The sequence below is a fragment of the Rhinolophus hipposideros genome (genome assembly GCF_964194185.1).
Source record: "Rhinolophus hipposideros genome assembly, chromosome: 21".
Taxonomy (NCBI): domain Eukaryota; kingdom Metazoa; phylum Chordata; class Mammalia; order Chiroptera; family Rhinolophidae; genus Rhinolophus; species Rhinolophus hipposideros.
In genome coordinates, this window is record NC_138067.1 from 37,531,547 (window position 1) to 37,639,295 (window position 107,749).

The following is a 107,749-nucleotide window of genomic DNA, read 5'->3' on the forward strand; positions in this document are numbered from 1 at the left end:
GTTCACAGACAAATGGAAAAGCCTGGACTTGAACTCAGATGTGCTGCCTGACAGGGTGGGTCTGAGAGGAGTCCTGGTCACTGAGCACTCTGGCCGCCACCAGACACTGAGCAAACCACACAGCTTCCTGTGGCCCTGTGGGGACAGAGCCAGGAGTGCAGTTTCCAGGCTCTCGGCCTCACATGGAAAGGTGCTGGCTCAGGTAGTGGATGGTCATCAGCTGTGACTAGTTGACCATCAGCTGTTACCGGTTAGCCATTAACCACTGATAGAACTGCTGTGGCTGAGCTAGCAAAGTGTGTGGCGTGGTGGTGTGGCGTCCTGGCGTGGCGTGGTGGAGTGTGGATTACCGATTGCAGAGAGGCGGGTTGCAGCTAGCAAGTGAGTTTGGTCGGCAGAGACAAGTGGATGGCGGTTGCGGATCGTGTGGCTCCTGCTTCCTGTGTCTCCAACCCAGCTGCCAGTGAGAATATAGTGGCATGACTCCCCTATCTATGGCTCCGTGGGTGTTCCTTTTTGGCCTCACCCCGTCCTGCATTCCTATGTGGGGAGCGGGGCCACGGACCCCGCATGACAGGCCCTCACAACAATCCTGAGCTGGGGCTTAGGTGAGCAGGGCTGTCACAACTGGGGGAAGGAGTGAGTTTGATTCTGGGGATGAGAGGAAGCCACTGGAGGGTTTTAAGCTTGATCTCATTTTGTTTTAGAAAGAGCCCTGTGGCTGCAAGTGGGGGCAAGGCAGAAGCAGGGGGACCTGGGAGACAGCTGCAACCGCTCAGGTGAGAGCACGGGGCCAGGGTTTGAAATTTCTCATAGTAAAATGTTGAAAGTGTTCCAGCAGCTTAAAGCGAAGGAGGACAAATAACTGAGATAAGAATGACCATGCGTTGATCATTGTTGAAGTGGGGGGATGGCTAAGTGGGGGATCGTTGTACTCTTCTGTCCACTTTGTATATGTTTGAAATTTTCCAAAATAAATACATAAAATGAAGGATTCTGTTCAATGAAGGAACCATGAACAAAATTAATAGATAGATGAATGATAGAAGGTCCTCACCATGTCTGACCACCTGTATGTTTTCTGTGGCTGCTGTGATATGTTACCACAAACTTAGTGGCTTACAATGACACAAATCGTCTTACAGTTCTGGAGATCAGAAGCCTGACGTGGGTCTTATGGAGCTAAAATCAAGGTGTCCGCAGAACTGTATTCCTTCTGGCATCTCTAGCATCTTCACAGTTTCTGGGGATTGGGACATGGGCATTGTGGGGGCCCTTTTTCTGTCTACCACACTCCAACTCCCCTATTGGAAATTGTAATCTTCCCCATCCTCGCACTTCCAATCTGTTTGTTTAATTTTTTCTCTTTTTTTTTACTTCTGTTTAAGTTTTTCCATAATCCTCATCACCTTCTAACATATAACTCGCTTATTTATGATACTGTTTATTATCTGTTTTGCCCTGCTAGAATGTAAGCTCCTGATACAACCTGGCACCTGGAATTGTGCCAGACACATACTATGTGCTCAAAGTGATCTGTGAATGAATGAATGGGTTGCTCTCCAGAAGCCTGAACCGTGAGCCACTCACATCTGCAGTGCACGGGGTGGGGGTCCTGGGGCAGAAGGGGGACCTATTTCCCTATGCCCAGGCCAGGCATTTATCCACCTCATTCACCATGTCTTACCACAGCCTATGACCATGCTTCCTGGTCTGTTCTTTTGGGCAATGCCACTGCTACTATTGCCAACACTTGTTATTATCCAGCTTTTTAATTTTTGCCTGATCAATAGATGTTAAATGATATCTCATTGTTGTTTTAATTTGCAACTTTCAAATTACTATTGATTCTGAGCATTTCCATAATGCTCCAGTAAGTGTTTTGGGCTTCCTGTCCTCTCAATGGTCTGTTCCGGGCCCTTTGGATTTTTCTACCAGAGTTGTTGTCTTGTAATGTTGATTTGCAGGAGTTCCTTGCAGTTTCTGAATTTCAATCCCTCATCCCTTTCTCACTCTGTCCATTAAATATTAACGTCATCTATGATGTCTTTCTTTGAACAGAAACTCTTACTTTTGACATGATCAAATTCATCAAATTTTCTCACCATAGAGTTCATACTTTTGAAGTTTAGTTTTAGAAGTCTCCCCCCACCCCAAAGTCACTGTTTTTGTTATCACTGGCTGTGTACCACACTGTGCTAAATATAGTGGTGTGAAACAGCGACCATTTATTACACATGTCTCCCAGGGTTTTAGGAGTGACTGGGTTCAGCTGAGCAGTTCTCACTTGGGGTATCTCATGCCATTGCAGCCACATATTGTCTAGGGCTGGAGTCATCTCACTCACTCACTCATGTGTCTGGCAGTTGATGTTGGCTGTTTGCCAGAACACAAAGCCTCTCCGTGCCCCGTGGGCTTCCTCACAACATGGAGGCTGGACTCCAAGAGCAAGCATGCCAAGAGAACCAAGCTGAAGGCTTTTATGACCTACCCTCAGAAGTTACATTTATGGGCTGAATATTGTGTCCCACCCCCAAATGTATATGTTGAAGCCCTAACCCCAATGTGATGGTATTTGGACATGGGGCTTTGCGAGGTAACCAGGATTGGATAAGGTCCTGAGGACAGGACCCTGGTCTGATGGCATTGCTGTCCTCATATGCGTCAGCAGAGAGCTTGGTCTCTTTCTGACGTGTGAGGACAGTGAGAAGGCAGCGGTCTGCAAGTTAGGAAGAGTCTTCACCAGAACGCAACCTTGCTGGTATCTTGATCTCTGATTTTTCAATGTCTAGAACTGTGAGAAAATGTATTTCTGTTCTTTAAACCACCCAGTTTATGTTATTTTTCTATGGCAGTCTGAGACAGTCACTCAGTGCCACTGCCATCACATTTTATGTGTTAGAAGCAAGTCACTGAGGCTGGTCTGTAGTCAATACAAGGGGACTAGAACCCCACCTTTGATGGGAGGCACAGTGAAGGATTTGTAGACACGTTATGATGTTATTCTCCTCCCATTTTTTTAAAATCAACTTCATAGTTTTATTCTTTACATTTAGGTCTTTATTTCATTTGCAGTCTACCTTTGTGCATGGTATGAGGTAAGAATCTTTTTTTTTTTTCTCCATATGATGAGCCAATTTCCCCAAAGCCACAAAGAATAATCCATCTTTTCCCCCATGAAATGGAGTGCCACCTCTATGACTTTGTTATGTCCCTGTACATGCGTGGGTCAGTCTGTGAGTCTGTTCTGTTTCTTTGGTGTACTCATCTGTTCTTGCACCAGTACCACACTATTTTTATTACTGTGGCTTTGCAGTCTGTCTTTATATTTAATTGGGCAAACATTTCCTTTTTAATGTTGACTTAGCTATTTGTACACCTTTATTCCTCTATACAAATTTCAGAATATGTTTATTAAGTAGCTCAAAAAAATCCATCTGGAATTTTGATTGAGATTGCTTTGAATTTGTTGGCTAATTTGGAGAAAACTGACATGTGGATAATATTAAGCTATCCTAGTCAAGGGCATGAATGGTGTCATTTTTTCAGATTATCTTCTATATCCTCCATTGGCATTTTAATATTTTTCCATTGAGGGCTTATGCATCTTTGATTAAGTTGCTTTTGTTGCTATTGAAAACTGCAATTTAAAAAAAATTATGTTTCAGTTGGTTATAACAGAGTTGGTGAATAAATATTGATTTTTGTAGGTTGATCTTACATCAACCATGACAATCCCTTTGCCAAGAACCTTCCTGCCCTCTTTGTTATGAGGATGGGAAGTATTTCTAAAACATTTTAGCTGGTTGTGAATACCAGTCATATCATCCATTGATGCAGGCGCATTTCTAAGATTGATTATTCTAATTAGCAGAGCCTCTGGTGTTGATCAAAGATAAAGATGGGCGCGTGCTTTGTAGTAGTTTCTTCGGAGGCTGCTCTTTGAATGCAAGCCCGCTGACCACCCCTGGAGTAACTGACCATTAGGGTGTAGCTGAAAATCAACTCGTATAGCCACGAGGGGGCACCGAGACCTCACTTTTACACTAAGCAAGTTACTGGGCACAGAGAGGTTGGCCACCCCAGTAGGTGCTTGCCCAACAACAGAGGGGGCACTGTTATTGGGCAAGCACCTACCGTGTGCCAGGCGCTGTTCCAGACACCAATTAGGAATACACTCATGCTCAAGAAAAGCGAGTAGCTAATATTCTGAAGGTGTGGGAGTGTAGACAGACGATGAAATGATAATTTCAGGGTGTAATAAATTCTATGGAGAAAATAAATCAGGGTGACAGGATAGTGACTGAGTGTAGCTCCTTACGTAAAGGGCTTAAGGACAGCTCTCTGAGGTTACATCTAAATGAGATAGGGGACTCTGGGAAAAGAGTGCTCTGAGCAGAGGAAAAGTGTCTGTGGGTCCTGGAGTGGAAGAGCCTGATGAAGTAGTGAGTGCAGGGCAGGGACACGGAGAAGAGGGAGGAAGACAGAAGGGTGATGGGGCGGAGCACGGAGAGGAGGACGTTGGCTTCTGTTCTGAAGCCAAGGGAAGCCTGTAGAGGGTTGTGATATGAAAGACCCTCGAGATGAGTTGTTACATGAAAAAAGGTTAGGGCAGTGTCCCATGTCTGCCTGTGTGCAGTGGGGAAATAGAATAACTTGTTTGTATTTGCATACAGAAATACTGAAACAATACCAAGAAAGTGATTAAAATGGTGACCTTTGGAGGAAAGAGAAGAGGGAACAGCATGGATGGAGGCGAAGGTGAGAGAGAGAAAAGTGTCATCTGGCCACTGAATGGGAAACAGACCACAGACCGCGGCGGCAGACAGCCTAGTGGAAGGCAAGTGTGGCAACAATGCGAAGATGGCAGATCAGGTACCTGTGTCTTTTCGGACTTATCCGTGTCACAGGACCTGCGAGTTCGGTGTTCCCAAGGGACGTCTCGCTGGCCAGGGATAGTGGCTGTAGGAGCTAATGGTCCAGCTCCTCCTCCCTACAATAAGGTTGATAACAATGCTTATCATGTGTCTGGCACTTGTCTATAGTCTGTGCCTTTAAATCTCTCAACTCTGGGAGGTAGGGACTATTATAATCATCTTCATTTTACAGACATGGAAACTGAGGCACAGAAAGGTTAAGCGACCTGTTCAAGATAAGATCACATATCTAGGAAGTAGAACAGATGGCATTTGAATCCAGGCAGTAACCCCAGAGTCCATGCCACTTCCCAATCCTTTTGTTGTGGCCTTGTTCTGAGTTGAGTTGTATTGCCCTTTAGAGAGGATATCTCAGAGGGTTGTGAGGAGTCACTAACACCTTAGTATGAATTAGTCAACCTCTTGCTGCCACTGAAGAACAGCAATCATCGCTGTTGTTTATAGGGCACTAGTTAAGTAGATGGGCTCTGGAGTCATAATGCCTGGAATTGAAGCTCAGCACCACTTCCCAGTTGTGACTTTGGGCAAATGATGTCACTGGGCCTCAGTTTCCTCATCTGTGAAGCCCCTGTTTTCTTGATGAGGAAACTGAGTTTCAACACATAGCACACCCAGGACATTGGAAGCTGAGCTTTGAGCACATACCGCCTCCACAAAGATGAGGAACCAAAAACAGGTTCTGTGAGAGGAAGTTCAGAGTTCCTGAGGCCCAAGTGTGGTGTCCCAGGAGATAGATCCAGGTGCTCGCATGACAGGCAGCAGGATACCTGTTTTCCACACACTCTTTCTCTACCATTTGTGTGGAGGGAAAGGAGCACTGCAAGCCTGAGGCCTGTCTATGCAGGGAGAGCAAGGCCACCTGAAGGGTTGGGCAGGACAGGCACTCCTGTGTGCTCTTCCTGTCAGATGGGAGTTCAGACCCCCCGGGATGCGTGCCTGATCCTGGCTGGGCTGCTGGGTGGCCCAGAGTGGGAACTAGGGCTGGGGCCCCAACTTCAGTCAGTAGAGGCAAAATGGGAGATGGGCTTTGTCCTGGGGGGAAGACACCCTAGCTCTGGCCCTACCCCTTCCCAGCTCCACCCTATCTCCTGACTATACACAGCTGGGACCACTGGTACAACTAGTTAAGATACTGAACTACTTCCAGTTTTTTGTAAATAGCCACTACCCATTTCTGATGCCCTGGCCTCTCCCCTAGGGCCCTTCAGGCTGCCCCATGCCCCAGCCCAGAGGCTTTCCTGATCAAGCCCTGGGGGCTTGCCCATCCTGACTGGTGGGCGGTCCTGCCAATATTTGGTATCTCCCCTGGCTCAGCCTCAATGTCAATCCCTTTTCCCACAGGTTCAGAGTCCTCAAATATGTATATCCATTTCACATAAACTCCTATGTATCCTTCAAAGCCCTGCCTCGATGTCACTTTCTTCAGGAAACCCTCCAAAATTTCTTCACCACCCCAAGAGTGAATGGCTCCTCCCACTCCCTGGGCTCCCAAGTATCTTGGACCATTCAGCATACTTTGTTCTAACCCTCTGCACAAAGGCCCTTCTCCCCCACCAGTGTGTGAGCACCCTGATGCCAGGAACCGTCTTCTGCTCATCTTTGTTGGCCTCAATACCAATGGTCATGCCGAGCACACAGTAAGGAAATCAATAAAATTGATGGAGTGTCTGAATGGATTGTCCACAATGTGTTGTGACATCAGGCATATTCAGCCTTGTGCATCTCCTGTGGCCCAAGGAGCACAGGCCATCATTCCTACAGGCGCTGAGTGCCATCTGTATACTGGGGCCCTGCTGGCTAGGACTAGGCCAAGGATGGGGAGGGGAGGACAGGATGGGAGTCCCTGGGGTGCAAGGTCAGCTGGGCCTGTTCTCATGCTCTCTGGTCGAGAGTGATTCTCCATCTGTCTGGGCCAGCTGTGGGTGCTGGGACACGAGGAGATGCAGCAGGAGAGAGGGAGGCTTTGTGGGGGGAGCTTGGGGAGGCCCAGAGTAACCAGGGAGAGGAAAAACAGGCACACGGTGTTATTGTTACAGGACCATTAAATACAACTTATAAACAAGCCGGGAGGGCACGGGGTGGGCTGGGAGGAGTCAGAGGGGGCCACAGAGGCAAGAGAAGGTCAAGGCGGTGCGGTCCGGGCCCGGTCCGGGAGGGGGCTCAGGCTTCGGTCACTGGAGGGGCTGGGCTGGCGGAGGCCTGGCTGCTTGTGGAGGCCTCGCAGCTTCACCAGCAGCTCCTGGACGAAGTCCTGAGGACAGGATGGAGGATGCTGAAACCGGGGAGGGGGAGGGGCTCCCTGCCCAGCACCCCCCCACCCGCAGCCCCTCTGACCTAGGCCCCTCCTTCTCCTGCTTCCTGTCAGTGACAGGGGGTGGAGGTGATGTTAGGGAGGGGGAGAGGCTATAGAGACAAAGAATGGGTGGGGGGGAGAGACAGAGGGGAAAGAGCCAGCCAAAGGGAGAAAGAGATATAAGGGATGAGATGAGAACAGATAAAGACAGGGAGAGAGAGACAGGGGGAGAGAAATGGAGAGAGACAGAGAACAGAGACCCAGAAACAGAGACCAAGACCTAGACAGAAAGAAAGAGAGATAGAGAGACAGAGACAGAGGGACAGACAAAGGGTCAGAAAAAGAAACAGAGCCACAGAGAGACATCGAGATGTTTCTCAGGCCAAGAGATCACCAGGAGGGTCTCCAGGGACAGAAGCCTGAGCCTGCTCCAGGGCAGACAGACACACAGTGACGTTTGTTCCTCAGGCAGCCCAGAGCTGGTTAGAGAAACATGAATATTTTTCCCTTTTAAAGCAGGAAGGAAGTGGGAGGAGTTGGGCCTCTCAATTTCAGGGACTGGAAGGATGGGGGGCCCCCCAGAGGTGGGAAAGGGAGCCCCAGGGTGGCAGAGACAGTAACAGGGGAGAGAGACAGAGAGAGGCAGCACCCGCAGACACAGACAGAGGAAGAAACAGGAGACAGATGGGGGAGCGTCTCAGCAGGGAGGAGATAATGGAGGCCCAGTGGCAGATGGGGAGAGGGGCAAGGAGTGAGGAAGACAAAAGATACCCCTGGAGATTAGAAAAGGGTTGTGAGAAACAGAGCCCCCCAGAGTTCCCTCTGCTGGCCCTGGACGTGGCCAGCCAGCTTTTCCCTCCTCCCCCATCAGAGTACAGGGGTCCAGAATAGGATCTGTAAGAGGGAAAGGAGAACTCACCTCTGTGGGGTTCATGCACGATTTCAGGAGTCCCTAAACAACCCCCGCCCACACACACACACACAAAAAAGAGAGAGAGAAATAGTCAACGACTAACAATGCCTCTGCCCCTCTAGCCCCTTCCCTTTTCCAACAAAGCCCCAAGCTCTAAGGGCTGTCAGACTCTAAGCCCCAAGCTACAGGACAATGGATGTCAGACTCTAAGCTGGACTTCCCACCTGGCTCCAAGGGGAGTACTGTCTAAGGACCTTATAAAGTAATTGGGGGCAAGGTTGAGTCAAGAAACTCAGCACCAGAACCAGCTCTAGATCCAGAGTGGGCAAGAAAATGACACATTTCTTGCCTCTAGGAGAGCACAGGTCATAAGAGCCAGACTGCCTGGTTTTCACTCCCAGCTCTGCTCCTTCTGAGAGCTGTGTGACTCTGGGCAAGTGATTAAACCACTCTGGGCCTTATTTTCCAAAACAGAGAAAATAATAGTGCCTACTTCGTAGGGTTTTGTGAGGATTAAATAAGTTAATAAGCATAAAACAATTGTGTCTGGCACATAGTAAGTGCTCAACAAACATGGTAACCATTGCTGATTTTTAGCGAGGGGCAAGTTGGAGTACTGGGGGACAGCTTTCCCCTCCACCTACCTGAATTTTCCGGCTTCTGTCCTCTTCACTCTCTAGTTCCAACAATTCGTCAATGTTGACCTCATCAGGCATGTCTGCCTCCTAAGGCGGAAAGGGAGGGCTGGTCAGGCTCCCTTTTCCCTCCCTCCCATGCCATTATCCAGGGCTCTAGGGGAGCCATGCTGTGCCCAGGGCCCAGCTGGCGTGTTCTGGAGCAATAATGTGGCAGTCAGGGACAGCACCACCAAGGCGGGACATCTGGGTGTTGGGGGAGGAGTGACAGATGGGTTGACAGAAGCCCAAGGCCTGTACCAGCTCCCATGCCTGGGGCCCTGGGCCCCTGAGACCTGGGGCTGGCACAGGTCTCTCTGCTTGGCCCTAGTTCCCACAAGAGGAAAACAGGCCTGGTCGAGTCTTGGAATGTCAGATTCTGGGATCCAGAAGAGGGGCCGGCTCTGCCCTTTCAAGGAAAAGTCTAAGCGCTAGGTGCAGAGGAGGGGAGTGGCAGGCCAGAGCCTGCTGGGCTGGCCCCTTGCCCCAGGGGAAAAGAAGGAAGGACAGGAGGCCAAAATGCAATCCCACGTGTCCAAAGATATGACCACCGAGGTCCCCCAAGGTGGATAGGATGAGCCATGAGTCTAAATTTGAGCATCTAAGAGGGGGACTTCTAGTATGGCCTCTTGGGGCAGAGAGCCAAAGGCAGGCTGGCTCAGTATCCCTGCAGGGGACAGAACCCAGCTGTCTGAGCAAGAGATCCCTGAGGCTACAGCTTTTTTCCTCCCCCACCCAGAGCTCCGCTGATTGCACTGCAGTGTTTAAGACTGGGTGGCCTGGGCTTTGTGTGTGGAGAAGAGGGTTCAGCAAAGGCCTGGAGGATCTATAAGTTTGTTACATGCCTATGCGAGTCTCTGCCGAGGTTGCCAGGGCCAGCGTGAGGGTGCAGAGCTATGTGGCATCATGTGTGTGGCCCGCACAGGGGCCTATGGTCCTATGGGTATGAGGTGTGTGGCTCTGGCTTAGCAGTGTTTGTCTCCTCGTCATGTGTCATGAGAAGCTATAGTGCGCTATATATGACCTCATAAGATGCCACCTACACCAGCAATTAGACTTGTCTGTATGAGCCCACATGTGTCTGCAAACAGAGAGACTGTGAGGGACCGTGTCTTCTACTACCTTCACACAGCGCTGAGGATTTCTGGGTCCTGTGTGTCTATGGATGGCTAGGACCATTGGGTGCCTGGGACTGTGTTCCACAGCACGTGTGTGTTACACAAAGTATGGCTTCAAGCAGAGACTCGCGGGAACTACTGTGTCTGTCTGTAGCCTACCTGTCAACCCATGAGGTTATGCCCTGTGTACCCGAGGGGAGCCATAGTCTTTGCCATTGTATGTCCCCATGGGGTGTGGATTTCTGTCAGGCTGTAGCTATAATGTCGGTTGTTTCATGTCTGTGAGTGGCTGCAGTCGATGTCATTGTGTCCGCATGTGGTTACCGGTTTTTGCCATCCGGGGATAACCACGGAGTTGTAGCTGTTGTAGCTTGTACTGGGAGTCGCTACAGCTTGCACTGGTGTTTGTCTATGAAGAGCTGTAACTGGAGTCCTTTTGTGTGGGTGTAGTGGGGTCTGCGTTTGGCTGTGGCATGTGTCCATGTGTAAGTGACCAAGTGTCTTTGAGAGTGTGTGTGGCTGTGGCTTCTGTCACTTGTGTCTGAGAGTGGCTACCGTTCGTCACTGTGCACATCTGTAAATACTGCTGCTTCCTCGGCTGTGCTTCTCTGTGGGGTTCTATCTCCCCGTCACCAAGTGTATGTTTGGCTTTACAACACCCCTTCCCCCTACCCTTTCTCCAGATATGGCATCTGGGACTCCCCAACTTTGCCTCCTCACCCTCCAGATGGTAAACCCCCGGCCCTCCCCAGATGTTTGGGCATATCTCTGGAGACCCAAGTGTGTGTCTCTCTCGGTATCCACCAGCAGAGCGCCATCGTGGGTAGATGGCCGGGCCAATGAGTCCAATGATTGCCTGGCCCCTGGGCGTGTGTGTGCAACAGCGAGCACAAGCAACCAAGGACCCTAAGGACACAGGGTGTCGGAGAGCTCCCCTACGCCCCTACACCCCTCCCGCCTCACCCTGCCGCGGTACAGCTCCTCCAAGCGCCCGTCGATCCACTTCTCCACGTCCAGCCTCCGCTGAAGCTCCCGCCGGTCATACTTGACGGTGACACGCGCGTGTCGTTTCTGCAGTCCCCCGGGGCTGCCCCCCGGTCCGCGGGCCCTCGACGGAGACTGCAGTTTGCTCAGCACCCGCTTGCCCAGCCTCTGAGCTGCCATTGCGTCCTGGCCTCGGCCCCCGCGCTGTTCTGTGCTCCTTCGCCTCGCGCGCAGGGGGCCTCTTACTGGCCAGGGCGGGGCCGGCCGGGGGCGTGGGCTCGGGATCGCCGGGGGAATGGCCCCGCCCCAGCTGCTCCGCGCCTCAGTTTCCCTGCCTGCAGCGCGAGGACTGTCCGCTGGCTCAGGCATAAACCCTCAGGGGAGCAGGGCTCAGGTATGGGCGGGGTCCGGGAGCCCCAGGCCAGCCCGGTGTCTGGGGCTCTAGGGGACTTGATCCCGGGGGAGGGGCGGGGTCCCGGGTCAGGCTCAGGGGACTTGGCTTGTGTACGCCCTCTGGCGGTTGCAAGGGACGGTGCAGGAGCCCCCATGCCACCTTTCTTTGCCGGGGAACGTTATTTGTTCGTTGTTTCCTTTATTCACTCATCCGTGCATCTATTCGTTCATGTATTCGCTCTCTCTGAGAATATTCATTGAGTGCCACCATAGCAGGCACTGTTCTAGGCCCTGGGGATAGAGCAGTGAACAAAAAAGACATGCCCAGTCCTCATGGAGTTGACATTCGTGTGGTGGAGACAGACAATAGACATAATAGTTAAGTGCAGTATATTATACAGTTTATTAGAACATTAGTTCTATGGAGAGATAGGAAGCAGAAAAGGAGAAATGGAGTGAGGGTGGGGTTGCAATCTTAGCAAGGGTGACCAGAGAAGTCCCTTACTTCACAAGCCTTCCCACTTCTGATTATAAGCAGCAACAATGATACTTTAAAACTTAAATTGAGTCATGTCCCTCACCTGCTTAAAACTATCCATAACTAGGCAATGGTTTCTTTAATACTGTTGATGTAAGAAATGTCCAAACCTGTAGAGTTTTTATGAGTTTATTTGAGTCAAACTGATGACGTATGCCGGGAAGCAAGATCTCAAATGCTCCAGAGAATAACAGTTTTGCAGCTTCTTTTATACATTTGAAATTAAGGCGGGAACGGGAATGTAAGGAAGATTACATGATCGTGGGAGAAAGCAAGGCAGGGATTGGATTACAGGATAGTTACTAGGATCATGTGCTCTCTTGAGGGTGGTTAAGGCTTATTTCAAAGGTGTGTTATTCTAGATGCACAGAAACAATGGACAGGGCTTGCTTAAGGCAAAGATAAACCTCTTACTAAAAAGGTACGTCGGGCTGGCCGGTGGCTCAGGCGGTTGGAGCTCCATGCTCCTGGCTCCGAAGGCTGCCGGTTCGATTCCCACATGGGCCGGTGGGCTCTCAACCACAAGGTTGCCGGTTCAACTCCTGAGTCCTGCAGGGGATGGTGGGCTCTGCCCCCTGCAGCTAAGATTGAGCATGGAACCTTGAGCTGAGCTCCCGGATTGCTCAGTTGGTTGGAGCGTGCGTCCTCTCCACCACAGGGTTGCCTGTTCAACTCCTGCAAGGGATTGTGGGCTGTGCCCCTTGCAACTAAGACTGAAAAGACAGCAACTTGGAGCTGAGCGGTGCCCTCCACAACTGAGATTGAAGAGACAACAACTTGGCTTGGAGAGAAGGCCTGGAAGTGCACAATGTTCCCCAATAAGGTCCTGTTCCCCTTCCCCAATAAAAAAAAATATATATATATATATATATATATATATATATATATATATATATATATTTTAAGAAAGGTATCCCTCTGCATGACTACCTACCATTGCCTGCCCAGTTAGGAGACTGCCCAACATCTATTTGCGATATCCTACAGGGAAGTTAAAACAGACACACCTAGTTTTTTTGTTTTTGCTTTGTTTTATTTTTATTTTTTTATTTATTTACTTACTTACTTATTTATTTTTCCCCCTTGTGGGGACAAAGCCCCAGAAAGCAGTTTCCAGGCTCTCGGCCTCACATAGAAAGGTGCTGGCTTGGGTAGTAAATGGCCATCAACTGTGATCGGATGGCCATCAGCTGTGGATAGTTGGCTGTCAGCTGTAACCCGTAAGCCATTGGCCACTAATATAACTGCTGTGGCTATGCTAGCAGAAAAAAATGGGGGCTAGCAAGAGCAGATTGCAGAGAGGCGGATGCCGCCGCTGAGAATATAGTGATATGACTCCCCTACTTATGGCTCCGTGGGTGTTCCTTTTTGGCCTCACCATGTCCTGCGTTCTTATGTGGGGAGCGGGACCAGAGACCCCTCAGGCCACCCCGCATGACACCCCTTCTTCCACCTCCCATCCCCACTCTGGTTCAAGCTGTTGTTTCTCAGTCTAGTTGTGTAAGACACGGCTCCCTGGCCCATGCTAGTATTATGAGCCTTGCACTTCCTCCCCTCCCCACCCCCCCAGGCAGTCGGTAGCAGGTTATTGGTCAGCCACTCACAGCAGCTCACAGTAACCCAACGCAGCAGAGCAGCCTGCCGCAGCCCATAGCAGCTCACACGGACCTGCAGCTGTTCATGGCAGCCCAGCTCCACGGTGAGCCCTTGTTCACAATCTTAGCTGTAGAGGGCGCAGCTTACTGGCCCATGTGGGAATCGAACCCTCGACCTTGGCGTTAGGAGCTCGGCGCTCCAACCACCTGAGCCACCTGGTTGGCCCCTGCTTTGCTTTATTGTGCTTCACAGACATTTTAATGTTTACAAATTGATGGCAAGACCCTCCACCTGCAAAAAGATTACAACTCCTTTTATATTTGCTTTATTGCAGTGGTCTGGAACCAAACCTGCAGTATCTCCAAGGTATGCCAGTATAGAGAACGTCCAGAGTTGACTCTAACATGTAAAGACTCAGCTGTATGGTTCATTTTATTTTATTTATTTATTTTTTTTTTTAAAGATTTTATTGGGGAAGGGGAACAGGACTTTATTGGGGAACAGTGTGTACTTCCAGGACTTTTTTCCAAGTCAAGTTGTTGTTCTTTCAATCTTAGTTGTGGAGGGCGCAGCTCAGCTCCAGGTCCAGTTGCCATTGCTAGTTGCAGGGGCGCAGCCTACCATCCCTTGTGGGAGTTGAGCTAGCAACCTTGTGGTTGAGAGCCCAGGCTCCAACCAACTGAGCCATCCAGGAGGCAGCTCAGCTCAAGATGCCGTGTTCAATCTTAGTTGCAAGGGGCACAGCCCACCATCCCCTCTAGGACTCGAGGAGTTGAACTGGCAACCTTGTGGTTGAGAGCCCACTGGCCCATGTGGGAATTGAACTGGCAGCCTTCGGAGTTAGGAGCATGGAGCTCTAACCGCCTGAGCCACTGGGCCAGCCCCTGTATGGTTCATTTTAAAAATAAGATCATAACAATTTGGAATCATTTGGCTTGTATCAAGCACAGTTTGAGTTTCCAATCTCTGTGATTCTACATATTCTTGCATTTAAATAATAGATCAGAAATTTAAAAAGATAGCACAATCGTAACGATGAAGAAACTATTCTATAATTCTATGTATTCTTTTGGGAGATTTTGTGTTTAAAATTCAAAACAGTGAATCAGGGTATAAATTGCAAGGTGTAATATTGTCATTTGGTAAAAGTGCAAATTTTAATTCATATGTGAAATATTCTACTGAATTTGAGTAATATCTCTAAAATTGAAATGTATGCATTTTGAATTGTTAAATTTAAAATGAAAGAATAAAATAATGATTCTTACATGATTATTATTGAAAATAATTTTCTGGTAGAGAGGAGGTATAAAAAAATTAGTTCCACCACTGATCCCAACATTATAAAGTGAGTTCCAACAGGGCAAGAATTTTGCTTTGTTCGCTGTTGTATCTTCTCCAGCATTTACAATAGTACCTGGCTCATAGTGGGTCCTCAATGAACGTGCTGAATGATGGCTGCATGAACGAATGAATGAATGTGCCTGTGCCTCCTCTCCAGCCTCACCTCTTACTAGTTTTCTCCACCTTCCAGCTCAAGCCCAGGCTTAGTGAGACAGGATGGGAGTGGGGGGTTCAGATGCTGGGGAGACCTTTGGCCTCACATTCGTACTCCTGATCTGGAGTCCCAGGACCTAACTGCAAGATGGCTAGCATAAAACTTTAACTGTTTAAAGTAAACACCATTTTGGTAACCCAATTAAGTTTCTTCACACACCATGTTTCCCCGAAAATAAGACCTAACTGGAAAATAAGCGCTAGCATGATTTTTCAGATACATCCCCTGAACATAAGCCCTAGTGCGTCTTTTGGAGTAAAAATTAATATGAGACTTGGTCTTATATTCCGGAAACATGGTATTATGTCAGGAGGGAGGCTGAATAGTGGGAGTGGCCCTGACTCCTTTAATACTGTTGTCTTTCTTGCCTCAGGACTTTTGCATTTGCAGTTCCTAATGCCTAGAATGTCTGTTCATCAGCCCATCTTATCCTTCACTGTTTATTATCAAAACCACCTCCTCACAGCACCTTCTCCAGCACCCAGTTCAAAAGGTCTCCTTTAGTTTCCTCTACTCCTATGCCTGCCCAACTCCATCCTCCTGAGATTCAGTTCCTCTTCCAGTAAGTCCCCCTGGCTCACAAACTGGGTCATGTGCCTCCTTTGGTCCTCCCTCCTTTTAGGCCTGATTACCTTGCCTGTGCTTTCCTGTCAGAGCCCTGACACCTGCCTCTGTCTGGTGAAGAATATGTCTTCATCTGAAAACTGGGAACCGTAGAGGCAGGGCCTTGGGCTGTTGTTCATTCATGAGTCTATCACCTCCTCCTGGAAGCCCTCTCTCACACTGAATGGGGAACTTGTCTGGGCTCCCCTCATTTCCTGGTCTTCCACCACCCCAGCCCCTGATCACTCAGCCTGTGTCACATCCCTAATCACTCTATGCTTCCCTTTTCACTGGGCCGTTCCTGTCTGGTGACGCAGGGACTAGTCTGGCGTAGTCACAGCTGGGTTTCCAGCAACTTTCCAAGTAGGTGCTTAGTGAATGTTGAATTTAGGAAGGAATAAATCCCTCTCCCTCAAAGGAGGCTGAATTGAGATGGGCAAAAAAACACAGGTTTCCAAGCAGAGATTGTCTGCGCTCTCTGCTCCCACCCAGAGGCCCAGCCCAAGAGCAAAGGTACTGGGACGTCGTCAACAAGACCACAGGCAAAAGTAGCAGGAACCCCGACTCAGCTGGCTAGCGCCTCCTCCTAGGCAAGGTCCTACCCGGGGCGGAGCCAACGCAAGTTACAAGCCACGCCCCCTCCCCAGCGCCCCCGGCCGGCCCAGGTGCGCCGTGGGAGGAGGTCGCCGCACAGGTGCTCCCTGCGCCTGCGCTCTGCGCGCCCCGCCTCACCAGGTGCGCCCCGCCCCCTCCCTGGCTGGCCACCTTCGGTATCTCCTTCCAGGCGGCCGCCATTGGCTCTAGTTCCCACCTAGGGTTTGGAGGTGTGCATGGCTTCTGAACGGTGGGAGAGTCGCTGAGTGTCACTGGCTAGGGACAAAGGGACGTGTCAGGAGCGTTCTCCCGCATTGTGGGCGTAGGAGGCAGAGTCTGCACCCCGAAGGTCCTTGTGAAAAGGGTTTCCCGGAGAGTGACGTGAGCGAGCTCCAGCGCAGCCCCTCCGCGAGCGTCCGCACCTGAACGCGAGGCGCTCCTGTGCGCGTGCGCGTGCGCGGCAAGGGGCTTCCGGCACCTGATCGCGAGCCCCCAACGGCCGGCGGCCGGAGGCCTCGCCCGTGCGGCCGGGTGGAGCCAGTCATGGCGCAGCTGTGTGCGCTGAGGCGGTGCGGGGCGCTGCTCGCCCTGCTGGCATCGCTGCTACTCTTCCGGGCCGAGGCGGCCGACGGAGAACGCGACGTCCACGGTGAGGGCCCGGACGAGTCTCCTGGGAGGGGTGGCTGGCCGAGAATCCAAAAGCTGGGCGTTAGGGGCGGGATGTGGGGGGTAAGTTGGCGTCCCAGGGGCCCTGGGCCAGGTCTAAGCGGGGAGAATTGGCGGGGGAGGAAATTGGGGGCGACTTCGTGAAGCTCCGGGGGTGTGGTGGAGCCATCCCTGGGAGACGGCCTTGCTAAGAGGTTTGGGAGTGAGGACGGGCGGAGGAGCGAAGGCTGGGAAAGTTTCTTGTGGGTGACGGAGGAGGCTAGCGCTGCTGACCCGAGTAGCATCGCCCCTCCCTGTGGTTGGAAGGGGTGAGAGGCCGACCAGACCGTCCTCTTCCTAGCAGCGGAAAGTTCCGTGACCCGGGAAAGCCAGGCCTGAGAGGATGGGGGTTGGATTAGGTGACCTGGTGGCAGTTTGGGCTTCAGGGAAGAAGCCCCCAGCCCCATCTCTTTAGTTATTGGACGTCAGCCTCGGGAGAAACCTATCTGGTCCAGTTGCGGTAGAGCGGTTCTGAGAAGGAAGGTGATGCTCAGTGATATCCACAGGAAGGAGAAAATAAGCAAAAGTGTCGGAGGGGAGAAATTTTGCCAGATGCAAGGGTTGAGGCGCCTTGGTATGAGAGTATAGGCTTTGAGAAGCTGGGCTTGCAGTCGTTGGATTGGTCCTTGGGAGGCTGGTGGAGGATAAAGCTGGATTTTAACCTCTACACGCCAAAGGAAGTTCAGCTTGAAAGGTCTTTTTAAACAAGTGTTATAACCTTAACTGTGTTATAACCAAGCACAAGCAGGCTTTGAAAATAATTCTTGAAAGAAGAATTCATTGATTCACCAACACTTGAGCCCCTGCTCCCCCTCCCCCCGTCCCCTCCCCCCACCCCTGTCCCCTCCCCCCACCCCTGTCCCCTCCCCCCCTTCACCCCTCCCCTCCACCCCCCACCCCACCCCCGACCATGCTGGCACAGGTGATAACAATTGTGACTCACATAAGCCAGGTCCCTGCACTCACAGAGCTTAGATTCTGATGGGAGAGGCAGAGACGGTGAGTAAACATTTAAATAAAGAGCACTCACCACAATGTTAAATTACTAAGAAGTAAATGAACAGGGCACAGTACACAAACATGGTGCTGGAAGATGATGGGGGCCACTTTTTTAATGTAATCGGCAAAAATTGTATTCTCTGATGAACAAACAACAGGTTCCAGATTACATTTTTTCCCCCTGAAAAATACACCATTCAGATTCCATGTATGTTTTCTGAGGCAATTTGCTTCTCTTGCCTTGTGTCTCGGTGACTTGCCCTGTGACCCAGATATATAAATATCTTGTGTTCTTGTGCTCCCTCTCCTGGTCTTTCCGTCCTTCGGCCAGACCACATTCCTAGAATTGTGACTCCCCTCCCCTCTAGGTGAGGGCCTGGCACTTGAACAAAGAAGCCAGCCAGCTCTTGTGGTAAAATCCATAGGAGACCAGATTCAGATTTCGCTTCTTCCGTGTTTGCAGTCCAGCTTGACTAAGTGAAAAAGGGCCATCCTGGTGTGGAAAAGAAACATGCCTGGCATCGTTTTTTGAGAAATGAAATGCTCTCGAGAGGAAAACATTATAAAAAGCACTTGATAGAACATTTTTTAAGATGTGCCAGATGAGGGCCACTTTAGCTTGGTAGTCAGGGGAGGTTTCTCTGAGGAGGGCAACATCTGAGCTCTAAGATGAAGAATGAGGAGGCGGCAGCCACACACAGAGACCTCAGGGACGAGTGTCCAGTTGGAGGTAATGGAGTACAAAGGCCTAGAGGCTGGAACATGGTTGGTGGTTTTCAAGGAAAAGACAGAAGAGCCAGCCATCGGGTCTGGAGCAGGAGGCTTGGGGGCGATGGGGGCGGGGATTGGAGGAGGATGAGAAATGGGAGAAATAGGCCTGAGCCAGGTAGCTTTATAGACCAACATATTGGGTGAAAAGAGAAAGCGGGAGGCGTGTGCAGCTCGTAGTCCCCTGCAGTAACTTCTGAAGACTTCAGTGCCCTCTGCCCGAGGCAAAGAGGAAAAAATGAGTTAATGGGGCGTCAAAGCCAGTGGGGAGAGGCTCAGCTCTAGAGGACCAAGACTCAGGAACGAGGTGCTTATCCTTCCTGCAGTCTGAACCAGGATGTGTCAGCCCTTCTGAACTCCTTCAGGTGAAATAATTATGTTAGATGTTCCAGTTACCTGGCCGGGGACTTGAGTTTGGGGCTGACATCTCTTGCTTACTCTGAGCTCGAATGTGTTATTTAATCCTTGAGATAACCTGGCGCGGCGGTGAAGTTACAGGTCTTGTCTAAGGTCACACAATAGTAGTTGACAAAGCCAGGTCTGGCTGCAGAGGCCTTCTCTGTTTGCAGTGGCCTCCTGGGCTGCCGGAGTTGGCTGGACCTACTGACCTTTCAGAAGTACTCCTGTCTGACTGGGGCAACTAATGCCCTCGCTTATCTGAAGTTTGTTTGACAGCTTTCAGCAGCTTAATTTGAGGCAGGAGGTAGTTTTGATTGTTTTGTTTTCCTCTCCTGATTTGATTTTCTCAGGAAACAGGGTGAGGTGTCTCTCCAGCCACATGCAGCTGCATAGGAGCTGCCAGAGGAGTTGCGTGGAGGGTGAACGTGTGTAAGGGATAATTGTAATGGTTGGTCAAGGAATTTCATCTGTGTGAAGCCATGTGGAGGCTGAGGGGTTGTGGAAACGTGGTAGGGCCAATGGATTGTTGGAGTGGAGTTTTTGGAGGGAAAGAACTAGAAAGATAGGATACAATGGGCAGTGAATGGGACCAATGAAACTGGTGTTCCGAAGAGGCTGCAGTTCTTGAGACAAGGTCTAGGCATGACCATGAGAGGAGGGGTTGGGAGAAGACAGGATCACTGGAGGAGAGGAGGGCTAGGAACCAGGGGGCCAGGACAGTTCAAGAATCACTTACCTGGATAAGGAAATCACCACGAATGAGGATGGGAGCAGGAGGCGCTCCAGTGAGCCTGGAGCTAAAATCACAGCGAATTAAGGTGTAGGTGGGTTCGATCTACTCTGATGAGAAGATTCAGGGCTGGTGTGTTGCGGAGAGGATAGAGGGAGAATGGCCTGGAAGTAGCACCAAGTAACAAGACCACCTACCCACTTGGAAGGACATAAGAGAAGGCAAATCTCAAGGGAGAGCCGGTTAGATTAGAGATAAGAAAGTGACAGTTTTCAGAGGAGAGATTTTCTTAAGATAGGTCACAAGTACCTGAGGCCCCAGGAGTTGGGGGAAGGGAAATGTTGACGAAACAGGATGTATGAGGATGAGGGGTAACTCAGGAGGCTGGGGCTGACGTGATAAGCGAGTGAGAGGAGCGTCCTGTGGTCTTCAGACTGACAATGTTGGTGAGGTGCTGGGTGGTGGGGGGCAGACAGGAAGGGGTGTGGCTGTGGTGGGCACATGGAGGCTTGGCAAAGAGTGTCCCTGCTCCAGACCTGCAGGCGGGGGGAGGGGAAAGCTGATCTTGCTCCAGGTGCTTCTGTCGTGCAGGGAGAGTGCCAGTCTGTCAGAGATATGGACCGTTCCCCAGAGACTGCAGAACAACTTTATGTGTCTTGCACAGGTTTTAGAATTGAGAATTTTTTAAGGAAAATTTTGGATTTGGGCTTTGCCTGGAAATATGAAGGTCTGGCAGTACCGGGCCTGTGCCCATCTAGCACCCCTGGGTTGGGGCCGATCACTCCTTTTGGACAGGACAAGCCTGCCCTCTATGTCTAAGCATTTGGGTTGTGCCTCCACCTAAAGAATGTACTCCATTTAGTAAAGGAAGGGAGATAAAACAACTCTTTATTACTTGTACAGTGCGGTGAGTGTGTGTGCCCCCGAGGATAATTGTAAACGAGGTGGTCAAAGCCACGTGACAGGTAAGAGTGCCGCTGGTGTGATGAGCTGGGTGGTGTCTGCCACGGGAGAGGCTGGTGTTCTCCTGGCAGCTAAGACCGTTTGGTTCCAGGAGAGTCTGAAATAGTTATCGAACACGTAGTTATTGAGCACCTACCAGACTTTAGTTTTAGGCCCTAGAAATAGAGCACTGAACAAAAGAGACAGCCCCCGGTCGATGGCAGTTACCTTGTGAGGAGAGGAAGACAGTAGAGAAGTGAACAATGAATATGTGTCTCGTGATGAGTACTGTGAAGAAAAATCAGAGCCCTAAGGTTTGGGGTGCTTAGTACTGAAAACATGGCCTTTGAGGCTCAGATGGTGACAGTCCCTAAAGAATATTGAGGGCCTTGCTTTTAAGTCCACTGAGGGAGAGTGGGTATTTCCCTGAAAAAAGAAAGTGGAAAAAGATACTTTCTATCAGAAACATTCCTTTGCCCTGGTCAGCATTTGAGAACGGAGCCTGCGGTAGAGAAAGCAGACTTCTCTTTCACCCAACCTCTAGCTGTTTCTCATTTTACCTATCCCCAGAGTCATTTGCTGGCTCAGGTTTGTTTCTTGGTAGTTGGCCAGGCAGCTAAGCCTCTGTTTGTCGTGTCCAGGGGAGACCAAATAAGGAATGGGGTAGCCTGGGATTCGTGTGAGGGGGGGAAGATCCCTGAAGGGGTTCGCACCAAAATGACTTCATTAACCCCAGGAGGGCTTGGTGACTCACTGGTCACATGGCTAATGTAGACTTCACAGATGAACCTAGAAGCAATAGTGATGGATTGTGAATGTATTTGTATGATCCTCGTTACAAATGTCATTTCATGTGTTGTTTCTGACAAGATCTTTTTGAAAACTATTTGTGAAGGAATGTGAGGCCTAGGAACTTTGGAGTTTTGTTACTTTGAAGTTTATTTGAAGTACACTTTTCATGATCAGAAAGCCATTTTAGAAACGAGGGCAGAAATTTAGCTGTTGTTTTTGAGATGTGCGAGATGGATTTCACCAACAGGGTGCGGGGTTCATGGCTTCAGAAGCCCCTTAATCTGAGTCCCTAAATTCATACGTGGTATTTTGTCCATGTGTGCCCCAGGGTCTGTCATTTAGAGTTTAGGGCATTTTCTTAGGAAGGTGGAATGTATTAGATAATACAGTAGTTTGTGACCTTTCAAAGGACCACATATGTCTCTGGTATTGTAACTTCCTGGGGTGATTCTGAAAAAACATGTATAAAGTCTCCTTAGAGGGGGTGATAGAAAAACCAGGTTGAGAAACACTGCTCTAGGGAGAGGGTCCATTAGCTTTCATCAGTTTCTGGAAATAGTCCATGATTAAAAAAAAGTTAAGAACTGAATGTGGATTAACAGTGTCATGAAAGCCTTTGAGACTGCTTTATTTCCTTCCCAGTTATTTCGATGGGCTACAGTGATTCTAGTTAAGGATGTAGGTAAGGGTAGCATTCAGAGTCGTGTTTGAGTGCTGGTTTGCATTGTGCTGATGGTTTATGAAATGTAAACGTTTTTTTATCTAAATATTTTGTATCTAAAATGTCAAGATTTTATATCTAAAGCACCAAGACTTTATGAGCCTTGTAATTTAAGTTGGGTTTGTCATTGTAAACGGTCTTTCCTCATAAATACCTAGGGGTTATTTTAAAGTTTCAGAATTACTTATCTGGCTTCCAGGCACCTAACAACTTCCAGGCACCTGAACTTAGATGGGTAGTTAGTAGTTTTCCATATTGGAAACAGAAGCACTCAAGTGTGTAAAACCTGTCCAGCTAACCAAAATAGGTGGATTTATAGATCACCTTGAAATAAAATAATTGGCTGGTTATAAAATAAACGTCAGCTTTGGAATTCGGCATGGTAGAATTTAAGCAGCCTGAGTACTTCCCTGGAATTCAACACCACTTCACTTACACAGTGAGCTTCACTCAGTCCTTGGAGAAAAGATACTTGCAGTCCGAATGGGTAACCAAGGCATTTTTTTTTTCCCCCTCCAGTCCTGTCCCCCAGGCTTTGTGTTCCTGACCTCTTAATCTCATGATAACCTAGTATTGCAGGACTTTGATCTCTGATAGTTTGCCATTGTCTTACTCTAGGTGAAGATAAGGAATTTTATCATTTCTGGCGGGGTAAGAATGGTCACCCAGCAGAAAAACCAGGGGAAGGAGTGGTGGTTGAGTTGGTTTGATCAGCTCTTTTTTTCTCCCCTTTTTTTTTGATCAGCTCTTGCACACGAGGTTGTACTTTTGGTTTTCCATATCCCCTAAATCCTGTCAGTTGCCACATGCAGTTGCACTTTCTAGTGAAATGTGTCATCCTTCTCTTTGTCTTCCTTCCCACTGTCTCTGTATTAGTTTGGTCTTCATAAAAGTATAATATCTGCTATTTATTCAAAGCTTTGTGCCAAATGTTTTAAGTGCTTCTAACGGATCATAAACTATAATAATTTTCACAGTCGTCTTAAGGTACCGGCCGTGTATCAGAGAAAACCCTCCCCTCTGAGTTGTTTTTAAGAAATGCATCTGAGCAAGTGTGCAGAATTTAGCTCAGTGGGGCCTGTGGAGGGAAGGCCAAGTGGGTGTCCTCCTCACACTTTGTTCCTCACCAGTGGAATTCAAGTTACAGTGAGTGAGCAAATGGCCTTACCCAGACAGGCCATTGTTAATGTCAAAATAACCTCACGATTAATGGTGCATTCCTCTACAGGAAACAACTCTGGAGGTCACAAAAGGGGACTTCGTGCTAACAAACCTGCCATAACTTGCCAAAACCCCTTTTTTTACTAACGAGATCCAGAACAGGTTTAAATACACACAGAGAGGCCTTCATGATAGCGTGGGCTGCGTTATATTTATGTCCTCGAGATTGTCCTCTTGCCAACATTCTTAGCCTTTTCCCCTAACCTCCAAACATTTTAAGGAGAAAACTCTCCTGTTTACTACAGAATACTTTTGACACCAGATGTGTGGGTTTGTCCTTATCAAGTAATTCAGCTGTGTGTCCTACAATTTAATTCTGACAGTGACTACCTGGAGTTAGCACAGATCCCCACAGTTTAAGGGCTCAGTCCCACAAGGCTGCCCCTCACCCCTAGATGCCACTTGAAAATCCCAGGTACTTCTGACCAACCTGCTATAAATCAACTGTTCCTACCACCTTGTTCTTGGGTTCAATAATTTGCTAGGGTGGCTCACAGAGTTCAGGGAAATGCATTTGCCAGTTTATCATAAAGCATACAGATGACTAGGCAGATGGAGACATAGGGTGAGGTCTGGAAGGTCCCCAGGTCCCCAGCACAGGAGCTTCTATCCTAGTGTCTTGGATGAGCCACCCTCCTGGCATGTGGATGTGTTCACCAACCCAGAATCCCTCCTAACCCCTTCAGTTAGGTGTGATAGATTATTAACTCAGTCTCCCAGTCCTCTCCCCTCCCTAGCGGATGGGAGGGTGGGGCTGAAAATTCCAGACCTTTAATCTTGCCTTGGTCTTTCTGACACCCAGCCCCCATCCTGAAGTTCTCCAGGGCTCCCCCCCAGCCACCAGTCATCTCGTTGGAATCCAAAAGGACAATATTATTACTCCAGAGAGTCCCAGGGTTTTAGAAGATCTTGTATTAGGAACTTGGGTCAAAGACCAAATATTAGAACGAAAGATACTCTTAGCACTCAGGAAATTACAAGGGTTTTAGGAGCTGGGGGGTGGGGCGTGGGCAGAGACCAAATGTTTATTTATTATATCACAGATAATGCTATGATGTGTCCATAATCAGCTTTGCCTTATGTTCCTAACCCTCCCAAGATTCTTTGATTTAAATGCTCCAAGCTTGTAAAATCTGCATGATTGATTTTTAATTAGCCAGGCTTAAATCAATGAATATGGGACTTGGTGAATTAAGGAATATGGGGTTTATACATTTTCCAGCTTAATTGAGAGGTTTGTACTTATACGTTTTTGCTGCATGTAATATTTATTGTTCCCGTGTTATGAATGAGGAAATATGGGGAGGTTAGGAAAATGCCCCCAGGTAAGTGGCAGGTTAGAGGCAGGCAGGGGTTCCTGCACATACAGGTCCTTTACTGGAACAAGTTCCTACAGGCCCTGTCTAATCTGTCCTACACTCTTGTGCAAAATAGCTTTTCGTTATTGTGTCACACTCCCCTATATTAGAGCCTTTGGGTCATTTTCCTTTGTACCTTGTATGGCTTACAAGCCCTTTGAATTTAGGATGTGATAGTAATATTTTACCTTGTGTGATTTTTCTTCTTTTTTTTTTTTTTTTCCTATCCAAGGAAGTCTTGTGACTCCAATTGAATTGTAAAACCTGAAGGGTAAGAACCACACGCCCACAGCCATGTATACCGTGTGTCCCTGAAAATGAGACCTAGCCGGACAATCAGCTCTAATGCGTCTTTTGGAGCAAAAATTAGTATAAAACCCAGTCTTATTTTACTAAGACAGGATCTAATATGACATAATGTAATATAATACCCAGTCTATTTTGCTATAAGACCAGGTTAATATAATATAATAATCAGGTCTTATATTAATTTTTGCTCCAAAAGATGCATTAGAGCTGATTGTCTGGCTAGGTCTTATTTTCAGGGAAACACGGTACGATGGCTACTCAGCCCTGTTTACCTCAGAGGGTTCTGATTTATGTCACCATATGTCCCAGGGTAACTGTTAAGAACACCCCCTTTCATTCTGAAAAGTATCTTGATCCAGAGGATAAATTATGTGGTCACCCTATTTATGTATAATAGCTATTCACCAAACACATGTGGCTTAGTACTGCTCAAAATACTAGGAAGTTTAGTACATTCAGTTTTATTTACCATGTAGTTTTTAAACTGAAAAATTTAACGAAAGGGACCGTAATCCACTATCCAAATAAAGCTACTGCTGACCCTTAAAAAAATAAAAGTAATATATCACAAGGTTAGAATACCCGCACTGTACTAAAGATACAGATGAAAAGGAAAACCCGTATGTGAAAGCCTCTCTACCTCCCTTAGGCCCTTCCCCTCCACGTAGATCATACGTGTCTAAATCAAACGTTTAAGAAGGGAATTATACAGAAACCATTCTTATGCTTTTTCCCCCTTAGCCTTAGACACTTTTCTGTACAAGCATATACACATTTGCCTATTTTTCACAGCTCTGAGTATTCCATTATGGGGATGTCTCACAGTTACTAACCAGCATAAACAAGATGCCTTGGTAGTGAATTTTCAGCTGTTACAGGCCTGTGAATACCAAGCTCTTTGTGATGTGGTAATTAATAGTTGCCCCTGTTCTTTAAAACTCTTGAATGACTCTCCCTTGCTTTGCTTCCTGATACTAAGGAGAGAACTGTACTTCTCTGATTTATTTGTGTGCAAAATACAATTTTCAAATGCCTAAAGATTATTGTATCAAATAATTTCCCTTTGGCCATTATCCTTAGAATTTTAAGAGACTTCAACGAAGAGAGTGGAACTGTTTTTAATGATGGAAGGGTGTGCTACAGCTTTCTTAGCAGAGGATAAATCTGAGGAATGCATGGTCAGTGTTGTAATAAGAAATGTGAACCCTAGCAGTCCATGTGATGGCTTCTGACTACACATATAAGACAGCTCTATGACAGCGGGGATGGAAAATCTGAACAGGGTGTTTTCATAAACACTCCACAGAAGGAATTGGCAAGCTCATTATGGTTTCTACATTTTTTAATGGTTGAAAAGAATTTTTCAAGACCTAAAAATTATATGATAAAATTTTAGTGCCTATAAATAAAATTTTATTGGAATGACGGTCCCGGTCCTTCATTTACATATTGTCCAACGTTGCTTTTATGCTACGATGACAGAGTTGACTATGTGACAGTGTGAGACTCTGTGACCCACAGTGCCTAAATAAAGGCAGTCCTTGCTTTGCAGGGTTTTTAGTATGCAATAATTTCAGTTGCCACACTTTCATTAAATAATTTCAGTTCCCGAACAACAGGGCTCAAACTTCAGTTATCACAGTACAGTAACTGAAAACTTGGGTACAAGTTTCGCTGCTAGCTCTACAGTCACAGATCACTGTGTAAACGACATATGTGCACGGTGATTGGTCGCTGCACATCTGTTAGTTCATACACAGCAAAGCGTGGAGTTGTGTTGCCTCCTTGCTTCCCAGTGATAAACTTTTGTGGCAGTTTACAAAAATAGTTAATCAATAGAGGGAAATGGCCAAAAACGACTCGAGTGCAGCAAAGAGAAAAAGTGATGGTGCCAGAAGTGACATTCCAGTGGGGCATAAATGGGATGATAGAAGGACTCGCCGATTGTGGGGGTTTTGGCACCACCTCCATTGGAGAGACCGATGGACATCCAGCCACAGGAGCTCATTGAGCACTCACTTAATTGACAGAAAAGAAGGACAGTGGTTGTGGCAAAAAGTTGATGTCCCGGAGGAAGCGGCACTGGCAAACACCTCTACAAAAAGGAAAGTAACTTTAGAGCGATTTTATTACATTGAAAGAGTGAAAGATAAAATGTTGAAGCTCATCCAAACCTCGAAGGAAGTGTGAGTTTGCTAAAGCAAATTGAAAAAAATGCTTGCACCATATGGTAAATCCTGTGACCAAAGACCATTACAAGCACTGTTCAAACTATTCTTAGTCATTTCTTTTTTTACAAAAAAATGTAAACACTTTAATTCTCAAGTTTCTAATGTTTTAATGTACAGTGTACTAAATAAATACTCGTTTTACCGTTTTTCATTCTGTACATTTATAACGCACAGTTTTTAATGTGTTAACAAAAAAAATTTGATGGTTTTAACACTTACTTTTCCCCTCATTGTTTTGCATGATTCCACACTAGCATGGAAAGCAAGTACTGCCTGTATTTGCTGTTTGACCCTTTATTAAAAAGTTTACTTGGTTCACAGTGTGAGGGATATAAATGATGAACGTCTAAGTATTACCTTGTCTTGTACACCTGAAACTAATAAATTAAAAAAAAAAAAGAATGAATGGGAAATAAAGACATGCTCAGATAAAGGAAAAAAAAAAGGCTTATTACTTTTAGGTGCTGTGCTACTTATTTTACATTCACTGTCTCACTCAACTCTTACAATAACCCCATAAGATATGTATTGTCAGCTATTTTTCAGATGATAAGAATAAAGCACAGAGAAATGTGAACTTTCCCGTGTGACAGAGCTGGATTTGAGTCCAGTGTGTTGGACTCCCTCATCCAATTCAGTTGCTATTAGCTACATATTACTACTGAACACTTGAAATATGACCAGTGAAAACTGAGGTGTGCTATCAGTACAAAATACAAATTGGATTTCAAGACTTAGCAATAAAAAGACTGTCCTATAAAAAAAAAAAGTTTACTGACCTTTGCCCTAGAGAAAAATGAGGGAGGAGGAGGACCATTTCTTGAGAGGCTTCAGGCTTGTAGGATGATGGGGTTTCTTAGGCACTCAGTGCGGCAAGAAGGCAGTGTTCTTCAGTTTGGGGCACCCGGGGGCGTAAAAAGTGTATCAAGGACTAGAATCCCGGGTAAGAATTTTTTGTTTATTTTAAAAGTAAACTGATGCTGGGTACAAAAACGTGAATAAAAGAAAACACCAAGTTCGAGGTGGTTGTTAATTGAGGAGGAGCAGATGGAATTGAAGTGAGGGGTATACAAAGAATTTCAGCTCTGTCGATGTTTCAGTCCTTTCAAATGTTAGAATTTGATAAAGCTGCGAAGTAGATACACCAGTGTTACGGTGTTTTCTATACTTTTTAGAGTATTTGAAATATTTCATTAAAGTAAACTTTTCAGACTCCGCACAGCTGCAATTGTATTATTTTTGAAGAATGATTAGACACCATCTTCTTCAGCCCGTGAAGTTACATAGATTGGTAGAGCCTGGGAGCCTGACATTTCTGCGATGTCGTTATGTTAGGAGGTGACAGCAGGTGATTCCAGCCAACTGCACAGAGTGAAGTGGTCTTGAGCCAGTGGCTAGGTGTCTCAGTTAAAAAGCTCTAGGACTTCAGAACCTGAGAAACCTGCTTTCCATGACAAAGACCAGCCTGTTTGGCAATTTTGTCATAGCTAATGTTCACAATGCCTGCCAGGGTTCTGTAATGTAGGTTCATATGTCAAGTAATGTGTGATTTTTAACCATTCTGATGCTTTTCTAAGGGAAAACTCCATTTTTTGCATATTTTGAAGGGAATGTATCCAAATTTGGTTCCCTTTAGCTTTTCCTGCTCTGCATTTTGAAAACATAGAAAGTATTTAATTTTGCACTAGCATTTGTGACATACAAGTAGGACGTGAGACGTTTTTCATGATTATTTCCCAACACTATTCTAAGACCAATGCATTGTTTTGTCATGTCTTCGTAATAATAGAGTTAGCTATTAAAGAACTTCCTGAAAATTAATCCAACCAAGTCCCCCTCCGCCTTGGCCAGTTGCTTTGGTGTGATGTCCCTGACCCTGTCATTGAGTGTGACTGAAAACAGGCCCCGCCGAGGGCCTGGCCTTGGGGAGCTTGTGATAAAGGCCCTTAGGAATGTTGTGACGTGTAGGCCACTTGAGTGTCGTGTTTTTCCCATTGCCTGTTCCTGTAGTGGCTTTTTCGTCCATCTGAGGTGCTCTCTAATCAGACCAGTGTGAACTGAGTGCAGGCCCACCTCTGCTGCTGGCTTAGCTTCACCACCATAGCCAGGCCTGTCCTTTCTCAAGTGAGGGTGTGCTACATGATTCACAGTTTTAGGGCGACCAGTAGAAATAGTACACGTAATGTGACTGGCATAAGGCTTGGTGAAGGCAAGAAAATGCAGTGTCAGGAAATAAGTAATGCTCTGCATTTTTATTTGAATCTGGATCTACCAAAGTATATAGGACTTTAATTTTTTTAAGTAATTTTAAGGAAGATGGTAAGTCATGAAAACCATCTTAAACACTAAAAACATTTCTGGCCTCTTGTACAAGCTTTCTGGAGAACAATGAGAGAAGATGCACCGAGGTTATTTGGGGTGAAAGTCCAGACTATATGGCCCGTGTTTCCTAAAGGAACATGGTCTCCTTTGAAATAAGCAAACAAAAACAAAATTATTTTTCATGAGTTCACTTCTCTCAAGCCTAGAGTAAAAATTTATAAAGGCTGAAAAGCAGCTTAGTGAAAGCATGTGGCAAAATGAGACTTTCCTCTATTCAAAACAGAGCTTCTGTACTCACAGAAAGGATGCCGTCTTGACACTAAGGGTTAAATTTCATCTTCATTGAACCTAGCTTTGGCCAGTTAATCTGCTACTTAGATCTGTGTTACTCTAATAAAATTTGAGTTTAAGTAGAGGTTACCGTTTTTTTTTTCTTAGGAATTTTCAAATGTATATGACAAAGTAGCAAAAGCAGTTTTTTGAGCCCCCATGGACCATCAGTCACTCAGTTTCAAGAATTGTCAATATTTTGTCTTTTCTGACGTTCTGTGCTTTTGTCCAGCTTTTCCCTTAATAAAGAAACATTTCTAAATTCCCCTGGGACAAAAGTGAAGTCCCCCCCATCTCCTACCCCTCCCAAGGAATCTGAGAATAAGGCTGCTTTCTGCAACTTAAACTATGAAACCAGTGTGTGATAATGGCAAGCAGCTGTGAGCAGCTGTCTGAGACAAGAATGGCCTCCCAGGCCCAAAAGATTTGTAAGGAAGGCACCAGCATATCTGCAACAAGAACATTCCAGTCAGGAAAGGAAGTGTCCCAGAGGCAGACCTGCTGGACAGGATGTCCAGAGGAGTCCTGCAGTGACCTTTCCTCACTTGTGGCTCAAAGCGACCTGCTATGTTTCAGCTTGCTTTCCGAGGTGGTATGCTGGTGGATGTGCACATCTGAGCCACGTGACAGTCCTTTTCTTGGTGTCCTTTGGTGTCCTGTGATAGCAGGATCCGCATCCCTATGTCTCGTCAGCCCCGGCCACCAAGAGTGTGTGTCCGCCTGCAAAGATGAGGGCCCCATTCCAGGCAGTGCTCACTTCACCAAGGAAACCGCAACCCACCCCGGACAGGTTTTTTTTTTTCCTCTTTCCACACCCTCAGGCTTCCATACCTGCACAGAGTGTGTGTATCTGGCACTCTTGCTTGTGAAAAGCCACCAAATTCCCACCGTTTACACTGTGGTCACGTTGTTGCATCCTCCGCTGTGATGTCTGGTGGTTCCTGCCTTGAGGAAATACCTCTCAGGTTTTTGTTTTTATTTAGATATAATTTACATACTATATGGTTCACTCATTTAAAGTGTACAGTTCTGCCTTTGGGTCTTTGTTGAAAAGGTTGTACCTGACATTGCTTAGAAAGCAAGGACGTGAAGCCGTCGGTGCTCTCCAGGGTTGTCAGCCCCGCAAGGCCTTGGGCAGGCTGCGGCCGCCTCTGCAGCAGTGGATGATGATTTCAGTTTGGGGTCATAGTGGACTTGGTGTGGGTCAGTCCTCTCTGTTTCATCTCGATAGCAGTGCTGCCTCCGGCGTTGGACCAGCCGCGTGGGTCAGGCAGAATCATAACCAGAGAGCTCTCCTGCCTTGTTTGCCCTGGGCCGCGTTGATTGGGTACATTTTGTGACCTTTGGCACATTATTAAAAGTACCTGCTCCATGTGCACCCCAACTGGTTCTGGTTGATGTGTTATAGATGTGTTATTAGGCACCCCTAATTTTTAAAAAACTGCTTTATTAAGGTATCATTTACGCACCATAAAAATCACTTTGTTTTAAGGATACAGTTCAGTGATTTTTGGTACACTTACAGAGTTAAACAACCAAACCCACAATCCAATTTTGGAACATTTCCATCGTCCCCAAAAGATCTCTGCACCCATTTGCAATAATGCCACCCACCCTACCCCCCAGCACCAGGAACCATTAATCCACTTGCTGTCCTATTGATTTGCTTTTTCTGGACACGCTGTATGATTCCATTCACATGAGGTGTCCAGGTAAGTTTCTTTTTAACAGAGAATTGTTTCAGAATACGTTTTGCCTGCTGCACCAGTTACCTGTGACTTCTTGGTGTGTGTGGGAGTTGCTTGGGGTACTGGTTTTGCACAGCACCGTCCTTTTTTGTCCATAGATTGATGTCTTGTGGGCCATTTGGTTTCATGCCCATCACTGTGACATATTTGGGGAGACAGGAGAAACACAAATCCTCCCTCTGTGCTTTCGAGAGTCATCACCTAGTTGGTGGTGGAGTAAATCTAACCAACGTGAAAACAACTAGAGGAATAAATGACAACGTGGAACCAAGTGTTGGGCCCTAGGAAGCTTTGACTTGAGACGTGGATCGAGCACCCTGTGCTAGGTGCCCTTCTGCCAGAAGGCAGAGACTGGAGGCCAGGGTGTCGGGAGAGGCGCTGTGGACCCATGATCACATGGGAGGAGGGACATCGTGGTACAGGGCAGGTGTCCTCATTCCTCCAGGAGAAAGCTTTGTTTTGATGCCGCTGATACCTCCAGCGCTTTCTTATCTCTCACTGTTTGTAAGAGAGAGTGAATTGCCAGGCCTTTTGCAGGCAGCTGTATCTGGCTGGGATTTGATAACATTGTTTTGTTCCCCTGTACTAGAGCAGGGGCCAGATTTGGGGGCACTTTGAAACCCAGGCCCACCTCAGTGTACTCGAATGGGAGCAATTACAGCGCTGGGCAGAGGAGTGGCCTGAGTTGCCTTTGGAGGTGGGGGTTGGCAGTCGGGGTAACTGGAGTAGGGAGCTTCTTTCTGAGGCCCTTGTGGTAACTGTCGTATGAAGTGGACAACCCGTGCCGAGAGCGGATCGGGAAGGTTCAGAAAGGTCCCTGTGAGGGGCGCTAAGATGCCAGACTGTGCTTCCTTCCGGGCCTCACCTCGCCAGTGCTGCCCTTGCAGCGCCCAGCTCCCTTTGGCCCCGTGTGATGGGATTCACATCCAGAGGACCTTCGAGTCTCATTCTCTTTTTGCTTTTGAAAGTCATATTTCTATACTGCATGTGTGTGTCTGTGATAATGGGAACACAGACAAAATCAACATGGAAGTGAAATGCAGTTCTGTTAGATGGGCTGGTATCTTTGTTGTTAGATGACGCGCTTCTTTCCTGCACCAGCAAGGAGGCCTGACAGCAACATTGGAGAAACAGCTCACAGAGGAGCTGTGCTGGGGCGGGGGCTCTGGCGCTCCTGGGTGCTCAGGAAAACGGGGGGCTCCTCCTGCAGGTCTGGGCGTGCTCTCTGTTGCCAGCATCGCCCTGGCAAGCTAACCCGTCTCTGCTTTGTGTTTTAGACTTCTGCCGAGTTCCGAAGGTAGTGGGAAGGTGCCGGGCCTCCATGCCTAGGTGGTGGTACAATGTCACAGGCGGCTCCTGCCAGCAGTTTGTGTATGGAGGCTGTGGGGGAAACGACAATAATTACCTGACCAAGGAGGAGTGTTCTGAGAAGTGTGCTGGTGTGACAGGTAAGACAGTGGTGGCTGGGAAATATTACTTAGAGACAGTTTGTTAATTGGGATGTGGATGCCTTTTGCTCTTCACTAGTTCTTCACGGCTGAACCTGGGGGATGTGTTAAAAAGCAGAAGAAACAGGCACACAAAGGTCACCCACACAGTGGTTTCACAGCGGTCCCCCCAGGCTGGAGCCGGGGCGGGGGGCATGACTGTGTCTTCTCCAGGACTTCCTTTCTCCCACTACTGAGTGCAAGTCTCGTACCACACCCGGCATAAGAGGAAGTGGTTTCCCCTTGAGCAGAGTCCTCCAGTTCCACTCAGACAGGCTGCCCTCCTCGCACCCTGGCTGTTTGGGTTATTTTTACCTCTGGGACAAATGACTTGAGGAGCTCACCCAGCCAGCCAAGTTCTGAGTCAAGTTAAAACTAGACCATACTTCCTAGAATCCATCTGTCTCCCAGCCCTCACCTGCGAAGGGCTCTGTGGAATCAAGATAATGTTGATCCTGAGAGCCTCAGAGTTTACATAAAAACCCCCTAAAGCCCCACGACAGCCTACACTGGCTCTGAATGAGCCACGTGCGACTCCTTGAGAGCTGATAGCAATGAGACATTGGCCCCCTGGGGCCTGATCCCTCCCAAGTGTCCAGAGACCCAAGGATTTGACCAGCCAAACTGTCAAACATTTTCACTGGGAATCTCCTTAATGTTATTACGGGACTTCCTTCCTTCCTTCCTTCCTTCCTTCCTTCCTTCCTTCCTTCCTTCCTTCCTTCCTTCTGTCCGTCCGTCTTTCCAACATCTTATTTATTTGTGTTTTTCTAGGACCCATCAGCTCCAAGTCAAGTAGTTGTTTCAATCTATTTGTGGAGGGCGCAGCTCACAGTGGCCCATATGGGGATCAAACCAGCAACCTTGTTGTTAAAGGCACTGCGCTGTAAGCAACTGAGCTAACCGGCCACCCCATCACACCCTTTCTTGAAGGTGTCGATGTTAGGACTCTGGATTCCGATTGTGTGTCGGGAAACCCTGGTGTCCTCACTGGGCCCTGCACACTGCCACCCTGTGAGCCCTACCCCTGCATCCTTGGTGGGTTTTTAATGCCTCCTCACTCACTGACTGTAATCTCTCGCGGCTTTGAGCTCTGCATTCAGAAATCAGAAAAGCTTACTAAAGTTACATGTAAAGAGGGGGGAAGAACAATGGCCTTAGCTGTGACTTGAGGTTTGAAACAGTGCCTGAGCACCGTGAGCAATGTTTTATTGATCTTTGTGCACGAGGTGCCCAGCAGTCACTCAGCAAGTGTTTGGAGAGCTGAGGTGGCGGGGTGTTGTTTTTGGATCATACAGGTGAGCCCCTCACCTTTCTGGGAGCAACTGGCAACCTTACCAGTGACTGAGAAAAATAGTATTTATCGTATTTTTCCATTGTCAGCATGACCCAGTTTTGGGGGTGTGATTTAAGGGGAAATATTTTTTGCAAACTTTGCTGTCCTTTCCTAACCAAGAGTTGACTATAGGAAATGTACCTGCCTGTTCTGGTTACTCCTTATTTTCTCAGGAAGAGAGTTGGTTTTGGGAGCACAAGCAGTAGACACTAGGCGTTAGGACAGATGTGGCTACAGGGGGCCAGGGGTGGTTGTGTTTTGCTGGGAGACGGCAGACAGCGGTCTCCTAAAGGTGGTTCAGAGTCTGGCTCCAGTCTTGAGGGCACAGAAAGTTCTTTCTTGGCACCCAAGTGTGGCTCCACTGCCTGTCTCTTGGGGTGTCGCTCATGAGACTGTGAGGAGAGTTAGAACTGCCAGAGCAGCTAGTCAGTGGAGCCTTTTGCCAGAATATTCTCCCCCAGGCAGGCAAGCTCTGGGAAGCCACATGATAATGAGAATGCTAGTTTATTAATTTATCATGAGAACCAGAGCCACCCAGGGGGCCAAACACTCGGGTCCTGCACCTTTAGTCCACGTAGGCAGACCTCTTGGCCAAATTCCCAGAAGATTGCTTGAAGAGGAGAGAGGCAGAACAAGGGGAGCTGGTTTGCGACCTGAATGTTGAATGGCATCAGGTCAGTCCAGCCCCACGCCTCTCCGGAAGGTCCACTGGGACCAGTAGGGAGGCAGGGAGCCAGGGCCCTTCCCTCCTGGACCGTGCCAGCACTCCCGTTTTTGTGCTACCTTAAGCAACTAGTCTTTCCACCTTAACTGTGTGTGTGAGAGAGGGGGAGAGAGATATAAAATATATATATAAAACAAAATTTAGGGCGGCTGGGTGGCTCAGTTGGTTAGTGCGCAAGCTCTGAACTACAGGGTTGTCGGTTCAATTCCCACGTGGGATGGTGGGCTGTGCCCCCTGCAACTAAAGATTGAAAACAGCGACTGGACTTGGAGCTGAGCTGAGCCCTCCACAACCGGATTGAAGGACAGTGACTTGACTTGTAGTTGATGAGCGCTGGAAAAAACACACGGTTCCCCAATATCACCCCCCCGCAAATTTTTTTTTTTAATTTATCATTTTAGCTATAAGTGTACTGCTGTGTACCCTCTTAACTTTTTAATTCATTAGATGGGTTAATACAGTTAAATAGGTTTTTTGGCCCTGGAAGCCATATTGTCTTTTTACATTTATTTCACATATCTTTGTTCTGATTCCCAGCAAGTTGATCTTAAAGTTTAACCCACAAGGAGAATCTTGGTTCCTTATTTCCGAGTTCTGGCAGGCTTGTGGTCCAGCATGTGCATTGAAGGGCCCACAGTAAGGAGAAATGGGAGTCGTCGTGCCGTGAGAGGCACACATTGCTACAACTGCTCAGGGACTCAGCTTGTTTTGTTTCACTGGACAGTCTGGGGGGGAGGTGCACTTTCTCATTGTGTTGTCTTATTTGTCCTCTTGTAGAGAACACGATTGATGATCTCGCCACCAGCAGGAATGGAGCCGATTCCTCTGTCCCAAATGGTAGGTTCTCAAAAAGACCTGGGGTGGAATAAGGGCCATCCAGATGGGTAACTGAAAGGACATTTGTGATCTGGGGCTTGTATAGGGGCTTTCAGCTCCTGGTTCTGTTTACTCAGCATTGGAAAATGGGCTCTGCCCGGGCTGCCAGCTTCTGGCTCCTTGCTGGCATCCTTACACAGACCAGAGGGCCGGGGGATTCTGCAGTACTTCCGGGCTGCCTCAGCTTCCTCGGGAGGCAGGGGACTGCTGTCCATGTGGCTCGGGCCCACCCTTCTCTCTGGCCTGGCCTCTGCTGTCTCACTGCCCAGCCCACCTCTCCTTGCGTGCTCTGTCTCCTCTGCTCCCTGTGGTCTTTGCCACCTCCCTCCCTGTGCTAAGAATCCTGTCCTCTGCCGCCCTGCCTTCATTCCACCGCAGTCCTTGATCTCGAGCTCTGTGTTAGCTTGCTTTGTAGTGCTGACAGCAGCTGCCCCATTCCTCCTTTATGCTTAAAGGACTCTGCATCAGGAGCCTGGGGTGAGTGGTAAAGATGCACCAGCAAGTCCAGCCCGGCTTTCCCAAAGGCCAGTCCCCAAGCGATGGGTTCTGTTGGGCAAGACCTGCCAGGGAGGGAGGGAATCTGCTCCCAGCCCATTCGAGGCCAGCCCAGTGGGCCAGCACCGACTGACACCAGTGCTCAAGTGAGCGAGTGTTTATTCTGTGTTCAGCTGACTTGCAGAATGTCAAAAGTTAGTCTAGAGTCACTTTTCCATTTTGCTAGGCCAGGAATCCTATGACCGTCCTGGCCATTGCTTTGCCTGGGTTCCCTGTGTATTCCCAAGCTGGCCTCTCCAAAGTCATCTAGAAACTGGGGCACCGGCATGATGACTTTGGTTTCCATCCTGTTTCAGAAGGAAATTTCCCCAGGAGAGTAAGGGGCCTCCTTGCTGTGTCAGACAGTGAGCAAGACCAGCCTCCTCATTACCCCAGAAATTGTGGCTGGGATTAGTTTCCATAGCAACCCCTGGGTGGCAGGCAGGCCCCATCCAGCATTCATTCTGGGTCTGGAGGGTATTAGGACTGAGAGGTTATTAAGCAAAGCGGCCCACGGAGGGGGCTCCACACCCTTTCCTCTAGATGCTGAAGAGTTCACATTCCCTCAGGGGGCCCTGTTAGACTCAGCCCCAGCCAGCCCTATGTCCTGTATCCATCGCAGCCTCCCTGACGGATGCTTGTGTTTTAGTTCCCAGAAGGCAGGATTTTGACGACTCTTCCAGTGATATTTTCAACTACGAAGGTATGACTTTTTCTTCATTTTTTGTTTTAGATGGTGAAAGGTAGAACTATGTGTATGTGTATATATATGCAAAACGTGTTTTCTTACTTAGTTGGGAATTGAGACACACCTGAGGATTTCCACTGAGGAAGTTGTGGGGTGTGGCTGGCTGGCCTTCCCCAGGTGATCGCCCGCACAGGAGGCCCAGGGTGGCAGGACGCATGCAGCTTGCCCCCGAGTCCCTGAGGATGAAATGAGGGGCCTAGGACAGGTCTCGTAGAGATCGAGTTAACACATGGAAAGTGCCTAGAACAGCACCTGGCATAGAGGAATCTCCAGAACAACATAGTCTGGCTGTAAAGAGAAAGATTGAAAATGTGGAGGAGGGTGGCACATGGGCCAGACTGGCCACATCTGCAGTTACGAGTTTCATTAGCAGAGGGGCGTTTCTCCCTTGGCCAGCAGCTGTGTGACTGCTCGGGACCCATGTTGCTCTGACTCACTTCCCCGGGCCCTGCTCATTTGTGCTCCTTGGGCTCTCCCGCTCCCAGAATACTGCACTGCCAAGGCGGTCACTGGGCCTTGCCGCGCGTCCTTCCCTCGCTGGCACTTTGATGCCGAGAAGAACTCCTGTGATAACTTCATCTACGGAGGGTGTTGGGGCAATAAAAACAACTACCTCTCCAAGGAGGAATGCATGAGCCGCTGCTTTGGTGAGTCTTCTGAGCCCTGGGTCCAATAAACAACGGTGCCCGGATGGCCCCTCCCCGAGTCCATGCCCCGTCCCCAATACTGAGGCCTTGGAAATGCTTTCACTCGGATTCCACCCCTCTCTGGCTCCCTAGTGGGAAACAGGTGGGCGTTGGCCCTGGCTGTTGGGCAGACATGTCCTAAGTCCCCACCAGGGTGACAAGGCCTCAGAACCCCCTGTGAAGGCCCAGGGCTGAGGGGGATTCTCGGGTGGTGACAGCTCTGAGGGGGCGGGGGACAACTGTGAGCTGACCTCACGGCCTTGTGTTCTCTTCCAGGCAAGCAGTTGTATCCTGTCCTGCCTCGCAGCACGCACGGTAAATGGCCTCTTGCCCTCCCCACCTGCCCACCTTGACTGAGCTCAGCTGTGTCTTGTCAGGCTCATGTTGTCCTACACACATCGTCCTTCACCAGAAGCAGCTTTTTCGTAGAAAGTCATGTTTCTTCATGAGAATGGCCAGCGCCTTGAATGTGTAGTAGATGTTTGTCCCCCTGTGCAGTGTACGTAGGGGTCTGGGAGGGAGGCAGCGTCCACCTGGTAGCCGGTGGTCACTGTGGGGTGAGTCCTGCTGTTGGGCATGCGGGAGGTGCCACACACAGGCCTGAGTCTGACTCCAGGTTTGGGGGAACTTTGCTCCACGGGGTGGACAGAGTTGGTCATGCATGACAGGAATAAAGTTCCAGGGCCCTTGCCATGTGCGGCCTGAGCGAAGCACAGCCAGTGCTGTTGTCTCCAAGCAGTGGGTCTGACGAGGAGGCTGGACCTCCTCTCGCTTTTGTTTCTGAGCCTGAGTCACAGAGGATAGTGTTTGCACAAAGGACCTGCCACACTGGTTTGGCCTCTTTCCACCTGTTTTCCCTGTTAAGGAGCCCAGACCTGGCCTGCCTGCTCTATTTTAGAAGAGGAGTGAAGCTGGAACTGGTTTGCCGGGCCCAGGCTGACAGCAGCCGAGGTCTGGAGTGTTGGTGGGGTCGAAGATGGAGAGGCACTCGGGGGCAGAGGAGCCAGGTAGTCGCCCCAGGAACCACCTGGAGCTTCTTAGGCGGAGCCCACCTGAAAGAAGAAAGCATCTTAACTGACCAGTGGGGCGACCACTGTTAAATTATTTATCAGGGCCATTATGAGCACGAGCGTCCCCTCGAGGCCAGCACTGCTCCGAATACACCCTCGCCATCACCCTTACCTCACTCCACAGGCAGCCACACCACCTCCTGCAGGGCCACGTCTTTTTCTGTGGCTAGGGGTGGGTGTGTGAACGCAAAACCTGGGTGGAGTTTGGTTTACACACCAGAGGTGTGTGCTTGTTACATCCCAGCATGCATCTTCTGGCTTGGGACTCCTGTGTGGGCCTCCTGTACGGCTGCCCGAGACGGGGAGGGAGGTACGGAGTAGAGTAGGGACGGAACACACACACATGACAACAAGGAACACGTGGTCACTGTTTGTGTACACATAGCTCGGCGCCTCCTTTTTTCAGGAACCGGCTTCTCAGGACTGTAGGGCCTCTCCTGGACGACTTCATGGTGGGCGGTGTCAGTTCTCCAGACCCTTAGCAGTTGGGTGGCGGGATGTCGGGCACAAGGGCTGCTGGCCCTCGCCCTGAGCCCTGTGGGGGGCCCCCTCTGCCTGTGGCCGTTCTTCTCCCCCCGTTGCTGAGGCTCCTCTCTCGTCCCCAGTGGTGGTCCTGGCGGGGCTGTTCGTGATGGTTCTGATCCTCTTGCTGGGAGCCTCCGTGGTCTGCCTGACCAGGATGGCTCGAAGAAACCAGGAGCGCGCCCTCCGCACCGTCTGGAGCTCTGCGGATGACAAGGAGCACCTGGTGAAGAACACATACCTGCTGTGAACGCCCTGTCGCCAAGACACTACCCCCCTTCAGGAGTCAGGACCCCCTGTTGATGACGAGAAGCTGAGTGGGGGGGGGGACAAGTGTAGAATGCATGTGTGCTTTTTAAAATAGAGTGATTGGTTTGTATTTGTGTGATCATTAGGGCTCTGGGTCTGTTTGTTATTCCAGAAGTTAAGAGGGCTGTTTCCTGGTCCTCTTGTGGAGGTTTGCTTTGAGGCTCCTCAGAGAAGGGCTCACGTTCACGTGCAGGTGGCCTGGCCCCAGACTAGAGTCGGTTCCTCTTTGATTTCTATCTTTGCTCCAGGTGTAGTTTTCTTTGCCTGTGTTGAATTCTTTCACACAAAAGTGATGTTTTAATAGTTTCCTTTGTTTTATTTGTGGGGTGTTTTTTTTTTTAAAGTAAGCAAAAACAAAAGTTTTTTGTATTAGGATTCTGAAAGTAAAATGTACAAGTTTAATAAAAAGAGCCTTCCCTTTTAAAATAAATTTCAGCATGTGCTTTCTTTCTTTATGGGACTGCTAATTTAAACTCTACCAAAATTATCATTGGACACTACATTCTAGAAATGAACTCCTTTAAAAAGAGCATCTTTCAGACCTTTTTGAATGATCTGACATCACACTGAGTGTCCACAGTTTCACCAGACAACTTTAGCCTTACCACCTGTGCTGGTATTTTCTATTTCCCTTTTTAAAAATTCTGGCCAAACTCTACTGATTGATTTTTTAATGACCCGCTGTGGACCGTAACCCACACCTTGCCATAGTGCTTTGAGAGCAGAGGAGGGTTAGAATGAGGAAGCATCCTGTCCCGGGGAAGACCAGGAGCTTCCCCAGAGTGGGCTGGTTCTGACCAAAATCACTTGGGCATCATGATTTTCACCTTTTTCTGCAGTTCTGCAGTCTTGCTCTGCACGTGCAGTCTTCCCACGTGCCCCTGCATTAAAACGGGGTCAGGGCACCACCCCGCTGAGTTCGGCCTCCAAGCTCAGTCCCAATTCCGCTGCCCACCTGTGGGCGTTCCCTTCCCGTCTTGACTCTGGAACTTCTTCCCCTCCCCTCTGTCTTCCAAACGTCCTAAACAACATTTGAGCAACCCACAGTGTTAATGTAAAATTTTCCAGGGCTGACAGACCAAAGAAAATGGCTGAAAACCATCCTTATTACATCAAGAGTTCATTAAGGGAACCTGAGGCCTGTCTGGGGTGGTCTAAGCACTAGGATATCTCCCCTGCCGCGGGAGTCACAGGCGCTAAAGAATTATAGAACAGGGCAAGATGGGTAGCGGGTACTGGGACATGACTTGTCTCAGGTAAAGCCTTATGCTTGCCTGGCAGGAAGCAGCACTCCACTTGGTGGGAATATAGGGGAGGGGAGGTGTCAGCCACCTCTGCGGGGATTTACTGGAAGCAGTCTGTTCTAGCTCCAGGGTCCTGTATTGGTCATGCCATCAAACAGTCTCTCCACACGCCTCAGTGACTCAGGAGGCTGGGCCCTGGCCCAGGAGTGGGCGGAAGTGCTGGGCCAGCCTGTGGGCCCTGAGCAGCCTGACAGCCCCAGGTGTTGCTTGGGCCTTCCCTTGGGATGAACGACAATAAACTCTCCTTCCTAGAAATCCCTCAGACCAAAAAGGCCACTTCTATATACATTGGAGGAAAGACTTGTATCATTAGGGCTTAGAAACCTATTCCAGAAGCCAGTTGGCAAATACCTCTTCTGCTCCTTCCCTGCCTCCCTCGTCCGTGGTAGGCGTTGCTTATGGATTCTGGCATTTTCCTTGCCAAGCCTTTAGTCACTGCAGTTGACTCAGAGTTGGTGAGCAGGGTCCCACAGGAGAGCCCGTGGTCCAGGGAAAGAGGGCCAAGGCATTGAGAAGGGACACTGCCCACTATTTCAGGTGTGCGACAGTGGGCGGGTCACTTAACTCCTTTGAACCTATATTTTCCTCACCTGTAAGAAGGGTGGAGGTGAGGGTTACGTGAGATCACAGGTGTCAGGTCACCCATAGGACATGCTCAGCAAGGGATCCTCCTTCGGGGGCTGGTTTCTGCCTCTGCCCACGTACCTGCCTCTTTGTTCCTCCTTAGTAGTTGGTGGCTCTCGCTTATACCCATCCTGCCACCATGAGCAACTCAGATCCACTCACATCTCCTTCATCTTCAGGAATCTCAAATTCACTGATGCCTCTGGCCTAGAGAAGGCCTTCCTCCACATACGCCAACAGGAGTTGTCTCCTTCATATCTTAGTCATGTGAAGGAAAAAAGTTGTGTGTTGGGGTTTTTAAAGAAACTTGAGAATCACTTGAATAATTCTGTAGTTGGAAGATCAAGGAATTCTCTTAACACCATCAAGAGAGTTGAGCTCTTGAAGGTTTTTCATAGTGTACCTTTATGTTTCTGACGCTGAAGTTCTCTGTGACGCTTTAGCCAAAATTTGTCAGGTTTGTCTCATGGTAAGGGAGGCCCCATGGGCCCACTTGCTCTCACAGATTGATGCCATTGAACCGTTGGGCCCCTCTTGCTCTGCCAGTGGTGTCACTACCGCGCTTTTATAGGTTATGGTCAGACAGCCCTGCCATGCCACGGTGGCCCCCGAAAACTGCCGTGATTTCAATTTTCTGGACCATTTACACGCTGACAATGCTGCTCTTTGTTGCAAAGGATGCTCAACAATGGGCCAGTGGCCAAGGTATTCAATGCACATTTCATGGCCTTGGGCATCATTAAGAAGTGGAATGGACTTTTGAAAAATCAACTCACAAAAATCTCTCATCTCCTGGTCCACTCACTTGAGGAAGGCAGCTTGGTCACTGGAAGCGGCTGTCTCCAGAAAGGGTTTATCACTGCGCCAGCTGGGTAAAGATCAGGCCACAGGGGTTGGGGATTGCACCCACCTCATTCCTGGGGGGACCTTGTCCTTAACATCAAGCCCTGGTCCACCTGATTGGTGCACCCTTCAGGGCCAGGCCAACCAGAAGAGGCCTTGGATTGAAGTGGATTCTGGTTCAGCCCCCTAAATTTTCTTTCTTGGGTTGACTGGTTCTAGGTCATGAAGACAATGACCACATGGTCACTGAGTGACCCGTTTGCCAAGTCCCCCTACGGTGGCCCATAACGTCCCTATAAATTTGTAAAAATACTTGTTCCACTCATATCTGACCAAAATAAAAGTTCTGGGTGTGAGTAGGTATTGATAGAAGAGCTGAAGCTATACCTACTGGGATAGGATACACACCGATTTCGTGTCCTCGGAGGGAGTGACCCCGGTGCTTGGGGAGGGAACACCTTAGACCCCAGGAGGTTGGGGGATGAGAAGGGGTGCAATCAGAGCTCTCTGTCCTCATCCAACACCACATCCTGGCCAAACAAGCACTTGTTCCCCCTGAGCCCTGCAGCTGGCAATGTGACCAGTAGACATGACCCATCCTGACCCATTCTGCTGTGCCTGGTGCCATCAGAAGCAGCTTCTGCATGTGGACCCCACCCTTGGATGTTTACCAACACGTGGACCTGCGCAGCCTTGTCCTTATCTATAGCCGATAAAATCACACACTGACGCCCGCGCAGCCCTGGGTGATGCTATGTATGGCAATGCAGGCTGTCACTATTCGGTGGCACTGCCCATGTGGTTTAACCAAACAGTGCAGCGATGTTCCAAGTCAAGTTTAACAACAAATCGCGAACTGGAGTGCCCTGTGCCCCAGCAGTCTGTTTTTCCGTGTGGGAAAGAATGAGTCATCATGTCTCCATGGGGTTCGAGGGCTGCTTTCAGGCCTTGTGATTATTGGCAATAACATTGAAGATCAGCAAGTCAGCCTGACGCCCGCCGCCCCCACCCCGTGTGGGTCCTAATGGATGACAGACTAGCCTTAGACTACATCCTGGCTGGCTGAGATAAGCCCTGCGCATTCACGGCTGGACGAGTCCAGGACCCTGGACGGGAGGTTGGCCTCAGTGCAACAGAACTCTGAGTTCTGTTCATTGTTCCTTAATCAAATGCTGTAGGAGAAAAACTGAACACTTATGGTCCCAGCCTCTGTTAATCAGTGGCATACTCATGAAAATTTTCAGAAGCCAAGAGGGGTGGAGAGTTTGCAGAAATAGTACTCTGTGGGGAGGTCTCATGGTGCTACAGGTCCTGCTGGATATGCCAAGAGTGCATGGCCCTGACAGCGATATTCCTGGACCATTTCTCAGGGTTGAGTTTGCAGTGAACACGTTGAGGGATGAGGAAATGGCTCCCTTTGGACAGAGAGCATGTTTGCCTAGTGCCTGTTATAAAGTGGCAGATCCCCAAGTTCAGTGTCACACTCTTGTAATGCAACCCACTGCATGTGCAGGGCTCACTGGGCCCCTCCGCTTCGTCCCCATGGGGCAACGGAAACCAACACGGACGCTGATACTTCTTATGCTGCTGAGTAATAAAGCCTTTTGTATCTGACCCAGGAGTCTCCAGGCTCCGCCAGCAGTTTGGAAATGGTTACAGGCTAACTTACTAGCTGGTAAACAGCAAAATCAAATCCCAGCCACAACGGTCAGCTGGGCGGAGCCCGAGCTTGGGTTTCCCTAGCTGGGCTGTCAGCCCCTTGGCACCTCCCAAAGGATTGGTCCGTCAAAATTTTCTGATTGTTAGTATTTCAGAACATCCAGGGCGGAAGCAGCTCTTCCATCTTGTGGGAAAGGAAACAGTCCCTGCATACTGCGTGCTTAAGGTCACCCATCTCCTAGGATGAGGTTAAGTTAAAAGGAAACAACCTACAACAGGGATTACGGTGTTTATAGGACCAGGGCATTCTGTTCATGTAAACTTCAGGAAAGAGACTAGGTCAGGCCTCAGAGCAGTTGCTTTTCCAGGGAGCCGCGTCAGTCCTCAGACTTGTAGGAGTGCAGGACCCTGGGGGAGGATTGTCTTTCCCTACACCACTTTGGCTTCCCTGGCTACTAAAGCTGGCATCCAGAAATCTCTTCCTAAATTGTTGTGTTTAAGTAAAAATGTCAGGGCGGGAGTGACCCTCTGAAGAACGTGTGCTGGTGAAATGTCACAGAAAGGGTAAGCTGACCTAGTAGTGAATGACATCAGTATGCAGGCCAGTTGGAAACACATGTCCCTTTTTCCTACAAAACAGAAGGCATTGCTTTTACTCTTAGGACCAAGTCATTTTAGGCAGAAATGGTGAGTCAACAAGCAAGGGAAGGTGGTGCCGTGAGATGCCAACGGAGGCAGGCCGGGGGCGAACAGGCCTAAGCTACGTCCCTGCCCGTTAGCCGTGGTAGATGAGAACCGAAGGGCAGGGAATGGATATTTGTCAAAGAGCAGAGGGATGGACATCCTCCTGTCTTAGTACCTCGCACCTATGTTCTTCATCCAAGCGTCTGTGTCTGCCTTCCCAGCTTTCGTCTGGCCTCCATTTATAAACCTTCTGGGTTAGAGCAGGGTAGTCATGGACGCTCACTGCCACCAATAGGGAGTAATGAGAGACGGGCTCCCATGTCCATTTTCCCCTTCTTCCTTTCAGTAATAGGATCCCCCCCGCAGGTTTTGCTGGGTATGTGGCGGCCCAGCTAGGAACTGTATTTTCCAGTCTCCCTGCAGTTAGATGTGACCATGTGTGTCCAAATCCTGGCCAAACAGCGGGGTCCTTAAAAGGATGTGCTGTGCCCTCCACTTGCCCCTTTCTTTCCGAAGGAACCAATGGTGGGGGTCACCCTCCCCACATGTCCAAGGACAACACCCTGGAGGGACGCAGAGCAACCAGACAGAAGGAGCCCGGGTCCCACACCCACCCACCTACCCACCCGTTCAGGACAACCCCCAGCTCAGGCTTTCAGGGCAGAGAAAAGTGAAGCTATCTTGTTCAGCCTCTGTCTTTGTTTCTGCAAAAGCCGCCACATCCTAACCACAATACAGGAGTAAATAGAGAAGAATCTGGAGGAACAAGCCATGGGCTCCCGGACCCATCTGCCCTCCCCACAATTTTAGTGCAGTGGTAGAGAGCTACTTTGTCTTGGGTCTGGAAGGTCTCACACTGCTGCTCCACAACCTTCCAGCCCAGTGTATTGGGGCATGAAATTGCACCTTTTGAAGCTCAACTGCCGCATATAAACATGGGGATCCTATGGCCAGTTTCACGAGGAATCATGAGATTGTGTTTGTGGATAATAATAAAACGTGACATCTACCGAGCATTTATTTACCTTGTACCAAGCAGGCTCTGTGCAAAACCATCTACCTTATGAGGTAAGTTTTTCACCTTAACAGAGAAGGAAACAGGTCCAGAGTGGTTGACTTGTTTGTCCACAAAGCAGTGTTTTAAGGAGTCGAGTGAGGATTTCCGTGTAAGATTGACCTCCGGAACCCAAAGTCGTAGCCACTCTGTGCTTGTTCTAACATGCCACTAGCTCAGTGCCTGCCATCTGGTAATCTCACTCATTCACCAAATGCGAGCGAGCACCAACTCGTAAGTCACGCTGTGCTGGGTGCTGAGCAAAGCAGATGAGGTCCCCACAGCCATGGAATTTATGACCTGCTAGGAGAGACAACCACTTTCTTTCTTATCCTGAATCCAGTTGTGGGTAAAACTGCAGTCACCATTTCACTTCTCCTTCCTCAGACTAAAGAACAAAGATCTTTGATTTACAAGACACCCCTTCCACTCCTCCCCATTTTCTCCTTCCCTCCATTCTCACTGCCACTCTGATCTCCTTGCAGTTCCTCAGACTCACAGATACAGTCCCACTTCAGGGCCTTCGCACTTGCTGTTCCCTCTGCCTAGAACACCCTTCTTCCACATGCTTGTATGGCTTGTTTTTTCACCTTCAGAGCTTTGGTAACTCTACCTAAAATTCAAGCCCTCCCCAATATCCGACATAGTTATTACCTCTTCCCCTTTCTCTTCTTAGCACATGACTTTTTAAAAAATGGCTTTTATTAAGGTACGTTACATAAAACTCATCCCTTTCAAAATTACAATTCAGTGATCTTTAATAACTTTACCAAATTGTGTAACTGTCTCCATAAATCAGTTTCAGCACATTTTCTCCCCAACGACCAGTAAGATCACTCCTGCCCATCGACAGTTAATCCCTGTTCCCACTCAGCTCCCAGCACTCGCTCACCTGCTTTCCAATTGCCTTCTCTGAACACTCCATATGAATGCTACGTACCATACAATAGGTAATCTCTTGTGCCTGGCTTCTTTCCTCTAGCATAAGTTTGAGGTTTGCCTGTGATGTAGCACGTGTCGTTCATGTTCTGTTGCTGAATAATATTCCATTGTATAGCTAGATCACATTTTGCCTGTACGTTCACCAAATGATGGACATTTTAATTTCCAGTTTGTTTTTCCTAACATACTATACATTTTACCTTCTTTCTTCCACTAGAATGTCAATTCCATGAGGCTGGAATTTTTGCTGGAAATTTTGTTCACCTCTGCACCCCCAGCACTTGAACTGTGCTGGACACATAATAGGTGCTCAATAAATACATGCTGCAGGGGTGAGTGAGACTAAAGATAACTTCAGAGAGTGGTAAGCAAGGGCTGTGCTGGCCATCAAGCAGGGCAGAGGGGGTGGACTGACTGGGCTCTGAGGAGCGGGGAGTTGGGGAGGCTCCTCTAAGGTATGGACTGTGGAGCAGAGATCTGAGTGCACGATACTGACGAGGCACGTTTATCATCACCCCCAGGTCCCAGCCACCTGTCCCTGCCATAGACACAGGCCTCCCAGCTGCTGGTGGCAGGGCAGGGCTGGAGAGAAACGCGAAAGGACACATCATGACAGTGATGGGAATAGCTCAGGGCCCCAGCTCCTCTGCGAGCCCCACCAGGGCCCAGCCCAGGGGGGGGAGGGAAGGCTGGGCTCTGCTGACTGCGCTTCCACTGAGCACCCTCCCAGGTAACACGGAGGCCAGGTAGAGCCTGGGACTTGAGCCACACTGGGGTGTGAGCCCCAGTTCTAGTCTGTTTATTGCTGCATTTCCCCTCGTCATCTTACTTAACTGTTTGCTCCCTCTGTCTTCTCACCTGTAAAACAGGGATAGTAGCAATACTTACATTTTATTTTTAAAAAGCCAAAACATTATTTCCTAAGCACTTATTCTGTGCCAGGCACAGTTCTAGGAAACTAATCCATATGATTCTTACATTGACCCCATTATGGTAGCTGTCATTTACCAATGAGGAAACTGAAGCACAGGGAGGCGAAGCAACTTTCCCTGTATCACCCGCTACTAAATGGTACAGATGGGCTTCAACAAGCTGGTCCCAAGTTCACGCTTTTCTTTAGACTGTTTCTCACCAAGCCACACAGAGGGAGTTGGTTGGGAGCAGCGCCTGGCACACAGCAACTGATAGTGTTCTCATGGCTCACAGGTCACAGGGAGCCACTTCCCTCATTTCTTCAAAAGCAGGCATCTGACCCTTTTGGGGAAGCTGATGACAGCTCTGCTCCTTAGAAATCTGCATCCGCCAACCCCAACCCCATCCACACAGCTCCTGCTCACTTGCCGAGGCTGGGGCAGGCAGGTTTGTTCGTTTTTCCTTCTTTTGCAGTTAACTGTCCACCCTCCCCACAGTCCAGAGGAAAAGCTGGGTGGTGCTGGGGAGGCGCTAAGGACTAAACAAAGGTCAGGTGGGGCTCCCGGCATTCCTTGGGAGGGCAGGTCCCACTGCCCCTCCCCCCAGCCTTGTGGACACACCTTCTTGCTGCTATAAAACTTGAGGCTATAGTGGGTGCACTCCTGGCAGCAGGAAACTTAAGGTACAGGGGACATTGCCTGCGCCAATTCACCCAACTTCTCTTCTCTCCGCAGCCCTGGAGAACACCTCCAAGAAGCCCAAGGGGGCAGGCCAGGTGGGTGACCCCAGGCATTGGGCCAGCTAACAGGTGTGTGGGGGGGAAGACCGGGCACATCCTATGGGAGGTGGGTCCTGCCGAGCCTCAGGCCCAGGCTTCCAACTTGGGGAGCGCTCAGTCTCACTGTCTGCCCTTTCAACTAGCACGGCCAGAGCCATCACAGCTCCTCAGACTCTGACAGCAGCAGCAGCTCCAGCAGCTCTGACATGGAGGCCAAGGTAAGAGGCTTCCTCCTCCCAAGTAGGTGCCGAGATAGAGGCCCAGCCCAGAACCTAGGCCACCAGTCACCAAGGAACCCTCTCTCTCCCATCCCCACAGCCCCGCTCAGCAGTCTCAGGGACGCAGGGAAGCACCCCGAAAAAGGTCAAGAAGCCCAAGGTGAAAAAAGAGAAGGTGAAGAAGGCTTCCCACTGACGGGGCTGGGCTTGGCTCATTAAACCTCCACTCAGCCTTCTGGTAGCCTCCTGCTTGCAGGCGCTGGGAGCTGTCCCCGCCCGCCCCGCCGCTTCCGGGCCAGGCCTGCCCCCTGCCGGGCAGCCTGGCAGCCACCAAGGAGAGGCCATCCACGCTGGGCCTACCACGGTGGTTTATTGTTTCCGGAACAGGGGCCGCCGGCTGGGGGGCGGCCTGTGCAGCTGGGGATCTCAGCACCTGAGGGGCAGGGAGGAGGGTTTCGGGGTGGGGGGCGCTCCTAGGAGATGAGCGGTGGCAGCAAGGAGCAGCAGCTGCAGGCGTGGCGCGCCGCCCTCACCGCACCAGGTGGAAGGTGAGCCAGTACATAAGCAGAGGCTGCGCAGCAGCCACGGCCATCGTCAGGTACATGCGCAGCTGGTTCCGAGCCCCGCGCACCGGGACTCCCTCCGCCGCCGCCTCCGCCAGAATCTTCAGCCGCAGAGTCCGGATCTGGGGTGGGGAAGGGTTACCGTTGAGCCCTCTCAGCCTGGCGGGGCACCTGGACACTTCCGGGCCTGCCCCTCTGCAGCCTCCACTTCCTCCCTTCACTGGGGCAGCCGGGCTCAAGTCTTTGTTCTGGGATCCTTGGCTCCCCCCAGATCTAACAGATGGTGATGCCCTTCCCCCAGACCTTGTGTGGAAAGTGAGGGTTCAAACCCAGGTGTCCCTAAGTGAGTGAGCTGGGGAAGTGCACTCTGATTACCCTGCCTGAAAGGGTGGCCTGGCTCCGTCCTGACTGTTGTCACCTGCTTATATTGGCCATGTGACAATTTTTTTTTTTTTAAGATTTTATTGGGGAAGGGGAACAGGACTTTATTGGGAAACAATGTGTACTTCCGGGACTTTTTTCCAAGTCAAGTTGTTGTCCTTTCAGTCTAACTTGTGGAGGGCGCAGCTCAGCTCCAGATCCTGTTGCCATTGCTAGTTGCAGGGGGCACAGCCCACCATCCCTTGTGGTTGAGAGCCCACTGGCCCATGTGGGAATCGAACTGGCAGCCTTCGGAGTTAGGAGCATGGAGCTCTAACTGCCTGAGCCACCAGGCCGGCCTGACAATTTTTTAACACAAGCCAGAATGCCTTTTTTAAAAAAACTTACAAATAATGACATCAAAGGCAAAGTTTGAGAGTCAGCTGTGGCCCACCAGCCACCAGTTTGTGCCCTGTGCTCCTCACACGTGCTCACACCCAGTCGCCCCAGCCCCCTCAAGTGCAGTGATCACCATCAGCATTTTACAAAAGGGAAAACTGAGGTTGAAAAAGAGGAAGTGATCTGCCCAGGATCCAGCAAAGCTTGGGGTCAAACCCAGGCCTGGTGGACCCCAGTGCTCTTAACCAGCACCTCCACGCCAGCTGGAAGGACCCTCAAACAAGCTACTTCAGGTGTACTGAAACTTTTTCATCCTAGCAGAAATTCTGGCAGGAAAGTCTACCATGTAAGGAGATTGGGGTGAGGGTGAGAGCCCACCCTAGCAGTCTGGCTGGCTCCTCTCTTCCTTCAGGCTCCAGCTTGGATACCCCATCTCCCAGGAAGCCCTCTGACCTCCAGGCCGGGGCAGCCCCTCCAGGGCTCCTCAGTTCAGCAATGCAGTTACGGTCTAAAATCCCCATCTGACACTCTGCTTGGATGCCTCCAAGGGGACCCCAACTATGCCCTCAGCTTCACCTCCCCCCCAGCCCCAGCTCACCATGAACACAAAGATGGATATGCAGCACCAGCCCAGCACCAGGTAGTAGCCAATCTTCCCAAAGAGCAGGCCCATGAGGACCCCGCCAATCATCCTGGGTTGGGGGAGAGGGGAAGGCTCGTCTGAGGAAGAGGCCCAGGCCTAGGGTTGGTAGGGGGGAGGTGGTGGTACTCACCCAACATATTTGTAGCCCAAGAAGGCCACCAGGTCGATCGTGGTGAGGTCGGTGTTGACAGTGACCAGATAGAGGCTGAACAGGATGGCCAGCACCTCCAGTGTCAGCCAGGCCAAGGCCGAGCTGGCCTGTAACCCCAGGAGGTCTGGGGAAAACCTGTGGGCACCCAAGCTCTGTCACTCCGTGGGCTGGCTCACACCCTCCCTGCGTATCCACTTGGGGACAGCCTATGTTGGGTGGGGCTAGAGACCCAGCAATGACCAAGATGGTTCTGGGCCCTGTCCGCAGTGACAGCCTGGAGAGGTCAGGGATGGCATGGGGAAGCACAGGGCAGGGGAGGTGCCTGATGGAGCTGGGAGGGGGTGGCATCGGGCTTCCCAGAGGAGGGGACACCTGCACTGAGGCCTAATGGGGTAAGGAGCTCGTTGAGAAAGAAGGACCTTGGTCTCTGCCATCGCCTCAGTGCCTCAACAATTTACTCGAATGACAGTTGTTTTTAATACCACAAAGGGAATGAACAGGGGCCAATGAGTAAGAAGTGGGGGCTTGACCCAGCCTGGGGCGGGGTGGCGGGGGAAGCTGGGAAGGCTTCCCGAAGGAAGTGACATCAGAGTGTAGACATCTTGAGTGAGCAGGTGCTCAGCAGGTGATGATGTAGGGTGAGCAAAGGGAACTGGATGTGCAAAGGCCCTGGGATGGCAGCACCAGGCCCTCTGGACGATGGGAGGAAGACCAGAGTGGTGCAGCAGAGTCAGGAGGGGCAGAGAAAGGCCTCATGGAGGGCAGTGCCAGGCTAAGGAGCTGGGGACAGGGAAGCTGTGGACAGCTTCTAAGCAGACTACGACGTGGCCAGGCCCACCTCTCAGACAAGATCTTCCTGGCTGTGCTGGAGTTGGGGTACGGGGTGGGGAGGTGGCAGCTGGTTAGGAGAGGGAGAGGATGAGGCTGGATCTGGTATAGTGGAGGCCATGGGGCAGGACAGATTTAAAAAGTCACCCAGCACAGGGTGTGGTGGGTGGGAAAGAGGGAAGAGACAAGGGTGACCCTAAGTGGGACACCGAGGGCTTGAGCCAACTGGGAGCATAGTGGGGCTGTTCTGAGAGAGGGGAACCTCTCCCGACTGCCCCACAGCTCCCCAAACCCCACACCACTCTGCCCAGGCCTCTCTTACCTATCCTGGGTCCCCAGTGCAAGGCCAGCCACCAAGATGTAGGTAATAAAAGCCATGGCTGTGGGAGGCACACACAGACATGGGTCAGAGGAAGGACCATCCTGGGGCTCCAGGCGCCCAAACCTCTGCCCTAGATGTGCCCACCCAGAGGGAGGAGGGTGCGGCGCGGTGGTAGGTAGGGTGAAACCTGGAATGTAGAGGTCAGGAGCGTTGACATCAAAGCGAGGGGCCACTGGCGTGTCCTGCTGGTACTGCACCTCCCAGTCCTGTGTGGATAGTGTGGGGAGCAGGCAGAACCCCCAGAGCGGGGCTCTTCCCACCCTGCTCACAGGCCCTCTTGGGGCAAATCAGCCACCCTGTCCCTTAGGCTTGCCCCAGCCTCTGATTCACACCCCCCAGCCCAGAGGCTGTCTTCCCCTCAGACAACAGTCACCTCCGCGGGGGGCGCTAACCTGGTGCAGGTAGGGGAAGAGGAGCAGGCCCAGCTTTTTGCCCACGTACAGGGTGTCCACAGCGAAGTAATACTTGAGCTTGGTAACAGGGATGAAGCGATCAATCTGGGGAGGCAGAGCTCTACCTGAGGCCCTGGCCCCACGGCCCTGGACTTCCACGCCCACCAGCCCAGCCCACTCACATTCTTGTCCACCAGTTCTTTGCCCTGTGCCGCCAGGCTGCTCCCGTAGGCCATGGCCATGTTGGACACAGGATCAGACAGGAAAGCTGCCTGGGGCGAGGCTGAGGCTGTAGGGTAGCCCAGGCCACTGGGCCCCTGTGGGGCCCCATAGGCCCGGCTCTGGGCTGAACTTGTGTCATCGAAAAGCTGGTGAGGGTCAGCCATGCCTGGCTGGGACACAGGGATCCTCCGCTTCGAGGCTGCAGAGAGAGAAGGGTGGAACCTCATTCATTCTGTAGGTGCGCTCCCTCCGGCCTTGCTGCAGTGGGGCACTGGTTTTGATGGGCTGGCCAGCCAGGTGCTATTCACCCACCCAAATAACGATGATGATGATACTAATACTGTGTACGGGCGCCTACTGTGCATAGAATCCTGTGCTACGCCTTATACAAACAAGGTCTCTATCCATATCCCTCTTCCTGCTCGCCCTCACTCATTCACCTCAGCCGGTGCTCACTGAAAACACCAGGCAGGCTCCCTGCTCAGGGCCGCTGCACTGGCTGTTCCTCTGCCTGAATGCTTTTCTCCCAGGTGTTCTCAGGGCTCCCTCCCCTCCCCAAAGTTTTGGCTCAGTGGGGCCTTCCCCCACCATCCTGTCTACAAACTGTACCACCCTTGGTGGCCCTCTCCATCCCCCTTCTCTTCTTCATTTATATCCACAGAACTCAGCACTAGCTGAGATACTAGCTGCTTTATTTCTTTTGTTCACTGTCTGCCCACAAAAATGTAAGCCCCCCCAGGGTGGGGATCTTTGTCTTGGTCATGGCTGAATCCCATACCTAACACTAGATGAAAACCTGATGAATGAATCAATCGCCATCCCCATTTTACAGATGTGGATACCGAGGCCCAGACAAGCTAAATGTGCAAAGGGCCAAATCGAGTGAGCAAAGAACAAGAGTCCAGCCCAAGTCACCTGATATGCATAAATATTACAGTAATTCAACCCCAACTGAGCACTAACTCCATACCAGGCCATGTTCTAAACACTATGGTTTAACTCATTTAATCCTCGTAACGACCCACCCCACTGTGTTAGACTCTGCTGCAGGCGTGGTGGATAAAACAAGGATCAAAAGGACAAAAACTTCTGCCTTCATGGAGTGGATGGTCCCCCAATAGGTCCCTCTCAATCAGTGACTTATTTCCAGCTCCCTGAAATGTGTGACTCAATTTTCCAACCTTGCCCTGTCTTCTGTTTCTCACCTAGGGCAATCTCACCCACACCACCAGCCACCACTGTCTCTAGCCACCACTTCTCTCCTGGCTCCAGACCCAGGTTGGTCACTTCCTGGAAATGCCCTCTGGCTGCCCCTGAGTGCTTACCTCAGTGTCCAAACCCCTGATTCCCCTTCTGTCTGGCATCCAACCAACCAGTCGCTAGTTCTCACCCACTGTCTCACTGTCGCACTGCTACCCTCCCCTCTCAGACTGTGTCATCTTGCACTTGACTTCCTCTGGGGTACCCCCTGTCCTTTCTTAGCCGCACCAACCTTCTCTCCAGTGGACAGCCAGAGTGAGCTTTTCAAATGCAAAAGAGAACATTTCCAGGCCTCTGCCTAAGATCAGGGCCCACTGTGCAGAGAATAAAATCCAAATGCTTATGACGGCCTACAGAACCCAGCCCTGCTAACACTCCAGCCACAATGGCCTCCTCTCGGCCCTGATCCTGCCAAACTTCTACCTCCCAATGGCTTTTGAACATCCAGTGCTATCACCTTGGAACACCTTCCCTCGATTAACAACTACCACTGCAGCACTCAGGCTTTAGCTCAAATGTTTCCTTCTCAGAGAGACCTTCCCCAGCCCCACCTTGTTCTTTCTCATTATATCTAGTGGTTCTTTTTTACCTTCTGAGCACTTACCACAATTGCTAGATATGTATTCATTTGTCTACTTGTTTACTTGACACAAGCCTCCAATGCTTTTCCCTCTCACCACAAATCCCCTTCTCTGAAGTTTCACTAACACCTCAAAGCTGGGGTCACGTGCCTAATCTGAGCTACCACACCTCCATCCTGGCCATAACCACTCTGTGCTTCTTTCATCATACCGTGTTTCCCCCAAAATAAGACCTAACCGGAAAATGAGCCCTAGCAGATTTTTCAGGATGACACCCCCTGAACATAATAAGCCCCAATGCTGTCTTTTGGAGCAAACCTTAATATAAGACCCGGTCTTATTTTCGGGGAAACACGGTAGATCCATCACTTTAGCCTGTCACTGTCTTCTGCTCTGTACTGGTAGCTCCATGAGGACTGGATACGGGGCTGTCTAGGTACCGCTGTTTCCCCAGCACTAGGCACCGCAGGGCCATCCAGGCACCTTACTGACGGTCGAAGGGAGGAACGAGGGCATCACACCTTCTCCCTCAAGAGAGGCCTCAACTCCTAGTCACATCCTGGATTATTCCCTTTACAGCCCTAATGTGCTTCCAAATTATCCTGCTGACTCGTTCGCTTCCAAGTTTGGGATCTGTCGTCCCAGTAACCTCTGAGCTGTAAATTAACAAGGACCAAGAGCTGTGCTGGTTACTACCAGGTAGCCACACTCCAGCAGGGGGCCAGGCACGAGGCGCTGAGCAGCATGTGTCGTACTGAAAACACGAGGTGCACGCGCCCACGGAGATGAAGAGGAATTTAGCGGTACACATTCAGAGACAGGAAACGGAGGGTAACAGGACAACAAACACAGGTTCAAATTTTAAATAGGGGGCAACCACGACCCTCTGCGCTCACGGAGGGCTGTGACGGCGACGCCCGGGGCCACGGAAGGGTAGGGGGCGGCTGATCGCTAACTGCAAATGAATGAAAGTCGCGCGCTTCTGCCCATCGTACAATATCCTGCCCAAAGCTGTTTTCTTCCAAAATAATTTCCTAAAGAAAAAAAACAATCCCAGAGCGCCCCTACCCGGACCTGGCATCCATGCGCGGGGCACACCTCGAAGCTCCAGATCCCTGACTTCGTGACCTCCGACCTGCAGCGACCTAGCTAACCGCCGCGGTGGCCCCCTCCACGCCTCGCCCCCCTCCACGCCTCGCCCCCCTCCACGCCTCGGCCCGCCCGCCCGATCTCCAAGGCCGGCCACGTACGCCACTTACGCTGCCGGGGCGTCCCCGCCGCTGCCAAGCCTGCCGGGTGCATCCTCAGCCGCCGCCGTCGCTCCAGCCACGGTTTGAAATGTGCCCGCCCGGCTTCCGTAGCCACGCCCTCCCGGCGGCGCCACAGCCAATAGGCATCTCGCGGAGGCCCGGACGAGTTGGCGGTAAGAGGAGGGGACTGGAGGCCGGTGATGTCAGGCGACAGTCGAGACCGGACGGGCAGGGGGCGGGGCCAGGAACTATCTCAGGAGTAGGCGGTGTTATGCATGATGAAAATGTAGGTGTCCAGTGAAGAGGCTGATGGGAAATGGAGTTCTTTAAAAGCAGACGCTCAATCTGGGTCGCTGAGAGCAGGCGGGAGCCAGGGAAGGGTGTGGAGCAGGGGGAGGAGAGATCCATTTGTGTTCCCGAGGGTCTAAGTGGAGTGGTGCGGGCAATGGTGCTTATACAGTTTTGGCGGACCTTAGGTATTAAACATTTAGAGTGAGAAAAGGACGCCCAACAAGTGAAGTGGGAAGAACCCAAAGTGTCTTTCTTCGAAGATATCTTTAGACATTTTCCCAGAAACTCATAAAAATGCTTTGCATTGCAACCTGGCTTCCCCGGTCCGCCAAAAACACTCTACAACCCCCAACGACTCAGAGCACACACAGGCACACCTGCAAGCGAGGAGTCCTGAGAATTAAACTTTCTTAGTCTCTCCTCTTGGTCCCTCAGTCTCCCCCATGGTCTCCCCCTCAGCCTCTCTCTGTCCCTCAGTCTCCTCCACTTATCTCATGCAAAGATAATGGTAGAAGAGACTTCCGGGCAGCACTCAGGAAGGAGGTCAGCAAATGACCCTATCACTGTGGCTTTCCCTTTCCTCCTCTGAGACATTGTCTTTTCTGGGAACCTTGAGGACTGTTCTGGTCTCTCAGTTATGAGTCCTGGCTCAGGCGTAGGCTTTTTGTTCCTGATTTTGTGAGTGAGGTGCCCCCGTTCCTCTTCTGCACCTCTGGTTTAGCATCTGTCCTTGGGTTCCATCGCCACCTCCTCATCCTTATCTTCCCCACTCTTAAATTCTTCTGTGAACATTTTTTTTTATTAGTAAAGCAAGTGTTTGGCTTCTTGTTGGTCTCAAGTCCACATCAGTCACACTTTACCAGTTGTGTGACTACTCCTTTTTTTTTTTTTTAATTGGGGCATGTTGGGGAACAGTGTGTGTTTTTCCAGGACCCATCAGCCCCATGTCAGGTTGTTGTTTTCACTCTAGTTGTGGGGGGGCGCAGCTCAGCTTCAAGTCAAGTCATTGTTTTCAATCTAGTTGCAGAGGGCGCAGCTCACTGTCCTATGTGAGTCGAACCGGCGACCTTGGCGGTATGAGCACTGTGCTCTAACCACAGAGCCAACCGGCCTCCCCGACTACTACATTTTTAAGCCTAAATTTCCTCATCTTGGGAATAATAGAGGGGAGACTGAAGATTCTATATAAGCCCATATGTGTCCACAGGGACTGACATGTCGAAGCCTTTGATCACTGACCGCTACTGTTACTGTTTTATCGTCCGGCCTCTCTTCCTGTGGGTTGTCAGTCCCAAGTTGGGCTCTTCCCCAAGAGCTGGCTTTATAAATAGAACCAGCTGGAGTGTGTCTGAGCTGGGCCCCAAGCCCCACTCCTCTGCCAGTCAGATGTGGTCGGGATTCTGGGCTGCCCTCCAGAAGGCGGTCAGGGAGGGCGCTGAGTTGCAGCTGGAGGGGGATATGGAAAAATGTACAGGGGGAACATGGAGAGAAAAATTCCCCCTTCGGTGGAGGTGTGTATCTGTGGTTCTTCCAGGACAAGAGACCCTGTTCACTCCTGTTCATCCTTCACGTTGCATCTCAGGTCAGGTGTCTCCTAAGCTGCGGCAGTTGCCTCCTCTCTGCTCCAAGTCCTCTAGGCTTCCCCCACCCCAGTCCTGGTCACTCTGTCTGCGCTTCCCTGGTCACAACCCCGACCCTCTGGGCTGTCATTCTGTTGAAGTGCTGGGAGGCCCCTGAGGGCCGGTCCCAGAACTGTCTTGGTCACTGCTGTGTCCCCAGCAAAGGGCCGGGCACAAAGTGGGTGCTGAACAAAGATGTGGTGAGTAGTTAAGGATCCCTACTCTGTCCGTGGGGGCACAGGGGACACCTGTTCCGGTTGTGTCCCGCCTTGTGAATTAGGCCTCCCTTCTGGGTGGACGCAACCCTACTCCAGAGCGCATGACTTGGCGAAAGGAGTGAGGACTGGATGTTAGTGTGGCCCCTCGGCCGTTCGTCCAGATGTAGTGCACGATCTTCGCAGCCGTGAGCGATGGCCCTGGGGCGCTGGGGCCGACTCCTCAGTCCGCGAGAGAAGGAGAGCGCGCGGATTCTCTCTGACCTAGGGAGCCGCGACGCGTGGGAGGCAGAAAGGGAAGGGATGGAAGGAAAGGGAGAATGCCCCCAATCTTTGCATCCCTTTGGTCTTCTAAGTCCGGGAGCCCGGGTCTCCACCCTCTCGGCACTAACACCTGGCGGTAGGGCGTGCCTCAGTTTCTCAGAGGCGGGGCGCTCCTCCACTTTCGCCCCTCCCCTCCTTCCTCCGGTTCCTCTTTGGGGCGCTGGTGGCCTCGCCTCGAGCACTCCCGGAACTGAAGCTGGGCGCCGGGCAGTCCGGAGGCCGGGGCCACGTCAGCGGGGCGGCGGGGCTCGGCGGGGAGCCGGCGGGGAGCCCGCGGACGGGCGCCATGCCGCGGGGCGCTCTCTTGGCGGGAGCCCTGGCCGTCTACGCCGCGTACCTGGGGCTGGGCGCGTTGCTGGTGGCGCGGCTGGAGCAGCCGTACGAGGCTCAGCTCCGCGCGGAGCTGGAGACGCTGCGGGAGCAGCTGCTGCGGCGCAGCCCGTGCGTGTCCGCCCCCGCCCTGGATGCCTTCGTGGAGCGGGTGCTGGCGGCCGGCCGGCTGGGGCGCGCCGCGCTAGCCAACGCTTCGTGGCCCGCCAACGCCTCGGACCCCGCCTGGGATTTTGCCTCGGCTCTCTTCTTCGCTAGCACGCTGGTCACCACCGTGGGTATGTGAGCGCCTCCCCGACTCATAAGCCAGCGAGGATCCGGGTCCCCCCCCTCACCCCCGTCCCCTTCCCTGGGACACCCGGGAGCCCTCACGAGATACCTTTATCTCAGCACATCACTCCCAATCGGCTCTGGGCCTAGGATCCCCTGAAAATCCCTCAGCGAGGACCCGCATCTACACTGTGGGATCCGCCCCCCGCGGCAAAGTCCCATCCAAGCCTCTCCTCCCAGCGGGAACCAGGTTCCCCCTGGGAGGAGGGCCGCCTTCAGAGTACCTTCCAGAGAGCACCTGGGACCCCATTCTTCTGCCTTAACCGCCTTGGAGACCCTGGTCTGTCCAGTCTCCTCTGGGCCCAGGACTACCCTCAGAGACCCCCAGCGAGGACCAGACAGCCTTGGCCTGAGACCCTGGCCCGCTCTGGACCCAGACCTCAGCCACCAAGGACCTCTCCCTTCTCTCTGGGCTCACACTGCCATCCCCTCCGACAATGTCTCCTGACTCTCCAGATATGTCCTGGGTCGCCCCTTGGGAAGCCCTTCCCCAACCTCCTCCAGACGCTGGTGCCCCACTGAGGACCCTGAATCTCTAGACCTTCTCAGGGTGCCATCACTAACGACCTGCCAGTAGAGCTCCTTCAGCCAGGACCTGGAGTCTCTGTCTGAGATGTCCACCCCTTTGGACCTAGACCACACTCCTGCCAGGGCCCCTGCCCTCCTCCAGACAGAGGACCACGCTATCCTCATACTCCCCAGCAGGTAGCCCTGACCCCAGACACAGGACCACTCTCCACATACTCCACTGTCATTTCCTCTGTATTGGGAAGCCCTCAATGCAGGGTTTTCCTCCCAATAGAGACACCCCAGTTCCCTCTGAACCTGGAACTTCCAACTCAGCTGCCCCCAGTTGTGGATGTGTGAGAGGGACCCACCATGGAGGGAGCTAGAGCACCCTTTCAGGAAGAACTACTGACTTTCCAACCAGAAGTCCCCTAACCAGGACTCCCTCCCCTCCAATCCCAAAACTGGTTCCAGCAAAAACCCTACTGCTTTCCAAACCAGGGACCCCATGGGGGCCGCTTTGAACATGAAAACCCCTAGCTGAGACTCTCTGGACCCTGACACCCCTCAGCAAGAGCCCCAGAACCACCTGGACCTCCTATCAGGGACTCCAGTGCCATCCACACACACTGTCATTGAGAGCAGAGTCCCCCCTACACGCAATGCCAGCCCAGGGACTCTGCTCTCTGCACCTGCTACCCCAGCCCCGAGAACCCCTGGCCACCTTAGATTTCCCAAACAAATGGAATCTCCTGGGTACCTGGCACCTTCCAATCTCCAGACCCACATCTGGGACTTCCCTGTCTACCCCAACACTGCCCCCGCCTGCTTTGGACCTGAGTTTCTCCCCTCTGCTAAGGGTGCTCCAGACCCTCTCCACCCCAGAACCCTCCCGGATATCCGCTTTCTAACCTTGACACTCAGCCAGGACCACTCCCTCTCGACATCTCCTTAGCCTTGTCTACTCCCATCGCATCCCCTCAGGCATCCTTGGGCTCAGAATCCCCCTCCGCTTGAGGATTCCCCTCCCAATCCCACTTGTGATCCAGAAAATGCCCCCACTTTCCTCTAGTCTGTCCTGGTGCCTGTCCCCTCTTTCCTCTAGTCCCAGGACCCCAGCCCCAAAGCAGGATTTGTTTCAAACCAGGGCACCATCCTCTGATTTCAGATTACCGTCTCTCAGTCCCTTCTCTGAAACCACCCCCTCAGGTGGGACCAACCCCTTCCGCCCAGCCCTACCCTGGAAATCCCTTTCCACCTCAGCACCCAGCAGACCTGGGAAATCCCTGTTGTCAGGCCCTGCAGGTCTTTCCAATCCCCTCCCCCAAGCTTCCTCTTCCTCTCCTCACTCAGGATTTGAACTGGGGTGGGGTTTGCTGAAGCAGACCTAGCCCAGATTCCTAACTCCTCCCTGCCCACAGTAGCAGATGGCGTTTGCCTTTGGTGCCCCATTGTGTGGACTAGCAAACCAAGGCCACTGGCAGCAGGGCTGGGTGCTCCTCACTGACTGTTCTCCATGCTGGCTGGGCCCGCCCAACCTGTTTGCCGGCTTCACTTGGCTTGCTCCCCAGCTTCACTGGGTCACATGAGTGTCTCCATCAGCCTCTTTCTTCCCAGATCCTGGCTTCTGAAAAGTCGTCCCAGGTAGGATAGGCGAAGAAGCCAAACTCGAGGCAGGCACAGCCTGGGTTTGGATCCCTGCTCAGCCACTGCTCAGGTCTAGACCTCAGTGTCCTCCCTCATCTGTAAAATGGGGAGAATAACACTCCCCACTTCACAGTAATAGTCAAAGCAGAAGACTTGCTTCATATGAGCTTTAACTCAATCAGCAGAGCAGCCTTGTGAGGCAGGTATCATTAGCGGCCCTATATTTTTAGCAATAGAAACTGAGGCCCAGAGAGGCTGGACAACTTGTCGAAGACCACACAACTAGGAAGGTGGAGATTTAAACCGAGGCCATTAGGCCTCAAATCCCGTGCTTTTAACCAACACACCACACTACCTCTTAGGCCTGCACAAAGAAGGGGGTGGTGTGTATATATTGTAAAAGAAAAATTATTTGGACATTTGTTAAGAATGGTAAGTTATTGCAATAGGGAGAGAGATTAAACTCAACTCTGAATGTAATAAAGACAGCTGGAGGTATACAGCTGAGAGCAGAGTGAGGGGGGTCCATGGATGGAAAATTACTATTGTGGTTCCCCGAAAATAAGACCTCACCGGAAAATGAGCCCTAGCATGATTTTTCAGGATGACAGCCCCTGAACATAAGCCCTAATGCATCTTTGGGAGCAAAAATTAATATAAGACCCGGCCTTATTTTCGGGGAAATGCGGTAAGAGGAGACACGTAGGGGGATTCTTGTTTACTGGTCTAAGAGGGTTCTTGAGACAGACAGGCCAAGGCCTTAGCTCTCAAGGGTGGAGGATGAGGAATTTGATCAGGTACAAGAGTGGGGGGATTTTCCCTAAACTGACTTAGGATTCCTGCTAAAACTAGACCTAGTCAAGAAGAGGATTCAGAGGAGCCTGACTAAAGTTTGGTCAGAAGGAAGGGAGTCTGTCGTTGTGAAGGCTGGTGATAACTGATGTTCACTGAGCCTCAGTTTTCATTGTTATTGGTGGGGAAGCCTAGAGCTCTGAATGTATGTGACACACGGAAAACCAAACGTCTTTTAGAGAGCCCTCTCCCACGGCGCCCCTGGTCTTGCCATAGGCCCAAGCCCGCTGAGGAGTCGTGGGGCCTGGAGTTGATCCAGGCAGCCTTGCTGCAACTGAGGCCAGGAGTGGAGGAGTCAGCCTGTGAGAAGTGGGATTCAGGAGAGAGGAAGTGAGGATGACTGTCATGATAGCACTTTCCTTGCCCTGCTAGGTGCTACGCCCTATTGCAGCCTGTTAGAACTGTTACTATTACATTTGAGGAAGGCATTGTTTATGAGCCCATTTTGCAGGACTCTGAGGAAACTGAGGCTCAGAGAGGAGAAGTCACTTGGCCAATGTCATGCAGGAAATAAATGGCAAGGCACTGATTTGGACAGGGCTCTCTGAGGTAGCAAGTTGAGGCACACAGCCTCCATTCTAGTCTAACTATGATTTTTCTGTTTATAAGGATTTCGTGTCATTTGCAAACCTGTCATTCCAGCCAGGCTGCTGGAGTTTCTCCATCAAAAAACCTTGTATTAATGAGGGTTGGAGCCATAAATGATAAACCTCAAATAACAGTTGCTTAAATAAGCTGGAAGTTTATTTCTTGTTCACATTTAAGATAGTCCAAGGCCAGAATGCTACTGCATGGTCAGAGCCCTCATGTTCCTCCATAACTCCTCTGTGCAGTTTCCATTCCCAAGGTCACTTCATGGTCCAAGATAGCTGCTCAACTCCAGCCTTCATGTCTGTGTTCCAACCAGTAGGAGGGAGGAATGAAGGGAGCTAGGCATCTCCGTCTTTTTAAGTGTCTTTTAGGACACTTCATGGAAGTTGCTTGCTTTCATGTATACCTCAATGGCCAGAAATTATTTCAGAGTCACACCTAGCTGCAAGGGAGGAGGGAAGGTCTTTATTCCAGATGACCATGTGTCCAGCAAAAAAACAGAGGGTGCTTTATTTTTCTCCAATTTTTGTATTGTGGTAAAATACACATAACATTTACCATCTTCACCATTTTTAAGTGCTCACTTAAGTAGTATTAGATACATTCACATTGTTGTGCAACCATCACCACCATCCAGCTCCAGAACAATTTTCATCTTGCAAAACTGAAACTATTAAACATTAACTCTCCATTCACCCCTCTCCCCAACCCCTGGCATTCTACTTTGTGTCTCTATGATTTTGACTACTCTGAGTAGCTCATATAAATGGAATCATATAGTATTTGTCTTTTTGTGGCTGGCTTTTTTCATTTAGCATAATGTCTTCAAGGTTCATCCATGTAGCCTGTGTCAGAATTTCCTTCCTTCATAAGGATGAATAAGATTCCATTGTATGTATTTACATTTTGTTTATCTATCCATCCATCGATGGAGACACTTGGGTTGTTTCCACCTTTTGGCTGTTGTGAATAATGCTGCCATGAACATGAGTGTCCAGGTATCTCTTCAAGCCCCTGCTTTCAATTCTTTTGAGTATATAAAAACCAAGTGATCCTTTTGTATGGAAGATGGACACAGGTAAATGCCTTCTCATGCGCATGTTTCCACTCTTTGATCATAGGGCTAGGTCTGTAGTCTTTTGGGTAAGACATTTTACTGTCAACATAAACCAGGCCCCTTACTACCCTAGTCATATATCTGACCTTTTGGGTTGATTTATTTGGGAAATAGAAAAAGATTTTAAATTACACATTGCTTAAATGAGCCCATCTCACTGACACCTGAATTCCCCTTTCTCATGTTTCTTTTTGCAGAACTCATATTCACACTGATCTTTCTGGGTTCCCACAGCCCTCCAGAAACCCAGTGGGGTTTGTCACACCCATTTTAGAGTAAAGGGAACTAAGGCTCCTAGCCAGGCAAAAGCCTGCACCCTTCATTTATTATTTCAACTACTGGTCGAATGCCCACTCTGCCAGAGACCAGGGCTTCAGCAGTGAACAAAACAGACAGAAGCCCCTGCCCTCCTGGAGCTCGCCCCCTAGTAGGGGAGACAAATAGTAATAAGTAAACCATATAGTATGCTAGAAGATGTTAAGTGCTATGAAAACAACCCCTCTCCCCTGAAAAAGGAGTTGAGTAAGAGGGTTTAACAATTCAAAACAAGGTGGTTAGGGAAGGCCTCACTGAGAAGGTGACATTTGAGCAACGACCTAAAGGAGGGGAGGAAGGTAACCCTGTGGATACCTGAGGGAAATATTCCATAGGGAAAGAACAGCCAGTGCAAAGGTCCTGGGGTGAGAGCATGCTTTCCCTGCTGGGTCATGATGAGGATTTTGTGCTTTTACTTGAATAAGGTGGCGCCATAGGAGGGCTCTGACAGGGAAGGGACGTGACTTAACACAAGTGGTTATAGCATCTCTCTGACTGCGTGGGGGAGCAGACTGGTGGCAAGGGTGGGGGGAGAGGGGAGGCCATGGAGGAGACAGGTAGAGAGGACCAGGGTGGAGGATGGCGGTGAGGTGGGGTGAAGTGGGTGAGTTTGGGATCTCTTTGAAACTGGAGACAACAGGATTCACTGACGGATGGAGAGTGGGTGTGAGTGATAAGGGAGTCGAGGATGAGACCAGGGCTCCTGGCCTGAGCAGGCAGAAGGATGGAGGTGCCATCACCAGAGACAAGAATGGGAGGAGGGCAGGTTCAAGGGTGAAATGAGGTCTCGGTTTAGGGTGGCCATAGACCCCCAAGTGTGGGTGCTGAGTGGCAGAAGGATTTCCTCGTCCCTTCTGCAGGCTATGGCTACACGACGCCACTGACTGACGCGGGCAAGGCCTTTTCCATTGCCTTTGCCCTCCTGGGTGTGCCGGCCACCATGTTGCTGCTGACCGTCTCGGCCCAGCGCCTGTCGCTGCTGCTGACCCATGCACCCCTGTCCTGGCTGAGCATGCGCTGGGGCTGGAACCCGCGGCGGGCGGCCCGCTGGCATCTGGTGGTGCTGCTGGGGGTCGTGGTGACCATCTGCTTCGTGGTGCCTGCTGCAGTCTTTGCCCACCTTGAAGAGGCCTGGAGCTTCCTGGATGCCTTCTACTTCTGCTTCATCTCTCTGTCCACCATCGGCCTGGGTGACTATGTGCCCGGGGAGGCCCCTGGCCAGCCCTACCGGGCACTCTACAAACTGCTGGTCACAGGTGAGTGGGGTGGCTGGCGGGGGGTTAAGGACAGGACACGGCTTTTCCCTGGAGGCTTTGAGGGACACCTGGCCCTGTGTGAGGGGGAGGTGAGGGTCATGGCCTCACGCTGGGGGTTTCTGTAGCCCCTTGGCCCTGCCTAGGATAAGGGTCCACCCATCGCCCCTCTGCCATCTTTACAGCCTACCTCTTCCTGGGGCTGGTCGCCATGGTTCTGGTGCTGCAGACTTTCCGCCACGTGTCTGACCTTCATGGCCTCACAGAGCTCATCCTGCTGCCCAGCCCGTGCCCTGCCAGCTTCAGTGAGGATGAGGACGATCGGGTGGATATTCTGGGCTCCCAGCCGGACCTGCACCAGCAACTCAATGCTGGCTCCCACACGAACTATGCCTCCATCCCCAGGTAGCTGGGGCAGGCTCCCTGACGCTGGATGGACCTGGCCTTCGGCTGAGGGGTCACATGACTGGAGCTGATGCATTAGAACGTCATGGGCACATGCTGGTGTCACGAGGCACTGCCACCAACTGTCTGTCCTTTGTCGTACCTGTTGGGCTCCGCCAGCACCAGCATCACATTGTTCTCCCAGCCCCTTCTTCTATCTCCCCCATACTCTGTGCCTCTCTGGCTTCCTCACTGTCTCTATCTTTCTCTCTCACCATCTCTTTGTTTCTTATTTTTTTATTTACTCCATCTGCCTCAGTCATGCTGGTTCTACCAGCCTCTGGGCTCAGACCTCATTTCAGGCACTAGATCGGTCACTACACCTTGGGCAAGTGACAGCCCTCCCTGAGCCTTGATTTCCTCATCTTTTAGGTGGAAAGAACATACTCACTCATCCAAAACTCCCTCCTCTGTGCCAGCCCATGCTGGGCAGTGCCAGGGACAGTAGTGGTCCAGGTGGTGAGGCCCCACTCTCACAGGGCTCTCAGTTCAGTGACGTAGCCAGACCTGTCCCCATACAGTGAGCCCAGAACCAGCAGGACTTCAGTGGGGGAGGGAGAGTAGTCAGTGGTGTGATGGAAAAAACACAGGGAATGTACCCAATCCCACCTGGCAGGTCAGGGAGGCCTTCCTGGAGGAAGGGAAAACTGAACTCAGCCCTGAAATGCGAGGAGTAGTCAGGGAAAGAAGGTGTACCTGATTTTCCTCGGGTGTCTCCAGGGAGCAAGGCCCACGCAGAGAGCCCCGGGGTAGGCCTAGGTGCTAGAATCTTCCTTAGTAGCCTGGCAGGCAGGAAACAGGATCCCAGTCTGGATCCAGGTGACATGGAAGGTGCTGCTCTTAGCCGTGACACCATTGTAAAAGCTGTCCCCATTTACCAAGCACTAACAGTATATTTCACACTGAGCTCTGGAGCCAGCCTACCTACTAGGGCTCAATTCCCAACTCAGCTGTGCTCCGCCCATGTCCTCAGGCAATCACTTCTCCTCTGTGATTCTTAGGTCCCTCATCTGTAAAATGGCAATAATAATAGTACCCATTTCACAAGATGACTTCACAGAGCCTGCCATGTTTTTCTGTGATGCTTTCTTTGGCCAGGCCCTGTTCTGTGTACTTTACATGTGGGGAAGATCATATTATCATCCCCTTCCCACACATGAGGAAACTGAGGCACAGGGAGGGGAGGTCCCTTGTCTTAGACACAGAGCTAGGAGGTGATTGATTTTGTTATTCCCCCCAGATTTGATCCCTCCCAAGATAGTACATCAGTGATAGTACTTACTGCCAAAGGCCCATCTACTGAGCTGTTACCTCTACCAAGCCCTTTGGAGGTGACAGAAAGGACGGGGCGTCTGAGCTGCGCCTTGATAGTAGACAAGTGGAGAGGGCATGGGGAGGGCCTTCCTGGCAGGTGGAACCATGTGTGCAAAGGCCCAGAGGTAGGAAAGCATGTTGGACATCAGCTTCTGTGACAAGTGTGGAGTGAATGGGGAATGAGGATGGAGTGGTTGACACAGGCATCTTAAGTGTCTTTACATGCCCAGCTTGGGAACTTAGCTTCTTTCTTGAGGGCACTAGAGAGTTATGGAAGAGTTTTGAGCAGGAGAGGTCATGGATAGGTTTACTCCTTAGGAAGATTCCCCCTAGCTTCTCTGTGGACATCGATCAGAAGAGACCCAGGCCAGGTGCCCAGGGGAGGCCGGGACAGGAACAAAGCAGGAGGTGATGGGGCTAGCTGGGGCCAACGGGAGGAGGTGTCGGTGGAGGGACGCTCAGGAGGCCAAGCGGACAGGCTGTAGGCCTTACAGATTTGGGACGGGTAAGACCAGGGGAGGGCCAGGGATGGTCAGCTGCCCTTGTGATGGGGACCTGGGAGAAAGAACAGGTTTGAGGGGAGATGCTGAGACTGGTTTGGAACATGGTGGTTGTGAGGGGCTAAAGATACACAGGGGATGATATCAGGAGGTCACAAGACCCCCAGAGCTAGGGCTGAGGGGGTGGTTGAGACTGGAGACAGATTTGGGAACCAAGACCATGAAGGTGGGTGTGGCAACCCTGAGTGGAATGAAGAGAAGACCAGCCTCGAGAAGTCAGCCTTAGGCTATTTATATATTTATATCAGGAAGCAAGGATTTGGGCAGCAAGTAACAAAATCTTGATTGGCACTAGGTGAAACAATGACATAATTGTATATTGCACGTCACCAGAGTTGGGGAGGGCTCTGGGCATGATACAACCCACAGCTTCAGGAGGCTCTTATGGCCCCAGATTTCTTCTCTCTGCTCTGTCACCCTCAGCTGAAGGCTTGGCTTCCACATGGGCTCCCCTCATGGCCCCAAAGTGGCTGCTGCAGGTCCAGGCATCACAACCAGACTTGGCGATTTTTAGTACTAGAAGAAGGGGGCATCATTTACCATGTTATTTCTTTGGAAGCAAGAAAACCTTTCCCCAAATCTTCCCAGCAGGCTTCCTCTTCCACCTCATTGGCCAAAATTGGCTCACATCCCCATCCTGAAACAATCATTGGCCAGAGTGATAGAGCTCACCTTGATTCGCTTGGATTCCTTACGATTTACCCTGAGTCTGGGAACTGAGGCTGGGGGTAAAGTTTCAGTTTAGAGGCTCCTGAATACTTGAACAAAACTGCTCTTCTATGAAAAAGGCAGAAGATTGGGAAGATGGGCGGACATTGATTCATCAGCCAGGTCCAGCATGTACAATTATGCAGGTTGGGACCTACAGAAGAGCTGCCTGGGTGGCAGGGTGGAAATAAATAGGGCTTAAGTTCAAAGCTGAATATGCCCAAAGGGGGCTTTTTCTAAGTAACATAAAGGACCCCTATGGCAAGCAGTGACGCTTCAACCAATGTCCTCATACCAGAGAGAAGAGCTTACAAAAGAGACAGAAAAGGAGTTCCAGAGAGGAGTAGGAAAACCAGAAGGGAGTATTAATAAGAGATGACAGAATTTTAAGGAGGGAGAAGTCAACATTGTTAAATCATGCTAAAAAGGTACACTAGATTGTTTTAATAACAGGAATAGAAAACACTTGTCATATTTTGCCATGTATATTCACACTTTGCCCAAATTTGTGAGGGAAAAATAAGGATATGCATTACACATGGGTAGTACTAATTCCATATTTATACAAAAGTTTTTAATTCTTTTATTTATGCTTATGAGTTAAAAGTGCAATAATAAATAAATAAATGCTAAAATTCCTTTATAATACAAAAAACAAGTACCTAAATATAAACAAATAAATATTTGAATTAAAATGAAAGATTCTTTTCCCTGAAAGTTTGGGCCAAAAACGTGGGTGCACATTATACACAGTAAAATACAGTACGTAGGATTTACTATGAGCTAGGTACTGCTCCAAGCCCTTGATATATAATAATTTATTTAACCCTCTTCGCAACTCTGTTAGGTACATTCTCTCCACATTTTACTGTTGAGGAAAGAAGGCCCAGAGAAGTTAAATAATTTGTCCAAGGTCACACAGGGAGTGCAAAACGGATTTGAGGAAGGTTTGCTTGGTCACCTTGTCCCATGGGAGCTCAGAAACTTCTGCTGTCTCGCTCTCTCTCAGCCTCCCGGTCTTCTGGGTCCTCACCGTGGCCATGGTGGACCTTGCTGCCAAAGTCAGCAGCTGGCTGGGGAAGCAGTTGTTTCTCACCTTCTTGAGGGAGGTGCCTGTGTGATCTGGTTTCTGTTCCTCACCACTTCTCCTTCCAAATTCCTCTAGAAGAAAACCAGGCCCCATTCAGTTCAAGACCAAAAAAAAAAAAGAAAGTGCCTGCTAAAAATTCAGAAGGTACAAAAGAGTGCACAGTGGAAGGTCAGTTTTTCTCCCATAGACAGGCTGTGCTGACGATTTCTCAGGTCTACTTCCAGGCAAATACCAGGAATATATGCGTGTACATATGTGTGTCATTTTTTTCTTTCCCTCTACACAAGTGGTACCTAGTATGGTGAGGTGATTCCCATTACAGACTCTGGAGGCAGAGTCTCTGAGTATAAATTTGAACTCTGTCACTCCCAAGCCCTGTGGTTTTGGGCAAGTGATTTCGCCTCCCTGTGTCTGAGTTTGCCAATCTGTGAAATGGGACAGTAACAGCAACTACCTCATGGACTTGTTAGAGAGTTAAACAACTTAATATCTGTAAATATCTTAGAACAGTGTTTGGTACTTAATAAAATGTTGGCTAATGATTATTATCATTTCTGCACCTTGCTTTTTTATATGTTCTATATAAGTATATAATTTTTATATGCTCTTTCTAATATTATTCTCATTGCTGCACCTTGGTTTTTTCCACCAACCCAGTGTAATTCAGAGACCATTCCAGAGACACACAGTCCTTTTTTACGTCTGCAGTGCCTCATCTAGGACACACATCCCATAAATTATTTTGTTTCCTTAATGGACATGTGGGTGTTGGCTGTCTCTGGCATAAAGGATGCTGCAGTATTTACCTTGCACATCCGGATGTAACAGGCATCCCCACCTGGTGGGGCTGTTGTCCTGAGTGGGGGTGCCATGAGAGGATCCTAGTCTCTGACTCTGTTCTGGAATCTAGAAGGGCTCAGGTACAGAGCTGCTGAGTTTCTTCCCTCGGATGAAGTCACTCCTTCCTGGCCTGTGGGGTTGGGGAGCATAGATGTCCATCAGCTGTTCATTTACATAGAACACCTATTTTGTGTTGGACAGAGTCAGGAATAAGTGACAGAGAAAGCCCTAGGCCCTGTCCTCAGGGAGCCTGTGATTCAGTGAGGAAAAAAGATCCATTCCCAGTCATGGCCTAGTGCGGTCAGGAGAGGGATGGGGGCTGGTCATGTATCACAAAGATCTGAGGGGAGGAAAGTGGTCAGCTAACAAAGTAGGGAAAAATATTCCAGAAGGTGCTACAATATGTGCAGTCTGGAGGAGAGAAAGCACCCCCTATCCAGAAGCATAACTAGGGAGTGGGCTACACACGTCTATAGGGAGAAAAGAGATGAGCGGGATAAGAAAGCCAACAGGCATGAGATTATACGTGGTTCTTGAAACCAACTTTGGAGGTTTCCCTAAGGTCCTGGGGAGTCATAGAAGGTTTTGGAGTACTGGTTCCCAAGATGTGGTCCCCAGACCGTCAGTATCAGCATCACCTGTGAGGGGGACCAAAGTTTATCACCCCAAAATATGTCTTTTGGGATATTATTTTAAGCTGGTTATTTTTAAGAAACAAAAGACTCAGGAAAAACCTTTGACCTTTCCCCTAACTGCCTAAAGGAATTTAGATAGAGGACAGGCTCCAGGAAGGGAACTATCATCACAGATAAGTATAGTTTAATATGAACTACCATGTTTCCCCGAAAATAAGACCTAGCCAGACCATCAGCTCTATTGCATCTTTTAGAGCAAAAATTAATGTAAGACCCGGTCTTATTTTACTATAATATAAGACTGGCCTTAATATAATATAATACTAGGTCTTATATTAATTTTTGCTCCAAAAGACGCACTAGAGCTGATTGTCTGGCTAGGTTACTTATTTTGGGGGAAACACGGTAGGTGTGATAGACAGGAACCTAGAAAGACATTTTGATCAAAGTCCTCTGTGTTCCATTGTTAAACATGGTCACCAAATATTTATCTACCAAACATTTGCTTCTCCTTCTCCATGTGAATTATCTTCTTGCCCTTTGAAGTCCCAAACCATGACCCCGCCTCTCTCCTTAGCTCCAGAATGGCATATAATCTCAACTGCCCAATGCCTCTTTGGGTCTTCTATCGCACGGCAGCCCCACATGTACATCCATAATTAACTTGTGACATTTTCTCCTGTTAACCTGTCTCATAGTAATTTGATCATTTGTCCAGCCAGAAGCACTTAGAAAGATGGGAGGAAAATTTATTTTTTTGTCCCCACACCTGGAAACTTGATAGAAATACAAATTTTCCAGGCCCATCTCAGACCTACTGAATCAAAAACTCGGCGGGTGGAGTCCAACAACCTGTTTTAACACGCTCTTCTGGTGAGTCTAATGCACTCTGAGAAAAATCAGCTCTGCAGTTCATCAAAAAGTTACGGTCTGAGTCCTTACCTTAGGCATCAGGATACAAATAAAAATCGTTAATTTACTGAATATTTACTTGTGCCAGGCACTCTTCACGTGTTATCTTATTGACTTCCCACAACAACTCTACGCGATAGCTGCCTTTGTCCCTGTTTTGTAGAGGAGGGTGTTAAGCTGTAGTCAGATTAATACCCAAAAGGAGACCAAACCTTTTTTTAGGTGTGGAATTTTTGATTGGGTAAGACACGTAGGTTCACAAACTTTGTCTCCAGCACCCTCTGCCGGCCAGGCCCCGCGCGCCTGGGTGTTGAGGCTCGCCTTCCCTTTACCCCTAAGCCCTACCAGAGTTAGACTGGCCTGTGAGGCAGGTGTTCCTCGCAAAAGGTGGAAGTAGGTTGAGGAAGTGCGGGCGGCCATTTTGAGACCGGGCAAGAGGGGCGGGACTGGAACGGCCAAGTGACGGTTGACCGGTTTGAACTCAAGTGACTGGTACCGCAGGGCGGGGAGAAGAGGGAGGTGCCTGGTGCCATCCCGGGGAGGGATGAGGGCGGTGGGGGTGGGGAGTGGGAAGGAGAGGATGGAAGAGGCAGGGGAAAGGGAGGAGAGTCGAGGGACCGGGCAGAGGAGGGGAGGGGCGGAGAAAGGGCGGGGCAAGAAGCAGGGAAAGGCTAAGAGACGTTGCAAAGAGTAGGGGCGGGGCTAGAAGACGCGGGGTGTAGAGCTCGTTGCTGTCTAGGTTATGGAAAGTAGTGGTGAGGAGAGGGGGTGGGACGAAAAGGTATCGCAGTTTGGCGGGAAGGTGAAGATCGAGGAGGTGATGAGCTACAAGGTAGCGCCGGCGTGGAACGAGGTGAAGGTGCAGGGCGAGGAGAGGGCGTGGGGCGAGCAGAGATCGAAAGGCAGTGTGTCTCTAAGAAGGGGCGGGGCCATAGGAGGGGGCGGGGCGAGGAGCCGGCTGGGGAAGAACAGCTTGTCAAAGACGAGCGGCAAGGGAGGGTGCAAAAGAAGCGGGTCGCGGAACACCAGCCGGACAGAGAGCAGAAGCAGAGCCAGGAGCAAATTCTAAGCAAGAAACGGGCGGAGACAGAGGAAGGGGCGGGGCATGGAGAAGGTCCAAGATCTGGACCGGGAGAGGGGCGGCGCTGGGTACCGGATCGGGTACCAGAGCAGGGACCGAGAGAGGAGAGAGGGGCGGTGCGAAGAGAAATGGGCGGGTGGAGCTAGAAGTGGGGGCGGGGCTAGGTGCAGGTGCAAGTGTAAGTGCGAGATCACGGGGAATAACAGGACTGAGGAAAACAGGTGGGATGCAGCCAAAGCGAGAAACAGAAACCGAGACGAGGAGAAGAGTAAGGGAGGGATGCAGAGCAGGCGCAGAGCAAAGAACAAGGGTGGGGCAAGATTAAGGGACGAGACGAGGAGACAGAATGAAACCAGGAGCAGGTGCGTGGCCAGGAGCAACAGCAGGGGCAGGACCTGGAGTAATAGCAGAGGTGGGATCCGGAAAAGGAGCAGATTCAGGGCCTGGGACAGGAGCGAGGTCTGGTGCAGAGGCGGAGCCAGGAGAAAAAGCAGGGGCGGAGCCAGGTGCAAGAGTAGGGGCGGGGCCAGACTTAAGAGTAGGAGTGGGGCCTGAAGTTCGTGCAGAAGCGATTCTATGAGCGGGGACCCGGCGAAGCGCAGGAGCAAGGCGGGATTTCAAAAGGCGGCATCTCAAAAGGCGGCCCAGGAGCTCAGTATCGCCCGCGGGTGTTGATCCTCGCATTCTTTAGGTTCCAGCCACGCTGAGCGCTGCCCCGCGATGACCCCTGCTGGTCCTGCGTGGCCAAGACTCCGAGTCCTGTGGGCGCTGTGGTCACTGCTGGCAGTGCTATTGTTACCGTGGAGGCTGGGGGCTATGGAGGACAACCAGGAGTGCACCTGGCAGGTTGTCCTGAACGAGTTCGAGACGGTAGGCAAAAACCACGGAAGCGACCGCTTTTTCAAACAAGAGCCCCTAGACACAGTAAGCAGTTTGTTCAGCCTTCTGGTGGACTCGCCCATCGACCCGAACGAGGTAAGGGAACTGGTGTCAGGAGAACGGAAGAGGTCCTGGGCCCGCATCCCACTGGGCTCTGGACATTTGCCCAACTTCTCTTTGCAGAAATACATGGGCTTCCCTTACTACCTAAAGATCAACTACTCCTGCAAAGGAGAGGTGAGTGGGTGCAGCGGGGTTGGGCTCATTCTGTGTAGATTTCAGTTTACCCAGGTCTAACATTTTTTAATAGTAGTGGCACCGCCAGACTCTGGGGACCTTAAGGATTCACAAAGATCTCCAGTGTCCCACCAGGCACATAGTAGGTGCTCAAGTAAGCTTTTTTGCCATTAAAAATTTGAGATATAATTTACATACCATAAAAAATTCACCATTTAAAGTGTGCAATTCAATAGTTTTACTGTACTCACAAAATTGTGCAATCATCACCACTATCTAATTCTAGAACATTTTCATCACCCCCAAAAAGAAACCCTGCTCCAGCCACTGGAGACCACTTTTTTCTGTCCCTATGAATTTGCTTCTTCTGGACATTTCATATAAATGTAATCGTACAATATGTAGCCTTTTGTGTCTGGCTTCTTTTAGTTAGCATGCTTTCAAGGCTCATCCATGTTATAGCATGTATCAGTATTTCCTCTTTATGACTGAATAATATTCAGTTGTATGGATGTGTTACATTTTGTTAATCCATTCATTAATTGATGGACATTTGGGTTATTTCCACTTTTTTGGTTGTTATGAATAATACTGCTATGACCATTTGTGTACAAGTTTTTGTGTAAACATGTGTTTCAGTTCTCCTTGGTATATACCTAGGAATGAAATTGCTGGGTATATATTAACTCTTTTTTACTTCTGAGGAACTGCCAGACTATTCCCAAGCAGCTGCACCATTTTACATTCCCATCAGCAATATATGAAGGTTCCAGTTTCTCTACATCCTCACTAACACTTGTTATTGTCCATTTTTAAAAAATTATAGACATCCTAATCTGTGTAAAATGGTATCTCATTGCAGTTTTGATTTGCATTTCCCTCATAACTAATGATATTGAACATTTTTTCATATGTTTATTGGCCATTTATCTATCTTTGGAGAAATGTCCATTCAGATCCTTTGCCTATTTAAAAATTGGGTTGTCTTTTTTATTATTATGCTGTAAATTTGCTTAATATAGTCTTGTACTAGTTCCTTATCAGATATATGATTTGTAAATATTTTGTCACATTCTGTGGGTTGTCCTTTCAGTTTCTTTTTTTCTTTTAGATTTTATTGGGGAAGGGGAACAGGACTTTATTGGGGAACAGTGTGTACTTCCAGGGCTTTTTTCCAAGTCAAGTTGTTGTCCTTTCAATGTTAGTTGTGGAGGGTGCCATTCAACTTCAAGTTGTTGTCCTTTCAGTCTTAGTTGTGGAAGGCGCAGCTCAGCTCCAGGTCCAGTTGTCATAGCTACTTGCAGGGAGCACAGCCCACCATCCCTTGGGGGACTCAAGGAATCGAACTGGCAACTTTGTGGTTGAGAGCCCACACTCCAACTAACTGAGCCATCCAGGAGCTTAGCAGCAGCTCAGCTCAAGGTGCCCTGTTCAATCTTAGTTGCAGGGGGCAGAGCCCACCATCCCTTGTGGGACAAGAAGATTTGAACCGGCAACCTTGTGGTTGAGAGCCCACTGGCCCATGTGGGAATCGAACCGGCAGCCTTCAGAGTTAGGAGCACGGAGCTCCAACCGCTTGAGCCACCGGGACGGCCCCCTTTCAGTTTCTTGATGCTGTCCTTTAAAGCACAAAAGTTTTGTTTACTGAGATATAATTCACATACTTAAAATAGTATCAAAGTTTTAAATTTCAATGAAATCCAATTTATTAATTTTTTTGTTGTTGTTGCTTGTGATTTTGGTGTTGTCTAAGAAGGCTTTGCCTAACTAGAGGTTATGAAGATTTACTTCTATGTTTTCTTCTAAGAGTTTTTTAGTTTTAGCTCTTACATTTAGGTCTTCAATCCATTTTGAGTTAATTTTTGTATATGGTGTGAAGTAGTGGTCCATCTTTGACATGTGAATATCCAGTTATCCCAGTATCATTTGTTGAAAAGATTATTCTTTCCCCCATGGAATTGTCTTGGCACCCTTGTCAAAAGTCAATTGGCATAAATGTAAGGGTATATATCTGAGTATAATTTTATTCCAGTGTTCTGTATGTCTATCCATATGCTAGTACCACACAGTCTTGATTACGGTAGCTTTGTAGTAAATTTGCAAATCAGGAAGTTTGAATCCTCCAGCTTTGTTCTTCTTTTGCAAGATTGTTTTGGCTCAAGTAAGCTTTCTGAAGACAGTAGGATGTTGTCTAGAAATGAAGTTCCGGAGACTACAGACCTGGATTAGAATCTACCACTGATTAACATTTACTCGGAGGAAGTATAGCATGATAGATAACACTTTGGGCTCTGGAGCCAGCCTGCGTGGGTTCAAATCCCAGCTCTGCTGCATCATAGCTGTGTGATCTCAGATAAGTTACTTAACTTCTCTGTACCAAAGTTTCCTCATCTTTAACAAGTATGGTAGTGATCTTCATAAAATGATTAAATATGTGTGAGGCACTTAGCACAGTGCCTTGTTCATAGAAAGGACTCAGTGAATGCTAACAACAAGTTTCCAAAGTCTGACACTGGGCATAGAGTTTTATTCCATGAACCTTCTCTCCTTATTTGTAAAAGTGCAGTAATAATATCTTTATTTGTTCATGCAACACCTGATATGAGTCAGATCCTCTTTCTTTACAATGGGGGGATACAATGATAACATGGCCAGCTTTTTCTTATGGATTCAGCCCACCAGGGAAGCAATCAGCAAGTAAATAGATAGAATAATTTATGAAGGGTAATCAATGTGAAGAAGAAAATAAAATGAGGTGATATCTTAGAAAGGAGGGTGTTATCTGCGTGGTTGGGGAAGATCTCTCTGAAGAGGCTTGAGCAGAGACTTGAATGATGAAAAGGGATGGCTGAGGAGAACAGGGGGAAACATTCTGGGCGGAGGGAACAGCCAGCACAGCCTGAAGTAGGGAAGAGGCCCGTGTGTGTGAGGACCTGGAAGAAGCCCGTGTGGCTGGAGCAGAGTGAGTGAGGGCCAGTGTGGGCAGGGAGAGGTCTGGGAGGTGATTCAGGGCCTGCAGAACCCTCGTGAGGACTTGGCTTTCACTCTGAGCCAGATGGAGCCACGAGAAGGTTCTGAGCAGAGGAGGGATGTGTGACTCAGGTGTTCACAGGCTCCCTCCTTCTGTGTGAGGGGAGCAGACTGTCGGGGAAGGGATGGGAGCAGGGAGACGAGGGAGGCAGCTGATGCCGGGTGACAGGACCAGGGTGGTCGTGGCCACTGCAGTCCTGACAGGGAGGAGGTCCCTGCCCCACTAGTATCTGCTACCCTGTGAGTGGAAACCCAGAGCCAGGGCTAAGACAAATATATTTGGTAGGATTGAAAGGGCGCTGGCTGAGGCATTCCTCAGGATGAAAGCCTGTGCAAAGGGTGTCAGACCCGTTAAATGTCTCCCCGCCCACCCCCACCTCCCATCCATAGTGGCCTGAGTGCAGTCTTCTCCTGGGGATCTGTCCAAGCTTTTGCATGCTCTTCCATACACTTGGAACACCCTTCTTCCCCCCTCCCATCTCCACTCCAAGCTCTGCCTGCCCTTCTGAGCCCAGCCAGCGTCCTGCCATCCCTGGCTGCTCCCTCACCCTTTCCCAGCACCTTCCTCTCCGATTGACCCATCCCACCCTCACCACCAGGCCTCAGCCCCCAAACTCGACTATCCTCTGACTGGGGGGGATGGCAGAGAGTTTTACTTCCGCAGGGAGGGTAGAAGCCTCAAGAGGGGGCCTGGGAATCCCTGAAGTGAGGGAAGAAGCTGCTAGCAGTTCTGAGTGCCAGGTTTGTTCCCACTGGCAGAAGTTTGCTTATCCTATGCTGCCCTTCTCTATACATTTCCTGCCCTGTTTCCCCAAAAATAAGACCTAGCCGGACAATCAGCTCTAATGCGTCTTTTGGAGCAAAAATTAATATAAGACCGGGTATTATATTATATTATACCCGATACTATATTATATTAGACTGGGTCTTATATTAATTTTTGCTCCAAAAGACGCATTAGAGCTGATTGTCCGGCTAGGTCTTATTTTCGGGGAAACACGATATGTCCAAATTCTGTCTGAAGACCTTGGCCCTGGCCTCACCTCCTCCAGAAAGACCTCCTGACTCTCTCCACAAACCCTAGCCCCTCTACCCCTCTCTTAGCCTGGCTTGTCCCCCACCCCAACCCCAAACCTAGACCATGTTCTTTGACCTTCCCATGGTGGAGAGTTTGTTCTCCCCACCCAGCCCAGGAAGATAGGCTACTAAGGGTGAGGTCAAGGTGGGGGGCGAGGGAGGGGGCCCAGAGGTTATCTCAAGGACACATCTGTGGCGCCATCTCACCCTCAGGCCTCTGAGGCCCTGGTCCGCAAGGGCCACCTGATGGGGCTGAAGCCTGTGGTGCTGGTCACGTTCCAGTCCTCAGTTAACATCAATTACTGGAAGTTAGAGCAGCTTCAGATCCAGATGGAAGCAGCCCCCTTCCGCAGCAAAGGTGAGCCTGAGGCGCTCCTGGAGCAGTCACAGCCTGGCAGGAGCATTGCGGGGATGCTGGGCTCTCAGAGGGGTCCTGGATGGGAGGCTGGGGTCATCAAGGGGCCCATGGTTTGGAGGGGGTATAGGGCTTATGGGGGCCCTCAGTGGGGTCTGTGGCCTGCAGGAGGGCACAGGAAGGCCTCAGCAGGTTCCATGGCCTAGATGGGGCTACACAAAGGCCCCAGTGGGTTCCATGGCCTAGAGGAGGACATAGGAGTTGCAAGGAGATCCCAGTGGTCTATAGCCTGGAGGGGGCTGCTGGGAGTCCCCAGCAGCCTCAGTTCCCACTACCTTCCAGCAGAGCAGTGCAACGCAGAGGAGATGTGTGTCATGAGCTGGTACGTGCCCATGCCCATCAAGAACGGCAGTGTGGTCATGCACGTGGATGTCAGCAGCAATGGCCTGGGGCCCTTCATTCCTAATAAAAGGTGCCCTTCCCCACGCCCGGGGCAGGGGGTAGACTCTGGGAGGGACTTCCTTCTCCCCAGATCCCCGAAGAAGACAGGAGGAGACCAAAGGGAGGGAGCTGTGCGCTATGGCAGCAGCCACTGAAACTGGAACACTCACCTGTGCTTGCCCCACACCTGCTGCCAGGTTTCAGATAAACATCAATGGTTTCCTGAAGAGACAGCAAGATGACAAACTCAAGTTCACTGTGGGAAATGAGGTAAGGGGGCCCGGACAGTGGGGACAGTAGAAGATAGAGGGCTGGGGCCCTGATTACTTTCCAAACAAGTGGCAGGCCCCACTTACAGAACGCTTCTTTTGTGCCAGGACCCTAGTGAAGGGCTCTACTGTGCTAAATGCACAAACACATTATGTCTTCACACTGACCCTGTGAGGAAAGGTGCTTTTACACACCTATTTTAAAGAGGAGAAAACTGAGGCCAAAAAGGGATGGAGCCATTTGTCCATAGCCTCTCAGCATGTACACATGGAACAAGACTTGAAACTGTGCTTGCCTGACTCCTGCACCCATATTCTTCATTCATTCATTCATTCATTCATTCAGCAGGTACTTACTGAGCTCACAGTGTAGCCCCATGGGAACATAACAGTGAACACACAGACCCAAGTCCCTGCCCTCACAGAGCTGACATTCTAGTGGGAGAGACAGACACCAAATCAGGAAACATGAGATCAAGTACAATGCAGGTTAAACGGTGGAAAATGCTCTGGAGAGAATTCAGACAGAGTGAGGGTGATTGGGTCTGCGCAGGAGGGGACTGTAGTGTTTAACAGAATGGTCAAGAAAGGCAGAATTGAGAAGGTTGGCATTTCAGTAAAGCCTTGAAGGAGCAGAGGAGGGAATCACGTGGATCCTAGGGGAAAAGCATTGCATATAGAGGGAACAGCCAGTGCAAAGGCTCTGAGGTGGGAATGTGCCTGGTAAGTCTGAGAAGCAGTGAGGAGGCCCATGTGGCTGGGCGAGAGAGAGTGAAGGGGTGAATGGGGGGGATGGGGTTAGAGAGGTGCCAGGGGCAAATTGTGTGGGGCCTCGTGGGTCAGGGTGTGGACTTTTACCCTACATGAGATGGAACCATGGGAGAGTAGGGGGCTGTTGAGCAGCCCTCCTGTTCCTCCCCTGGCAGCTCTTCAATCTGTTACCCCAGTACTTTGTGAATGTTTCATCGAGGCCCCTGTGGTACACTGTGGGCCAGACACCTGTGCTCATTCTTGGTGGCATTCCTGAGGAAAAGTCCGTTTTGTTGACTGACACCAGCTTCAAGGACTTCTTTCTTGTGGAGGTGAGTGGTACAGGGCAGATGGTGGGCTGGGGCCTTTAGAACGGTGCTGGTCCTCAGCCCCTAAAATGGCCTGGGGTTACAGAAGGGGTTCCCAAAGACCTACCAGCCCCCACGAGAGGCAGATAGCGTGAAAGCAGGACATCAGACTCTGCAGCCAGACTGCCTGGGTTCAAATCCTAGTTCTACCACCTCTTGGCTATGTGACCTTAGGCAAGTCACTTTACCTACCCAGGCCTCAGATTCCCCTTCTGTAAAACGGGAATAATATTTCTATTTACCTCATAGAATTATTGTGAGGATGATATAAGTTAATACCAGCTGGATACAGAATGAGGACTATGTGAGTCAAAGTTATTATTATTTATAGGCCCATTATTTGTAATTCTGAAACCCCAAAAGCTTTGAAAATGGTGTTTTCACAAATTTAGGGCTAAAATTCATTTGTTGTGAAACCATGACCTGAGCTAACAAATGCTGCTGACAGTCTTTGCATCCCGTTTATCGTTAATATTCAGACGCTGCCTTACAGAAATATTAAGGAGCTGGATTACCGGGTGCTGCCCCAGACCCCACTAGTTTACATATGAATGCTATATATGTGTCATACTACCTTCTAAACCCTGGAAAATTCTGAGTCACAAAATACATCTGGCCTCAAGGGTTTCAAATTCGGCATTGTGAGCCCGTATTATTCCCAGAAAGAGGAAGGAATGTCTGAAGGAAGGTTTTCTTGGTGTGAATGACAGAAACACCTTTGAGTTGGTGCAGCTGTAGGAAGAATGCCAATTCAGTTTCGTTTAAGCAGACGAATGGATTTAGTAGGTCCACCTAACTGCAAAGCTTAGGCACAGAGCAGGCTTCAGGCATGGCTTGACACGGGGCTCAACTCAGAACTCCACTCCACTTCTGGATTAGTCTTGTCATCAAAGTGGCTCACATAATCCCAATTCACAGTCCAGAGAATGGGAGCATCTCTTTCCCAAGTAGCTATTTTAAAAATCCTGAAATTTATTTCCTTGGTCCTGATTGGTCCAGCTTGGGTCATGTGTCCCAATATAATGGAAAATGCCAACTGGCTTAGCACAGGTCATGATCTCCATCCTTATGAGGAGGGCAGCTGAGATAAGAAGCAGAGAAAGGATGGTTCCCCCAGAGTGAAATCAGGGTAGCTTTGCCACAAGTTGGGGGAAGAAGATGCTGGTTTTAATGGTGTCAGAGATAACAATTGTGCTCCACAGCAACCCCAAAAGATTGCCTTAACCTCTTACCATCAAGGTTGAAAGCCCCACCCATGATTTCTGAGAACCCCATGTAGATTAATGTTCTCCTGGTTCCCTCTGGCTCTTAATCTGCTTTACTGAACTTGTTCAGTTTATAGACTGTCTCCCTGTCTGGCGTCAACTTTCTCTGTTCTGGGTCAAGTCTTTCCAGACATTGCTCAGTTTTCTCATTCTTGACCCAAACACAACACAGGGATGTGGATTCTGCTGAAGAAGTTTGGAGGGCAGAAAAGGGGCTTTACATCACAGGAACGAAGAGTTCCATTTGAACTTCAGGCATCTTTCTTTTTGTTCTTTTTCTTTTTTAAAAAAAATTATCATGGTCAAATCATAAAATTCATAAAATGAAGTGAACAATTTAGTGCCACTCCGAAGTGAACAATTTAGTGCCATTTATTACATTCATACTGTGCAACCATCAACCAAATTTTTTGGTTCCAAAAAATTTCCGTCACTCCAAAATAAAAGCCCATTCATTCTTATTCTTTAATCATGGGGCTTTCTCCCAGATTGCTTTCTCCTCTCCTTTCACCCCTCCTTTCTCACCTTACCATTCCGTTCCAGATTGCCCCTAGGATTCCAGAGGAATTCCCCCTCCACACAGCTCTTCTCAGATGTGTATTGGTCAGTTTTAGATGCTGTAACAAATAGACCCCTGAAAGGGAGGGAATAGATTAAATAGATGCTATTGTTTATTCTCTTAACAGTCCAGAAGTGAGAAAGCCACATCCCTTCTTTTTTCTTGCTTCACCATCCCCTAGGCCCCAGATGTTGATCTCATCTGTATGATTGAAGCTGGGTCCTGCCAATGTCCATATTCCAGCCAATGGGATGGGGAAAGAGCAGAGGTGGAGAGCAAGCTGTTTTCTTTTAAGCAAGTTTCACTTCCTCTCACATTCCATTAGTGAGGAATTAGTCAATTGGCTACATCCAACTGCAACAGAGGCTGGGAAATAAAATTTCTATCTGGGAGGCACAAAGAATGTGTGAAAATGGATTTGGGAGCTCAACTAGCCATCTGCCAAAAGTGAAAAAGGAAATTTGTTGGCTCATGTAATGGAAAAATTCAGGACTTCAGGTCCAGCTTGACCCAGGATGTCACCAAGACTGAATTTCTCTCTCTCTCCATCTCTTTGACCTGGTTCCTCTCTATTTGATTTTATGTTCAAACAGCTCTGTCCTCTGGAACCACAGAGGCTATATCTTCTCAGGCCTACATCCAGTGGGAAAGATCTTTCCATATCACAAGATTCCTTCCACTTGGTGTGGCTCAGGCTGTTTACCCATCTGACTCAATCACTGTGGCCAGAGAAACCCAACATGCTTCTTATTGAGTTAAATGAGTCAGAACTCTCAAACTGCTCAAATTAGAAATCCAGCTGACCCACAGCTTTTCTTTTCCTCGTGTATGTGGGAGAAGAGAGAGGTATGGTGATCCTCTTCTAGTTTAACAAAGAGAATTTCTAAGTATTTCTTCCAGAAAACAGATGCATCACTCAAATATTAACAGTGTAATACATGAAGTATGACAGCTAATCAAAATGACAGAGGGTACAGGTTAGTTTTACCAGGCATAGCAACAACCTCTATAGTCCTAGTGGATGACTAGACTTTTTTAAAAATAACATTTTCAAGGACACGCTTATAATGCTGAATAGGGTAGGGGAAGTGGGAATGTTCATGTTCTCCTTAATTTGGTGAAATCTCCCTCAGCAGCAGAGCCTAGAGTTTTGCTCTGATTTCTACTTTTTATGGGAAAAGTTAGTGGAAAATTTCACTTTTTGGTGGAAAATTTCAATTAGACACAAAAATAGAATAGTATAATATTCTAGTATAACCCAGATTCAATAATTATCAACATTTTGCCTTTTTTTGGTCCAACCATTTTTTTCCTGATTTAAAACAAAATCCCAGTCATCATACCATTTCACCTGTAAATTCTTGAAAGACTTGAGGAATTATCTGTAACACAAGAAGACTTAAAAAAAGACAATGCAATGCCATTATAATATCCAGCAAAATAAACCCTTACCATCATCTAACCTGGCTATAGTTTTTCCCCAATTATCTAAAAATAAAATTTAAAATTGGTTTAAAGTCGGTCTTTTAAAATTGGTTTGTTTGAATCAGGACACACACATTGCATTTCGTTGTTGAGTGTCTTAGTGCCCTTTTCACCTGTAAGTCTGCTCCCCACCTCCTGCCCCCACAACAACCATGTTTTTTTTTCCGTGCAATTTAAGAAACCAAGCCTTTTGTCCTGGAGAATTTGGCTACTTGCTTCTTCATGGAATCAATTCACTTGTTCCTCTGACCCTGTGTATTTGTCTGCCATAACAAAGTAGCCACCACAGACTGGGTGGCTAAACAACAGAAATTTATATTCTCACAGTTCTTGAGGCTGGAAATCCAAGATCAGTCTGTTAGCAGGGTTGGTTTCTGGTGAGAACTCTCTCTTTGACTTGCAGAAAGTTTCTTCTTGCTCTGTCCTCACATGACTTTTACTCTATGTGCACAAGTGGAGAGAGATCTCTGGTGTCTCTTCCTCTTTTATAAGGACACCAGTCCTATAGGATTAGGGCCCAACCTTCATAAACTGATTGGGCCTTAATTATCCCTTTAAAGGCCCTATCTCCAAATACAGTCACATTGCAGGGTTAGGGCTTCAACATATAAATTGGGAAGGGGGACATAATTAGTCTATAATACCTGATATTTCCGATAAACTAGTAGTGAGCTCTAGAAGCTTGATTAAATTTAGATTCAAATTATTTTCCCACTGTTGGTGATATTGCCAGTGTTTGTTATCAGTCAGTGAGTTCAGACAGTGTCAGCCTGACACAAAATTGTGTTCAAGGTAGAAGAGGATTATGCAAAAGTGCCTTGGGGACAAGTATGGGATCTTTTGTATCCATGTGGGTACAACACTCAGTGTCCTTGGAAACCAGGACTTCTTAGCACCATTGAATATGCTGTACACTGCTGAATTCTAGGACGCATACAAAGGTCCAGGCTCTAGCCTGGGTTGCCTACTTCTGTGGCCCATGTTTGGCCACTAAGGTGCTGCTGCAAGGTCAGCAGGGAGGGCACTCTGGGGGCAACTGCATGTGTTCCTCCCAAGCAGTTGTCAGAGCAGGTGCCTCTCCCCAAGGCAGGAATGTGGGCTGAGGCCAAGGCCACCTGTTCACACTGGCTCTGCTCCTCTGCAGTTGAGCATTGACAGTTGCTGGGTGGGATCCTTCTACTGCCCCAAGGCCAGCTTCACCGCCACCATCTACGACGCCATCGCCACCGAGAGCACCCTCTTCATTCGGCAGAACCAGCTCGTCTACTACTTCACAGGCACCTATATCACACTCCACCAGAGCAACCATGGCAGTGGTGAGGTCATGTGGCTGGGCGTCTCCGGTGCCTCAGGCAGAAGACTGCCTGTTGGAGCCCCAGGGGGTCACCTGAGTGAACACATCCACTGTGGCACTTGGGACTGGAATTGTCGTGGGTGGGGAGGGGGTGTTGGAGGGACTTTCCAAGGTCCTGAATCATCCTGCCCACCCTGGGGGGGCCTTCTCCCACTCTCTCTATGCTGGGGAGGGGCCTTCACCTGGACCTTCCCAGGAACCACGAACCAGCTGAGGGTAGAGCAAGATGTGAGAGTGAAGGGAGGGGCAGAGAGAGAGACAGAGACAGCGACAGAGAGACAGAGAGGACACACACATGCATGCGAGCACACACATGTACTCGCAGACACATAGAGTGTCAGAAAGACAGAGAAAGACATTAGGAGAGAAATTGGGGTGGTGGAGGAGAGGCCTAGAGGTCAGAGAGAGAGAGAGAAATAGAGATGGGTTGTTGGAGCCATGAAGGAGACTGATCAGAAAGGAAAAAGAGAGGCTTCATTTGGCCTCATCTTTTAAATACCAAAGCTCTAGTTCTCATAGGTTTTCCCCCTATCCAAATGAGAGACGTCATTGAGGCATCTGATAGGGTCACTTAGACTTATAGCATCACAGAAACTTGTACTGTCACTTATGTTTCATTAGTTAATGCATGTTCTCAACAGCTCCATTTTTCTCCCTTTATAACTTAGGGCACTTTGACAGTGGAAAAAACAAATTAAAATGGGCTCAAGCCAAAAAAAACAGTGTGGAGGGGAGGCGTGTTTATTTGCTTAGATAGCTGAAAAACCAGGAGCACGTTGGTTTCAAGCTTGTTGGATCTTGGGGCCCACTGTAGCTGTCGGTCCCTCCTGTTGTGGCCATGGTGACTCCCCCCTCCACCCAGCAACTGCAAATTTTATGCCCTCAGAGGCCCCAGGAAAGAGCATCTCTTTGTTAGTGATTGCAAGCTGACACTGTCTCTCATTTGCTCTCCTTGGTCACAGGCCCAGCTTAGAACCAATAGCTCTGGCCAGGGGAATGCAAGGGTGGGGTCAACCCACGCTGAACCTCATAGACAGAATGTGAGCCAGGAGGATTTTCTCAAAGGCAGCTGGGGTCCTATGCGAAGGGCCTCTCAGATAACACGCTGATCAGCTGCTCCAGCAAGAGGACAGATAATAGGCTCATTAAGGCCAGGGAAATGTAGATAAGGGGTCGGGGTCCCAGGTCCAAACACCTGGGCATAAATCCCCTTGCTGGCCCCTGCAGAGAGATGGGTTCGTGTGCTGGCTAATGAGTGTATTAAGAAGCTGTGCCCCGTGTATTTCCATGGCAATGGCTCCGAGTACATCATGGCCCTCACTGCTGGCAAGCACGAAGGTTACTTCCACTTTGGGACCATCACAGGTAAGGGTGGGGATGCTGGCAGCCCGAGAGATCTCTCCATGTCCTCTCACCTCCATGAATTCTGACCTCAGGCCCTCACCCCTCATCATGTGCCTTAAGGAGGGGTCCCAGGCTGGAGGTTGGCCCTATGAGTGAAAATGGGTTAACGCATTTGTAGGGGTAGTGCCGGGTGTATTATGTGTCTTTCATGCTGTGTTTGGTTTCAAAGGGCAGAAGCCCAATTAAAAAATCCTTTATACATAAAGAATTTGTGGACTTAAATAAGTGAAAAGACCACGTGCCACCTTCAGGCATGGCTGAATCCAGGGCTCACGTGGTACATCATCAGGACTCTGCCTATCTAGAAAAGGTAGCACAGCGTAGTGACTATAGCACCTGTCTGGAAAGAGACTGCTCCAGCACACCCAACCCAAGTCGCCGGTGGCTTTCCAACAAGCAGCTTAACCTCTTTTGGGCCTCATTTCCTCATCTGCAAAATGGGGCTAATCATAGTACTACTACCTGCTTCGTTGTGTTGATATAAAGATTACATACGTTGGCATATATAAAGGTCTTGGAACAGCTCTAGGGCCGTGGTGAGTACTAGAAAAGGGTTTATTATTATGAGCCCTGCGATTTATCTTCATTTTCAGGTAGATACTCCTTTTGTGGGGGTTAAGAATGGCCCTCGGGAGCTCGGAGCCCACATCTCCCACCAGTTTGAGTCATTCCCAAAACAATGAGAGCAGCGTCTTCTCCATTAGCTCTAGCACGAATCCCAGGGTGGACTCTGGTTGGCCAGTTCTGGGTCACATCCCCGGACCTGAGCCACTTACTATGACCAGAAACACATATACTCTGATAGGCCACCTGTGAGTGACTGGAAGGCTGGGGGGTGAGACCTGCCCCCTGGATCCCAAAGACTAAGGGGGCAGGAAGGGCGGGCGCCAGCTGGCTGGGAATGGGAAGTGCCTGAGCGTGGACCTGCCCTGCTCCGCAGATGGCCGTGTGTCCTTCGAGATGCTGCCCAGGCAGCAGTCCGTGTGCGAAGGGATACAAGGTACCCATTCCCAGATGGGTCTGCAGTAGGCAGCTGTGGGGATCGAGGGTGTGGGAGAGGTCCCGGGAAGGGAGGGCAGTGTCTTGGGGAGAGGTGGAGAGTTCCAGGTGGCAGTCACAGAGGAGCAAGGGGTTGGTGAGGGGCAGGATCTGGGGGCTGCTCTGGACCTCCCCCTTCCCGACCAGTTGTCATCTGCTCCATAACCTGGGCCACATACCTTGTGGACGACTACAATCTGCTGCTGCTGGTGGAGGTTGAAGACAACAGCACCAGGAAATATTTCCAAGTGGTCAGCTATGACATGGGTAAGTGGAGCACCATGGCGGGGGGGGGGGGGGACGTGTTGGGCACACAGCAGACAACAGGAGGGAAATGTTGCTCATGTACTTCTGGGTAAGGGGGAGTGGTGGAGAACAGGTTTGGTGGGCTGGAGAGGAAGTCAATGTGACTGGAACAGGGGGAAAGGGAAGGGAGGGAAATTGGAGAGGTGAACACAATAAGGAGATGTGGTTTTATTTTACCTGAACTGAGAATTGGGCTGCCGCGTGCAGTTGTATAGGCTGCGCACTGCACTTCCCAGCCAGGGAGTCAGAGGAGGCAAGTCCTGTGTCCCAACAGGACTGTACCTTCTCGGAGGCAGTGCCTTTTTATTTCACATAAACTTTCAGGGCTAACAGGCCCAAATGGGATGCCATTGAGGGTTTTTTGGAGGGGTTGGGAAGGCGGTGACTTGCCCAGTTTCAGGTTTTGAAAGCTCAGCCTCAGGAGATGTTGCTGTGTTCTCTCTACCTATAGTCACTGATAAGCTGGCCATCCTCTACACCATCCCAGAATTCATCCCTGACGGTAGGAGAGGAAGGCTGAGGGGGAGGAGGGCTCAACGGTGGGTGGTGCCCAGGTGACCCTGTGTCACTGCCATGTCCTCTCTGCCTCTGCCCTGGCCAGCTCGAGGCCTGGAGTTCCTGATGATCCTAGGGACAGAATCTTGTACCAACTTCTCAATGGTTCCTAAGGGCATGTCCTACAACCCATATAACAACCTGCTCTTCATCTGGGGCAACTTCCTCCTGCTAAGGTAGAGACGGCCAGGCATACTCTGCCTGCCCAGCCTCAGGAGGGTGGGGGCCCTTTCTGAAGTCACCGAATTTTCAGTTTGCCCAAGTCCAGAAGTTATGAGGACTGGGACGGGGAAATACCAGCTGGGGTGGTCAGGGCTCGGATGGAGGAAGCTGTGGGAGCCCTGATGTGAAGACCCAACCTATGGGAGCAATAGAGGGCATCGTCTGGGGATTGTTTGGGACACTCTTTACCCCTCAGGAATCTAGGAGTCCCTGAGCCAACTTTATGAGCTGTTGGCAAACTGCCAGGTTGGCTGAATGCTTCTGTTTACATATGGACAGGTCTCCCAGTGAGTCTGGAGTCAGGGGCAGAAGCTAGAATCCCAGGCTTCCTTTGCACATTCTCACAAGGCTAGTGGAGAAGTGAGAAATCAGATCCTGTACCATGTTCAGTCCAGAGTTGGGGGAAGCAGATATCCTCCAGGGGCCTTGCCCAGGTGCCCGTAGCTCCCATCTCTACCCCTGCAGCTATGACAATGAAAACTTCATCTACCTGGCGGATTTCCCCAAGGAGCTGTCCATCAAGTACCTGGTCAACTCGTTCTATGGGGACACAGCTATTGTCACAGAGACGGAGGAGGTAGCCCTCCCTGTCCCTATCCCCACCCCAAACCCCTGGGGTCTCCCTTCTCTCCCTGTCAGGGGAAAGGGGCCCAAGGGAGGGAACACCCTCAGAGACCCTGGGGAAGGGCAGCAAAATCTCCATTTATAGCTGAGAACCCTGGAACTCAAAGAAGCTAAGTGTGTTTTCCGAAGTCTGTCAGCAGTGAAAGACCTATGCTCAGAGTTATGTGATCTGATTTCCAGAGGGGGCCCTCTTTCAATTCATCATTCGGTTGTTCAGTTCATAGATATGGAGTACTTACTGGATGCCTGACCCAGTGCTGGGGACACAGTGGTGACTGAGTCAGCTCTGCGTCCTGCCCTCACTGGGCAGTTAGGAAGACAGACTCATTCCCAGACAGTGACAGTTGAGAGTAGTCAGGCTGCAGCAGAGGAAAACAACATATGGACGTTCAGAGGAGGGGTCTGACCTACCATGTTTCCCTGAAAACAAGACCTGACTGGAAAATAAGCCCTAGCATGATTTTTTAGGATGCTCGTAATATAAAATAAGCCCTACCGTGTTCCCTGAAAATAAGACAGGGTCTTATATTAATTTTTGCTCCAAAAGATGCATTAGGGCTTATTTTATGAGCATCTTGAAAAATCATGCTACTGCTTATTTTCCAGTTAGGTCTTATTTTCAGAGAAACACGGTATTCTGGGAGTGTGTGTGTCAGGGAGGGAGTCACAGAAGAGGCCACATGTGGAGAGATGGGGGGGGGCTTCCTGGAGAGTGGAAGGGGTCCTCCAGGCTGAGGCTCAGGAGGAGGTGAGGTCTAGAGTCAAATGTGTTGGGGGGATGGGTGGTGGGCATCAGTGCAGTGATGGGAAACTGAGGCCAAGGGAATGAGACCCTGGAGGGTACAAAGAGAAGCAAAAAAGAGGGCTTGGCCCTAGGCACCCCAGCCATTAGGGAGTGTATGTGTTAGGAAAGTTTAAGTTGCAAGTAACAGAAACTCAAGCAGATTGAAACATTGAGGAAATTTGTCATGGCTAGACGGGGCTAGAAGCAGAGGTGGTTGGGTTCTGGGAAGTAGAGAGATGGCACTACAGAGAGAAGGTATATGAGCTTACCTGGTCCCAGATGGAGGTGAGCTCCAAGTCTCACTCTTCAATAAGTGGAGCCAGCACACTTGACAGAGGGAGAGATGGGGTCAGCAGTCCCCGTGGCCCTTACTCACACCTGGCTGTTGCACCCCCAGATCTGGTACCTTCTGGAGGGCAGTTACCGGGTGTACAAGCTGTTCCCATCCAAGGGCTGGGAGGTATACATCAGCCTGCAGGTGATGCAACAGTCTTCTCTCTATGCCCCCAATGAGACCATGGTCACCCTCTTCTACCAAGAAAACAATCTGTACCAGGTGCCTGGTGGGGGCTGTGGGGACACTTGGGGGCGCCGCAGCGTGGCTGACACCAACTCACGTGGCCCTGCCTTCCCACTGCAGCTGGTGTACCTTGTAAACAGCCAGCAGAGCCAGCTCGTCAAGAGGCTTGTGCCCGTGGAGCAGCTTCTGATGTACCAGCAGCTCAGCAACCGCTACTTCTTGCAGCGGCAAGGGTGAGACAATACTGGATGGACCGCAGCAGTCGTCGGAGCACCCAGGCACTTCTCACCTGAAACTCTCATTCCAGTGGGGGAGAGCAAGCCATCCCCAGTGACCACCTCAGGGCTGTAATGGGGCAGCTCAGGGCCTATGGATGCTCAAAGGAGGAACCTAACCCAGCCTGGGGAGAGGGGAAATCAGGGAGGGCTTCAAAGAGGAAGAGGTGCATGAGTGGTGACCTGAAGGGTGAGGAAGAATTGGCCAGGTAATAAGATGGAGAAAGGTGTCCCAGACAGGGGAAACCGTACGTGCAAAGGCCGTGAGGAGGAAAGGAGATTGGGTGTTTGAGAACTGGGAGAAAGTACAGTGCAATCTTGGCGGCAGGACGGACAAGGTGAGCCTAGCAGTCACAGGGAGGGACTTGGAATTCATCTTGAGGGCCCTGGGGAGCTATGGTGGGATTCAGGGGAGGGACTGCCCGGTCAGATTTTAAGGTGTTCCATAATGATTCTTCTTGCCGGCGTCACCTGTGGAGTTGCCCAGGGAAGCAGCTGGAGGAGGGGCGAAGGGGGAGATGGAAGGACACTTAGGAAGGGGGAGGGGAGTCGAGCATGATGTCCAGGACTCTGGTCTGAGGGACCCAGGAAGGCCCAGGGGAATGTGCCCAGGACTCTGGTCTGAGGGACCCAGGAAGGCCCAGGGGAATGTGCCCAGGACTCTGGTCTGAGGGACCCAGGAAGGCCCAGGGGAATGTACCTAGGCGCACCAGGGGCTGGATGGGATTTGGGGAGTCAGCAGCGCAGGGTGGGAAACAGGCCTGTGGAGGCTCCTGGGGTACTGGCGTGGAAATATCAGCCTCGGTCTCCCACTACCGCCGACCAGGAGCCACCTGACGCTCTCCTTCACCAACTTGTGCCCCTTCACGGTGATGCACTTGCGGGACCTGCCCAAACCGCAGATCTACACGCGCCTGGAGCGCTACCGGGCGAGGCCGCCGCGCGTCCTGGAGCCCACGGAGTTCCACACCGAGAAATCGCTGGCTGTCTATCAGGGCCTCGTCTACTACCTGCTGTGGCAGCAATCCCAGTACGACCACAAGGTGGGCGCCTAGCGGCCGCGGGTGGGGCGCTGTCCCAGCCGGGGCGTGTCTGAGACTGGGCTGCGGAGGGTGAAACAAGAGCCGAGCCGTGGGGATGAGTCTGAGGCTGAAGGGGGGGTGGAGAGTGGTGTGGGCTTGAGCAGAGCTCTGGGAGATGGCTTTGCGGGGGTGGCCGGTGGGCTGAAAGCAGGGCGGGCCAGGGTCTGGGTTAGGGGCTGGGACTGAGGCTGGGAAGGGGTCTGGGAATGCCTTCTGCTTGGGGACGCCCCGCCTCCGCCCCGCCCTGCTCACGACGCCCGCGTCCCTGCAGCCGTACGCCGACCCTGTGCACGACTCCACCTGGCGCTGGGGGGAGAACAAGAAACAGGACCAGGTGCGTGGAGAGGGCTGCGAGTGGGGGGGGGGGCCTCGGACCCCCCCACCGTCCCCCTCTCCGGGTGCTAACTTTGCCCTCCTGTCTCCCATGCCCCAGGATTATTACTTCTACCTGGCGAGCAACTGGCAGAGCGCGAGTAACGTGTACATTGACACGGACAACTACGAAAAGATCTACGACCTCAGTGCCGAGTACGAGCTCCCCGAGCGCATCTTCCTGGACAAGGGCTCCAGCTACCGCTTCTCCATCTTCCTGACGGTCCGGGGCCACTCGTTCAAGTCCCAGCCAGAACTGGGTCTGTGGGCGGGCCCTGAGTGGCGGGCTGGGGGTTGGGACCAGAGCACCATTCGAGGGGCGGAGCTCCTGTCAGGTCTGGTACGAGGCCCTACCCCCCACCGCACCCCCACCTCCATCCCCCATGCTCTAAGCAGGCAACAGCTTCCAGCTGCAGAGCCAGGTGGACCTGGACGTGGTTCTGGCCGACCCCGGCTGCACCGAGGCGGTGGTGAAGCAGAAGGTCCTTACTAATCGCAACTCGGTGCTTTTCTGGGTGAGACCAGGCGGTGAGGAGGTGCAGGGCCAGATCTACCTGGGCAATGGTTGGAAGCCCATGGTTACTTAAACCGTTCCTGAGTCATCGGGCACGCCTCTTGACCGCCTTATTTCCGTCCCTACCCCAGGTTATGCTCAGGGATAAAAGCTTTTGTTTGAACCAGGATATTAGTGGACATCACCTCATGAAGACCTCCATGCTGGTCAAGGTGCGGTCCAAGCCTGGAGGGAAGGGACGCTGATGAGCGGAGAGACTGGGACTCACCACCATCATCACTCCTACCCTCAGGTGGTGGGCTCCGCTGGGTACTGCTTCCAGAACACCATCCAGGGGCCTCGCATGCAAGTATTGGAACTTGGGGTACTGGGCCCTGTGTTGGGAGGAAAAAGTTGGGTGGAGTCTCCACAGGGCTGATTCTCTTGGGAACCCCACCCACCCACTCACTCCTTTCATCCTTTGCTGTTCTCAGAAAGGGCTGCCTTTATAGTTGTATAGATTGCACCCAAGCTTGTGTGTTCCTTCTGATACTTTTCTGCAGAGGGAAGTAAAATATCTATGACACAGGGCTTCCTTTTCCAACCGGCACAAAAGCCCAGTGGGTCAGCTTGGCCCTTCTTCCACATGTTGCTCTTCATTTGCCCACTCACACATTCTTTGGTCCTTGGTTCTTCACTTGCTTACCCATGCAATAGCCCCTTTGCACAGTGGCAGACACTGAGGCTCAGAGTGGTGCACATATGAGGCCTGATGATTAAGTTCGTGAACTCATCCTACATACCTCATTGTGCTACATACCTCATTGCTGAATATCACCATGGTTGCCTTCAAAGTGCTCCCCTTGGGAAGCTATGCACCAGCGCCAGCACCTAGTCCACCCTTCCAAGCAATTTTGGAACCCTTTTTTGGAATGGCCATCAGAATTGTCATCATATTATCCTTGATGTCCTGAATGACATCAAAATGTCTTCCTTTCAGTGTTTCCTTGATCTTCGGGTAAAGAAAGAAGTCATTGGGGGCCAGATCACGTGGGTAGGGATGGTGTTCCAATACAGTTATGTGTTTACTGGCTGAAAACTCCCTCACAGACAGTGCCCTGTGAGCTGGTGCATTGTCGTGATGCAAGAGCCATGGATTGTTGGCGACAAGTTCAGGTTGTTTTCGTCTAACTTTTTCATGCAGCCTTTCAGCACTTCCAAATAGTAAACTTGGTTAACTGTTTGTCCATTTGGTACAAATTCATAGTGAATAATCCCTCTGATATCAAAAAAGGTTAGCAACATCGTTTTGACTCTTGATGTAGATTGACGGAACTTTTTTGGTTGTGGAGAATTGGCTGACTTCCATTGTGCACTTTGACGTTTTGTTTCAGGCTTGTATTGGTACACCCATGTTTCATCACCAGTGATAACACGGCCCAAAACATCATCTTGCCTCTCCAAAAGGTCTTGGCAAACTTCGACTCTCCTTTGCTTTTGTTCATCAGTGAGCTCCTTCGGGACTATTTTTGCACACACACCTTTCTCATGTCAAGATTTTTAGTTAAGATTTTCCTAAGTTTCTCTATCGATGTTTACTTGGTTTGCTATGCTTCTCACAGTCAGCCAACGGTTTCAACACACAATTTGACGAGTTTTTGCAATGTTTTCATCAGTTCTGCTCATTACTGGCCTCCCTGACCTCTCTGCGTCAGTGACATGTTCTCTCCCCTCAGAAAAACATTCAATCCATTCATACACTGCTGTTTTCTTCATGGTGTTATTCTCATAAACTTGGACTAACTTGTCCCTGGTTTCACTTCTACTTTTGCCAAGTTTAATGAGAAATTTAATGTTTGTTCACTGGTCTAATTCAAGCTCAGACATTCTTGCAACGGCACACAAAAACACACAATAGTGAACGCCGCTCAGCAAGATACCGCCACATGTTGACACCAACACAGCTGTGAGACACTGAAATACCAAGGTTATGAAACCTTACTGAACTGTTTGTACAGTGCTGCCAATGTAAGCGCACAGTGGCAAGTTCATGAACGTAATTGTCAGACCTCCTATCTGCTCAGAGTAAGTCAGGGAGCTAATAAATGGTAGAGGAGGGACCTGACCCAGACAGAGGCTTTGTTTCCTGCCCACTCACCAGCAGACAGACTCTGGTGCTCCTCCTTTCTGGCTTGGTATGACCCAGGGTAGTAAAAAAAGGGGGTTGGAACAGCCCCCAACTCCTTGGATTACATGAGATAATCTGGGTCAAGTGCAGAGAAGAGTGACTGACTTCAACCTCCATAAGTGTTTCCTGCTATGTTTAGTGATAGACATTATTTCCCTCTTTATCATAACCCTAGAAGGACAAAGTTTGCACCCCCATTTTTTTACCTGGCAGGTTCCTTCTAGGAAGCTAATATGCAACACTCTATTATAGCAAAAGGTTGGAAACAACCTAAATGTCCATTAATAGGGGAGTGGTTAAACAAATATGGTAGTTCGTGCCATGGGAAACTATGCAGCCTTAAAAAAAGTGAAATGAAACTCTCCACATACTGGTATGGAACGATCTCCAAAGTATTTTATTCTTAAGAGGAAAAATCAGGGTACACAACAGTGTATAAAAAACAGCATGAAAGAGATTCATTGATAACATATATTCATGCTTACTTTTATTTGCATGAAGAAACTTTGGAAAAATGGGCAAGAAAGTACTCATAGTGGTTCCCTGCTCTGGGGATGGACGAGAGGCAGGACAGTTGGAGGATTGGAATGGAAATGGAGCTTTTCACTACATATATGGGTGTGTGTATATATATTATACATATATAAGTATAATATATATAGCCACATGTAACCATGTTATCCATCTAAAAACTAAGTTTTTTAAAAAAGCCAATTATTAAAAAACAACAACAGACAGGGAAACAGAGGTGCTGCAGGAAGTCTGAGCTGCTTTTTCTTTGTGTTTTTTAGGCTGGGGCCTTTCAGGTTTCTTTTCCCTCCTTCTCCCCACCCCCACATTACCAGATCAAGGGGCATGTGTATTTGGAAGGCTTAGAGCTTCTCTCTGGCTCTCCATGCTGGAAAAAATGGAAACTGGAAATAATTGATAACGGTGGTTTCTCAATTTGTAAATATGTTGGATGAAGGAAGGAAGAAATGAATTTGCACATGATAAGTGCTCAGTCAAATTCAGTTAGGTGGATAAAGATTTGGAGCATCTCTCAGCAGGCCAGCTCCAGAGGTGGGCCCATATGGCCAAATGGGGCTGGTGCTTCGATCAAGGGGCAGATCAGGAACTGGTTTCACATCCTGTACCTGAAGCTTAGTCATTCATTCAACCAATATTTACTGAGTTCCTTCTGCACGCCAGCATTGTTTCAAGAGCTGGACTTACAGCAGTGAACAGACCAGACAGAATTCCTGTCCTTGTGAAACTGATGTCTCACAATAGGGGGAGTGTATTCATTCCTAGGGCTGCCGTAACAAATTGCCACAAACTGGGAAGTTTATTTTCTCCCAGTTTTGGAGGTCAGAAGTCCAAAATTAGGGTTGATCCCTCTGGAGGTTCTGAGAGAGAATATGTTTCAGGCCTCTCTCCTGGCTTCTGGTGGTTGTTGACAGTCCTTGGCTTGTAGACGCGTCATTCCAATCTCTGCCTTCTTCCTTACAAGGTTTTATCTCTGTGAGTCTGTGTGTCCTCTTCTCATAAGGACACAGGTCATTGGATTAGGGCCCACCCTAATCCAGTATGACCTCATCTTAACTTGATTACATCTGTAAAGACCCAATTCCAAATTAGGTCACATTTTCAGGTACTACGGGATTAGGACTTCAACATATTTTGGGGGGACATACAATTCAACCCACAACAGAGACTCAGACAATAAGCAAGATAAACAAAAGATATTGTGTGTTAAGAGGTGGAAAATAGGCAAGGGGCATGTGCTAGTTCAGCATTTTTCATAGGATGGCTCGGGGAAGTCCTGAATGAGGAGGAAACATTTGAGCAAAGACTTGAAGGAAGTAGAGGAAGTAAGCCATGTGGTTATGTGCCAGAAAGGCATGTCAGCAAGAGGAAATGGATGGAGGAAAGATCCTGGAAGCGGGAGTATGTTTATGTGTTAGACTAAAGGAACGTGGAGGGGCAAGTGTGGCTGGATGAGGGCAAGCAAAGAGGAAAGTGGCAAGAAATGAGGTCAAAGTGGTGATTGGGGCAGGTAACAAGAGGCCTAGTGGGCTGTGGTGAGAAAGGGGGCACCAAGGGGAGGGCTCTGAGCAGAGGATTGACTCAAGTGTTCACAGGGTCCCTCTGGCTGCATGTAGGGGACAGATGGGCGAGGTTGGGGAGAAGACCAGGGGGACAACAAGGTTAGGCAAGCAAGGGTGGGGCAAAGGAGTTGAGGGATTAGGGTGGGGAATGGCTCTGTTTAGAAATCCAGAGACAATGGGCTCTCCAGATGGACTGGATGTGGGGATGAGAGAGAGGTTTCCAGGATGAGGCCAAGATTTTCAGCCTGAACAGGAAGGTCTGAGGTGCCATTAGCTGAGATGGGCTGTGGATGGCTGAATTGGAGATACCCGTTAGACTCCCAGTGAGTGAGTGGCTGATAGGTGTCAAGTCTGGCCCAGGCCTGACATGTGAAGTGCTTAATCTATCACCTACCCCTCTCCACAGTCTCTAACAAGCCCAGGCCACAGTTTCCAGATTCCCATGTCTCTTTGACAATTGGGAGAAATCCTTGGGCCCTATCCCTGCATGGGTGAGGGGCCACTTATTCTGAAGACAATGTCACGGGAGTTCCCTGATCCCTGACCCCACATCCTGGGCTCTACTTTCCTTACATATCACATGCTCCCCCAGGTCTATTGTTTGAGAATTCAGGCCCAACTTCAGCCCTATAAAGTTAGACTAGGAGGTAACTTCTCCGCAGGGGTAGGTGCTATTGGTTTTAGATGTCTTTTTCTGGACATAGCTGGAAGCTACCTGGCCCAGTTTGAATCCCACTTCTACCACTTACCAGTTGTGTGGCTTTGGATAATTAATAAACTCTTTGACCTCTCTGTGTCTCACTTTTTCCATCTCTAAAATGGAGATATGAATAGTCTCCACCATGCAAGGCTGTTTTTAGGATCAAATGCATTTAAGTACATAAAGTGCTTGGAACATCACCTAGTGCCTTGCACACGATAAGAACTACATAAATGTTTGCAGTTATAACAGTAATGTTTTAAGGAAAATAACGATGGGATTGCCCCTGGTGAGAGTGAGCGTGGCAGGTAGTGGTGATATGTGTGGGAGGAAGGATGTCCTTCCCCCCACCCCCCTGCACCAGGCTTTTCTCCTCCCACTCAGGGCAACCTCATGATGCCAGTGTTTATTGGCTGCCCCCCGGGCAAACGTCTGGCCTTTGACATCACCTACACCCTGGAGTACAACCGCCTGCAGAACAAACAGTACTTCGACTGCGTGCACCTCAACCCTGAGATGCCCTGCTTCCTCTTCCGTGACAGTGCGCGTCCAGTGCCCTCCTTTGCCTTGTTTGTTCACTGTCCTCTGCCCCCACCCTTTAGCCCTCCCAGCCTTTGCTCCCCATCCATCCTCTGCTTTCCTCCTTGGTCTGCTCTCTTTCCTCCCCTCTTGTCCTCCATTTCTTAGGTCAAGCTCATTTCTTCTCCTGACCTCAATCCCCTCTGATCCCACAGTCTTCTACCCCTTCTTCTTGATCCAAGATTTGGTGACGGGAGACTATGGCAGTTTTAAGGGCAGGTAAAGGCCTGATCAAGCCAGGGGCAGACGGAGAGGGGAGGTGGGTAGGGGGTAGAGTGGGGGCTGGGTGGGAGAGCTGCCACAGGACTCCAGACACGGAGGCCAGTCAGTGTGCCCCTCTGCTGCCCGCAGCTACGTGCTGAAGGTGGTGGGCGGGGGACCCACCCTGGACTCCATCAGGGAATACAGCGAGGAGGAGATCTACCGCTTCAACAGTCCCCTGGACAAGTAATCCCTGTGGGACCCGGCTGGCCCATAATGGGGTCTTCCTTCCCCTGCAGATCCCTCCCACTTCGCAGCCACACTTGACCCTCTCTGTAAGCCCCACCCACAGCACGTTCCTAAGGTCCCACAAACTCTTGCCCCAGCCACAACGTGAGGCCCCGCTGACCAAAGGCTTCAACCCCGCCCCCCACCCCACACCCACTGCTGGCTTCCCTGTGCTCGCTCCACCCCTCTGAGGTTTCCCGTCCTCCACAGCACCGACAGCCTCATCTGGACCACAAGGAACACAACAACCACCAAGGACTCGGCCTTCAACATCATGTCCCACCAGAGCTCGGGCATCGAGTGAGTACAGGGCCTGGCTGCAGGCCCCTTTATCCCCCACCTGTCCGCAATCTGTCAGGCCTGTCCTTTCCTTCTGCCTCTGGGAGACCTCTTATTTATCTATTTTTTATTCCCCCCCCTTTCTTCCGCCTCCTCTTTGCCTCCTCTTCCCGCCACTGCGGCTCAAGTCGTTTCTCAGTCTCGTTGGCCCATGCTGGTATTATGAGCCTTGACTCCCCCTGCTCAGGCCATCGTGTGCGGGTCACCAGTCGTCAGTCCGTGGCTCACAGCAGCCCACAGCAGCACAGATCAGCCGGTGGCAGCTCATGCCAACCTCTGGCTGCTCAGGGCAGCCCAGCTCCAGGGAGAGCCCTTGTTCACAGTCTTAGCTGTAGAGGGCGCAGCTCACTGGCCTATGTGGGAACCGAACTGGTGAGCTGGCGTTAAGAGCACGGGGCTCCAAGCACCTGAGCCACAGGGCCGGCCCCGGGAGATCTCTTGATCTTCAATCCACAATGACTGTCTTTATGTTCTTCAACTGAGGCTGACCTTTATATAAGGTGAACCCTCTGTCTACAGTGCTGGTCCCTCTTACTTTTTCTTCAGGCCTTTGTTCAGATGCCTCTTCATCAAGAGGATTTTTCTGACTGTTCTAGATGGGCTAGTTGGCTCTAACGTCCTCCTGTGCTAACCCATCTCGGCCTTGACCCCTCTGCCTGTGCTTCCCCCATCCCAGCCCTGACTCTTCTAGCAGTCACTGTCTCCTGTGGGGTCTCTCTCCCTTATATGGCCAGGTCCTAAATAGCTGAACATAGTATTTGTGGAATGAGACAATGAACAAAATTAATTAATGCATGGTAGGCATTTATTGACCCTTGAGTGGAGGTCTTAATGAGTGACTAAAACAATGGAGGAATAAATTAATATATAGGGGCTCAATTACTACTTTTGATTCAACGAAAGGAAGACAATGATGCCATGAGCAAGTGAAGGGAGTGAATGAACAAAGTAACCAACTTGCACCTAGTCAGTATTCAGCCGAGGTTTGTTGAATAAATGAATAAAGGAAAGAATAAACTAATGAAGACGTGATTCTGTACCTAGTAGGTGCTCGAGCTGTTTTTGTGGGATGAAGGAATGAAGGCAGAAAGGAGTAAGTGAGGGGCTGGCACATAATAGGTGTACAATCCATAATCTAGATGAATGCATAGTAACGGAGGAATCGACAGATGGGCATGAGAGGCAGGAGGAAATGAATGAGGAAACATATGGCCTGTCACTTGCTGCTCATTCAGCTAGCCTTATTGCATGAACGAATGAAGGAGTGAATCAAGGAAGAAGGTATAAGATTGTACCTAGTTGGTGCCCACCCAGAGTTTGTGGGGCGGAGGGAGAAATCGGGTTGGCATGTGCTAGGCATGATTTGCAGCACAAGCACCTGAACTTGGGCCCTCAGGTGGCTGTGTCTGGAGAACTCCCCATGCCATGACACCGTTCCCCATAGCTTCTTCACCCCTGAATTCTTCTTCAAGGTGTTGGTGAGTAACAGGTGAGCCAGGCATATGGCCTAGGTGGAGTCAGGGACTTCCCATGTGGTGTCTGACTCTGCCCCAATCCTGGCCCTTCCTCCACCAGAGGTGTGGACAAGAGCACATACTGTGACTACCAGCTCATCTTCCTGCTGCACATCCACGGGCTTCCACTCAGTGCCAAGCGGGCCTTCTTCATCCTCATGGTGAGTGGCTTTCCAGGAGCTCTCCTGCGGGGTGGAGGTGGTCCCCGGGCTGCCCACCCATGCCTGTTGTGTGGTGCCCGCAGGTGTCAACCAGTGTGTTTCTCAGCCTCATCTTCCTCTACATCGTCGTCTGCCTCCTGTTTCCCCTTATGATGAAAGGCTGCAACATCCTCCGCTGGAAGATCAATAACCTGCTCACCGTGGAATCCTACTACACCCACAGCTCCTCTTCTGGAGTCGGCAGCAGCACATCTGGGACCAGGCCCACCGTTAGCTCCAGGGTCAGCTACAAGGTGGTGGAGAAGAAGGCTGAAACTGAGAAAATCATGAAGTCACTGACCTGAGCCTCTCACCTGCCCCACCCAAGCCTCACCCACCCGCATCCCTTACTTCCTGGGCTGTTTTGGAAATTCAACCTGTTACCCATCCCAAGCCTTCCTTTCCGTTTTGCTTGAATTTTCACTTCTCCTTTAGAACACACAGCCACATAGGTCATTAAAATACCAAAATCCTTCTGCGCCAGATGGTAAATAGTGGTTTCTCCATGTGTCTGCCAACTCAGCCCCTCTCCAGGCTGCCTCTGGCCTCCCTGCAGCCCAGCAGTGTCCTCCAGGCCCCAGGCCCATTGCTATGGCCTGCAGTCTGTTCTGATTGTTCAGTGCCCAGGTTTAGTCTCAGTCATTAAATATTGTGGATATCAATACCTATCTGGTGTCTAGCTTAAGGAGGGGACTTTGGAGAGGTCTTTGTTTTATTGCAAGTAGCAAAATTTTGACTCAAATGGTCCACGTGGAAAGGGTAATACATGGGTTTTGTCAACACAGGCTTCAGGTAGTTTGACCCAGAAGCCCTCAATCCATAGGATTCTGGCTCCATTTTTTTTTTTTTAATTGGGGAATAGTGTGTTTTTCCAGGACCCATCAGCTCCATGTCAAGTCATTGTTTTTCTGTTTTGTTTTTTCAGTCTAGTTGTGCGTGGGTGGGGTGCAGCTCAGCTCCAAGTCACGTTGTCATTTTTTTAATCTAGTTGTGGAAGGCTCAGGTCACTGGCCCATGTGGGACTCGAACCAGTGACCTTGGTGTTACGAGCACCGCACTCTAACCACTTAGCCAACCGGCCACCCACGGGTGGCCCAGCTCCAAGTCCAAGCCATTGTCTCTCACTGGCCCATGTGGAAATCGAACCAGCAACCTTGTTGTTAAGAGCTAGCGCTCTAACCAACTGAGCCATCCGGCCACCCCTGGCTCCATTCTTCTGTAGCTTTCCCTGCTCTGTCCTCCTCTGAGTGTGGTCTCTGTCCTCAAGCCAGCCCCTCTCACAGTCTGAGGCTGCACATCCACATGGCTTATTGTCCAGAGAAAGAAAGAGCTGGAGTTCAAAAATTCCCAGGCTGTCAGTTCTGTCTGTCACTGATTGGGTGGGGTCATATGCACACCATTTTACCACTCGCAGGGAAGTCCAAAATCAAGGTGCTGGCAGAGTCCGTGTCTGATGAGAACCTGTTTCATGGTTCATAGACTGTTGTCTATTTGCCATGTCCCCACACAGTGAAAGGGGTGAGGGAGGTCTCTCAGGTCTCTTGCAAAACGGCATTGATCTCAATTATGAGGGCTCTGCCCTCATGACTTAATCACCTCCCCAAAGCCCCTCATCCTGATACTATTGTTTTGGGGGTTAGGTTTCAACATATGAATTTTTGGGGGTTGGAGACACAAAGGTTCAGACCATACTAGCAGATCTCTTTTCTTGGATTACTGAGTAATCTTCATGATGTTCTATCAGGAAAATTCTATCATTATCCTCACTTCACAGAGAAAGAAACAGAGGCTCAAGTGTGCAAACATGTATGATTACATAAATACGTGCTTGAAAAGGCTTTCTCTGAAATTCAACATCCATTCCTTATGTAAATTCTAAGTCAAATATTAATAGAAATATAAGGAAAGTTTGAAGATGGTTATCAAATTAAGTGATTACCAAAGAAAGATGACATATGACATAAGGTAGTTAAATGCCATCATCATTCAAATTTGGAACAGAACAGGAATGACTCACCACTGTTTCCAACAGTGTGTTTTGAGGTTTTTAGCTAATGAGATAAGAAAAAGGATAACTCTACCCACTGGAAAAGAAAAGACAAAATTATCTTTATGTGCAGAAGAAATGTTGTGTACTTAAATCATCCAAGTGACTCCTGTAAGAAAAGAAACCTAAATGAATTAAGACAGTTTTAAAGTTTTCTGTAGTAGGACAACTGTGCAAAATCAATAGCTTTTCTTGGTACCAGGACAAAAAGTTCAAAATGAAAAAATAAAATTTGTCCTGGGAATAAATTTGGAGAAGAACAGGATTTAAGTACAGAAAAGTATGTGATCCTGCTGAAAGGTGGTAAAGCTTGACATAAGTTATTGAGAGGATGCCTATCCCTAGGTTGGGGGGTACATGTACATTCTATGAATGTTTCTAAAAATAACACAAGTATGTGTGAGTCTTTTCTCACTACAAAGGGACATTTTGGATCCAATTTTGGTTAGCAGCCATTTCTACACAATATCAAAGAGTAATCAGCTCTACCTGACAGGAAAACCTGACAAAACCTGATAATAGCAACCAGAGCTGGCAGCATACATGTGTGCAAGTTCTATTGGCTAAGAATATTCCCACAAAAGTGGGGAAATTCTGTACCCTGGCCTCAGGATTCCATCAAGTCACTGCATAAGCCGGATAAACACATCATAATCCTGCATCAGCCAAATCAAGATATGTTTTAAATATCACCATATCCATTTCTGGCCAAGATGGAGTAACAGGGACTAGATTTCCCCTCATACTTGAAACAACCAACCAAAAAAAGACAAAATACATGAACAATGGTTTTCAAGATATTGAACACCATGCATTGAAGGCCCGTGGTCCCTGAGAGATAGGAAACAAATAAGGTGAGTCTTATAGTTGCCCGAGGTTACTGTCTTGGGTGAGCGCCCAGAGCAAGGTGCCAGGAAGGGGAACCCAGGTGGAACCTGGAACAGGCTGAGTTGAGATGGAGATGGAAGTCTGGGAAGACCAACTAGAGTCATAAGACAGAATACCGAAGAGAAGAGAACTGCATAGAGAATCCCAGAGATCTGCAGAGCGCTGATCGATGATCAGAGAATGTATATGAGGAAAGTAAGAGGCTGGGGGAAAAAACACTCAAAAGGATTAGAGGGAATAGTGACAGACACTGTCACTGGGGACAGTAACTAGTCTTACCAGTCAGATATTAAACCTCATGATTCATGGAGCACTGGGTAGAATACTCAGGAAGTTTTTGCCAGTAGTAAAGAATTATTAGCTCTGGACTCAATACTTCTCTGGACCCACCTAATATCACACAAGCAGATCTGAAGCATCAGACGGTTTCCAACGAACTCAACTGCATCTCAGGAAAAACCTCAAAAATATTTATAGGAATACAAAAAGTATTCAGCCCCCAACAAGGTTGTCTGGCATCCAATCAAAGATTACCAGTCATGCAAAGAGGCAGGAAAACAACACCCAGAGTGAGGAGAGTAATCAATTAAAACTTACCTAGGGGTGGCCGATGGCTCAGTTGCTTAGAGTGTGAGCTCTCAACAAGGTTGCTGGTTCAGTTCCCGCATGGGATGGTGGGCTGCGCCCCCTGCAACTAAAGATTGAAAACAGCCACTGGACTTGGAGCTGAGCTGCGCCCTCCACAACTAGATTGAAGGACAATGACTTGGAGCTGATGGGCCCTGGAGAAACACACTGTTCCCCAATATTCCCCAATAAAATTTTAAAAAGAAAAAGAAACTTACCCAGAAGTAACACAGATATTAGAATTAGCAGAGAAGAACATTAACAAAATATAAAAAGAGGAAAAACTGGGGCTGGCCCGGTGGCTCAGGCGGTTGGAGCTCCATGCTCCTAACTCCTAAGTCTGCCAGTTCAATTCCCACATGGGCCAGTGGGCTCTCAACCACAAGGTTGCCGGTTCGACTCCCACAAGGGATGGTGGGCTGCGCCCCCTGCAACTAGCAACGGCAACTGGACCTGGAGCTGAGCTGCGCCCTCCACAACTAAGACTGAAAGGACAACTTGAAGCTGAATGGTACCCTCCACAACTAAGATTGAAAGGACAACAACTTGACTTGGAAAAAAGACCTGGAAGTACACACTGTTCCACAATAAAGTCCTGTTCCCCTTCCCCAATAATTTATTTATTTATTTTTTTTAAAGAGGAGAAACAGCAGCAACAGCCTGGGAGAAGGGAATACAGGCCTAGTTTATTAGCATGCTGTTACCAAGGACCTGATGCATCTGGAAACCTTGTCTGCATTACAGGCAGAAAGAAGCAGCAAAGACTAAAGGGGACCTGATAGCCCAGTAGGTTCCCTTTAAAAAGTTTCTCAGAATTGCCACCCAGTGACTTCCACTTACATATTATGGGTCAGAACTGGTCACATCGCTATCTCTAGCTGCAAGGGAGCATGAAAATGTGAATAGTTTAACTTTCCAGCTTTTATAGTAGTGGAAGGCAAGGACAAAGGGAAAGGTCTTTGGGAAGCTAATCCACAGTGTCTGCCATGATAGGAAAACAACTGTTTAAACTACAACTAAAAATGTCAAGAAGTAAATAAATGGCTGACAGTAGCCAAGAAAATTATTTAGAATAGTAAGGAAAAACTTACCTCAAGATATTAAAACTTAACCATTAAGCCACTGTAACCAAGGATATGATGTTGACAGGTATATAGACCAATGGAATAGAATTCAGAGTCCAGAAATAAACCCATACATCTACAGTTAATTGATTTTCAACAACAGCGCTAAAGCCATTTAATGGGTAAAGAATAGTTTCTTCAACAAATAGTGTTGGGACAAGTGCATATCCACATGCAAAAGAGTGAAATTGGAAGGATGTCACACAAAATGGCAAAGTAAGAAACTGTAGGGTTTGGTCCCTCCACTGAATCAACCATTGATATGAAATGAGTGATTAGAATAAATCGTTTTGGAATTCTGGAAGGAGATCAGACATTCATAACAACCATGGGAGTGCTTGATGAAGAGAGAGGCTGCTGATCTTTCATAGGTGAGTGGCATGCATGAACCAATTCCCATCTTCCATTCATCAACTGTACCAAAGCTGTGGGGATCACAGCCCACATTTTTGAAGTGACTGTCTGGTACCAAGGCAGACAGTGGGGATTTTGTCTTCCAAAAATGTGAGGCTGTGTATTTAGATTGATTTGGAGTTGCCCTGAGAGACCGACACAGACACTTGTTTTCGTTTTGGCCTCTCAGCAGCAACATTAATGAGAAGATTTAGAGACAGGACCTCCCCCCATCCTATTTGAATCTGGACATACAGAAATAAAGGAACAGAAATGTTAGTGACCACACATAACAAGGAAAATACACCTACCAAAAATAGCTTGGAAAAGTCACAGTCTGATGGCTCCAGCCCTCAACAAGCAAAACTCAGCAATCTCCAAAAAATGGGAGAATCAGACTTCCAGAGTTATTACATTATAGTATTCAGGATGTCCAGTTAATGACAAAAATTACACAACATACAAAGAAATAAGAAAGCATGACCCATTCCAAGAGAAAAAGAATTTGGTAATACCATTCCTGAGGAAGACCAGACATTGGAATTACTAGTCAAAGATCTTAAATCAAGTGTCTTACATATGCTCAATCAGCTAAAGGAAACTATGGACAAAGAACTAAAAACAATAAGAAAAAAGATGTATGAAGACACTGATAAAGAGGTAGAAATTATAAAAGGAACCAAACAAATTCTGGAACTGAAAAGTACAATAATTGAAGTGAAAAATCCTGATGGATCAATAGCAGATCAGACTGAGATGAAGAAAAATTATTCAGTCTGAGGAGCTGAAAAAAAAAAAAACCCAAAGAAAAATTAACAGAGCCTGAGGAATCTGTGAGATACCATCAAGCATACCAACATAGACATCATAAGACTCCCAGGAGGAGATAGAGAAAGGGGCGTAAGAAATATTTGAAGAAATAATGGCCCTAAACTTCCCAAATATAATAAAAGTCATCAATCTATACATCCGAGAGATTCAATTAATTCCAAGGAGGATAAATTAGAAGAGATCCATGCTGAGACATATTATAGTCAAACTGTCAAAACCCTATGACAAAGAAGGGATTTCAAAGGTAGCAATAAAAAAGTGACTCGTTACATATGAGGGAGCCTCAAAAAGATTAAGCTGATTTCTCATCAGAAACCATGGAGGCCAGAAGGTAGTGGGATATAATATTTAAAGTCGTGAAAGAGAAAAACTGTCAACTAAGGATTCTATATCCAGCAGAGGAATGAAGGAAAGGGATTGCATATCCAATCAGCAATGAAGGAGAAGTTAAGACATTTCTAGATAAACAAAAGCCAAGTGGTTCATTATCAGTAGAATTGCCCTACAAGAAATGCTAAAGGAAATTCTTTAGGCTGAAATGAAAAGACACTAGATACTAAATCTAGCTAAAGGTTTGGAAAGAAATCTTATGACGTCTACTAAAATGAAAACTATTCATATCTTGACTCAGTACTCTTACTTCCTAGGACCTGTCCCTTAGAAATAAAACAACTATATTCAAGGAAATGCATTTAAGGATCTTTATTGCAGTATTACTAGCAGTGGCAAACAAATAAAAAAATAATCCAAATATCAACATGGGAACATTAAATGAATTTGGTATATTCATACTGTGGAATATTATGCAGCCAGGTTTTATCAAGTGTCAGAAATATGTCCATTGATCTCCAGAGATGGCTTTCATATATTGCTAAAAAGCACGTTGCTTTTTAGAAAATATGTA

General features: G+C 49.4%; 6 protein-coding genes across 10 annotated transcripts; 4 read left to right on the plus strand and 2 right to left on the minus strand.

Moving 5' to 3' along the window:
• Positions 1-5,052: 5,052 nt before the first annotated feature.
• PPP1R14A (protein phosphatase 1 regulatory inhibitor subunit 14A) lies at positions 5,053-11,377 on the minus strand. The gene is made up of 4 exons (XM_081030406.1): positions 10,899-11,377; positions 8,788-8,868; positions 8,150-8,182; positions 5,053-7,188 (listed from the first exon to the last, which is right to left on the minus strand). Exons 1-4 carry the CDS (start codon positions 11,286-11,288, stop codon positions 7,060-7,062), a joined length of 633 nt encoding a protein of 210 aa, XP_080886532.1. The 5' UTR covers positions 11,289-11,377; the 3' UTR covers positions 5,053-7,059.
• Positions 11,378-15,922: 4,545 nt separating this feature from the next.
• SPINT2 (serine peptidase inhibitor, Kunitz type 2) lies at positions 15,923-40,521 on the plus strand. The gene is made up of 7 exons (XM_081030407.1): positions 15,923-16,850; positions 33,054-33,224; positions 36,101-36,160; positions 37,383-37,436; positions 37,967-38,128; positions 38,444-38,482; positions 39,843-40,521. Exons 1-7 carry the CDS (start codon positions 16,745-16,747, stop codon positions 40,007-40,009), a joined length of 759 nt encoding a protein of 252 aa, XP_080886533.1. The 5' UTR covers positions 15,923-16,744; the 3' UTR covers positions 40,010-40,521.
• Positions 40,522-48,188: 7,667 nt separating this feature from the next.
• LOC308489874 (immortalization up-regulated protein) lies at positions 48,189-51,048 on the plus strand (the record flags this gene model as incomplete). Its single annotated transcript, XM_081031500.1, has 4 exons — positions 48,189-48,249; positions 48,735-48,865; positions 49,012-49,086; positions 49,187-51,048. 4 exons carry the CDS (start codon positions 48,189-48,191, stop codon positions 49,280-49,282), a joined length of 363 nt encoding a protein of 120 aa, XP_080887626.1. The 3' UTR covers positions 49,283-51,048.
• Positions 49,437-56,232, minus strand: YIF1B (Yip1 interacting factor homolog B, membrane trafficking protein; the record flags this gene model as incomplete). Of its 4 annotated transcripts, none has more annotated exons than XM_081033198.1 (8): positions 56,127-56,232; positions 52,987-53,225; positions 52,805-52,909; positions 52,540-52,618; positions 52,353-52,410; positions 51,182-51,337; positions 51,007-51,100; positions 49,437-49,771 (listed from the first exon to the last, which is right to left on the minus strand). In XM_081033198.1, exons 1-8 carry the CDS (start codon positions 56,167-56,169, stop codon positions 49,616-49,618), a joined length of 930 nt encoding a protein of 309 aa, XP_080889324.1. In that variant the 5' UTR covers positions 56,170-56,232. The 4 variants fall into 4 exon arrangements, with proteins under 4 accessions (XP_080889324.1, XP_080889323.1, XP_080889326.1 ...); XM_081033197.1 differs by having other exon boundaries at positions 49,616-49,771; positions 56,118-56,211; XM_081033200.1 differs by lacking the exon at positions 56,127-56,232 and adding an exon at positions 55,942-56,048 and having other exon boundaries at positions 49,616-49,771.
• Positions 56,233-58,807: 2,575 nt separating this feature from the next.
• Positions 58,808-70,174, plus strand: KCNK6 (potassium two pore domain channel subfamily K member 6). The gene is made up of 3 exons (XM_081033196.1): positions 58,808-59,174; positions 65,116-65,511; positions 65,694-70,174. The coding sequence occupies exons 1-3, from the start codon at positions 58,853-58,855 to the stop codon at positions 65,915-65,917; spliced, it is 942 nt and encodes a 313-aa protein (XP_080889322.1). The 5' UTR covers positions 58,808-58,852; the 3' UTR covers positions 65,918-70,174.
• A 2,626-nt stretch (positions 70,175-72,800) lies between these two features.
• On the plus strand, positions 72,801-101,595 carry CATSPERG (cation channel sperm associated auxiliary subunit gamma). Of its 2 annotated transcripts, XM_081031975.1 has the most exons (29): positions 72,801-72,864; positions 73,784-74,067; positions 74,155-74,208; positions 78,529-78,673; positions 79,016-79,142; positions 79,309-79,381; positions 80,307-80,462; positions 84,952-85,123; positions 86,389-86,526; positions 87,506-87,565; positions 87,751-87,870; positions 88,361-88,411; positions 88,511-88,640; positions 89,152-89,263; positions 90,492-90,650; positions 90,735-90,847; positions 91,716-91,932; positions 92,243-92,305; positions 92,405-92,603; positions 92,740-92,858; positions 92,989-93,069; positions 93,150-93,206; positions 98,199-98,355; positions 98,549-98,612; positions 98,745-98,840; positions 99,093-99,182; positions 100,618-100,710; positions 100,797-100,896; positions 100,980-101,595. In XM_081031975.1, the coding sequence occupies exons 2-29, from the start codon at positions 73,813-73,815 to the stop codon at positions 101,238-101,240; spliced, it is 3,462 nt and encodes a 1,153-aa protein (XP_080888101.1). In that variant the 5' UTR covers positions 72,801-72,864; positions 73,784-73,812; the 3' UTR covers positions 101,241-101,595. The 2 variants fall into 2 exon arrangements, with proteins under 2 accessions (XP_080888101.1, XP_080888100.1); XM_081031974.1 differs by lacking the exons at positions 72,801-72,864; positions 100,618-100,710 and having other exon boundaries at positions 73,655-74,067; positions 80,328-80,462; positions 90,492-90,572.
• The last annotated feature ends 6,154 nt before the right edge of the window (positions 101,596-107,749 follow it).

What these genes read in the sequence shown, in the direction of transcription:
- KCNK6 (XM_081033196.1), top strand. Translation starts at nt 58,853, where the DNA reads ATGCCGCGGGGCGCTCTCTTGGCGGGAGCCCTGGCCGTCTACGCCGCG. An exon ending in CACGCTGGTCACCACCGTGG is followed by an intron (nt 59,175 to 65,115) that starts GTATGTGAGCGC and finishes TCCCTTCTGCAG; the next exon opens with GCTATGGCTACACGACGCCA. An exon ending in CTACAAACTGCTGGTCACAG is followed by an intron (nt 65,512 to 65,693) that starts GTGAGTGGGGTG and finishes CCATCTTTACAG; the next exon opens with CCTACCTCTTCCTGGGGCTG.
- CATSPERG (XM_081031975.1), top strand. Translation starts at nt 73,813, where the DNA reads ATGACCCCTGCTGGTCCTGCGTGGCCAAGACTCCGAGTCCTGTGGGCG. An exon ending in CCAGAGCAACCATGGCAGTG is followed by an intron (nt 85,124 to 86,388) that starts GTGAGGTCATGT and finishes TGGCCCCTGCAG; the next exon opens with AGAGATGGGTTCGTGTGCTG. An exon ending in CCCAGAATTCATCCCTGACG is followed by an intron (nt 88,412 to 88,510) that starts GTAGGAGAGGAA and finishes TGCCCTGGCCAG; the next exon opens with CTCGAGGCCTGGAGTTCCTG.
- PPP1R14A (XM_081030406.1), bottom strand. Translation starts at nt 11,288, where the DNA reads ATGCCTGAGCCAGCGGACAGTCCTCGCGCTGCAGGCAGGGAAACTGAG. An exon ending in AGGAGCTGTACCGCGGCAGG is followed by an intron (nt 8,869 to 10,898) that starts GTGAGGCGGGAG and finishes TTTCCGCCTTAG; the next exon opens with GAGGCAGACATGCCTGATGA. An exon ending in CGTGCATGAACCCCACAGAG is followed by an intron (nt 7,189 to 8,149) that starts GTGAGTTCTCCT and finishes TCCTGTCCTCAG; the next exon opens with GACTTCGTCCAGGAGCTGCT.
- SPINT2 (XM_081030407.1), top strand. Translation starts at nt 16,745, where the DNA reads ATGGCGCAGCTGTGTGCGCTGAGGCGGTGCGGGGCGCTGCTCGCCCTG. An exon ending in TGATATTTTCAACTACGAAG is followed by an intron (nt 37,437 to 37,966) that starts GTATGACTTTTT and finishes TCCCGCTCCCAG; the next exon opens with AATACTGCACTGCCAAGGCG. An exon ending in ATGCATGAGCCGCTGCTTTG is followed by an intron (nt 38,129 to 38,443) that starts GTGAGTCTTCTG and finishes GTTCTCTTCCAG; the next exon opens with GCAAGCAGTTGTATCCTGTC.